The sequence below is a fragment of the Vidua macroura genome, chromosome Z, assembly GCF_024509145.1.
Source record: "Vidua macroura isolate BioBank_ID:100142 chromosome Z, ASM2450914v1, whole genome shotgun sequence".
Taxonomy (NCBI): Eukaryota; Metazoa; Chordata; class Aves; order Passeriformes; family Viduidae; genus Vidua; species Vidua macroura.
Genome location: NC_071611.1, coordinates 72480494 through 72620359, shown reverse-complemented (window position 1 = coordinate 72620359; position 139866 = coordinate 72480494). Strand labels below are relative to the sequence as shown.

General features: G+C 48.7%; 2 protein-coding genes and 2 long non-coding RNA genes across 7 annotated transcripts; all 4 read left to right on the top strand.

Annotated features, from left to right (window-relative positions):
* Positions 1 to 27161: 27161 nt before the first annotated feature.
* On the top strand, positions 27162 to 39199 carry LOC128822334 (maestro heat-like repeat-containing protein family member 7). Its single transcript, XM_054004029.1, has 18 exons — positions 27162 to 27488; positions 27757 to 27815; positions 27918 to 28082; positions 28235 to 28309; positions 28455 to 28609; positions 28962 to 29109; positions 29375 to 29562; positions 29649 to 29786; positions 30277 to 30391; positions 30576 to 30713; positions 30956 to 31132; positions 31267 to 31422; positions 31579 to 31680; positions 32089 to 32191; positions 33798 to 33836; positions 38412 to 38487; positions 38552 to 38856; positions 39153 to 39199. Exons 1-18 carry the CDS (start codon positions 27356 to 27358, stop codon positions 39197 to 39199), a joined length of 2319 nt encoding a protein of 772 aa, XP_053860004.1. The 5' UTR covers positions 27162 to 27355.
* Positions 39200 to 51969: 12770 nt separating this feature from the next.
* LOC128822228 (uncharacterized) lies at positions 51970 to 53741 on the top strand. Of its 2 annotated transcripts, none has more exons than XR_008441405.1 (4): positions 51970 to 52037; positions 53012 to 53179; positions 53354 to 53446; positions 53670 to 53741. It is a non-coding gene; the product is annotated as an uncharacterized LOC128822228 (long non-coding RNA). The 2 variants fall into 2 exon arrangements; XR_008441404.1 differs by having other exon boundaries at positions 51977 to 52037; positions 53015 to 53179.
* A 15003-nt stretch (positions 53742 to 68744) lies between these two features.
* LOC128822611 (serine/threonine-protein kinase PAK 3-like) lies at positions 68745 to 137545 on the top strand. Of its 3 annotated transcripts, none has more exons than XM_054004373.1 (10): positions 68745 to 69075; positions 69458 to 69623; positions 69930 to 69993; positions 70701 to 70749; positions 71500 to 71612; positions 72241 to 72358; positions 73207 to 73306; positions 73754 to 73950; positions 135809 to 135946; positions 137318 to 137545. In XM_054004373.1, exons 1-10 carry the CDS (start codon positions 69016 to 69018, stop codon positions 137408 to 137410), a joined length of 1098 nt encoding a protein of 365 aa, XP_053860348.1. In that variant the 5' UTR covers positions 68745 to 69015; the 3' UTR covers positions 137411 to 137545. The 3 variants fall into 3 exon arrangements, with proteins under 3 accessions (XP_053860348.1, XP_053860349.1, XP_053860351.1); XM_054004374.1 differs by lacking the exons at positions 135809 to 135946; positions 137318 to 137545 and adding exons at positions 77156 to 77293; positions 78656 to 78823; XM_054004376.1 differs by lacking the exons at positions 135809 to 135946; positions 137318 to 137545 and adding an exon at positions 77156 to 77283 and having other exon boundaries at positions 73754 to 73955.
* On the top strand, positions 108870 to 127635 carry LOC128822620 (uncharacterized). The gene is made up of 3 exons (XR_008441519.1): positions 108870 to 108929; positions 127162 to 127293; positions 127572 to 127635. It is a non-coding gene; the product is annotated as an uncharacterized LOC128822620 (long non-coding RNA).
* Positions 137546 to 139866: the final 2321 nt, after the last annotated feature.

The following is a 139866-nucleotide window of genomic DNA, read 5'->3' as shown; positions in this document are numbered from 1 at the left end:
TCCAGTGCAGCAGGGATCATTCTGACTGGCTTTGCAGGGGACAGTCTTGAGCAAGGACTGATGTTTCCCTCTCAAGTGCTAATATGCCTTGCCTTGGGAAAGATCCTGCTCTCCTCCTAGTGTTGCAGCAGCAAGCACTTCCTCTTGCCAGTGCTCACTGCTCCTTTGAGATCTGTGAATCTTCAGGAGCAGTGTCCTTTTGTGTGTGATGAAATCAGATCAGGCTAACTTTTGGCCTCCTGCTTCTTTTTTCTCTCCCAGTGCCTGCAAGGCCTGGCTTTCCTTCATGCCAACCAGGTGATCCACAGAGACATCAAAAGTGACAACATCCTTCTGGGCCGGGATGGCTCCGTCAAGCTGGGTGGGTGTTCTGGGTCAGGCGCAGCGCTCCGGGGAGGCGGTGTGGGGCTGCTTTTGAGCGGCTGCCGGGTGCCCAGCAGTGGCGCTGGTGAGAGGGCAGGCAGCACTCTGCGAGCCCAGGGCGCAGCTGTAAGGGGCTGAGTGGTCTAGAGAGCAAGAAGGTAGCAAGAGTAACTTTGGTTTGTGTGTGTGTTCCTTCCAAAGGGAGAGAGTTACAGTGTAAACGTTCCGGTGCCTGAGGAAAAGCCAGGGTGGGAATCCTGGGGGAGGTTGCTAAGTGGACAATTGCCCATGTCCTTGGCTGCAGCCCTGAGGAATGAGAGCCCAGCTGCTTTTCCAGCTCGATTCAGCACTGCATTCTAAGATGTAGAGTGAGGAAGCCTTTTCCATGGTTCCCTACTTGAAGCAGTGTTTGTTTTTCTCCTCAGCCGATTTTGGCCTCTGTGCTCCGTTCAGCCCTGAGCAGAGTAAACGGAGGTCGATGGTCGGGACCACTTGCTGGATGGCACCCGAGGTGGTGAGAAGAGAGCCATACGGCCCCAAAGTGGACATCTGGTCCCTTGGCATCGTGGGAATAGAAATGGCCAAAGGAGAGGCTCCTTATATTCGGGAAACCAGTGAGAGGGTAAGGTGCAAATACGCTCAGAGAGCGGTGTCCTTCTCCTCTGTGTCCATTAGACAAAATCCCATGCCCACAGCTTAAAGTGCTTCCACCAAGGCCCACTTGTAAAACCGTCCTTGGGGTTCGCATCAGCTGTCAAGGCAAGACCTGTTGCAGCTTGGAAGAGCTGGGGCTGCACTGGAGCCTTTTTTCCTTTGGGAGGGAAGGCTCATCTCTAAGCATCTGCTAGGCAAGTAATTGCCACTGCAGCCTGGAGCTTAAAAGATGGGGTCTAGGTGAGCACTGAAGGATATGGAAGAATCACGTAGAGTCTCATGTTTCCTTTGGCTTCAGGCTAACTACCTGATAGGCAAGCAAGGGGTACCAGACCTGCACAAGCTCAGGCTGCCCTCTGGCTTGTGTGAATTTCTGGGCTGCTGCCTGCAGATGGATGTGGACAGGCGAGGCTCTGCCAAGGAACTTCTGCAGGTACAAGGCAAAGCGGCTGCAGCCCAAAGAGCTGTTCCCTGTCAGGGTTTGTTCCTCGGCCAAACTCCAGGGCTTCCAATGGGCCCCCCCACATAGTACTATCCACTCTGGGTGCTTTTCCAATGAAAACCAAGCAGGATCCAAGACTGGTTGAGATTAGAAGGGACCAGTGAAGGTCATCTAGTCCAAAACCCCAGTCACTGGCAAAGACATCTTCAAGTAGATCAGGTTGCTCAGGGTCCCATCCAAGCTGACCTTGAATGTTGCCGGGCCTGGGGCTCCTCCCAGCTCTCTGGGCAGCCTGTGCCAGTGTTTCAGCACTCTCCTCATAAACGCTTTCTTCCTTAGAGCCAATCGAGTGTCTTGTAGTCTAAAACCATTCACCCTTGTCCCCTTAAAATTTGCCTTACTAAAAGATTTGTCCCCATCTTTCTTAGAAGGCCCTACAAATATTGAAAGGTCTCCTTGGGGCTTGCTCTTCTCCAGGCTAAACAAGCACAACTCTCCCAGCCGTTCCTCAGAGGAGAGCTCCCAGCTTCTGGTCATTTCTGTGACCCTCTTTTGTTCTCAGGTGATGTATTCATGTTTACCTGGTAGCAAAGGAGCTGAAGTATTGCAATGCCAGGGACGGGGGCTTGAAGAACACAACAAAAGCAGTCTAGAACCAAGCGGTTCTAGATTGGTCCGTGGGAAGGCAGGGGCTGTGGGGGAGCTCACTGTGAGCATCCGAGGGCACTCAGCTTGTCCCTCCTGCCCCAGCCTTAGAGGTTTCTGCCAGCCAGACGGGGACAGCTGAGCAGGAGTTGTGCCAGCCCCATGTGCTGCCTGGCCCGCTCAAGTAGATGAGAATTGCTGCGGCTTTGCTGCCAGGTTTTGTGGCAGACAAGGAGCTGGTGACAAGGCCATTTCCTTGGCTGTTCCTGCTGAGAAGGAAGATGCCAGCCAGCACAGGAGCGGGGGGCATGCCAAGGCAGACACTGCTCTTCCTGCAAGCCAGAGCTCAGCCCATCTGTGCCCTGCTGCTTGTGTCCTTGCTCCTGGCTTGCTGCTGAAAACCTGCGTGTCCAGCGCTCCTGAGAACAACACGTGCGGTCAATAATTTCAGAGCCCTTGGGAGTCTCTTGAGGACTGCCCAATGCCCCACATCTCCTTTGGGCACTCAAATAGCCCATGTCTGTAGAAAAGAGGAGCTGGAATAAGTGTGTTGAGTTTCCTGAAAGGAACAAAACCTTTGGACAGCAAGCAGCAATCCCACAGTGCTGTCAGGACAAAAATGCCAGCAAGTGATGACACCTTGAGGAACGGACTAGTGCAGTTCTGGGCCATGTTTGCCTGTGCTAGCAGCATCCTGGACATGAAGGCTCATGTGCTGATGGTGACCTCAGGCCGCCTATGTTTGTGTATTTCTGGGGGCTAGAGGAATCCAGCTTGACCCTGTTAGGAAGTCAGTTTGGAAAAGAATGGTTCCTTTTTCCTTTGTCTCTTTTAATTTGGTTTGTTCCTTTTCCCCTTTGGGCAGCATCCATTTCTCCAGTCAGCGGAGCCTCTCTTAAGCCTCTTCTGACAGCCTGATCGCTGTCATCCCTGCAGCCAAGTCATGCAGGAAGCAAAGGAGATGACAAGGACCACTTCAGCACTTGGAGAACTGAACCTGTGAGAACAGGTAGAAATCCTGAGGGGAGAGGGGCCAGGAAACAGGCAGCCATCAGAGCAGGAAAGGAAGGTGGCATCTCCTTTTCCTCACACCTGCTGATCCTGCTTTTGAATTTCTACTTGGGACAGCATTGCTGGAGGGCACAAAGTCACTACTGACGTGCACTTTTCAGGTGGGGGGTGGTGCGAGGCATGAAGCGTCCACTGATTATTTGGGGAGCTTGGCTGGCACTTCATGTGGAAGTGTCTTCCTCCCCTCACCAGGAGTCGGAAGGGCAGCGTCTGGAGGCACAGCAGCAGCTGGCACAAGGGGAAAATTTCCTGGCAGAGGTACAGAAGGAGCAAGAGAACAGGCTGCTTGAGATGATGCAGTAAATTGCCATCATGCAGCCAGGGTGAGAAAAGATAAGAACCAGAGACAGTCAAGAGGCACAGAGTGTGAAAAGAGAGTTTGTGTGTTGTTTTGGACTCCTCTGGGCTCCTTCTGGGCACTGTTTCTCTGGACACTGTCTGTCTGGGTGGCATTGTCTCTTAGCTGGCCCTTGGTAAACAGTGCTGGAGAGATTTTTGTGTCTTCAGGGAGCGGTCTGGTGAGAGGCTACCAGAGCGCAGGTTTGAGGAAGGCAGGAATGGTGCTGCAGGCCCAAAGAGAAAGGGAAGCCCAGAGCTTCCCCTCAGAAGGAGGGAGGTGCCACGGGAAGCCCCTGCAGAGCCAGGCTGGAGCTGTGGGAGAGGGCTGGCTGTCAGGCTGCTGAGGAGGTGCCTGAAGCTGCTGAGTACGTCCTGTGCATTCCTTGTCCAGTCGAGCAGTGTATTATAGTGTGTGTGCCTCAGCATGGGCTGTAACACACGTTCCTCCTCCTTTGGTGTTGGGAGAGACATTTTGGACTCCCTACAGAAGCCACTGTGGCGCTTGGATGCAGGCAGGGAGCACTTGGGGCATTCCCTTTGCCTTTGAGGGCAGCTGGCAGTGGGTGGGCTTTGCCTGAGCTTCCCTCTACAGTAAAGACAAAAGCAGGGATTGTTTTGGGAGCAGCAGATGGCTGTGACCTAGCCAATGACTCAGAGAAGGTGTGTGTGCTAGTCTGGCCACACTGATCAGAACAGTTGGCTTCCTGGATTCCCTTTAGACTCCAGACTTGTCACCAGTCTTTGGAGACAAAATACTTCAGAGAAATTGATTGGCTGTAGGGCTGGTTTCATACTGCTGTTGTTTCTATGACTGTTTGTACTTCTATTATTCCTTCTACAGATCACATGGGCCCCTGCCATCTGAATCCCAACTCTAAGGGTTTTTCAAATGAAAAGGAAGGAAACTTGCAGCGAAGCAATTGAGGAAGCAGAAGAGATGACCAGGATCACTTCAGGATTACTTCCTCCAAAGGCAGCTCGGAGCTGGGCTCACAATAAAAGTCCTATACACCCTCAGGCCTTATTTTAAATGATGTTAATATCAGCACAGTGATGGCTTGGTTTGCTGTTTGGGGTTTTTTTACTTTAAAAATATACTAACATTCCCAAATGACCTTAAACTGCTAAGGGTGTTAAACTACTGAAAGAATCCATTAAATGGTACAAGAAAAAAAATTAGAAGTTCCCAGCACCATACCTGTGCTCTTGCATGAACTTCTACAAGGATATTTGAGTCCTGCTCTTCAAGATATTGCTTTTCTTTCTGCCTGCAATGTTCCTGTGCTTTTAACTGTTCAGACATTTTCTCAAAAGCCTCCTCCTGCTTCTGCTGAAGGTTGTTCATAGTGTCAGTCTTGTGCTTGCAAATATATTCTAGGTGAAATATCTGTGTGACAAGAATTTAAGAAGAAATTATTATTTACCTTTTCACTTTGAGTCAAGCACAGACTATTCCAGCATAAAATCTAAACTGTAATTTCTTCAAAATTATCATTAAAACTAAGTAAAACCCTTGTTTTGTTTTTTTGTTTTTTTTTTTTTTGTTGAAAACCCAAGACATTCCAGATTAAGTTTTTAAACAATTTCAGGCAATTCTAGAATGTTTTCCTTACAAGTAGCTCCTAAGTTTACGATGTGTTTTTAACAAGCATGAAGGGATTCACTCTTGTGGTTTAACACTGCACCTCCCATGCAAATTAAATGGAGGAATGAACCAAGCCAACAATGATCTCCAAATGCACACACCTGCACTTTGTTACTAGAAAATATCAGCAAGACACTTCCAGATAGATCACGCTGAGCTGTAGGAAAAAAGTTTGGTACAACACAGTCTAAAATCCCAGAAAAGCTGGTAAGTACATGAGAAGATCCCTAGAGACCTCACAATCAGTCTCAGTAACAAGGCTTAATCAAAAAGCAAGAACAGTAAGACACAATCCCCACAAACACTGCCAACAATATCCATCTCCTTCCCTTCCCATGTCTTTCCTTCTCCCTTTCCTCTTTTACTTCAAAAGAGAAATAAACCAGAAAACAAAGTGGAACCCTGAAGAGTGGCTTAGCCACTCTTAGCTTAGTCTCTGGACCCAGCTGATCTATTTAGAAAGGGTTTGTTTTTTTTTTTTCCTAAAAATACAAGGTTTTCTGGGAAGAAAGGCCACGTAAGCTCACTTGCATTAATATCACTCAGAAAAGTTCAGCTCCTCCTTCACACAAATACTGACATGTTTTAGATGTCAGGTATTTCTATTGTGTTTCTGAATAAAAATGCCATAATCCGAAAGTTGCAATTAAACAGAAAACCCCAGACTGGCAATCTTTCAAATAGTGCATCTGAGTCGTAAACACATCATTTAAAGATGGTATTCCTGGAGAAAGTGTATTTTGCCTATGGATTATGGTAAAATAAAGACTTGCTTTATGACTGGAAATGACTACATTCTGTGAGTTTCTTCATCAGTAAGATGAATTTATTATCCTTGAATTAGGTGCCTGTGGCGGGTATCAGACAGTCCTTTCAGAATGTCCTGCACAGAAAGTGGAGCTGAGAGACTTGATGCACACTCCAGTCCCATCTAAATGCTCACAGCAACAGCATCAAACTGAGCAGTGGACCAGCCATAATTACTGGTGTTCATTTGTTAATGTCCAAATCCTCTTGGGGGGATGAATACCACTCCTTCTTCTCCTTTGTAACGAGACTGCAGTGTGCACAAATGTCCCTGAGCTCAGCAGAGGCAGCTGATGCCTGGGGACACTCAGCCTCTCGTTAGCCTTGTGGAAGTTCAAGATCAGGGCTTCAACATTCTCACGCAAGAGTGCACAAAGCCCTGTCCAAGGTAACTCTTCCAGGGCGACGTCTGAATGTTTGGCAGGCACATGGGCGTTTGCCACGCTCTGGTATAAGTTTAGGAGGATGGACAGCTCCCTCTGGAACACAAAGAAAAATTAATTGCTGTAGCTGGGCAATGTTAAAATCAAAAGAGATGCATCATATGTGCAGTAGCGGTGCTGCGTGCAGCGGAAAACAAGCCCTCAAAGTTCATTCTCACAGCTTTACAAAATTCCTCAGTTCATTTCTAATGATTGCAGCCATAATATTGCATAATCTTACAGCAGAGTAAGAAAAGAGATTTCACAAAATTTATCTAATTAGACACAGTATGTCTATAAAGTATGTGGATAAATCCCAGTGCTGTCGGGGCCACAGCCGTGACCTGGCACAGATAAAAATTTCCGTGCTCTTAGTGGATGCAATTCATTCTCCCTTGTTAATACTGTGAGGTGCATTCAAACTGTGCCCCCACACAACTGCACAGCACACAGAAAACGGTCCAGTTGGCTGGGCAGCACAACCCACTGTAAATTCGTTTAAAAATTGGTTTTGCATGGATTATATACGATTAAATAGCTGGCCAAAACAGGCCTACAGCTCCATCAGTCAAACTCCACAAGCCATGCCTCATTGCTTTACAGTGATTTTAATCATTGGCAGAATAAATGGATTCAGGTTATAAATAAATTTCAGCTACAACAGCATGCAGTAGAAATTCAATTCTTCATAATTTTAGAACATACAAGTGACTTAAAAATTTTGATTAAGCTAATAGAAAGCTGTTTCTCAAATGCCATGAGGACAAAATATGTAAACCACCGTATCAGTACAGTCAGAGATCAAGATAAGATTCTCAGACTAGAGTGGAAAGAACATATTCAGGGAGCATAAAAGTGGTATACAAGATGAAAAAATACTGTATAGGTCAGGAAAGCAGGAAGTGAAAATGAAGGGAAGAGAACACACTGACATTTTCACACAATTTTGGCACGGGTATAGCAAAGACCAACAGCAATATATTAAATGTTATCTATACTTAGTTCCTGCTACAGTCATCTGCTTTTTCATTTTGGGAAGCAAAATCAAAGCTGTCTTAATGGAGTAAACAGGATCACATACAGGCACTCCTGCTTCCCAAACAAATACAAACAGCTTTGGGAAAAATACAAACCCATCGAAGGCAATAAATACCTGATTTCATAAGGGAACCACTAAAAATGGGGGAGGTGGATGGTGGGCACTGCTGCCCTTGGAGTCGTGAGGGGAACCCTGCCCACACTCCATCCCCACAGATAAGAAACACTCCCCTGGGGAGCACTCTGGGGTATGGAGAGGACGTAGACAATATGGGACTGGTGTAATTGCACCAGTTGGCCGAATTATGTTCTTTTCAAATTGGTGTCACATCTCTTCTAGGAATTAATTGGGCCTGCGTGGCTTCAGACCATAGCTGATTAGATTGCTTATAGTAAAACTGAACACACAATGTTGCTTTGGAAGACCCCAGTTCTTGGGCTTCTTGTGGTGCATGTGGTAAAATCTTTGTCCACTCATCCCAGGTGCCCACAGGGTTGGGCCTCTTACCTGTATAGGGATAATCTTTGGATGCCAAAGGGATTCCCAGCAGGCATGGGGATAAAGGCTCTTCCACGCTGCCCATGGCCATGCAGAAACTGTCCTGTTGTAAAGACTTCACAAGAGTGACCCTTATATTTTGCTTGGGCTGTTGGATGATCCAGGCAGTGCTGGTGCCGACAATGATCCAGGGCAGCCTCACAACATGCTGGAGAGCATCTTGATGTTTGTCCGGGTACTGGGCTGTAACCTAAAAATTGTTACAATAAATAAGGCACCTTATTTATTGTAACAATTATATTAATCCCTCTCTCTCCCCTTTTCTATGTGCATGCCTCTATTCCACTTTCCCCTGTTTCCCCTTCCTCCACTCCACTTTCCCCATTTTATTAGTTTAACAAAACAAGGAAGGGGTCAGGGGAAAACATATGGAAGGCTAAAACTGAGTGAAACTAGGAGAAAAGGGAAAAGGAGATCAGGCAAAGTAAGGTATTGGTATGAATGTAAGTAAAGAAATTAGTAAAAATATCATCTTTGATATTTTGCAATTAGTAGATGGGCAACAATATATCCAACCCATGAGGGAACAGGGAAAGGAGAAACCAGGGGTCAAAGAGCCAGAAGTCCATGGGGGAATCTGTCTTTTACTCCCAGGAGGACTACTCTATGCTAGCTAGTCACTGCCATGGCCAGGGCAGAAGACTTGGGAATTGACTGAGAGAGGAGAGTTCATGGGATGCTACAGCTTTGTCCCAGACAGATGCCTGAGGCATTTGCAGGCTGCAGCAGTTTCTGGCGGGCCCTTTTTATAATTTTCTGATGTCACTGCTATCCTGCAAACCCCAGAGACACGTCTGTGGAGGCATGGCCAGTCATGACTTCTAGTTGTTACTGAACCTTGACACAAGTGGGACCTCTCTACTTAATCAACTGAAAACCAATGATGTTTAGCTCAAGAGTGTTAACACAAAAAATACATCCATGCCTGAAGAAAGCAGTGAAAAATGTTACTGAAGGCAACAACTTGTCCATTTAGTGCAAGATTGTACAAAATCCCGCCTGCTTTAATAGCTGCACTTTAATTTGCACCCAAAGGTACAGAGCATCCTATGCTTCTTTAGTATTCATGTGGGCACAGCCCCCAGTTCTCTATAACTCTACAGCGTAATAACTAGAAAACAGATGACATTTATCAACTGAAAGAAAAAAGAATGCAACCACCAAAGGATTAATGATCTGGATGACATAATAAGGGGGAAACTTTCTTAAATCTGAGATGACATCAAGCTAGGGAAAATTGGAGGCTTGCTGTGGGATAAGAGTCACAATTGGTGCTGACAGATGAAGCTGTTGCTTGAAAAAAATCAAGTGACATAAAGTAGGGATAAGCAGACATTAGCACATTTGGTGGTAGACATACAGGATGTGAGCTGGATGAAAAACTTTATGAGATTTATCGTGGTTCTCAAGTTAAACTTGAATTAACAGAATTGTGCTGTTGCAGAGCGGGACTTCTGCTTTTGCCTTCCAGTCTCTTTTCAGTGACGCTTTAAGCTGGTGTCTAGTTCTGTGTGCTGTCATCCATTCAGTTGGTGGATCATTTAGAGAAAGACAAGAGCAGCTTATGATGATTGGAGATACAAAACATGGGGTTCTTTACTCAAAAGAAGGTGGAACATCTCATTCTGGGCTTTAAATATGTAAAGACTGTTTTCCTTACCCACTCTAATGGCAGAAATCAGTGTGTTAACTTCCTTTTTGAAGTAGCAATCCAAATTGTATCTGGGAAAATTGAAATTAGGAAACTTGCAGAAGAGAACAGTGAAGTGCTAGGACAGAGCACACGTGGAGGTTGTGGCATTCTTAAAAAGTAGCTTAGACACCTATGCATGAGGGATGACACTTTTTTGAGTCTGGTATGTTTTCTACACTGGTAGGACTTCCTTGCCTGTCTTCCTCTGTTTAAGAGTTTGTCTGCTGAGTTACACAATTTGTCTCTTGTGCTGATAATCAGGCAAACGTGCAAGATCCCATATAGTGCCGTAGAGACTTCCATTATACAGAACTCAGTGCTCACAGAGTAAATATCTGTGAAAAATGCGTATTTTATAATTGGCTCTTGGCAAATATTGAATTGAATGCTATATGTATTATGGAGGGTTATTTTGTAATACTGTATTAATCCTTTCTAAGTAGTGTGTTAAATATAGTCTTAGGTTACAACATAATGGTAAAATAGAAACTCTGCGATGTAAGATATTTTTTACTAGCTCAAGAAAGGGATAAGATAATCAAGAAGCTCTTCGCACAGAGATAACAGCAACAGGACACCTAATGAGTTACTGCCTCCTTATGGGAAAAGACAAACATTCTTCCACCTTCTCTCCATCTTTATGGAGCCACCAGGATTAAGGGAAAGGAGTTGACAAAACCCAGAAAAATTCTTAATTTGCAAGGAATTTCTGCATCATGTATGAGATATATGAATATGCAACAAGCTGTTGCTTTTAAGGGCTATTCCTTTGTTTGCAAGGCATGTTTTTGGCAGTTTAGTGTCCAAAAAGATCCAGACGTCCATAGTTTTCTTTTTATTTTTTATTTTTTATATTTATTTTTATTTTTATTTTTTAATTTTAATTTAATTTAATTTAATTTAATTTAATTTTTAATATTTCATTTCATTTTATTGTCTCGTAGTGTCCTAATCCTCATTGTCCAAATTTTTATTACGCTAATTTTATTACTATTTATTTATAACTATTTTATTACTAATAAACTTTTAAGATTTTAAAAAACAAGTGATTGGTGTTTTTCACAATATCCCCTTGTAGGACTGCAGTCTGGTCTAGAGAATTTTTTTCCCCATTTCTTTCAACGTTTTTGTTATAAATAAAATTGGCTTTCGTAGGTGGGGTTATAAATTGTTAATGATGTCATCTTGTTATGAATTGTTAATGAATGTAATGAATTGTTATGCCTAATTAATGCAGTAAGTTCTGAAGTTAAATGTACTGTAGCATGAGCATGTGCCCGCTAGAGGAGGGTGGTAAGAACTTTCCAGAAGGTTACCTCACGGCCTGATGACAGCAGCCCGGACTGTAATCGGACAACGAGCCAGCCAGTGACATCGAAGCATCCCAGAATGACTGGCCAGGAACGCACCGCAAATTGGACCAACCGGTGACCGGAAAAAGGCCAATCTATGAAAGGATCAAGAGCGCACCAATCCGGCAGCTTTAAGAGACTTTAAAACCCCCGGGTGCTGAGCGCCTGGGTCTTTCTGCGGAGCCAGTGTCCAAGGAAGCACCCTGTGCTGCCTACAGGCTGACACTTGTATCTCTGACTTGCTGCGTAGGCCACAGGCTTACCCTGGGCTCTCGTCTTCAGTTGCTTTGATTTTTAATAAACAGGCCGGAGCTTTTTAAAAGATCCTAGCCTCATTTTGCCTGTTTTTAACATTTATGTTTACGCTTTGGTTTAATCCCTTCATAAATGGGGACAAACATAGAAAAAGTCCCATAAAACAATCCAAAACTGGCCTGGCCAGGGCGGAGCCGATGAGGCGACCGGCGGGTGGCCGGGGAGGGGGAAAGGGGCCTGGCTCACGGCAGGACCGCCCGGCCCGGCCTGGCCGAGACGGGGGCCAGGGCCCTCCACCTCCTCACCCATCGCAAGAGACAGTTCCCGGGTTTTTTTGTCTTTAACATGCGTGTTTCACAGAGCCGTGTCCAGCTTCTCAGTGGTTCAACAGACTGTCACTTACAAAAAAGCTTTGCATCACTTCCCTGAATTTCCTCCCATTCCCAACCAGGACGCCCGTCCAAGTCCACTGCCTTCCCAGTCCCATATTCAGAAAACATTTGTTAACTGATTGTTATGAATAATTGAGAAGAACCAGACTTCTTCCAGACTTCTTGGAGCCAAAACACTGATTTACAAGATGAGGGGGGAAGTTGACAATAACCAGAAAATACCCTTTGTTTGGAAAGAATTTGTGAATCATGTATGAGATAGATGAATATGCAACAGGCATATTGGGTTTGAAGGGTTAATCCTTTGTTAGCGAGGTATGCTTTTGTGGCTTAGTGCCCAAGAGCATACGGATGTCTGTTATTCTTTGCTTTTTATTGTCTTTTGTTGTCCTAACTTTGATTCTCCAAATTCTTATTGTCCTGTTTTTATTACTATTCTTTACTATTAAACTTCTAAAATTTTAACACAAGTGATTGGCGTTTTTCACAGGTGTAATACAGTATGTTGAGTACCGAGTTTCTTATAAATACCCTTTTAACCCCTTTTACCATAACCAAACTAACAGCACCTGCTTAACAATTATCAACTATTTTACAACCCTTTCTAACCTATTGTTAACAATTCCTCCCTCTAACTATTTGATCAGGCTTCTAGCCTGCATCAACCTTTTAAAGTTCCACTTCTACTTTTCTCAGTTGCTTGTGGAAAATGAGATGTTCAAGCATATCTCTGGCATTCTGATCATTCTGTTCTTCAATTACGATTACTTTTTCACCATTTTTCCCTTCCACATTACCTTGCAGCATGATGCTGCTTTGGACAATGCTGGTTACTATCTGGACTAGACATGGAATTACACATGGTAGAAATATTACACTTGCTAGTGCACACACCACAAAGAAGACCAATTTCTTCCACAATTTGCCATTCCAGGTGAACGAGTTGTCCCACTAATCAGATTCTCCAAACAAGTGTTCCAACATAGGTTAGTTTTCTAATATTTTGAGTAACATTTTTAATTACATGACTGTGGTCATCGATCTCTAGGCAGCATTCTGAAGTATTCTGAAGTATTCTGAAGTGGCGCTGGCTGCTGCAGTTCCCTCTCTGCCACACAGCCTGGAAGTAAGCCTGGGCCAGTTCCCCTCTGCCTGAGCATGCCAGGCAGCAGATGGGGCTGGGACAAGTCCCTCTCAGCTGCCCCTGTCTGCGTGCCAGAAACCTCTAAGGGTGGGGTGGGGGGCAGAAACCAGGGCCCCACAGAGGCTCACAGTGAGCCCCCCACAGCCCCTCCTGCCCACAGCCAAATCTCTCCAGACTGCTCTGCCAGGACTGGCTTCCTTGGGTTCCTCCACCACCATTTCATGGCTCTGTACCCTGCATTGCTCTACTTCAGTTCTTTTGCCATTCGATAAAATGGAACACACCACCAAATTACAAAACAGGGTGACAGAAACAGCCAGAAAACAGAGCACCTGTCCTCTCAGGAAATGCAGAGAGAGGTGGAGTTATTCAGCTTTGTGGAGAATAAGGCCCCAGGGAGACTTTATTGCCACTTTCCAAGACTTCAGAGTGGCTTTGAAGAAAATGGGGACATCTTTTTTAACATGGCCAATTACAATAGAATGTTGGCAAATATTTTTAAACAAAATGGGGATCAAGTCAGAGTAAGTCTGAGGAAGAACTTGTTTACTCGGAGCATGGTGCAACACTGGCACAGGTTGTCCCAAGAGTTTGTAGGTGCCCCATTCCTGCAGGTATTCCAGGTCAATTCCGTTCACCCCTGCCGTTCTGGTTGCCGCGGTTCGCCCCCCCCCCCGCTCCAGAGCCATCATGTCGGGCCCCTCCTCTGCTTCCGCCGCAGCGAGCCTGGCCACCAATGTAATCGCAGTAACACCTCCTGCTGCTGGCACTGCGCCGGCCCTGGTCCCCCTTCCCCCGCGACCCCGGCTGTACCCCCCTCCCCCCCGCGAGTTCCGCCGCTCCTCCAGACATGTCTTGCGCGGCTGTGGCCACCGCCATCACCGGCCTCCTGCAAAGTCAGGCGGCCACACTTTTGCAAGAAGCGCGGGTACCCCTCGCTGCCGCGGTGCTGGCGGTGCCTGGCATCTCGTCTGCACCCGCTGCTCCTTCGCCGCCGCTGCCTTTTGCCGATTCCAGATCTCCAGTGCTGACCACGACAGCAGCACCCACTCTCAAGTCATCAGATTTCGCCCCTGCTGACATGCCAGCAGGACGCTGTGATCCTGCCACAGCGTCGTTTGCGCCTCGGGACGGAGCGGTCCAGCCCACCAAGCCGCCCCATGCCTCCCGCGCTGTGGCTTCCCCACCGTTGTCACCACTCCCCTCTGACATCTCCAGTGCAACGGTCCCGTGCCTCTCCGACCGCCCGGCCCCTGCCTCAGCCCAGCTTGCGAGCTTCCAGCGGCTGAGTTCCGCGGCACAGACGCCGGCTGGCCCTCCGCGCCCCGTCCCCGCTCCGCGGTGATCCCTAGCCAGCCCTCCCGTTCCTGCCACCGCTGCGGCTACGCCGGGGGCCACGGCCACCACTGGGCTCGCGACAGCGGCCCAGCCCTCCGTCCCTGCACCTCCCAGTGTACTCCTGTCTGCGGCGCCGCTGCTGTCTCGGAGCACCGCGGCACCGCCACAGCCCGACCTGTCCCCATCGCGCAATGACGCTCCGGGGCTCCACAGCGCAGCACTGCCATCCCCTGCAGCCAACGACGTCGTGGCGTTCCCTTCTATGGCCACAGCCGCGGTCCTGCTGCGGTCCCTGAGGCGGCTGCCATGATGCCTCACCACGTGGATCTCGTGACACGCCCCCCGCATGCTCAGTCCCTGCGACCCTCGGAAGACCTGCCTCACACCGCGACACTGCTGCCACCCCACACTGCCTCCACCACGCCTTTGATCCAGCCTCCCGGTTCCCACACGCTCCATGCTGCAGTCTACCCCCAGCCGACATCACTGTGCCCTCCCACGCCAGCACCACCGTTCCCAATTCCAGCCGCAGGACACCAGCCCACCCCGCCACAACTTCTGGGTTTACCAAATCTACAAGTGTACCCGCCCACACCACCAGCCCAGCTGGATCCTGTTACAGCCTCATCACAATTAGCCCCCACTGCAGCGCGCCTCGCACAGCCTCTGGAAACCCCAGCGCTACAGCCACCAGCAGTTCCTGTGCAACCGCAGCCTCCAGCCGCCCTTCACCTGCCTCCATTGCCACCGGGTTACCGTGCCTCCTCCCCCCGCGTCCCTGCCGCTGCCACCGCATCCTGCACCCGACCCAAGCAGGACTGGACCACAACCAAGCACACAAACCGTGCAACGTGAAGGGGGAGGGTTGAATGTGACAGCCACTTTGACAAATACAGGACAGACAGAGAACTGTTTTGCATTTGCAAATGCCAACCCTCTTAATGCTGAAAAGTCACCACCATCAATCGCAAATTTAGAAAACCCCAGAAAAGTTTTGATAATCTTCAACTGACAGACTGGCATGAAACCACACGTGAAATTTGCAAAGAGGAAAGTCTAAACCCTATAGCAATGCCTGTGATATTCAGCCAGTAAGCTGGTCGTCCCAGAACATGGACAGCTATCCCATCTCATGAGGTGAAAGAATTGCAAAAAGCAATAAAGGACAGTGGTATCTGCTCTCCATATTTTAGACAACTGCTGAAAAGTACCCTGGAAGGACATACACTCACACCAAATGACTGTAAAAATCTTGCTGGTATAATTCTTAGAGATTCACAGTATATGCTATGGGAACTCAAATGGAAGAGACTGCTTACAGGGGTACTAAACACTTACAGACAATGTACAGATGCAGACCTTCGTGCCCTCACCTTGTCTAAGCTAATAGGTGACCCACCTGATGACCAGAATGAAAATCAAGTGAATTTACCCAGAATGGTGTTAGATGACATCAAAAAGATGGCTCGCAAAGCTTTTTTGCAAGTTCAGCCTGCAGGAAGTTTTGAAAAAGCCTACAATCTAATTAGTCAAGAGTCATCTGAACCATTTATCTCATTTGTGGACCGGGTGATCCAAGCAGCAGAAAGACAATGCGGCGATGATATAGCCCGTCTAATAGTGATATGAGACATCATTGAAAGTAATGCAAACGTGGAATGCAAGAGAGCTATCAAAGCCCTGGGAAAAGAAAGACCTACAGTGCCTGAAATGATTGATGCCTGCAACAAAATTGGAAGCCCACAGCACGTAGCAACAATTCGAGTAAATGAACTTGGAGAAACTCTAGGAGAGAAAATTGAAAGGGTTCTTACAGCACAGATAGCGCAAGTAGAAGCACAGGCGGCACAAGCAGAAGCACGAGACCAAAAACTTACTGATAATCCTAACTGCCTTGCATCTAAGTTCCCAGCAAAGAGACAACACTGTGGCTGTCATGCGAGCTGCTGTACCTCCTGGACCTTGCTACTTCTGTAAAAAACCTGGCCACATCATGAGGGATTGCCCAGAGGTCACACGAAGTGCACAAGCCACCGATCGCTGCTCTATCTGCAAGAAGGGAAAGCATCTTGCCTGGCAGTGTCGATCCAGACATGATATAAGTAGGAAATATAATCCAAAAAACTCCAAGGTGAGCACGCAGCGCCATTGCGCGATGAAACAAATAGTGGCACCCCAAGCTCCCAAGGCAAAATTTGTGAATACCCCGACCCAAAAGCTCTTCGCTTCATCACCAGGACAATCCCAAGTTATGACCCAAGCCTATTACCCCCAGGGACCTGGTGCACTCTGGCAACCTCCAAGCCAACAACCTTTTTAAAGGATGATGGCTATGACTATATTTCAACAGGGATTACTGGGCCTTCACAACAAAGACAAGACTTTTTAGTTGTTGGTAAAGAAAGGAATAGCATCTTGGGACTGCTTGTTTTGCCTTGTGTAATGTTTGTTAACTGCAATGAAGAATTACTAGTGCTAGCCAATGCCTGCTACCCCCCATTGCATATTCCACCTAGAACCCCTATAGCTATTGCTATAGCACTGCCTATGGGGACTATGGATCAAATGCCACCACGCGGTTTCCCAATTGCTTCTGAAAATCCTGAAGTTCTATGGGTTCAACACATAAGTCAGCAACGACCAATGCTAACTTGTGAATTGTCAAATGGTGGGGTTCGAGTTTACATCAAGGGGATGATTGACATGGGGGCAGATGTTTCTGTGATCTCTTCTTACTGTTGGCCAAAAGACTGGAAGTTGGTCATTCCCCCAGGTACTCTCACAGGCATTGGAGGTGTCACTCCATGCTTGCAAAGTGAATCTGTAATCAACATTACAGGACCTGACAAGAAGAGAGCATCGATCCGTCCCTATGTAGTGCAGAAACCCATCACAGTGTGGGGAAGGGGCTTACTTTCTGAATGGGGAGCAAAGATTGAACTGGGTTTTTCGTAGGGGCTACTAAAGCACTCAGCACCCTGAAACTGACCTGGAAAACTGACACCCCTGTCTTGGTCGACCAGTGGCCCCTGCCAGACAATAAGCTGAGTGCCCTCAAGAATCTAGTGGCCGAACAACTGCAAAAAGGCCACATTAAGCCCACTAACAGCCCCTGGAATTCACCTGTGTTTGTGATCCATAAGAAAACTTCTGACACCTGGCGATTGTTACATGATCTCAGAAAGATCAACACAGTGATTGAGAATATGGGGCCTCTCCAACCTGGCCTGCCCAATCTTTCTATGATCCTGAGAAACTGGCCACTTGTTATCATTGACCTAAAAGACTGTTTCTTCAACATCCCACTGCATCCAGATGACGCTCCTCATTTTGCCTTTTCCGTTCCAAGCACAAACTTACAAGAACCACTCCAGAGATATCATTGGCTAGTTTTGCCACAAGGAATGAAAAAATCGCCGACTATATGCCAATATTTTGTGGCCTGCGCGCTGTCTCCAGTCCGTGAACAGTTCCCACAGTCAGTTATTCTCCACTACATGGACGATTTGCTCATCACAGACCAACACAAAAACAAGTGGAAGAGACTTGTAATTGTATTGTTGCTGAAATCAAAAAGGCTGGACTGGTGATGTCCGAATCAAAAATACAAGAGACAGCTCCCTGGAAATATTTAGGTTGGAAACTAACAGAAGAGTCTATTACTCCTCAAAGGATACAAATCCGAACTGATGTTTGCACCTTGCAGGACTTACAACAGCTTTTAGGGGAAATTAATTGGGTTAAACCTGTCCTTGGAATCACTGCTGATGAGCTTTCTCCACTTTTTGATTTGTTGAAAGGGGACAAGGACATCAGATCCCCTAGATCTCTCACTCCAGAGGCTTACAAGGCCCTGGAAGACATTACTGATGCTCTGCAGAACAGGCAGGCGCATTGCTGTGCTCCTGATAAACCCTTTTTTCTTGCGATTTTAGGAGAAAGGCTGAGACTGTGCGGTCTCATTTTTCAATGGAATTCTTCTCACAAAGATCCATTGCTAATAATTGAATGGGGTTTTATTTCTTACAGGTCGCCAAAGACAATCCTCACACCTCTAGAAATGATGTCTCAAATCATCATCAAAGGCAGAGCAAGGCTTCTTTCTATAGCAGGTCATGAATTTGCAATTATCTATTTGCCCATGAAGAAAACCTATTTTGACTGGGCAATGCAAAAATCAGAAGATCTGCTGTATGCCTTGCTCGATTTCCCAGGCACTTACTCTATTCATTATCCAGCACACAAAATGATCAAAACTAAATTATGTTACAAAGAAAAACCCCTGATCAGTGAGAGCCTTTAGATGCAATCACTATCTTCATTGATGGGTCAGGGCAAACGCACAATTTGGTTGTTACATGGCAAAACAAAAATACTAAATACTGGGAACAGGATGTTCAAAAGGTTGAAGGTTCCCCTCAGATTGTCGAATTGGCAGCAGTTGTAAGAGCATTTCAGCTCTTTCCAGAACCTTTCAACTTGATCACTGATTCGGCCTATGTTGCTAATATTATTAAGAGAATTGAAGGATCTGTTCTAAAGGATGTGAACAACAACAAGGTGTGTCTTTGGCTCACCTGTCTCTATCAAACTTTATCACACAGAATTAATCCTTATTTTGTTTCTCACATCAGAGCTCATTCTGGTCTTCCAGGATTCATGGTAGAGGGAAATGCACGAGCTGATGCATTGGCATCAGCAATATCTGATGAGGAAGGTGCAGCAAGCATTGAAAATTCCACCTCGGTGCTTGCTGCAACCACCTTACCTAACATTATTGAACAAGCCAAATTGAGTCATGCATCGTTGCACCAAAATGCACAGGCAATCAAACGAAATTTTTGCATTACCCTAGAGCAAGCACAAAATATTGTACGGGCTTGCCCAAACTGTCAGCATGTTCAGCCTCTCCCTTCTTCAGGAGCCACCAACCCACGAGGGTTGGAGAGCTTACAGAAATGGCAAACAGATGTTACTAAGTACCCCTCTTTCGGGAAATTTAAAAATATCCATGTCTCCATTGATACATTTTCAAATGCAGTTTTTGCCTCACAGGAGAAACAGCTAAGCATGTCTGCCAGCATTTTTCACAAGCTTTCTCCTATTTGGGTGTCCCCCAAGAAATTAAAACAGATAATGGTCCTTCATATGCTTCACAAGAATTAGCTGAGTTCCTGAATGACTGGGGTGTTTGCCATACATTTGGCATTCCTTACTCTCCTATGAGTCAAGGTATAATAGAAAGAACACATCAAACCTTGAAACGCATTTTAGATCAACAGAAAGGGGGAGAAGACCAGGCTGCACCTCAAAGGAGGTTGAATAAGGCTCTGTATGTTTACAATTTTCTAAATAGCTCTGCAGAAGAGCCTGACCCCCCCATTTACAGACATTTTTTGAACAACAAAAAAGCAAAACTAAAAGAACACCCCCAGTTTTGATTAAAAATTTAGACTCAGGACAAATAGAAGGACCATACAATCTTATAACATGGGGAAAGGGATTTGCGTGTGTTTCCACAGGTGGAGGACTTAAGTGGGTCCCAGCAAAGAACATGAAGCCCTACCACACATCAAAGCCCGCCAACACCCTCACATCAGCCAGTACTTCCACAAGTACAAGCCAAGAAGCAAGCACCCAGACCTGAGCTGCGCAGAATCATCAGGAGAAAGTGATCTGCCAGGAACAGCTCAAGAAAAGAATGAAGTTTTATCGTTTGCGCGCGTGCATGTTGCTTTTGTTCTTTTGTTTTAGTTCTTGTAGTGAAGCTTTACCTGTAAGTCAATCAAAGACGAATGTCTGGGTTGCTTTAGCCAAGTCCGACACAAGCCCTGACAAACCTTTTTCAACCTGTTTCGTTGGAGTACCTCTTCCAGAAGGTTTTGATAATGTTACTCTTGACAAATACTGGCCATATGTTGATCATCACGTATCTCCAACTCCTAGCCAGAGACACCAAACTTATATTGATAATTCTAAAATTGATAAATCTGACCTTCAAGAGCTAGAAATCCTAGGCTCATTAACTATGGACACCTGCTACTTCTTTCATTTCCTAGGTGAAGGCGGCCCTTATTTAAACGTTACCCCTTATCACCCAGTTTATAGCAATATAACTTCTTGGTGCAATCGAACTAAGCTTCTCATATATGATGAGCCTCACACAGATCGTTTTAACAAACTTCCTGTTCAATTTCCTAAAGCAATTTGGCTCATCTGTGGAGACAGGGCCTGGCAAGGTATACCTTCAAAAATAGATGGCGGCCCTTGTGCCATGGGGCAACTTACAATAATTGCTCCTAGTGTAAAAAGGCTAGTCAAAAAGAAAAGCAGGAGGATTAGATCCTCCTGGGGACATCAATATGAGAGCGACTGTGATAGCGATTTTCATCCTTGGAACTCAGGAAATCAACTCTTATAAGCGTTTTTCTACCTCAGATAAGTTCCTCGATTGCACTGAAACAGTTAAACAAGTTAGAAACAAGTTAGGGTGTTGGCTCAGTAAAGAAGTAAATGCTACCTCTACTATAATCAGTGATTTGCTAACAGATGAAGAAGTAGTGAAACATGCCACTTTACAAAATAGAGCTGCTATTGACTTTCTTTTACTAGCGCATGGACATGGCTGTGAAGATTTTGAAGGATTATGTTGTATGAATCTGTCTGATCATTCTGTTTCCATTCATAAACAGCTACAAAATCTGAGGGATTTAGCTAACCAAATTACCACAGATAACCCATCCTGGCTAGACAATTTGTTGGATGGTTGGAGCTTTGCACCTTGGCTAAAGGAACTCTGTAAAGTAGGTTTGATTATTCTGATAGTGATAATTGTAGTTTTAGTAGCAGTACCCTGTATACTTCAGTGTGTGCAGAAGAAAATGAGTAAGACAGTATCTAATACCTTAGTTGTTCATCAGAACGGGGGAGATGTTGGGGAAGATGAAATAGGAAAGCCCTATAAATATGATGGCCTGGCAAAAGAGTCAGAAAATACAGATATTGAGATGAGAACAAGATTTGAAATAGCAAACCTTAATTACTGAGCAACTCAAAAACAATAATACAGCCAAGTTGAAAGCAATCCCCCCTTCTGATTAAACAATGCCCTTTACCTACAGATAGATCCAAGGGTCAAATGGAATGTTCTGTCTCACACCCCAATGTATGGTTCATCCCACACCTGTAACCCTCCCCTGAAGTATCAGGTATCTGTAACCCCATTGGCCCAAGTCCTGTTCCAGCCCACCTTGAAGCCCCCTGATAAGGTGTGGCCGAGGGACCGGACGCTCTCTCTTGGACCTTCCTCTTGGGATGCTCACCTGGAACCCTCTCTCTCTCTCTCTCCCCCCGCTCTCCCTGGGCCTGCCACGAGTTGTGGCTAGCAACTCCAAGCAGGGCCCTTCACCCTTTATAATAAACCACATGTTCTAAAGACCTGACTTCGGAGATCCTTCATCACCACCCATCCAAACCGTCCTGGAGCCCAGCAGTCCCCGCAGTAACAACTGACTGTACTGAAAACTGAAGTGAGCTTGACTGGGAATGAGTAGCAAAACAACCCCATTTTCACTGGCCCAGAGGCCCTGTGCATTTTTGGCACAGATTAGCTCAGAAGTGGCTATTTTGAAGACCCAAAAGGGCATCATTGGGCTTTTTGGAATGGCTGCTATGGAGACAGAAGAAGTTAAGACAGTTGAATACCTTGCCTAGCCTCTCAGAAGACCCTTCTGCTATGGAACTGCTGAAGGCTGAAGAACAACAGGTACTGATGCTACAACAACAGTGCAGCGTTGGCAACAGCTCATCAACTGAGACTCTGTGATTCTATACCACCTCACATCATTTTCTGGGGATGGGGAAAAGGGATCTTTTCCAAAGAGTAGAGGTTCCTTTCAGACAATTATGCGTGGTGCTTGTTCTAAGCTGAAGAAAGCAGTTGGGGTGGTGTAGCCATGGCTCTGTGATGAGCATTTTGTCTGTGAATCACTCTCTCTAATACACTTTTGTTATTAATATTGTTGCTGTTACCATTTTTTCCTCATCTAATTGCTGTTTCCAGTAAATTGTTCTTATCTCAACATGTGATCTTTACCTCTTGTGCCTTCAATTCTTCTTCCCAGCCACCCACAAAGGGACGGGAAGAGGGACAGGAAGGGAGCAAGTAGCAGTGTCATTTAAGGCCTCTGTATGAGCACTGAATTGGGGAGTACCAGCCCTAAACTATGACTATTGTGTACACTGGACATCATATGGATCTTGATGGAGTTGCTTCTTATTTGAATCATTATCGATTACCTCCAGCTCAGCTAATTCTCTCAGGCATCAGGTACCTTTGTCCATGGCATTCCACCTGCTTGGGTGTAATATTAGATCATCCTTGAGAGAATACCTTTTCCTCATTCTTGGCAGAAGTCACCTCCAGAGGATGAATGTTTCTGTCCTATTCCAAATCCCCTTGTCCCCTGTCCTGGGATGGGTGCTGCGGTGGACGAGTGGTGGTAGGAGTGCTGCAGCTTTCCCAAAGAAGTGTCCTTACGAGGATGTCCAGGGGGTACAGGCACATCCTCACCTTTGCCAGTGATTGTGGCTCTTCATCTTCCGGCTAGCTTCAGGCCATGTGGAAGAAGGAGAGACGAGAGCTTGTATGGCGTTCCACAGAGAACTAGCCTTTATTAAGAGCAGGGCACTTTGCAAAGGAGGCCAGGGACAAGAGCTCTGGGAAGGCAGGGGAGACAGGGGTTTATATGTGGAAAGCAAGGGGCGGGACAGAACTTGGGAACCAGTGGGGAGAGGGCACAGGGGCGGAGAAAAGGGGACGGGCCAATGGGGTACAAGGGATCAACATAACACCCTAAGGGATTCTGGGCTGATCTTTCTACTTGCCACAACCAAAAGGGTGGTGGCTTAGAGGTCGGCTCTCCAGGGGAGTGCAGCAAGCCTTTCCCTGGCTAGTTCTCCGGCCCCCACAACTCCCCCTTCCTTACTTAGTAAAAGGGCTTTCCCCAGAGACTTTACAAGCAAGACCTTAAAACCAAACATGCACCAAAAAAAATTAAAAAATTAAAACAACCAAAAGGATTCAAAGAATATATTTCAGAAGGGAGGCAACCCATCTCTCAAGTCTCCAGTGTCCAAAGAGGTCCTCAAAACATTTCAGGTATTTTTCTTCTTTGAGTTCTTTTACCAAGTCCTGGATCTTCTGGATGCGGGTGTGGATGCTTTCGCGGTGAGAAGTCAGGTTAAAGCAGCACAGCCCATTGAACTCCTCGCATGTCCATGGGCCAGCAGCAGAAAATCAATGGCTGCTCAATTTTGAAGAGTGGCATGCCTGGTAATCTCCTCATCTGACAGGAGATCACTAAGCACCAGAGATGTTAGGTTGGCCTGCTTACCGAGCTAACAGTCTAGGTGAGAAAGCTCACCGAGGGCCTTTGCGGTGGCAACGCATGGTAGAAAAAAGGACATCACTACCCTCTTCTTATGATGTTAATCAAGAATTTTCTTGTTAAAATTTTCATCAAATTGTACAAGTTCTCTTTTTTGGTGGGCCAATTTATTTTTCTTTTGCCAATCGTGAATTTTGGTTGAGTTTGGGGTGAGGATGGTAAGCTGGTCAAGGGTGCAAGGACCTCCCTGTAGATGGGAGGGCATTCCTGCCCACACCCTGTTGCTACAGATCAGGAACACACCCCAGGGAAGAACTCTGGGATGGCGAGAGGACACGGATAGTGGGTTGCTGATGTAATTGCACCAATTAATTGAATTTTAAATTTTGTTGGTAGGTGAGACATCCTTTAGATAGATAGATTTTTTTATATTCTGATGTAGACCACAGTTTACTCAAGGGCCTGTAATAAAACTTAACAAGTGGCCTCAGAGGACCCCAAAAGTTCCAATTCCTGGGGTTCCTTCAGTGCATGGGGCAAGATCCTCGTCCACTCATCCCAAGTGCCTACCAGGCTGGGTTCCTTCCCCGTGAAGGGGTATTCATTGGGTTTTAGGAGAATCTCTACCAGGCACGAGGCCAGCGAATTGCTGGCACTGCCCACAGACAGGCACATGTTGTCTTGGCGTAGAGTCTTGGCGAGGGCGACCCAGATGTTTTCTTTGGGCTGTGCTATTAATCACGCATCCACTGCTGGTGTTCTGACGGACATCCAGAAGACCAGGACTGGTATTTTTATCCTTGAGCCAGGTCTTATGAGCTCTCAGAGAACCTATCACACCCGAGATAGCTCAGCTACCTCGAATGGCATAAAATTAGCAGGATGGCTTCTGAGATAGTGTTGGAAACAGAAAAAGTTTTAATAAAAGGCAAAATAACAAAGCTCTTACAGAGAAAAGCCGAGCCAGGGGCAAGAGGTTCTTGCTCCTGCTAAAACACCCCACAAAAGTGATTATTTCCTTTGTTCTCTTCTTTTTCTAGTGAATTACCTAGGCAGGACCTTTTGGCCTCTGTCCACTTGGGTAGCCCTAGGTTTGAGGTGAAGTCCTAAAGATCCTATGGGGTGTCTTTTTACCAAATTGAGGAGAGAAATTTCTGGGCTTTTTGCCTTTTTAAGGAGACAAAGGATAATTTGGTCACTCCACCAACAGGGGGCACATTCCTAGACAGGACAGTCAGAAGGACCTCACTGGTGTGGGTGTTGCCAGCCATCTTGGTGGTAGGGTGATGTTTGGGGTGATTTTCTTGGGGTTTTTAAATGGGAGGTTGTTAGTTTTAGGGCCCAGCAATGCTCAGACTCAGGATCTGCTGTTCTCATCCTCCAAAGAGGATGGAGGGCACTTAATGATTGTGCGGGCCTTTTTCGGGCAACTGGAATCTGCCCGCTGGTTGGTGGCAGTGGAGGCCAATATTGCCTCCTTCCAGTTGCTGTCATTACATCTTCTGGTCCTGGTGTTGTGGGAACCAGGAGTGGAGGGACCACTGGGGGGGATGTGGTGGTTTGGTGTTTTACAGTTGCTATTTTAATATGAAAGTTAGATTTCTGTTGTTAGTAAGTTCTAGTGGTTTCTCCCATGTACCCCAGTTTGTTCCCCCAGTGGTTCGTTCCTAAGTTGTTTACTACAAAGTTTTCCCACCACTTGTCTGTCCATCCTTATGCCAATCTCCCTGTTCCTCCCCTTATCCCCTTATATGTCCTTGTCTGTCTCAGTTGTACTGCCCCCTACCCTTGCGAGTCAGAGCTGCTACACCCCTTTTGTTCTAGAATGTTCCTTGTCAGTTACCTTTACCTTAAAAGAGAATTGCCTTGTAAGGCTTCTTCCCTCCCCTGTGTGAACCCCATTGGACACATTCAGTGATGTACTCCTCCCCTGGGATTCCCTTACTGATTAAGAGATGTTTCCAGCCCTTCTACCCTCCCCTCTTTAAAAACACTGTTCAGACCTCAGATTCTGGTCAGTTGTTCCTGACCCCTTCCGGGAATAAACCTTTCTTGGAAACTCAGTCAAGTGATCCTTCCATTTTCCTTTGCCTCAGACTCCTCGTGTTGTGCCTCTGCTGTGTCACCCACGCCGCAGTAATCACCACCACCCTAGGTGGTCTTGGCAGAGATCAGGGGGTGGCCACTCTTGTGAGTGCCCTCTGGCCACCGGGAGTGTGCTGGCTGGCGAATCTCCACTCTGTGGCCGCAGCGTGCAACAACAGGGGAGGAGCTCAGGCCGGAAGGGGTAGCCATGGGGACCAATGCTACTGTTAATTGTTCCTATGATGTTGGTTATTACTGCATGCTTATTGTTCTTATTGTCGATCGCCTGTTCATTGCTAATGGTGCTTGAAGAACAGTCGTCTATAGTAGGCATCGCAACTCGGTAACATTGCATCTACTTTGAACTTTGGAGGCGCCACCACTCCAAAGACACCGGTCAGATCATTGCAGTGGCGCGGCAGGAGCTGCTGAAGCCACCGCGTTCCCAAGAGTGTCCCCTAGGAGAAGGGGACAACTCAGCGCGCACCAGATGCTCACACCACACGTTGTTATCTGAGGGTTGATGAAGAAGCACAGGAGGGGCTCTTTGTATGGTATTCCAGTAGCCTTTATTATCAGCACACTGAAAGGGACCAGGGAAAAAGAGCGAAGAACAAAGAAGGGTCCAGGATTCTATATGGGACGAGGAAGGTCTGAGGGCCAATCAGGGCTGAGGGCCAATGAGCAAAGAGAATAGGGGCAGTACAGAGGCAGGGTTATAGGGTAACAACCAACTGGGATTCAGGGGAGGAGCTGTGAGGATGGGGATCAATAGGGAAGGCAGGAGCAGGGAACATTCTAGAACGGAGGAGGAGGAAAGGGATGACAAGGGATTGTGTTATTAACATCTAAGAGCAAGGAACTGTGGGAGAGCAACTCTTTGTGTCACCCTAACTTAAAGGGGTGTTTCTTCCCAAGGTGTCCCTGCCTCAGCATCCTCCTCTGTGTCTTGGAATGCCACAGATCATGACTGTGGTTCTGGGGTAGAGTATGGCAGAGGCACCCACTATCCACACTCTTGGCATTGTCACCAGTGTTGATGCCTTGCTGAGGTAAAAGGTCTTCTGGGTTGTGCTTGTAACTGTCCTTTTATTGTGAACAAACGAGGTGACTTTGATGTGGTGTGTTTTGTTTCCCTCTCTCTTTGGGCTGCAGGATAAAAGCCCTGGAGGTTGAAGTCTGACCCACTGGGACAAACATGAGAACCCTAGAGGATGAAGACATAGGGGCTTGAGAAAGGATCAGACAGAAAATCCAGGTAAAGAGCATTGGTGGAGACATCCTCAAAGCAACACATGCCCATTGTTCTGCTGTATGAACATGATCTCTCCATCAATAAACATATGTTCATGGCAACCACCCACCATTATATGGGCACAGCCAATTGGACAGCACATGCCATGGACCCCTGTGTGACCCACTGTGACGTAGGCACTGCCAATTGGATGTCACGTGTCAGGGGCCCCTTTGTGACCCACCACCATATGGGCACTTTGTGACCCATTTCTGGCATCAAAGCATCCACCCACATAACCCCGGAGTACACAAGAGGACAGGAAGGAACAGAGCGGGGCTGCAAGGAGGCCCTGCATAGCCACCTCATGTCTTGCTGACCCCTGTCGTCTTTTCCAAGGCATCTCCCTTCCCTGTGGCTGAAGCCCTCAAAGCCCAAGCTCCAGCAGGATCAAACAGCAAGAACTCCCAGTGAAGAGAACCCCAAGCATGCCCAGATCGACCTCGATGAAGGGGAGGGAAGAGGAGAAGGGGGAGGAGGACAAGGATGATGATAAAAGCCCTGGGGCTGCTCTAGCACAGCAGTCTGAAGAAGTGGAGGGAGTCCAGCTGCTGCAGGCAGGTAAGTGGCTGAGCTGGGCCATCCCATGCACTGTGGACATCCCCAGGGAAGAAGGGGAGATGGGAATGGGGCTGATTCCCGCAGTAGCCCTGCTCCATCCACCAGGCACCCTCAGCCCCAGGCTGCAGCCAGAGAGATAGGGACTGGTGCCCGCAAGAGCTGTTGTCTGACAGCTGACCCTCGCTGGGGAGTGCAGGGCTTAGCTGTGTTCTCCAGCCTCTCCTGCACTCCCTCAGCTCTGACTGTGCTTGCTTTTTGCCAAATCCAGTTGAGAAACTGCCAGAAAAGAAGAAGCGCACCCATTGCTACTTCCGCAGAAATGCACAGGTACCTGCAGACTTCCCTGCCTGGGCTGGACTTGCCATTGCAGCTCAGCCAAGCACTGCTGCAGAGCACTGGATTTGACATCCGTCTTTTTCCTGCCTTAAGATACTTTTGAACTTCCATAAGCCTACTGATCCTGAAGACAATACCAGCATGGCCCCTGAGGACATGGCAAATGCTGACTTCTGTAAAGCAGAGGACTGTGCCATGCTGGATCATGGAAAGTGCTGTGCTAAGATCATGGAAAGTGGCACTTCCAGACTGAAGAAAGTAAGTTGTCTATGGCAAGGACTTGGCCAACGAGCAAATGTGTACATTCTCAAGCTGAGTCTGCTGGGCATCCAACAGACTTTTAGACCAGCACAGTGTGCTAGAAAAGGAAGCACTACATGGGGGTAAGCTGGGGAAATGGCTCTCTCCAGTGGCACACCAATTCCCTGCAAGAAAGGAAGTGCAAGTATCTGTTGGAAATGAAATGGAGAGGTGAAGAGTGCATGGTAAGGATGGACACAAAGCCCCAGACAGCCTTGTCAATGCTTTTCAAGTCCAGCACGGTGAATTGCAAAGGAAAACATTCTTGAGGCAAGCTAGGGAAATGGCTCTCTCTAGTGGCGCTCCAATTCCCTCACATGTCTCCTCCAGGTGCCGACCATTGTGAGGGACATTTACCAGTGGCTCTCATCCATCACGGATGTGTCTGCTGAGCACAAACTAGATAAGACCCTGCAGGAGATGACCCTTGCACAGCCACATGATGTGGTGGTGACCCTTCTGCGGTGTGCCCCATCGTGTGACAGGTACGAGGCCCATTGGTCTGGAAGGCTCAAGATTCATCATCCTGAGAGCCCATCAACAACATGTAGACACTGCCTCACGTGTGGTGGCAGAAAGAGGAAAATTTTCAGAGGCCCCTCCGATGCCATTGTTTCCCAGTCGTGGCATGTCAGCCCAAGACCCTGCTGCCATGCTCCTTCCCTGTCCTTCAAGGCACCATCACTTGGCTGTCTGCTACTCACAGTAGCAGTGTGGCTGGGTGCTGCTGGAGAGGGGCAGAGGGCAGGGGCAGAGCTGCTGACCAGCTGCAGCTGGCCAGGCCAGGCCACGGTGTTGTGGCCAAAACCCCAGTGACACGGAGTTCTGGGCCTGCAGAGTTGCTGTGACCATGTGGAGGGCAATTGTCTCCTCACATGGAACTGCAGAGAAGGTGCTGCCAGAGCTCCTCTGTGTGCTGGAGGACTGGCCGCTGCACAGCACATCCACCTCCGATAAGGACGACTCAGATGTCTTTCCTCTGGCCGTGAGTTTCTGGACTAGACCCAAGCATATCCTCAAGGGCTGCCTCTCTGGCATCTCTCCATCCTCAGTCCCCCATCCATCATTGCATTCCATGCCTCACGTGGTGTTCTAGAAGCCTGGGTTTGTGGCAGTTGCAGAGGCAGCCAGGGCAGATGCTGCTCCCCCAGGCACAGAGCAAAGCCTGAGCTTCATTCTCCCATGCCTGGGCCCTGCCACAGAGATGTCTTGGTGCTGAGCGTGGTGTCTGGCTGTTTTGGTTTTTGCAGGCAACCAGAGCACTGTGGGAGATCATTCACCTGCCTGAGCGCCCAGAGATGTTGATTCTGTATTTTCCTTGCCTCTTTGTGGCCCTGCTCTTCCAAGTTTTCTCCAGCACAGAGCAGATGCCAGTGAAAGTCAATGCCTTCTGGAGGCAATGTCAGCACAAGCACTTCCTGCCCAAGAACCCCAACAGGTGCTCCACTGGTCCTCCATCTCCACAGTGCCCTTGGAGCTGGGTCCAGGATTCCTGGCATCACCTGGGCTTTGCTCTGCACACAGATTTGCATTGATGACCATGAAAGCACTGCTCTGTGAGCTTGAGTATGAGGATGTAGTGCCTGAAGTTGAACGTGAGTGTGGCTGGGACACACTCCTCAGCACTGACACCCACCACCATACAGTGGGTCTTCTGGCCAGGTGAGAGCCCCATTCTCCCCGCCCCAGCTGTTATTTCTCCACAGTGTCTATAGAATCCCTGTGATCATGGGTGAGAGGGACTTGTCACTGAGGGATGGTGCAGCAGAGTGACAAAGCCTTGAAGGGCTGGGTGCACTGGAGCAGCCAGAACCCAAAGCGCCAGCATCTCTTTTCCGTGAGGAGTGCCAGCGTCTCTGTGCTGATGGCACAGAGAAGGAGCTGTGTCTGCAGGCAGCCTCACTGAGGACAGCCTGCTGGGAACAGGGCGGTTGCATCTTGAGGGCCACTGACAGCCCGGGGCACAGGACTGCCCCGTGGGCGGAAAGGGTGGTTTTCCAGCCTCTTCATTCCTGAAATGAGCCTGCTGGTGTTTGGCTCCGCCTTCCTCCTTGCAAGAGGTAGTGGTGAAAGAAGAGGCTTCTGTGAGTCAGTCCTAGGAGAGGTCTGCCTGCCCTGCTCAGAGTCAACAGTGTCTTTTTTCCCCTGCCAGAGCAATGCTCAGGACCTCACAGCCTTTGTGTTACCGGATTGCACGCTGCCTGTTCAGGCTGCTCCGCAGAGAGGAGGCACGCTGGGAGGTGGCTGCCATGGCCTTCCTTGTTGAGGTGAGCCTGATGGCAAGCACTGCCTTGCCAAGCTGTGTCCCACCACTCTGCCCTCTTGGAGATGCAGCTGCAGGGGAGTCCTGCAGTCAGTGAAGGAGGAGCAGAGGTGGGCTCTGCTCTGTGCCCTTTGTCCCTTGCTGCTGGGGTGACACTTGTGACACTGTCACTGCTGTGTGTGTTTCAGGCCCTGCCTTGCCTTAAGTTAGAGAACTGGGACAAACGCATCCTACAGCTTGTCCAAATCTACCTATTCAAGGAGTGCAGACCAATGCGTCTCCTGGTGCTCAGATGCCTCATGGTACTCTGCAAGAGACCTTCTATGGTGAGAAGCAGGCTGCCCAGCTGAAGCTGTGATTGCAGTGTGGAGCTGAGTAACACAGTAGCTTGCATTTGGATGGACTTCAGAAGATGGGCAGCTTCTTCCAGCTCTCCTAACTCCCCATTTGCCTGGCTAAAGCCTTTGGCATCTGGGCTCTGAGGCAGCAGCATGGGATCGAGCTGCTGGAGTGGTTTTGGCAATGCAACCTTTCATGGCTTCACAAGATTACATTGTGTTCCACACAGGCTGAAAGCATGCAAAACCTGAGTGAAAGCCTCACCGAGGTGCTGAAGGATGAAGACAGGGAGGTGGTGTGGATGACACTCTCTGTGCTAAATGAGATGTTCCTGAACAGACATCTGCCAATTACCAGTTCCCTTGCTCTGCAGCTGGCTGAGGCATTCCGGCCACTCTTTGACAATGTAAAGCTCTGTGCCCACCTCTTTTCCCCCACCCCTTGAGATGCTGCCAGGAAACTGTTCCCTTGTGGATCTTCAGTTCCGTGCCCAGTTAGGCCTGGAGTAGGCCGTGCTGAGGTTCTTGCTCTCTTCACTAGGATGACAGCCATGTGCAGCTGGTCTCCATTCACCTCTTTGAAGCAGTGATGCAGTTAGTAGAGGAAGAAGGAGAATGGCCCCTGCAGGACTGCGTGCACCAGAGCCTGCTCCCGCTGTTCTACCACATGTATGATGAGAACCAGTTTGTGGCAGAGGTGAGGACACTGAGCTGCTAGTGTCCCCTGTGAGCGGGCTCAGCTGCCTTCTGCTCTAATGTCTCAAAGACTGCAGCACTCCGACCTCCTCCTGGCCTTTGGCTGGGCCTGTGCCCTGGGATGCTGTGCCATCTCCCAGTCTCTGCTGCTCTGCAGGCCTCTTGGGAAACCCTGATTCAAGCAACGATATTCCTGAAGAAGTGGAATCTTGTGCAGCTCCTGGAGACAGAAGAGCTGTGGAGGTTTGGCGAGTGCCTGGTAAGGGTGGCCTCAAAGCCCCAGACTGTGTCTGAACAAGCCCTCTGCCCTCAATACCCACTGTGAGGGGCTGGCAGCTGTGGCCCCTGCCTACTGCTGCACTCATCACCAACAGCCTGCTCCCCACACACTACTCCCCTCGGGTGTGTGGCCCAGCAGTCTCTTCTGCAGGCTCCTGTGCTTCCCTGAGCCAGGCTGCCAAGAGAGCCCAAGCCCAGCTGTGCTTTGGCATCAGGACAGCACGGAGGCTCCCTGTGGAGTTACCATCACTATGCTCCCTCCAACCCAGCTGTTGGCCGGCCATCAGCACTGTCCATGCAGGGATGCCAATCCTGGATGCAGGGGCTGCCTGTCCAAGGGGAAGAATCAGTGGCAACCCTTCCCTCAGTCCCCTTGTGCTCTTTTCAGCTGGAAGAGGACAGAGACAGAGCAGATGGGTACCTGCGCCAGTCTGTGATGTACCTGCAGAGCCCACACAAGTCCATGCGAGAGGCAGCCATCAGGCTCACTGGTGAGCCAAAACCCTCAGGGTCCCTCGCTGCCCTACTGTAGCTTGGCCCAAGCCCCAGCAGCAGGACTCAGCCCAGTGGCTGTGGTGCCCTGACTATGCCTTAGGACTCCCTGCCACCCTCTGCCACCCTTGCCCTTGTCATTTATATATGGCTCAGCCCTGCCAAGGGGAGGAGGACATGTGGCCAGGCGGCAGCACTGGTGCTGGGGAGCTGTGCCACTAGGGCGATGACAGGCTTGGTGTCCCTAGTGCTCAGCAGCTGCCACTTGAGCAGGCAGCAGGAATTGCTCCACATCACCTGTGAGGATCAGTGGGAGCAGTGGGATGTCAGAAGGGACAGGTGTGAATGCATAAAAGATCCTGGGCAGGGTTCTGCTCTGTCCACAAGAGGGGTGGTGTGGGCAGAGCAGACAGAAATTTAAGGGACACATGGGATATTCATGGCAAGCACCTTACTTGGGCTTATCCTCTTCCAGTTGCCTTCTGGGCACGGGAAGATGTGGGATTGGGTGGGGTGGGACGGAGTGGGGCTGCCGTCACAAGAGAGATTCCTGGGGTCCCTAAAGGTCTGGGCTCTGACCTTGTGACCTTGGTTGAACAGCGCTGCATCTGGCTGGCGGCCAGTCACCAGTGATGTCCCTCAGGGGTCTGTGCTGGGGCCAGTTCCGTTCAATATCTTTACTGATGACATGGATGAGGGGATTGAGTAAATTTGTGGATGACACTAAGCTGGGATCGTGTGTCGATCTGTTGGCTCTGCAGAGAGACCTGGAATGGTTGGATGGATGGGCAGAGTCCAATAGGATGAAGTTTAATAAGTCCGAGTGCCAAGTCCTGCATTTTGGCCACAATAACCCCCTGCAACATTATAGGCTGGGGACAGTGCAGCTGGACAGTGCCTGGGCGGAAGAGGACCTGGGGGTACTGGCTGACAGCCGGCTGAACATGAGCCAGCAGTGTGCCCTGATGGCCAAGAAGGCCAATGGCATCTGGCCTGTGTCAGGAATAGTGTGGCCAGCAGGAGCAGGGACATCATCCTTCCCTGTACTCAGCACTGGTGAGGCCACACCTCGAGTGCTGTGTCCAGTTCTGGGCCCTCCGTTCGGGAAGGACGTTGAGACGCTTGAGCGCGTCCAGAGGAGGGCAACAAGGCTGGTGAGGGGCTTGGAACACAAGTCCTGTGAGGAATGACTGAAGGAGCTGGGGGTGTTTAGCCTGGAGAAAAGCAGCCTCAGAGGTGACCTTATCACTCTCTACAACTTCTGAAAGGTGGTCGTAGTCAGGTGGGGGTTGGTCTTTTTCTCCAAGCAGCAACTGACAGGACAGGAGGACACAGTCTCAAGCTGCATCAGGGGAAATATAGGTTGGATATTAGGAAAAAGGTTTTCACTTTTGAAAGTGAAGTGAGAGAGTGATAAAGTACTGGAATGGTCTTCCCGGGGAGGTGGTGGAGTCACCATCCCTGGATGTGTTTAAAACAAGACTGGATATGGCACTCAATGCCATAGTTTAGTTGAGGTGTTAGGGCATGGATTGGACTCGAAGATCTTGAAGGTCTCTTCCAACCTAGTCATTCTGTGAATTCTGTGAATTGTCTCTGTTCCAGCCCATCAAGATATGAGAAAGAACTTTCGGTTCTCCATCCGTAACCTTGTAACTCGAACCCGGCACTTTCTAAGACCTGCAGAGAGAAATCTTGACTCCAGATTCAGGCTGCTGCAAAACCAGCGCCATGAGGCATGGAGGAGGCGAGCTTCTCTCTTGAAAAATGGCTGCTCTTCTCTCTGGTACAATGTTGGGTCACAAAGCTGGAGGTCCCCGCACTACTGATCCCAAGAACTCTCAGGGCCATCTGAATGGAAATATTCAGTGGCTTCTGGCCTCCCAGGACAGCCTTCCTCTTAGGTTACTTTTCTCCAACTCACAGGACAGCTTTCCTCTTAGATCACTTTTCTTCACCCCTTTTAAAGAAACTAATAAAATGCAAAATAAAAAGGCACTCGTTCACAATCTCTTTCCTTGGGTTCCTGCCAGTCAGAGCCCAATCTGCAGCTGGCACTGCAGCTGCACACTGAGCTATCTGCATTGACTATATCTCTTAACACTCCCACCCATGTTTTACTTGACCATACCTGCTAATATACTAAGAGGGAAACAAAAACATTTCCATGCATTTAACCACTGCTCTTATATACAGCATTATAACAAGTAACAAACTTAACAGTATGAAGGCTAACAAGAATGTCATAGGACGAAAATATTTATGGATATGAAACCACAAAGGATCCTCAAAAGTCAGTTACTGATCTAGAGACTGATCCTTCTCTACTTGTTAACATACTGAGTCAAGCATTCATCACCATTGAACAGGGCTTAACTGACGTGAGTTCACACAGGGAATATTCTGAATTGGAAGGGACCTACCATGATCATGGTAGGTCTTTAAATAAATGGTTCATATGAGGCTTGAACGTGTACGTGACCTTGGTATTATTAGCAAGCTGATTGATTGTATTTGATTAGGACAGTAGAACAGAACAGCATAGCCTTGGAGAAAGAAAAATAGGATGTAACTTAATCAAACAGAAGTCATGCAAGACACAAGCAGGATGCCAGCTAAGCTCTGCAAGGCTGACAAAGCAGGAGTTATAAACAATATTGCGCTTACTCAAAAGCGGGGGTCGAGGAGCAGCCACCTCAAAAGGACAGCAGATGTTGAAGACCAAGGAAGAAGACGCCCAAAGAACATATAAGGACTTTCGATAAGGGCTGTGACAATGTAAAATAAAGTAAAACATATACATCAAGTACGTGGGGGTAGCTAATGATTATGTAAATCCGTGTGTATGATAACACCCCTCAACCCTCAGGGCAATTAATTGGGGGAAGGGTCCTCCGAGTGACCAGCATGCTTCATAAGGACTGCCTGCTTTCTAATACTCAAAACTTTTGTAGAAAGTTTCTATCTGGAAAATTTTGGTATCATATTTGCTATAAAATGAGCCCTGATTTCTTTAAGAAGGCTTCTATTATTCTTCCCGACTAAGACTTTTTTGTTGGATAAAAAGGCTTCTGCCCAGCCTGACAGCTGGTCTACTACCACCCAGCCAGAGGTGGCATGCCTGCAGGGTCTCTTTGCAGTCCCTGAAAATGGAGATCAGTCCATGGTCACCCTCCTTAACTGTGAGCTCTGTCTGCTACTTGAAAACTCATGTCAAATTGGGCAGCCATTTGTGATTCTCTTTTGTGGTGGCATAAATTCCTAGAGCTGGCCATAATTTTTGTACTTGGATAAATATTGCCTGTGTCCCTCCATAGGATTTATCATGAAACCATCTAGCCAGAGTAACTAAATATTCTTGTCATAATTGGTATTCTGCTTTACCTCGAAATGTGTTTCATTTGCTCACACTGGTGATGTTTTTCTCCATCATCAGGTACTGCTATCAGATTTTTGGATTAAAGGTGTTAAGATGTGATATCTATGTGTTCGTTGTGGCCTTAGAACTTTGGGTTCCTCCTGCTGTTGCCACTGAGTTAAAACAGGCTGGTGCTCCTGCTGCAACTGTATATAGTTGCAATCGATCTCTCATGAGGTCCTAATTTCTGCATTACCTCTCCACTAGCTATTCTCAAAGTTCTCAGTTGTCTCAGTCAAAGACTTAGTCAATTCCCCTAACCCAGGAATCCATGGATGTCAGATGCCACAGCTCTGAGAAAACTTCATGCCTACCTTTTGTGATCAGACATTGGAGCTTAATTATGGCTTCTCTTTGTTATCATTTATTGCCCCTTCCCCAAAATACAGCCTAAATACTTAAATTTCCTTTTGACACAGCTGAAACATGGATGGAGATGCACTCTGTTCCCTTTCTGCTAGAGCAACACAAACTAGTACTGCAACCATTCATTCTCATCACAGTTTTCTTATGACAAGTTATTTTCATGAACTGATTGTATAAGAGCTGAATCCAGTAATTTTGTATCTTAATTGCAGTGCAGTAAGTGACAAAGTCTCTGCAGATTCAAGGGCCCTAACATATCTCCTAAAGCTAAAAATACTTCCTCATTCACAACTTTTTTTTAAACAGCAGCTTTTCCTTTTGTTTTGCACCAAAGGAGCAATACAAAACCCTAGGCAACAGAGACAGTTTCTTGCTCAGGCAGCACTCTTTGCATATTATCCAGGAAGAAAATAACTCTTTGCATATTATCTCCACATTAATAGATATAACATTATTTTGAATACTGAAAAGATTTCCTGCTCCTGTAACCGCACCAGTAAACCAGGCCACTGAGAATGCCCTTTGTTTATGAATAGCAAATCTTACCAGACAACTGCAACAGTTCTCCATATTCTGGAGAAAGTCTTCAAATATTATTTGCATGTTTACCATCCTCATACTTTAAATAAATGTACACGCAGAAAAATGTGCGATTATAACTACTTTTTGGACATATATGCAGAATTACCACCATTACAAGCAAGTACTAGTCATGCACATACAAAAAATAAAGCAGCACTTCAGCATACCTTCTGGTGTTCTTGGCATGGTGTTTCAAATTTACACCACAAAAATCTATTCAAATAGTAACAAACATGGTTTGAAGATGAGTGTACCTCTACATCAGATCTTTGTGAGTCTCCCTCTTTGAAGAGACTGTGTGCACATAGCAGCAATCTAGAGTGAACAACTAACTCCTTCAGTGTGTGTGCTTTCCAGAGATGTGGTCCATCTGTGCACTGGTTGCCTATTTGTTAGTTGCAAAATAAACTCTTGAAATGTGTTCAAGGAATCACCACACACTAAAACACTGTCACTTACACATGATACAGCACAGGTTTTTAATAGTTTCCTACTTAATCTTTTAAAATACTTAAAACAACTCTCCTACCAATCTTTTCTTGCTATACCAAATTTAGTTAATCCCTCAAATCAGCCGGCAATGTTCACAGAGCAATGCTGGGATATGGGCAGTTCACCTTGGAGACCGGCTGTGAATATGGGTACAGTCTGTCATGGACTCTCCCTTCCCCTGGATGGCCACAGGCTGTTGAGAACTCACAGGGCACTGTCAGAACTCTCCCTGGAGCTCCTGATGGCTTCTCTGGGACGGGTTACATCAGCACACTGGGTGCCTTGTGACACTCATTTGTGCCACTCTGGATTTGGGCATCTGAGTTCGTCACCCCACTCCAGCTGGTGAAGAGCAGCAGAGATCACGAATCTGTTCTGAACAGCTTTTGCCTGTTGTTTAGGACTGACTGACCCTTTTCAACAGCTGACCCTAAACCTCAAGCCCCTGCAGGCCTTTCGAGGAACCCCAGCCCCTGTGTGCCTTACTAGGGACTCCAAACCCCCTGCGTGCTTTACAGGGAACTGCAGCCCCCACATGCCTTAGGAGAGACCTCAATCTCCCCTGCACACCTAACAGGTGACCTCAGTCCCCTGTGCAACTTAGGAGAGACCCGAAAAACCCTTTTAAGTGTGCCTTTTGCTGATCAGGCTGTGCACCCATACTCAACGCACTAACCTAATTTCACCAACTATGTACATAACGCTTCAGGAAGGAAAAGTCTGAAATAATTAGAGACATTTATTAAAAACAGTTTGAGACCCTTGTAGCTTACGTTGAATATACTTGGGGAATTTTAGCATTCATCCTTTGTATCCTCCCTGCTTCAAGGATCTCAGGTGAACTCACACAGCTCCCCATGAACTCCACGGCAGTTGGATGTTTGAAGAAGGAAGGCTGTGAAGGTGGTGGCCTAGGGTCCCATTTCAGTTGCCAAACTGTTAAGGAAACTTCCCTGTCTGACCGTATCACGACCCATTTGGTTGGGGATGTGATGTTCGCTGTAAATTCTTTGTTCCCTTGAACAAAGACACCAGTCCACATCCTTTTACTGTACAGTCACCTAAAATCCAGCAACCAGCCCTTCCAGCACTTCTGTATAATTGCAGAAGCGTTGGCTACAAAGCTCTCAACTTTTACAACAACCTGCCAGTCCTCACCACAGACTTTGGTACAGAGCAAGGGGTAGAATATGTTAGCTATACTTTGCCAAGACGTAACAAGAAAGGAGAGAAATAAAGACAGAAAAGAGAGAAGGAAAATCTTGATGACTCCGTAAAACGTTCCAAACAACACGGCTGAGGACTGCGATATTACCACCCACACTGACCGTCATTCAGTGAAATCGCATGTTACCTGGCAGGTATCAGCGCTGCTTCTTCAGTCACGGCCGACTGCGACACCATTGCGCGACACCGATTCCACGACACACTGTGTCTGTAAGGCTCTGCCGGGCATAAACCCACCCCAGGCGCTCCTTCTGTGTGCGATCTCGGCCCGCAGCCGCCCAGCGCTGGGCACGGGTCTCGGCGCCGCGCCCGCCCGGCCCTGCTGCTGCGTCGGGGGCAGCGCCTGTCGTCTCCGCGTGCGGTGGAGCCCCCGCTCCGTGCCGGAGCCGTGTCGTGGCCCAGGAACCAGGAACGTCCCGCCGCGGCAGCGCGGCACAGCGGGCACGGCGGGCTCGGGCGCTCCCGCCGCGCCGGGCGGCGGCCGAGGCGGCAAAGGTCTGAGGGACATCCGCGTGGACGAGGAGGTGGAGACGGCGGCGCCCCTCGCTCTGGAGCGGTTCCGCTATGGCCAGGACACGGGTGCGTGGGGAAGCCGCGCGGAGCGGGGCGGGCGGGCAGCCGGGCCCGCGGGCTCTCCCGGGCAGGAGCATCTCGGGCGGCCGCGCTGCCCCGGGGCGGCCGAGCCCCGCACAGGTGCCAGGGGACAGCGCTGCCACCAGTCCCGCTGTGCACGGGAAGCGTGGTGGGTTTGGGGACTGACGAACTCGTGGCGCCGAGGTCATACGTCAAGGATACTGCCTGTTGAGTTTATGTGCTCGGGGTTTTCTTTTTTAAATTCTCTTTCCAGAAACGGAATCTCCGCCTTCTTTCACTAGGACCGAAAGAGCGTTTGTTCACCGGCTCTGTCATTCTCTTGGAGTGATATCAAAGAATAAAGGGTAAGTTTGTCTCTTCTTTTGATGTATTATTTTCTCTTTTTGGTGCAAATGTATGGGGTTTCGTTATCAGTGTTAAAACTCTCTGTATTTTTAACTTATCCTGCAGTGTTGTGGGGAATGGTACTAGAGAAGAAACTTTAAAAAGTAAATATAAAAATAAGGGTCTCTGTGCTTTGCTTGATGTCTGAGTAAAAAAATGCATGACGTACTAGTTTGTAATGCAGTTTTGAGGACTTTGTGTGCATAAGAAAGACTTCTCGAAAAGATCCTTCCTGTTTTTTTTTTTTTTTTCCTGCACTAATGTGTTTTCAAAGGTTTTGCATAGAATCTCCTGCGCTAACAGCTAAAGTGCAACTTAGAATAGTGTGTTCAAAAGAGTGCTTCTGTTGGGAAGCATAGTAGAGGGTTCAAGTGTTGCTAGCAGGCAGAGGGAGGTCATCATTCACCTCTACTCAACACTGATGAGGCTACACCAAGAATGTTGTGTCTGTCCAGGGCTGGGACCAGCAGGAGGACAGAGACCTAGACTGGTGAGAGTTCAGTGAAGGACCAACAAGCTGGTGAAGGGGGGATGGAGCATCTCCTCTATGCAGAAAGGGCCAGAGTGCTGGGACTTTTCAGCCTCCAGAAGACAAGGCTCGGCGTGGGGGGGTCTCAACAGTATATGTAAGTACTTGAATGAGGGTGTAAAGCGGACAGAGTCGTTCTTGCCAGGGGCTGCTGGAGGTGGCTGTGCCTCTCCTCACAGAGACTACCCATGCCAGCACCTGCATACCTGCACCAGTCTTCCACCCTTGCCAGGGACAGGTCACTGGGCTCATAGTGAGACCTTCTGTTCTTAACCCTGAGAAGTTGTTTTGTGTCAGTTGTAGCCCAGGCACACCTTAGTTCAGTTTCAAGTACATTTACAACAATTTTTTGCATTTTGGGGTCAAGAGTTTAGTCTGAGTAGTAGGTCAGTGTTATGACTATTGTGAACGTTGCATTATGCTAGTTAGGACATTTTTTGGAGGATTCTCATTATGACATTATATTTGAAAATAAGCTGAAAGTCACCTTGAAAGAATTATTGTCAAAGATCATTGCATGGAGGTAAGTAGTTTGTTTATTCCTGAAATGCCTTTTTTCCTTTCTCCCAGAAAAGGAGCAAATCGATATCTAACTGTAAGAAAAAAGGAGGATCAGAACTAAAACGTGAAGTAATGACTTGTGCTTTAACTCCTGGTACAAAACATGCTGTTTGTACTTTAATTCTGAATTTCCCTGTCACGGATAAAGAACAAACAGAACTTCTGCCAAAAACAGAACAAGGAAATGCATATGCTGTTGAATCTAGTATGTTCAATGTGTCTTGTAATATGGACTGGTCAATCAACACTACTTGAGAAAACAACCCAAACCCAAACCAAACCCCTCTATTTTCTGTCTCTTCTTTTGTCCTAACTGACATTCTTCTTTCTAAACAAACGTAATCATTTTCTTGACTTGTAATTGTTAATATAGGGTCTTTTAAAACTCGTGTCATAAGATGCTCAGGCAGTCATGTCATACACGTTGCAATATGCTCCCCTATATCAAGTTAATTTTGATTCTTTGAGACAATTTCAGCCAGATTTCTTTTAAATACAGTTGTGATTAATCAAGTCCGTTGTGATACAGACTTGATTCCTGCAAGTTCCATGGGGTAAGATTAAAGAGACAAGTGTTACCATCACTCTGTGTAAGAATACCCTTAAGAGATAATGAGACTTGTCTGTTGTGCCTGTAGGAATTAATGTCCTTGATAAAATAAGGAATTCATGTTTTGTTTTGTCATCTAAAATAGATTCTGTAAGAGCTATTAAGTAAACTCGTGCTATTATGTAAACTCCTTGATTTCTAGAGTATATAAAAGTCCTCTGGAAGAAAAACTTCTGATACAAGATGGGCTTTTAAAATCATGCTTTTAACATGGTTCTTGCCTTAAAGTTATGTTTGTAAAAGTTATGTTGTGTTTCTGTGTACAAAGCTGAGTGTAGTGAACAGAGAACCTAGCAGTATGCCTTGTTTAAATGGATATTTCTGATTCATTGTGTTTATTCTTTAAGTGCTTCCTTTGCTAGTTTTCTTTCTCAGTTCTTTCATTTGTTTAATAAGATTGTTTAGTGAACAGAGGGAAACTATAATAAAAGTACCAAAAAGCAATTTCTTAGGGACGTAGGGTATAAATTAATGAACAGTGTAAAATTTAACTTTCTTTACGTCTCCAGAATGGTCTTTGGCTCTTTTAATCTGTGTTTGTCTGTGTCTGTCTTGGTAAAACAGTGTTTGGAATTTAATACATGAATCTGTTAATTGCATTAAATAATTACATTATACCTATATAATTGCATTAAAATTGCGTTGACAGTGAGCTTCTCATTCTTCTGGGAAATAATCATTAAGGTATGATAGAGCAGCATTTAACATACTGACGTTGAAGTAGCCTCCTCAGAAGACTGCAGGTTTTCTAGCTACTTATGCATTGCTTTCTGATAGATCATGCTGCTGTGTGGCTCTAGGGCTCTCAGTAGATCATGTTTCAATTAGTACCTGCTAAGACAAATCTTATGGACTAGGCTTTTAGGTTATGTAAGACTGACTGAAAGGAGATCTTACAAGGCAAGTAAGGATGTGAAAGAAGGCATGTGAATCACAGTAAAGTTGTCTTTTTGTTGGAAAACACACTTGTCAGTTTGGAATAACTTAAACGTTTAACTCTGTGGCAAACTTTTTTTGTAGGCAGACTCTTGAGGTGGGAATATATAAACAGATACAAAGGCCAAGGCTTTTTTTTCCTCTGATTTAGTTTCTATTTCTCTTTAAGCTTTTCATGCCTTTTTTAAACTTGAGCAATGTACTGTGATAATTCAGTTGTGTTTAAAATTTCTATGAAAGTAAAAAATCCTTTGAACTATATTTATTTCAAGCACCATAACAGGAAATAGGTAATGGGTTTCTCACTTTATCAACAGGGATGCTAATAAAACCAGAAGTGTTCATTTTTAAGTACAATTTTAACCAGTGTTTTAGTGACCTTCCTTTATAATTTATTGACTTCACAGAAAACAAAGAAGTGAAGACAAGTGGACAACTTAGTGACGGTATCCCCCAGGTTCCTGTGAAAAGAGGGGAATCAGAGTTTGATTTCTTCAGGCAATCACTACCAGTTCTTGAAAAACAGGAAGAAATTGTTAAAATAATAAAGGACCATAAAGTTGTTTTGATTGTTGGAGAGCCTGGATCAGAAAGAACTACTCAAGTACATTTTAGTGAAATAAAAAACATAACAGCATTTATACCAAACTGATGCCAAATCTGTAATATTTCTATAATAAGGGATTTTTAAATTCTAGTTTTAAGGCTTTTGTTTTCCCATGTGGTTCAGGGTCTAGTGTTCCAGTTAACTTTTTTGCTTTTACAATACTAAGCCAACAGATACATATTTAAAGCATAAATTATTTTGCACAATTATCTGATGGACATCAGTTTGTCTTTAAAATCATCATAGAATATTGAAGGGAAAGTAGCTACAGTTTCACATACCTTTTTCCTTCTAAAGCTAGTTCCTAGTATCTGGAGTACTGTTGTGTTACAATGCAAGATTGTCTACAGGGTTTTTTACATAGATTTCCCTGAAGCCCGAGCGAGAAGCTTCAACTTTGAGTTGGTTGTTTGGGTGGGATTTTTGTTGGTTTTGTGTTGAGGTTTTTTTGGTTTGGTTTTCTTGTTTTGTTTTGTTTTGTTATTTTGGGGTTTTTTTTGGTTGTTGTTGTTGTTGTGTTTTGTTTGAAAGAGATGAAACTTAATAGACAAAATTGATTTTTGTGGCCTTTTTTGCCACTTCAGGTACATTTGCAATGGTAATCCTACTGTGAGTAATTTTGCAAGGTGTGCAATACTGAGGTATAGTTAAATTGTTTCATTGTAATAAAAAAGTTACGAGTCTATCAAACTAAAAAGTAAATTTAAACCACTTTTTTACAGATTGCTCCAGTTTATTCTTGAAAAGTGTCACAAAAATGGAACTCCCTGCCATATGTTTTGCAGTCAGCCAAGATGTTTGGCAGCAGTTGCTGTGGCTGAAAGAGTGGCAGCAGAAAGAAGAGAAAAGATTGGCCAGACAGCTGGTTATCAGATCCGATTAGAAAGCAGGTAGGGATGACATTTCTTAAAGTCAGTTGATCTGGTATTGGTGTTTTGTCTTTGTTATTTAAACTTGAGTGTATTTGGGATGCAGCCCAGTAAAATATCAGTGTGTAAAGTATAAGTCAGATGTGTTATTTTGGGTAATGAATGTTTAAGAGTTGAAAAGGATGGTTTTTCTCCTGTATTATGCAGTTTCCTGCAGTGAGATGTTCTATAGAACTGAACTGCAAGAGTTTTTTCGTGATTTCTTCTAGGAAGTATGTGTGTGGATATCCTTGTCTTCTCTATTTTTAACATTGATAAATCCAAAAGTTCTGCAAGATTTGAAAATAGCTGGGAAGACCAGCATGCTGTGACAGAAGTTATGTGGAGAGAGTTTATAGGGCACAGAAAAGGGAAAACAACAAAATTGGAAAGTGAACAATGATGTTGAGCATTAACAATCTACTTCGGGTTAAATTTACTCTGTTTCTTCTTTTATGTTTAAAGCAAAAGCAGAAATTCTAGACAACCTGAGGAATTTGCTCCTAAAACAGAGCAGGGATGGATGAAAGTCTGTAGATTGTGTGTGGATTCTAAAATCTTTGAATTGTGTAAGTAGTGGGATTTTCAGGAATGGGGAGCAGCGAGAGAAAGATGGCAAAATGTATGGCTGGTTATGTTGCTTATATGGATGAAGATAACATTTCTAATGAAAATGAATGCACTTGAACAGCAAAGCCAAGTTAAAGAGTTTTGTTATGCACACCGAAGGTCACAAGGCTAGAAGAAGAGCATCAGAAGATTAGAAGAACAAGTAAAGATGAATTGCAAGTAAGGTGGATGACTCTTGTGTGGAAGAATGATGCTGAATGAAGAAAAACAAAGTCTAGCTCAGATGGAAGAACTACTGGATGCAGTGCAGAAGAGCCAGAGTGTTCACTTGAGAAAGAGCAGAAGGGAGAGATGGCACTGTTTCCGTCTTAGCAAAAATGTTGGATGGAAGCGTTTGCAGAAACACAGAAATCTATTTTTTTAAGATTTAGTGTCTATTAGACAGTAGAGTGTCTATTAGACACTAGAAGGCTGATGAAAAAGAGAGAAGAGATTAAAAAAGTAAAGCACTTCTATCTGGTATGTGTTCCATGAATTCAACATGTAAGAGTATTTTTGAAGTGCAAAAAGAATTCCAAACTTGAAATAGAGACGTATGTGTGTGTGTTCCTTGGTTTAGTACTGGACAGCTTTTTGTGGAAGTTTTCAGTACTTAAAGTGTCAGTGTTGGAGGAAGTAATTGCTGTTTTTACTTGCACAACTAGCACTGCCACAGGTTGTAGGTACTTTTAAAGAATTTTAGATTCTTGAAAAATCAAAGCATTTGAAAAGGCTCAGCTTATTTCTCTGGGATTCAGTCAAGTATAGTGGATTGGGTTTGTATGGCAAAGCTTTGGTAGTGAGGGGGGTGTTTTTTGTGAGAAGGAAGCTTCCCGCATGTCTGATAAAGCCTCTGGCAGTCGGCTGTAAGAGAGACCTGCCTCTGGCCGAGCCATCGGCAACAGTGAGCGTGACTCTGGAGCAGCATATTTGAGAAGAAAATGTGTGCAGCAGTACAAAGAGAGGATTGCGAGTATTTGAGAGGAATAGTTCTCCAGACAGCAAGGTCAGTGCCAAAGGAGTGGCAGAAGGTGCTCCAGGTGCCAGAGCAGAGATCGCCCTGCAGCCTGTGGTGAAGACTGTGGTGAGGGAGGATGTTCCCCTGCAGCCCATGGAAGTCCACAGTGGAGCAGTCCACCTGCAGCCTGTGGAGGACCCCAGTACCAGAGCATGTGGCTGCCCAAAGGAGGTTGTGACCCTGTGGGAAGCCTGTGCTGGAGTAGGCTCCTGACAGGACCTGTGGCCCCACGGAGAGTGGAGTTTTCACTGGAGCAGTTTTGCTGGTGGAAATTGTGAGCCCATGGGGGTCCCATGCTGGAGCAGTCTGTTCCTGAAGGACTGCACCACATGGGAGGGACCTACACTGGAGCAATTTGTGTGAAGAGTGGGAGAAATCCCCGCCGTGAGGAGGAAGGAGCAGCAGAGACAGGATGTGGTGAATTGACCACAGCCTCCATTCCATGTCCCCCTGTGCACTGAGGGGTAGGAATTGGAGAAAAATGGAAGTTAAACCTGGGAAGAAGGGCAGGGTGGGGGAAGGTGTTTCAACATTTGATTCTATTTCTCATTATCCTACTTGGATTGAATTGGTAATACGCTAAACCGAGTTGCGCAGGTCAGGTCTGTTTTGCCCATGATGGTAACTGGTGAGTGATCTTTCCCTGTCCTTACCTTGACCCTTGGGCCTTTTGTTGAATTCCTTCTCCCCTGTCCAGCTGAGGAGGAGAGGGATAGAGCAGCCTGGGTGGGTGCCTGGCATTCGGCCAAGATCAACCTACCACACGTAGACAAAGACTATATCTGAGGGTATTTGGAAGAATTGCAACCTGTTTTTTCAAGGCAGTCCACACTGAATTTTCCGGTAGATTAATACAACATGGCGAGGTTCTTAAGATTCTGTTTCACTTGGTTATTAATTTAGGAAGAAAAATGAATCTTTCCTTGTTAATCAGTCGCTTGTCTGAAGTTTTTGAGCATTAGCGCTAAGAATCCTTAGGAACTCTTAGGAAACAGGCATAGTTTATAAACAAGTAGCATGTGTGAGCTCTTTGGTGACAGAACTGCCATTCCACTTCTGGTGAGGAGCTGTTCAGTCTTTAATTTTCAGTAAATAGTGGGAAGCTAGCAGCATTTAGGTGGTGAAAAAAGCTGAAGCATCTTTGTTCACTGTTGACGAGGGTTTCTCCAAAGACCCTGGTAACCTTTTGCACTAATGGCATACTGCTTCACATGCTGATGGCAGGAGACAGCACCCTCTCCACCGTGACCCATGTTACTGTGGGAAGGATCTTGTATTTTGTGTGAGATGGAGCATATGTATTGTTTCTTAAGTGGAAGATGAGACCCTCGTTTTCTGTATTAATTAGATGGACACTTAAGGTGTTTTTGTTGAGTTAGAATCTGAATTAACGTTAAAGAGTTACTGATTTCTTTATTGTGATATGCATATTTTTCTGGGGTTTGTTGTTTTATTTTTTTCTTGTAAAAGCATCTTATATTCGTTTTTTGTCAACAGTTAATTTTGGGACTGTGATGTGATTGTGGAGGGCAGGGATCAAAATGTTCTGAATTTCCTCTGTCAGCAGAAAAGCCTTAGGAAGGCTTAGGTACATATGGTTCGATGCACGTGTGTCAGAATTTCTGTTATCATGTACTTGATTTTGCAGTACCAAGTTTGCCCAATGTTTTCAACATAAAATCTAGTCTAATTTCTAGCAAATTGTTTGTGTTCATGTATGATTATGGGAACTTCCTATTGTGGAATTTGGTAAGTCAGTGGAATCAGAATGTTTACTGCAAGTTCTCCACTGCTGGAAAAGAAAAAAACATGGTAATTTTAGCTGCCTGTCTGTTTTCCGAGGAGCGAAAGAGCAGAAGAATGGCTTGTGCATTCTTGACTTCAGCCTGCAAATCTTGTTCTTGATTCATACATTCAGAATATAAAACTAAACAGAAGATAGGCAAAGATGATTAATCAGACATGTGCCTTAACGTTAAGCTTTGCTCGTGATTTAATGGATCTAAGAAATATATGGGGTTTTTTCTCATTATGTGGTATCATACAGTTTTTTTAATTCTTATCAGTTGTGAAAGGTAATTTTATTGAAATAAAATTTGTCGGATTTGCAGTTTGTGGCTTTATCTTGAAAATGAGGTTCAAGTGCAAGAATTAGAGAAGTTTCAGATGCACACTTGGGTCTCTGCAATTAAGGTCTGTGGTGGGTTGCGCATTACAGTGCAGTCTACTCTGATACCATTATAAAACTTTTTGAAGTATTTTTTTTTACTTTTGGATAGTTTTTAAAAAAATCCTTCTTAAGCTAAACTTAAACATTTTAATACCTTTGCAATGCACCACCAAATTACATGTTTTAGTTTTAAAAAAAAATCATATTTGTGAAAAGTTGTGATCTTGGATCTGTGATGATAACATGTTCTTTTTTGTTGCTGTTTTTCTTTCCATTCCTACAGGATGAAGCACATGAGAGGGATAGGTTCAGTGACTTGCTAATAAAACTGAGAGGTGTGTTGCATAGCCAAGCTGAAGTAAAACTAATTATTTCTAGTGCTGCTCTAGATGCAGATCTCTTTATTAGGTAGTTTAGATGTTGCCCAGTAATACACTGGAAGTACTTAAGTAAACTCTTAAATCTCAGTATACCTGCCCTGAGACTCATAGATCTTAACTGAACTGTACCAAACCATTCTGAATAGAGGCACGTGATAAATACACTTACAGTTACCAGCAGTAGTTGTTCCTTGTTTAGTTCTGCTTGATATTTCTTAACTATTTGCATCTACCTCAGAGGGAATTGTTGTTATCAATGGATATTCTGTAAATGCAGGGATGTCCTGGCCCCCTCCATGTTCAATTCAAGGAGGAAAAGGTTCTTAAAATGCTGGTCTGCATAGCGATAGAGACCCTAGGATTTACAAGAGCGTGATATCTATTAATATATTCTGGTAGATTCTAGTGCTGGCGTCAGAGATTGCTACAAGTTAGAGGATAAAACTCAGATAACTCTGTCTGTTCGTTTCAGAAATGCAGTCCTAGGCAAATTGGCAAGTTTTATGTTTTAATCATATTCTTCAGTTCGTTTAGAGTTTTCTACACAAGTCATTGGTTAATTTTAGGGGATGTTAATGAGAAAGTTATTTTTTCTTATTTACACATAAAAGTGTTCATTTCTGGTTTTCAATTTTAAATTGTTGCCTAGGAAAATAAGGCTTGCGGCTTGTTTAATATTTGGCAATGCTTTTTTGGAGGAGGAAAACCTCGTTGTAATTTTTGTGTGGCTTTCCAGTTTACTTTTTTTGCAGCTTCTCATCCTTTTAGATCAATAGATTTATTTTGGAAATTCTGGCTATTGTCTCTTTCTTCAGTTTGCCGCAGGGGTTATACTGTTATCGCGTACTGGACTTAACAAGTGAAAAGATGCTTTTTCCAATTTTGCTAATTTAAGAATTAAATAAGGAGGTTTAACATATTTTGTCTGTTAATACAATGAAAAATATTTGATTCTTCAGCAGTATAGCCGATGGAATCCTGACTGCAGAAACCAACATTTTTTAGTTGTGGGTTTCTGTTGAGCACAGAGTTTGTCATTAGTGTTAGAAGCTTCTAAAAATATGTGAACTGTAGCTTGTTCTTTCTGAAGGAAAGGTAAGTCCTAGGTGACCTGAACTTAGTTGTGGTAAGTGCTAAGTTGTGCTAAGGAACCAAAAATAGATACGAATTCTTCCTCTGTAGAAACATAATTTAATATCAATAAATAAGGTCTAGAAAACAGTGATGTTAAAAGAGAAATCAGTGTAAGTTCTTAGGAGACAAAGACCATGGGAAGTAGTCAGTAAAGAAAGCCAAAGTTGGCTGCAGTAGTTGAGGACATGGAGAGAAGTCCATCTCCACATACACTTCTCATGGAAGGAGGTAGTTGAATACAGACATGGTAGTCTGTTCATGGGATCTTACGCTAGAACTGTGTTAATTGCTCTTGTATTGACTAACTCAGGTGGCTTACACAGTGAATTCTTTTTTGTGCACCTAAACAAAAGTGACTATTTTCTTCTTCTCATTTGATAAAATTGCAGTAAATAAATGTCAATCTTACATCTCTTGCTATTAACACTTAATAGCATTGAAGACGTTAATGAAAAACAAGGTACGCACCTGGCTTTTCTTTTTTTTTTTTTTTTTTTGTTTTTGTGGCCCGGTCGCTTAAAGAAGATAAACTCAAGTGAAGATGCTCTTACAAGACTTTCCAAAGAATATAGTCTTTCATTAAATCAGGTCCTAATCATATTTAATTCACTTTCCTGTCCAGAAAAACTGTTTTTAAGAACTGATGTTCTTAAAGCAAAGCTTGGGAATATCTAATCTTTCATTAATTATTTCTGCTTTTAGTCCAAGGAAGACCTTTTAAAGTTAAAGAGATGTTTTTGGAGGACATTTTATGAAGCACTGGGTATACAAACAGAGATGGAGAAGCAGCAAGGTTGGTGGACTTGTTAATTGTTCTGGCTTGACAATGGGTCTCATTGATTGATTGACTGAACAACAAGTAAAATGATTCTCTGTTAAAATTCTAAGGTCAGATTGTTAAATGAGGCATGATTAGCACGTATCTTTAAAACTCTGTGTTTACATTGCTGATGTAAATTGTGATTGAAAAAAGTATTTTTACTTTCAGTAGTTATAGTCTTACTTCTTTCAGTTGATAAATGTTTTATTTTTCCTAATTATTATGAAGTAGAATTACATACATGCGTGGGCTTTGCCCACATGAACACTATAGAAACATAAGATACAATATGCATACAATATGCTATGAACATTTTTAAGTGCATTCTTCAGACATGGATGCATTTAACATATTTAGGTCAAGGAGTAGTAGCACACTTGAACCAAATATAGGAGGTTCTTTTCTATTGATTAAATATTTGGGTATATTGATCACAATATTTGAGAAGTTTTCCTGACAGCTGAAAGGAATTATTCTCATGAGTATTAAAAATAATTTTTGAAAGGCCAACCCCAGAGCTGTAACATACAGTCCTAACTACACATTTATCATGGTGCTCAGCTCTGATCCCCATGGCTAGAAAAGCTCCACTGGGGCACTGATGGCTTCTACTGTTTCTTTCACTGGTGCACAAAAATCAGTTGGTATGTGCAAGAGTTACATCACTGCTCTTTGGCATTTCACTTCTGGAGAAAGATCTGGATTGAGAATTGTGTAGAAGTTACTTATTAATCTCATTTGAATGCAGCAAGTTGCAGGCTTCATGGGGTTAAGCAACCTTCTGACCTTGTTCTTATAGCAGATTTTTGCAGTGGTGCACTTTGGGTGTCCTTAATCATGGACTTTGTATTGGACTGGTAACAGTGTTCTACATTAAATAAGAGGTCAAATAGTTTTAACTTTGTGATTAGATATCGCTATTTTTTTTAAAACTGAAATTAGTGGATAATTAAGATGACTGCAAAACTTTTCATGGAAATCCTTTTTGTATTGTAGAAGAAAAGCAGCAAAGCACTCTTACTGAGTGGTGTTCTGCTCGAGAAAGTTATAGTAAGCTGGAACCTGAGAGACCAAGATTTGTCCCAAGGACAACTGAAGAGTGTAATCTGTTGGGTGATGATGGTGCCACAGTATTTAATCAACTGGTAAGTTTTTCCTTTTGTTGGGAGATGGGTGTAAATCTGCTTTAAAAACTGTTTTCTGAAGATACTACTCCTGTAGAATTTCTTGAAGAATATTAACATACTTTATAGATGATTTTTTTTTTAATTATCAAAAACTTCTCTAACTAAAGTCTGCTTTTCACTTACAATGGTTTGTACACAACTTTTCTTCAGCGTAAATGACCAAACTACCATTGATTAAAGTACTTGCATGATGCAATAAATGCATTAACTGGTGCCTGAATGCTGGATTTCTGATTGTTACTTGGAAAAGCAACTGTTCCATTTTTTCATGTGTAATATATGAGAATAAAGGTAAATCTTGGAAGACATCTATCTTTCAGCACTGTTTTTTCTCTTCAGACTGAAAAAGATGCGAATTGCCTTGAACTATGGTCAATAAAAGAAATGGATTCTTGTCTGTCTGACATCTGGTTGCATAAAGATATTGATGCCTTTGCTCAGGTGTTCCATATCAATTTAGCTGAAAATGTCAGTGGTAAGTCTATCATCTTATTACATAAGAAAAAAAAACCAGTAACAAAATGACTTTAACTTCTGTGGCTGCTTTGTCTCCAGGTTCAAACGTTGTTAGGTTTGAATTCTGATGCCTATTGGAAAAGTGAATAGCATTAGCAGAATTAATGCATTGTTTAGTTATTTTTTGGTTTGTGCTTGTTTTGAAATATTAGCAAATGCTGTGGTGTGTCTAAAGTAGTGTTAAATTCATATGAACTGAGTGGTGGGATGAAGTCAGAAAACAAATTCTGTCTGGCCTGGATTTTAAAAATCATGTAAGCCACATTCACAGCACCTTTAGGTGAAAAAGAAAGAATGTTTTTCTTTGGTTTGCTGGTTTATTTGTTCATTTATTTATTCATTTGTAATTCTCAGCTGATAATAGGCACAGTGAAACCAGTGCAACTGCACGAATGATTGCTTCAGGGAGAGGCTTTTTGAGTCAAGTAGAGCAGCTGATCAGTATGGGAGCAAGTATCCACTGCAAATCCTCTAATGGCTGGTAAAAAACAAACAGGCAAACCAAAGCATAGATTTGTCAGTATACAAATGAGAAAGAATTTTCTTTAACATTTAAACTAATTGCTAACTTAACAGGCTACTGTAAGCAATAGTAAATTTTGACATTCGAAACATATTTGAACTTCTGTTTATCACATTGTATTCCTGAAATTATAAATTGAATTCAGAGTCTTAGGCTGTGTGTCTTTTGAAGCAAGAAGTTTAAAAAAGATTTCTGTGTACTCTTTCAGGATGGCTGTGGACTGGGCTAAGCACTTGGGAGAGACAGAGGTGGTTGACTTGTTGGAATCCTACAGGTAAGCTACAACGACTTTGTAGAAACAGTTGAAGGGAAATGTTGAAGAGAAATTTGCATTTTGGCTTCTAATCAGAACAATTTTTAGCTTTTTGTGCCTTTAAGTCTGACCTAAATAGCAGGATTTATTTGAGACCAGGAATGTTTCAAAACCATGCTTTTTAAAAAATGGTGTTTGTAGTCAGTGTATTTCTTTGATTATGTTTGATTATTGATTTGCACTTGATTATATGCAAATCCTAGGATAAGTATAGTTAGAGTGGTAGAGACTTCTTTCATATTTTTTTTTTATCATTTTGATGAGGGCATTGCTATCATGATTATATGTCTAGGCAGGAAATGAGTCTAGTGACTTAGATAAATAGAGATAATGATTCTACTATGTACCATTTTAATTTCAGATGCTTATTTAGGAAACAAACCTGTTGTGGTTTTGTCTATACATTGTTGTCCATACATAGTAGCCATATGAAAGAAATTCAGTAGAAGTGACATTTATACTAGGTCATTCAAGAATTGGTTTCTGATTAACGTACAGTTACAGTTCAGTTTGCAGTCATTTTGCAGAGACTAGTATTTTTAGAACACTTTTTAGTGTAGTTTCCACTTGCATAGTACCTACTTATGGGAGGAAAACATTTGGGAAAACATTGCTTTGAAATACTTTTTATTTAACAGGTAAACAAGTAGTGTCTTTATACTTTGAGTTCTGACACTTTGCTTATGGCTGTGTTTCAATAAAGAGTAAGAACTGAAAGTTATGCTAAAAATTGAAGTTTCATGCTTTGTTGGATTGCACTTAAACCAGTGAACAGAAAGAGTATTTTGGAGGTGCTGTTCTGCTACACTTGAAAATTAAAATTGGAAAGGAGTAGTCTTGTTGGTGTTGATCTAAGCTTAGTTGGTGGCTGAATGCAAACCTGAAACAAACAGCCTTGATTCTGGTCTGGTCTGGCATTTTTCTATTTGCTTCAGCAGGTTTTGGAAATCTGGATGAAAGCTCCCTGGTCTGAGCAAGTGCTAGTGAGCTTAGCGCAGAGGACAGAGAACTACTGACAGCTTATCATCACAGTTTTGATGAAAAGGTGGATCTGGACCTCATTATGCACTCACTTCATAACATCTGTCATAGTTGTGAGACCGGTAAGTATAAACACACACTCCCAGCCAATGATTGTACTTTGAGCCTTTGATGAATCCTGCCCCTCTTTTGGAAACACTACATAGGTAAAACCTTCCAAATACTACTCTGCACAGTACTGATGGATATTTTAAGCGAATTTGCTGCTTAACTCTGCAAACCTGCTTCTCTTTCAGGAGCGATTTTAATATTTCTTCCTGGATATGATGAGATAGCTTGAGGGACCGCATTCTTTTTGATGACAGGAGATTTGCTGACCATGCGCACAGGTAAAGCCTCTATGGTTGAGGTTTTCACTGTGTCTTCCAAAAACACTTAAATGTGCATTAGATATCAGGTTTTCATGCTTCATTCAAATACTCTGACTTTGGATCAGAAGAAAGTCACCTCCTGCTGTGCGCAAGATAGTACGTTTTAGAGGACTTTGTCAGATATTGTATTAATCTCTTTTGTCTTTGCTTTTAACTATAGTTCTGGTTGTTTTAATTGCAGATTCTTTCTACAAATACAGCAGAAACCAGCATAACAGTCAATGATGTGGTATTTGTTATTGGCTCAGGCAAGGTGAAAGAGGTATGAGTGGTTAAAACCTTCTGTGACAAGTAAACTTCCTAGTGTTATTCTAACATATGTAATAGGTAAATTTTAGAGTACTATTTTCTTATAGTAGGCTGACAGCTAGTGCATGTCAAGTAACAAAGATCACAGAAGTTTTGACATTCTTTTCATGACAAATACTGTAAATAATTAGCTGTTAATAAACCTTGTAAAAACTATTGTAGATTGAAATGTTGATGCATTTTACAGTTTCTGTTAGGTGTTTTAAAATGAGTCCATCTGTTTAGACTGCCATATTCCTGAGACTTAAGAGAGCACTGGGAATTCCCTTTGTCCTACTGTTGTGTCAAGTCGAAATCAAATCCATTAAGTTTTTAAGTATTGCTTATGTTGTGTTGAATGCCCATTCCCAAATGACGTGTGAAGGAAAGGAGAGATAGTATGATGAGGCAGTTTTAGACCTATGTCTTTGAAAATGAAGTTGGATTTCATAGGGCAGATACATGCCAAATTTCTAAAGTTCCTGTCTTTTTCTGTGACTTTGCATCAAATGTAAGAAAATAAGGATGTGCTTTCCAAGTGAGACAAAGAAGAAGACATTAATCAATACAAGAACATATTTTTTCCTGGTTTGTGATAATTCAAAATACAGTCCATCTATTTTATTGACTCAAAATTACCTACTGAGACTACAAAGAAAACTTCAAGTTAGGAAACCATAGCACAAAGATAATGCAAAACGTGTATTATAAATTCAATCGAAAGGAGGTAGTTCAGAGCATACCTCTGTGCCAGAAGCTGCTGGTGTTTGTTAAAATTATTTTTTCTATTTTTTAAAGAATTTCTCTTAAAAGCTTATTAATAACTTCTTTATTTCATGTATCATGGTTAATCATGGTTTTATGTTCCTTGCTCTGCTTTTATAGAAGTCTTTTGATGCACTGAGTTGTGTTATAATGCTGAAAATGGTGTGGATTTCAAAAGCCAGTGCTATCCAGAGAAAAGGCAGGTAATAAATGCTTGAGATTTGTTTTTATTTTGCAGATTTCAGCCGTCCTGTATGTTAAGAGTGAAGTGCAAACCTATAGCAGCCAACTATTCCCCAGCCAAAACAACTGGGTAATATTTCTAGGCTAGTCCAGTATCATGTCGAACAATGGCTAATACTTCTTCTCTGCAGTAAATAAAGAGTCAGCATGTATTTTCTTGGAGTAATTTCCCAAGATACAGAAAAGCAGCCCTCAAGAATGTCCCAGAACTTACATTAGGTCCAGGTTGTTGTTCCCCCATGAACTGAATTGCTCTTTCTGCCACGTAGCACCAGCATGCAAAGTTGTTTGTCCGTGGGTAAAGGACTGCCTGCTGCTAGTTTTTAATTGATACCCTGGCGTCCCTTCTTTAGAAGTGACACTGAGCAGTGATTCCTTATTGACCATCTCCAAAGTACTCATAGATATTCAGACTTTGCATATTCATCAGGATGCTCAGGATCATACTCCTGTCAGCACCGTGAGGGCTGAGAAGTTACGTGTGTAGATAGCAACAACTGCCTGTAATGTTGTCATTATCCTCCAGGTTTCTGAGCATGAACTGTGAGCATTTGCTGTCTCTGTTCCTTCGTTCACACGTTAGGGTCTTCATTCTACCATTTACATCTAGACTTCCATTTACCCTTTTCACTTTACCCGAGCTTTGTGGATGCCAGGGAGTATGATATTGCCGCTTTGTTCCTACTTCTTTAATTATTTTGGAGGCAAAGTGTGGGCCTCTGTCTGAGTCTATTACTTCTGCTAGTCCGTAGCGGGGGATTATCTCTTCTAATAGTATTTTTACTACTGTTTGTGTAGTTGGCCTGGAGGTAGGGAATGCCTCTACAAAGTGAGTCAAGTGATCTATTATCACCAATAAGTGTTTATACCTTCCTACTTTAGGCAAATCAGTAAAATCAATTTGAATGTGGGAAAACGCTCTATGTGCCAATTCCCGTCCCCCCATTTCCCTTTGTCTCCATTGCCTCTTGTTGACCCCTTGACAGGTTAGGCATTGTTGTGTTATTTGTTTAGCTAAGGTGTGCATCCCCATACAAGTGCATTTAATTGCAAATTGGTCTATTAATGCCTGGGTACCCCAATGTGTTTTTGTGTGAATTGCTTCCAGGATTTTTCAAGCCACTGACTTTGGGAGTACCTCACGGCCATCTGGTAATTCTTTTCTATTTCCCTTCTCTATGATCCCCATTTCTCTTAGTTTTTCCTGCTCCTTTTCGGTGAACACCAATATCTGGATTGGTCCGTGTAGTATACAATACTTCTTGTTGGGATTCTCGCAAGTGCAATTTATTCCACACATCCCAAAATCTTTCCAACAGTCGTGACAACGTTTGCCCTCTAAATCAGCTGCACAATCGGGGCAGTCTTCCCTAACCCTTTTGGTAATTACAGTTTCTTTTAACACTCTAAGAGCCGCATTTTTGGCCTCTTGATCAGCGACATTGTTTCCCCTTATTTGGTTACATATCCCCCTCGGGTGGCCTTTTACATGAACTACAGCGATTCCTTCAGGCAACCTTAAAGCTCTCAGTACTCTCCTAATTAAAGCCTCACGAATTAATCCCTTTCCCTGTGAATTAATCAAGCCCCTTTCTTCCCGTATCTTTCCAAATGTATGTATTACCCTTTCCAAATGTCTGTATTATAAGCATATTTTGAGTCTGTATAAATGGTTCCAACCTTTCCTTTTAACAGCTCTAAGGCCCGTAATACTGCATATAACTCACAAGCCTGTGCCGACCACCCTGAGCTTAATGGCCCTGATTCTATTATCTTCAAAGTTTTTCCGTCAATTACAGCATAACCTGATTTTCTTTTTCCATCTATTACTCGAGACGATCCATCCACAAATAATTTCTCACCATCTTCTAGTTCTTCTTCCTCCAAATCAGGCCTTATCTTTGTCTGTTCTTCAAGAACTTTTAGGCAATCGTGTGTCAAGTTTTTGCTAGGTTCTCCATACAGAAACTGAGTAGGGTTTGGGAGGGAAGTGGTTTCTAAGCTTAATTTTGGTGAAGAAATCAGGATTCCCTCATATTTTAGGAGCCTAGCATCTGTGATCCATTTCTCTGCTTTTTGCTGTAACACTCCTCGAATGTTGTGGGGAGATAGTACATGTAATTCCCCTCCAAAGGTCATTTTTACTGTTTCCTCTACTAACAGTGCTGCTGCAACTGTTGTTTGTAAACAAGTGGGCCAACCCCTAGATACTGGGTCTAGCAGTTTTGATAAAGAAGCCACTGGTTTTTTCCTCCCTGCCCAATCTTGAGCTAATAGTCCGTATGCTGTACCATCCTTAATGTTTACAGAAAGATAAAAGGGCCTTTTTAAATCTGGAAGACTGAGAACCGGTGCATTTACTAATTCTGCCTTAAGGTCCTGTAGTTTTTCCTCATCTTCCTGAGTCCACCTAAGCAAGCCTTCTTTTGTTAGTTTCTCATATAGGAATTTTACTTTCCCGCTAAATCCCTCTATCCATTGTCTACAATACCCAGATGATCCTAGCAGCTGTCTAACCTCCCGCTTCGTCCTTGGCCTTGGCATAGCCAAGATTCCCTTAACCCTTTCCCGGTCTAATTTCTTCATTCCTTGACTCAGTCTATGTCCGAGATACTTCACCTCTTTTTCCACAAATTGTAGTTTGGATTTTGACACTTTGAGTCCTTTCAGGCTTAGAAAATTGAGTAATCTCATACTCTCTTCCCTGACAACTTCCTCTTCTTTTCCAGCTATTAACAAGTCATCTACATTCTGAATCAGGACAGCCCCTTCTCTCAACTGAAAACTGTAAGTAACTGCTCCAGTGCCTGGCCAAATAAATTAGGGGACTCTGTAAACCCTTGTGGGAGTACCCTGTGGGTGTCTGGGTCTTCCCATTCAAAGGCAAAATAGTCCCTACAACTCTCTTTGAGGGGACATGCCCAAAATGCATCCTTTAAATCTATAACACTATACCACTGATATTCGGGGCCTAACTGACTTAATGAAGTATAAGGGTTAGCTACTACCGGGAATCTTTCTACAGTCCTTTTGTTCATTTCTCGTAAATCATGTACCAAACGGTATTTCCCATGGGGTTTTTTAACAGGAAGGATAGGAGTATTAAAATGGGACATGCAGGGTTCTAATAACCCTTGTGCTTTTAATCTTTCGATTTCAGGTTTGACCCCTTTCCTTCCTTCATTTGAAATTGGGTATTGCTTAACTCAAACTGGGACTTCAGGATTCCTTAACATTACTTCAAAGGGCTTTATGTCCAGTCGGCCCGCCGTTTCTGGGGTATACCATACTTCAGGGTTAATTTTCTATTCGTCCTCTACCCAAAGAGAACATAATTTAATAGTAGCTTTTTGTCATTTATGTCAATTTCAATTCCTAATTCAATCATCAAATCTCGTCCCAGTAAGTTATAGTCAGCTTCTGGAACGAATAGCAGTGACCCTATACCTATTTTGGAGCTGGTTTCAAAAATCACGTCTTTAATTACAGGCACTTTTGCCCCAACTACCTGTATTGTTTCTCTTGGTAATTTACACCCTGAGGGAAGGGTTTGAACCGTTGATCTCTCGGCTCCTGAGTCCACAAGGAACTCCTATTCTTGCTGCTGGGGACCAAGTCTCAGTTTTACCAGGGGCTCTGTTCTTTCCTGGGTCCCCAGCAAATAGAGCCCCTGACTTCCTCAATCTTCCTTGAATTGCTTTTCATCTGCCAACCTTTTTCTGCATTCCCGCCGAAAATGCCCTCTCTTACCACAATAAAAGCAGCTTCCCTGTCCACCCTCCTTTTCTCTTCTCCCTCCTTCCACCCTCTGGCCGCTCAGCTTACTTCCCTGGAACCGATGAGGCGTTCCCTTCTGGCCTTCACGTACCACAGCCATCGTTACTCTCGCTCCTTTCCTCTGTCCTTCTTCCTCTCTCCGGACATACACTTTCTGACCTTCCTGCAACAACTCTTCCAGGCCTCTACCGTGCCAATCCTCAATCTTTTCCAACTTTCTCCTAATGTCAGGCCAGGACCTGGCCACGAATTGGGCCTTTAACAACATCTGTCCTTCCGGAGTGTCAGGGTTTACTCCGGAGTACAGCTGAAAAGATCTCCGGAGCCGTCCTAACCATTCCATGGGATCCTCATCTTTCTTTTGACTCTCACAAAAAGCTTTATTCACGTTCTGCCCCTTAGGAACTGTCATGGTTGGACACTGGCGCAATGCCAGCGCCCCCATGAAAATACACCTTCCCAAATAAATGCTGTGAGATGTTATCAGGAACAGAGCAGAGCAGGCCCAAGCTTAGTAACAAAGGGAAAAAAAAACTTTATTAAACTACTACTACACAAGACACACAGACTAAATCCAGGATGAAGACCTTTTAAAACACACACCCCTCCTCCTCACAATTTCCAAAACACCCCCTATGAAACATCACCCGGGATTCCTGATCAAATTACCACCCTTCAGATAATTAATACTCAAACTATCAAGGGAGAGAGAAGTCTCTCTTGTGCCACAGACCCCCGAGGAAACACAGTTACCACCTCCTGTGTTTCCATGTCACACATGGCAACTGCCCGGAGAAAATCTGCCAGTGTGACACTGTCCTTTCCGTGTCACAGTGCTCTCACCACCGTGCATGGACAGACTGCTCATAGGGCTCCTTTAAGGATGCTTTGCCACGGACCCAAAGACAAAACAGTTCAGCTTCTCATCCTGGGACTACAGTCCCCCCCCATTTTCCCCTGGGGCCAAGGGTCCAAGAACTGAGATCATCTTCCTGAAGACAGAGGGCATCACCATTCCCTCCTCAGCTTTCTTCTGTTCTTGCCATTCCTGTGCTGGTGGTTGCTGAAGCAGGTTTCCTTGGGTCACCACTGCATCCCCCTAAAATGCAGTCTCTGTTGCAGGAGATTTTGGTTCAGTCCATGGCTAACAAGAAAAGTCCAGCCAAAAGCTACTTCATCATCTCCTCCCACCTAAATATTTCTTCTTCTAACATCTCAGGTCCCGGACTATCTCTCTTCCACTACAAATCAAGGAGGAGTAATATTTTACAAAGCCCTCATTTCCTGGAAAGGGTTAAAAGTTCAGACTCTCTGGACGGCTGATATCTCGGTCCAGCGTTCCGTCTCCCACGCTGGGCATCATCCCCCCCCTTTCTCCTTCTCCTCTGCCGGCAAATTTCCAGGTGCCGCCAGGCTCTCTGTCACTTTCCCTCTGTGGGGGAGGGGGGGGGGAACAAAGGCATCTCCACTTCTCTGCACCCTTCCGTCCACAGGAGCTGGCTGGGTTCCAGACCCTCAGCCCCTCGGCCTACCTGGACGAGGCCGCGTGGCTTCCCCTCCCCCACCCAGCCCATGGCTGGGCGGGGGAGAGCCTGCACTCTCTGACGACCGGAACCAAAAGAGACAGTTCCCCTGGGAGTTCTTGCTTTTAACCCCCTGTGTTCTCAGAGGCGTGTCCATGCTTTCAGTGGTCACTCCAGGTGCCAATATCCAAACCTGACCACTGATTGGTTTGACCCAACTTCCTGGAAAAAAAAATTCACTTCCATGTCAAACCACGACAGGGACTGAGTCTCTGATGCCTTGGATAAGAATTGTTCTTCAGTCTGCCGTATGTGTCCTATGCAGGGGATCCTGTTTATCCCAATTAGGACGCTGTAAAGGCCACTTAGCATCTGCTTGGGGTCCTGCCTGATGGTCTCTCTCCCAAATCCTCATACCGGCCATCCTGATCATCCCTCGCTTCTCAGATGTGAATAGAATCCCCAGTATTGACTGCATTTTGTCCCACGTACACACGTTGGGCCCCAGAAACTGATCAACCCACTCTGCAACTCCGAGGGGGTCTTCCAATAGGTGTCCCATTTCTTTCTTGAACTCCCTCCCGTCTCCTGAGTTGAGAGGTACCTCCACATAACCTATTCCTGGAATTTGGGCTGGTTGTCCCTGCTGACCAGCATTGGGGTTAGGGATCATTCCCAAAGCTACTTCCCTTAGTGGATATAGAGTTTGCCCGTCCCTTTCTCTTTCCCCCCGTGTTAGGCTACGAGTAATGCGGCGATTTTCCTCAGAGACCGGCTCCGGGATTTCTACCTCTTGGTTATCAAAATCTCCCCCTTGATCCAAATCGGGGTAGACTACGGGTGGTACTGGTGGGGGTGGAGGAGGGGGAGGTATGTATGGTAGAGGGGGTGCAGTTGGAACTTCCTCAGGCTTTTTATTTTTCTTTTTCCCTCCCTGGGTGCTTAAGGCAAAAAGTTTTGCTCTTGTTTCCCCCACTATCCAGAGAGCAGCATACTTGCTCTCTTCCATATCAAAAGGTTCTTTAGAGTTTCCATAAATGTTTAATGTCTGGCAAATCCAGTCCTCAAAGCTTCCAGACACTGGCCAAAATGAATTATCACCACAGATCTGTTTCCCTCCCCATACTTCCATACAATACTGTACCATTTCTGCCCTATCCTTCCCTTTTCTTGAAGGATATTCATCCCAAGATTTTATCATTAGACCTAACGGACTGTCAGGTGGTATCTGGGGAAGCTTTACCGGGGTCCCCATCCCCATGGAATCAGAGGGCTTGCTTTTCCTCTGTCCCATCTTCCAGGACACCTTCACACACACCTCTCGGAAGTAGATTTCCTCTCTGGAAACCGCACTACTTAGAGGTCCACACTTGCCTCGTCCTAAAATGACGTCTCATAGGTTATGTCCTGGGATCCCAACCCCAACCAAGAGGATTCCCACTTTTATACTCACGCTGTTCTGCGTCTTCACCTGGGCTTTGTGCACAAAGATTATGGGGTTACCGGTATCCCTTTTGCTTAATACCAAATTTAGGTTCATTGGTAAGGGTCCAGGAAGGCAAAGCCTGCACCAGGCCCGCTGCAGAGGCAGCGGGGCGCCTCCCTGATGAGGAATTCCCACCCGGTCGCCCTCATCTGAGTCACGGCACCAAATTTGTTATGGACAAATTCAATTGGGGAGCCCAATTATAGATAAATCGATTAACAAGAATTTATTAAGGAAGTGGTAATGAGCAAAAGACAGCGCAGGGCGTCCGGAGAGTCTCTGTTCTACCACGGCACGCCCTCTCCCTTTGCCCTTTTTGTTTTTATAATCTTTTTTTTTTTTTTTTTTTTTTCCGGTTGATGTATTTTCTCTCAATGCACTCTGCACCTCTGGAATTGGTTGCTAGGGGGTCTTTTTTTTTCTGCCCTTGGTGGTCGTAGGGATGAAGGCTCCTCATCTTCCTTGCAGATTGTCCTTGGCCTAAAAGTTAACTTGTATATAATTAGTTACACAGTCTTCTATGCTACTTGCATCTGCACAATTCTTAAGCAGGATACTTGCTGTTCCCTCGGGCCCCCCCCTCCTTCTCCTCCCACATCTTGAAATTCCCTACTCAGTTCAAATTCTTATCTCCTTCAATGCTCGTTTTGATGAAGACCTTTTTATTTATTACAGGTGGGAACATGATCCTTGAAGGAGAAGCAATGTATTGGTCAATGGGTGGGCAGTTAAGGTTTGAAAGGGGAACAATGCATAAGGGAGCTGTTGTTGGCATGGGGTCGGTATCGTGAGCCACCGCGGCTTCATCTCACGCGCCGGCCATGTGTGAGCTGATGCTGTAACTGGGAAAATTCCGCTCCTGCGCAGGAGATATAAGGCCTGGTTCTGGGCTGGAGGGGTGAGAAGGACGAGATGCACGCCCTTTTGATCCAGGGGAGGTCCTGGAAGTGCACTGCCTACCTGCCCCCCCCACACCAAGCACCACGCTCCATCTCCCTCTCCTGCTCAGCGGATTTTTGGGAATCCAGGGGTTGGTATGTATTATTTGACACTGGAACTAATGGAATAAATTTGCTTTGCAAGCCCAGTTGTGTCTTAGATTATTTTGTGCATGAGTCTCCTCCTGAACCGGTGGCAATGACCACCAGGGACCTACAGGATACTCCTACTCTGCTGTCAATCAATTCTGAGAAATGATTTAAATACGTCAAAGAATTTGGAGTAATGTTTAGCCTGTGAGTTTCAGCAAAGTATTGACTCTGTCTTAGTTCCATGGATACAAACTAGTAAGTGAGATTGCTGGGTGTGCAGGTGCTAGGGAAGTGATTCCCTATGTACCGAGTACTGAAATAAACAAATGCCTCCTTTCTAAGCCTGAGCTGGCAGCAGGGATCAGGCCCTGCTTGGTAACTTTCATTTTGGCAACTTCTGTGAGCAGGTAAGAAAGGTCAAAATGAAACCTTTTCCAGCTATTCCCCTCTGCTTCATCTTTTTAGGCGCCAGAACTCTGTGCCACAGGTGGCCTGGCTGTGTGCAGAGCAATGCAGCCCCCACAAACCCCTTGATTTCCCCACAAGCTGCCATGCCTTGTTCCCAGGTGTGCCCAGCTCTGCCAGCAGAAAGAGCCCGCAGCGCAGTGGGCACCGTGCCCTGCCCAGCCAGGGCTCTCTGGCACAGAGCAGCAGCAGCAGCTCCAGCGCCTTTCAACCCACTCCTGCCTTGGCTTCTCCTGGGACACAGAAGCCTCTGGAAATCAGCATCGCCAGTCGCATTCCAGCTTGGAGCAGCTCCTGCGGGCAGGCAGATGCTGCCAGTTTGACTGCTTCCAAAGGGGAATAAAGGCAGCGATGTACATGCTCAGGAGCCCTGGGCATATCCAGGAAACGTGTAAATATGTGGGAGATTTGTGAGGAATTATTTCAGCTGTTATGCCAACAGTGCCTTCTCTCCTGGTTCTGTGTGTTCTAGATGAGTAATGTAACAGTTGGCTCTCCCAATTAAGAGGTAGATAGTATGTGGATGTTACAATGTATAGTGATGTTATTGTAATATATCCTCCCATAGCCTTATTTGCCCTCCCCCTTGTAACAGCCTTGGTAGTCAGGGCTTTTGGGGAGGGCCGGCTTGTGACCAGGAGGCGCGGTGTAACAACACCTGACCTCCAATCAAGATGTAAGAAAGTAATCTCCACCAGTGGACAGCAGAGAAAGAGCTGACTGATAAAACTTTGGAGGGGCTAAGGGTATAAAAGGCAGAGCATCCGTTTTGTAGATGAGCTGCTCGTAATGGTCATAGAGACTCCCAGTGCTGCAATTTTTCCTTATTCAGTCCTTTGTTAAGGTTTATTAAACCTTTAACATTTTAAAAGTGAGGGTCATTTCTCAGATGTGCAGTGCTTTGGGCTATTCTCCTGGTCAGGTTTCCTTTGCTTGGGTCCCATCTCGGTGCTTTGTTGGGGTACAGGCTGTAGGTGCTTGGTGCGTTCTTGGAGATACTCTTGGATCCCTTGAACAGCAGGGTTTGGCCCACAAAGGGAATTTGTGCTACTTTATGACAGAGGAGAACTTCCCAGGCTATTTAGCGTTTGCTGTACAGATGGTTGATTATTGCTTTGCATCAATTCACAGGCCAATATAGAGGGTTTGCATTGTGATGTCAGGGCATGGTTGCCATGCGGTCATGGTGACATCAGAAGGTTGCTGTGGTGCACAAAAGGCCTCAGCGTCAGAGCAGCCCTAGGCCTTGCTCAGTGCAGGATGCTCAGTGCATCCTCCTGGTTGAGGCACATGTCAGTGGGCAGCTGCACACTGACAAGAGCCTTGTTTTTTCTCGTGTTGGAGTGAATCTGCGCAGCAGTGCTACAATGATTGAGCAATTTGCTGCTGCATTTGTCACTGTTTACGGCGTTTCTTATTCCGCCTATTACCTGACTAACCTGGCACGTAAGTAGAGGTTTTCCCTGGGTGTAACCGAACCTGGCTTTTGTATGTCTTCCTGCTCTTAGTGACTGCGTTATTTTGAAACAGAAGGAGCATTAGGGTGCCACTGGTTTGGGAAAGCTCCTGTCAAGAGGTTCAGCTAAAAAGGGGGTGTCTGTAGGCACAGGGGCAGCATTTGCAAGGGAACCTGCAGGGGTTCTGGTCCCTCCACGGGAGAATCTGAGGCAGCAGAGTCTGTCATTTCCTCAGATTGCTGGGACAAGCAAGACAGCTTTGAAAATGTAAACTTTGAAAATGTAAATGAGAACTTCTTGGAAGGCCTTCTAAAAACTCTGCAGTTGTTCCCAGAATTCAGGGAAAGCTTCTTTCTTTCTACATTTGTCATGAAAGGATTTGACTGCCTAACTTGACCATTGTCTGAGTGCTAAAATAGTGATTCCCTTTGCAATGAAATGCTAACTCCAAAGCAGTGATTATCTGCTCCTGAACCCTGGAGCTGCTGCTGTGCTGCGTCACAATAGAGCTGCCACAGCTCAGTGGAATTTTGGGGATGCTTTTCTGGGCAACTGTTTCCAGCAAGTTAATGAGAATTAGTGCATACACTGATTAAAAAAAAAAAAAAAAAAAAGGGTACTGGAAGGAGAGAATTTTTAAAGATGTGTTATGTGTTTGGTAGAACAGGAGCATTGAGTGTGAAAGAACAATTTGCATTTTCTTGATCATGTTTATATTAATTTACTGGCTAAACAGGCCAAAGTGTAGGCACGACCAAGAATATGGTCCTGATCTCTGGTTGTGTGAATGAATTGTGTCTCCTGGAGGGATGTTGTGAAACGGAAAATACTCTCTGTTTGCAATTCTTGTTCTGTTGGATTCACCAGCCCAGGCAGTTTTGTGACAGCATCTGCTTCATTTTCCCTTGCCCACTACAGGTCACGTGAAGCATGTATTCAGCGGTGCTGATGCTAAGGTGAGTGAGCAAGGAACATTTCATCTTGGTGGTGTTTAGGTATTGTAGAGTACGCTGTGAGCTTAGCCAGAACAAGTAGACTGTACAGGGCCAGCCATGCAGGCCAAAAGAAAAACCACTTTCATTCCTTCAACAACAAACACCAAGGCAAATCTGGATATTTCCTAATTTCCATCTCAGAGCCTTGAAGTCCTACAAACTAAGATTTGCAGAGAGAATATTGCTTGCTAACACCAAACAAAGATGAATACTTAATAAACAGCAATTTCTATAGAGTTCAATTAGTCCATTTTAATAAAGTCACAGTGAATTAGATTTTATTCCTATCAAACATCAGGGCACTTCCTAAGATAACGTGGTTGTACAACAAGAAGGACAATTTAAAATTATGGATACGGTATTTGAAGTCAAAGGGGCAAGTTTGTGGTGGGGGAGCTGCGTGGGCCCAAAGGACCCAGGGGTGCCGGTCAAGAGCAGCTGAAGGTGGGCCAGCGCGTGGCCAGGGAGCCAAGAAGGCCAAGGGTGTCCTGGCCTGTGTCAGCAAGAGTGGGGCAGCAGGAGCAGGGCAGTGAGCGTCCCCCTGGGCTGGGCAGCGCTGCGGCCACAGCTGGGAGTGCTGTGCCCAGTTGTGGGCCCCTGTGAAGCAGAAAGTCCTTGAGGGGCTGGAGCGTGTGCAGAGGAGGACACGGGAGCTGGGGAAGGCTGTGGAGCGCAAGGCCAAGGAGGAGGTGCTGAGGGAGCTTTAGCCTGGACAATGGGAGGCTCGTCAGGGACCTTCAGGCATAATTCCATAGATCCCTGCAAGATAGTGATCTCTACAAATGCTATTTTTTCTGCAAATATCCTCTCACAGCATCCAAGTGCTTTTGACCTTGATTTGGTGACTCTTTCATCTTTTGCTTTCTTCGTTTGTTAGGAGGAGAAGTCCAGTTTCTCATTTCTCAGCAAGGCAAGGCTATTTTCCTCAAACTTTTCTGCCTTTGTCCAGCACTTGTTGAGATTCTTCTAGCTTTTTCTTTTGTAAGGTGACATTTCTGAAGGATGCAGTATTTTTGCATGAGAACACATTGTTTGGGAGAGCGAGATTGGTGCAGAAGGAGCTGTTCTGCTGCCAGGCCAGTCAACAGGGCCTTGCACTTCGCATTCATATTGACAGTACCTCTGCCTTTTTGCAGCCCAGGGAATCAGTATATGTGGTGTTTGGGAATTGAGCAGGAAATCAATGCTCTTGCATTCCAGCTGGTCCTCAGAGATCAGAGGAGGTGGAAGGGGCTGGGCTTTATTTCTGATTACAGCCCCTTTAGCACTCTCAGTGTTGTCAAGTCCAAGAGAAGCACTTGGCCGAGCAGAGATGCTGCAAGAGTGCCATTCCCAGTGCAATGCTCTGGATCTGATTGCATTCCATAAGGACCTAAATGCTCCAGATTCCCCGGGAGTGTGGTTTATTTAAGCAATAGGAGAACAATCACAGGAGTGCTGCTGATCAGGGCAATGGCTACCAAGTGTGTGTAGCAACAGAAATGATAGGAAAGAGAGATTATAAGAGTGAGTACTATATTTCTATCTATCTATCTATTTATCTATTTATCTATCTATCTATCTATCTATCTATTATCTATCTATCTATCTATCTATCTATCTATCTATCTATCTGTCATTTGCATAGCTGAATCTTCTTGGCTCTGGTCCAAAGCAGTTGGAGGTGCAAACTTCACCTAAAGCATCCCTTTCAGGAGAGGATTAGAGACACGTTCTGTTGACCAATTCTGAGCAGGCAGAGCTGTTTCCCCCTCCAGATATGGTGTTTTTTTTCCCCTCAGAGCTGTTTTCCTCCTCCAGCCTCTTCGTCCTGAGGCCCCCAGTTAATTCTTTAATTTTCTGCCTGTCCCAGAGAGGTGGAAGAATTCCATGTTTTAGGTGGTGAAGAGAACATGAACTCCAGAAGTGTCTCTCATAAAGGGAGAGCTCACCCAGGAAGCCACCTGCAGAGGCAGGATGGAGCTGTGGGACTGGGCTGGGTGTCAGTCACTACTGAAAGACAAACAGGACATGGCAGGAGCAGAGGGAGGCCCTCACCAGACCCCTGAGAAATGCCACACCTTCCCTGTCAGCTGCCTGAGAGGCTGTTGGAGCTTCAGCCCCAGATGGCCCCTGATTGTAGTGCCAGGGTCACTTTGGAATCTGTGCCTCCCCACAGGCAGAGAATGACCCAGGAGAGCAGCAGCACAGTGCTCTGGGAACGTGTGAGCCCATCAGTCCTTGAGTCTTGGAACACAAATGTCCTATGGAAAGTTGAAACCCATCTTCTCTTGCTTTCTGTGCAGATCCTTCCAGAGAAAGAGCAGGAGCAGATTGCCTTATCAGAGATGCCATGCCAGACTCAGGGAGAGCTGAGAGCCCGAGAGCAGGAAGAGCAGCTCAGGCAGCAGGTGGAAGAGCCACAGGAGAATGGCCAGGTAAGCCTGACTCGCCAGGTGTCAGAGGGAAAGGGCAGGAAGAGGTGCATAAAACAGAGCTCTTGGGAGTGAGGAGGCCAGGAGTCCCAGAGGCACTGAAAGCACAGAGCCTTGGAATCTGCAGAGATCAGCACTGGGACAAGAGGGTTCCATTGGAAGCAGGTGTGGGTAGGGAAGCAGAAAGAAGTGGCTGAATAAATGTGATTTTGAGGCTGCAAGAGGAAAAAGCTGAGCCTTATGGCAGCTCCCAGTCACTTGCTCTGCATTTGTGTGTATAGAGCATCAAGGCAGAGCCACAAGCAGAGCAGCCCGAAGCTCAGAGTGCCATCATGGAAGTGAAGAAGAGGAACCAGGAAGACACGAGAAGAATTCAAGAGGAGATGAATCTCCATCAGCAGAGGGGCGATCAACAAAACCAGGTGAGTGAAAGAGTGGCAGCCACTCCACTCGTGGAAGATCCTCTCTCTTGTATTTTACAGAACTTGAAGGAACAGCTGGACACAGACTTTCAGAAAGCTCACGCTAAGATCAAGGCAAGGGAGAAGAGGCAGGAGGAAGAAATTAAAATCATCAGAGAAAAACTTAATCCCCTCCCTCAGGCTCTACAAAAGCAAGTGAGTGAAAGAGGGATAGCCACGGCAGTCACCAAACTGGTGGTTTCTGCCCTTCTGGCCTTCCCAGTGCAGAGCAGCAGGGAGCGGGGTGATGCCTCTGAGTGCCATCCTGCTCTAGTGTGTATCACAGTCACTCAGAAGGACATTTCCTGGTGTGCTGAATCTCAGCTGCTGCCCTGGACAGTGGGACTTGTCCTTTGGCCTTTTGGCCAGCAGTCATCCAAATTGATTCCTGCTGGCCTGTTCCTGCTCTCCTTGTTTCTTGAGGTGTTTTTACAGGGGAATATGGTGACCCAGATGGAGGATTGAAACAAGCTGTCTGTATCCCTTGTAAATCTGTTCTTTCCTCACAGTCAGTGACTCTTGACTGACAGGGACAAGCTGTAGTCTCTGACTGCTTTGTTCTGTTTGACTCGAGGTGCAAGTGTTGACATCTCACCGGGCAGCCGGCAAAGACTTCCGGCAAATGAGTGGCACTGAAGAGCCCCGAGGCTGGCGTGAGGCACAGGAAGTGTCCCCACCAAAGGTGCTACAGGTTGGGCATGACCTGAAGATGGTGCAGGAAAAGAGGACACATTGGGGGGAGGTAGAACATTTGAATAGGGAGCTGCACGTGCGTCTGAAGCCCTTGGAGGGGGAAAGGCATCCTTGAGTGGAAGTGGAATGGTCATTGTGGCAGTGATCCTTCAGAAAATCCATGAAAATGGACCATGAATCTGGCCATCCACTGGAGTAGAATTAGCCTTTGGTTTTGACCCATCCAGTTTGAGAAGTGGACATCAGAAAAAACCCACTTAAGAGCCCTGCATGTTGCTGACAGCACCTTCCTAAGGGCTTGCATTTGAAATGGAATCTCAGGCTAATCTCTGCCAGCCACCTTTCTGACATAAACTCATTTCTGGTCCCAGATCTACAAGGGCTTTGTCACCAAACCTGCTGCAGCAACAGCATGGTCTAAAGGAGCCTTTGCTCTCCAACCTGAGAAGTGGAGCCGGGGCGGTTTGTTCATCTCCAGTGCTGACCCAGCTGCTGCTCAGCAACAGGAGATCAAGGATGACTCCCTGGAGCTACTGAGTACGTCTGCTGTATTTCTTGTCTGAGGGACAGTCTATTGTGTGCAGGTGTCAGCATAGCTGTACCAAATGTTTTTCCTGAGTTTGGTGTCCCAGGGACATTTAGAGACATTTCTCCACAGGAACTGCTGTAGAAAAGCAGTCTCTGTGCTGGCCACCTGTGCTGCAGAGCTGTCTGCCTGGTTGTTGTTGTTACCCAGCCGAACACAAAGGGTTCAAAGCTTCAGGCTCTGGGTCTGTCTTTTGAATCTCCTGGAAGCTGGGATATCTGCTTTAAAGTGAGCATTTTGCATTTTGTTTCCCTCAGGGAAAATAGTGAACATGGAAAATCCCATGATGAAATACACTGAACTGGAATATATTGGCAGAGGGTGAGTCCAACCACAGTTACTTCTACATAACCATGGGCCAGGTGTTTTTCTGGTGGAATATCTATGCAGTGTGAAGTCAGAGCAGCTGCAAACAGACATCTCTCCCCATGTTCAGACACTGGGGATAGATTGTCCCATCTCTCAGTGCTGCTCCGAATTCGTGAGTGTGCCCAGAAGGCATTGGCAGAGACACCTCCATGCTGCCAAGTTCTTGCCTGCAGCAAGGAACAGGACCTGGAAGATCTCCTTGTCTCTCAAGTGTGGGACAGTTCTGTGTTAATTTCCTGAGCATTTTTGTATATCTCCAAATCATACAGCCACACTAATAAAAGGGGAAGAAACGTGCTTGCCTGAAAGAGCAACCTACTCCCTGATAGCTGTCAGATAACAGTTCTCAGGAACATTTCTTTCCAAAAGATTGCTGAAGGAAATACCCCATGGTCAGGATAAAAACTGCACAGTTTAGAACCTGAAACCCAAAATGAAAGAAGGAGCTCTCCTTAGGAGCTGAGGCAGTAAACAGCAACGCTTCAGGGACAGGCCCAGTGCCCATGCACTTGAGAGGAAAATGCATCATCTGCCTTCGGGCAGAGCCCGCCTGCATCCGGCAGGTTTTAGGCATTTGCAGCAGAGATCTCCTCTGTGGACTGGCTTTCACTGCAAGATCTAAATGTCTTCTTCTTTCTTTGCTGCTTTTTTGTTTCTAGGACTTTTGGAGATGTTTGCAGAGCACTTGACAATGCCACAGGAGAACAGGTAATTGTCAACATCTCCTGCAGAGCCTCTGGTGTGAGCAGCTGTGGCTGGAGCTTTGAGTAGAGCTGTGCTGAAAAGGCACAAGAAGCACAGACTGCTACCAGCCTGCAAAATACATTTGGGACAGTCTTTGTCCTTCTCAGCTGCCAGAAGGAAGGCAAGGAGGGCAGCAGTTCCTTTCAGAGAAGGATGTGCTCATTCGCTCTCTATTGCTAAAACAAAGGTGGTGCCTTTGAGCATCTCACTGCTCTTTGGGGCTACGGCTTCAGAGTCCTGAATTGTCATTTCTGCTTGCCAGCAAATGCATCTGAAAGTTACTGGTAGTTCCTTAGCCACCTGCAGTGCTGCACTGGAGAACTGCACGTAGGGAGAGATCTGCACGGCGTCCCTAAAAGCCCTAAGTCCTGCCCATAGCCCGAGATGTATCCACAGAGTATTAAGGCATGGATAACTTCTTCTGAATCCCAGACAAAGCAGCAGGGAGTGTGCTCAGAGCTTTGTGGGTGATAGTTGAGACACCACAGTTACCAAGTGGACAAGGCAAAACCTCAGTGGCCACGTGTCCTGTAAGTGGCCTCCAAGGGAGCAGAGAAATGGGCTGTTGCAATGTCAGTTCCTAATTACTGCAATGCCCAATCACAAGGCAGTTTGGCACAGCTCGGCTGTGGCATTGCAAAATCACTCGCTCCATGTGCCTTGTGGTCTTGTGCCGCCAACTTCTCAAGTTACTCATTTTCAATGTCATTTTAGGTGGCCATAAAGAAAATAAATCTCCAAGAACTGAGGAAGAAGGAACTAAAAGTCAATGAACTCATGCTCATGAAGACAAATAAGAATCCCAACCTGGTCAACTGTTTAGACAGGTGAGTTGTTGTGAATGTTTGTTTACATATTGCAAACATGCATGGTAAAATTCCACTTTGTTCACTGGCAGAAAATAGAGCTGTAATTATTGGTTAATTATTATTGCTCTGCTCATCTCCAGTGGATGGGAAGAGAGTGCATCTTGTCTGCATGAGTCTTCCGTGGTACACAGAGTTTGAAAATGATTCAAAAACCTGCATCTGTCATATCTTACTAAATCAATAGCCTGTAAGTTCACAGCCACCACATTGTTTTGGGGCTTGATTTTTTTCAAGAGTCCTCTTACATCCAGATAAACTAACATGGATTTCCCTTGGATTGTGTCCCCTCTTTTCCATTGCTTTGCATGCCAGGAAGACTAGGTGCTTATTTCCAGAAACACACAGTTTGACAGGCTTTTGATCTGTTCCTAACCTGCAGTTTTTACTTGCTGGCTATTGAAGACATCTCCTTTTTTCACAGCTGTGCCTTTCTTCTTGAGACAGATTGCAAACAACGCACAGCCTAGAGGGAATGTCTACTCCTTTCATTCTGTCCTTGTCACAAAGGGACTTGGAAACAATAGTCAATCAAGAAAACAACCTAGCCATGCATGTTTATCTCCATGCTCTTGTTTCCTTCTTTCAGCTACCTTGTGGATGGGCAGCTCTGGCTGGTCATGGAGTACATGGACGGAGGCACTCTGAGCGATGTCATCAGCAAGACCTACCTGTCTGAAGACGAGATGGCAGCCATCAGTAGGGAGGTCAGCAATCCCACCTGTGCTGCCCAGGGCTTGGGCAGGATTGTCTGGGAAACAGGGCTCCGACCTGGAGTGATTTCATGTGCCAAGCTTTGTTTCTGTGTTGCTGGTATGCTATGGGCAAGTAAAAGCCTCTCAAGTGAAATGCCTGCCAGTGCCCCTGCACTCACAGCAGTTAGTTCTTGTACTCATATCTCCTACTGTTGTATTCTCACTGTCCCTTGTATCTGTATTTGCTGTTCTCCACCTTGCCTCCCTAAACTTTCATCCCCAGCCTGTCTGCACTGCATTCCTTGCCTGTAAAAGCAATGGTGCTGGTGGCAGCATTTGAAATGATCAGCAAAGAAAAAAGAGAGACTCATTTCTCACAGTCATCAACTGAAAAGGACAGTAGTGCAGCCAAAATGCTCTTTGCTTCAGGAAGGTGACTGTTGTGATACTTCCAAGCCTGTGCTGAGGCCAGCAACAAAACCTGTGTCATGCAGCCTCCCACCCAAAGTGATCCACTTCACACCAAAGGGAGGGACTTTTTCTTCCTTGGCAAAACCCCTCACTTGTCCTCTGCATGGAGAAAGCACATCCACAGCAGCAGCAGCCATGCTGGCTGGTTTGCAGGGGACAGTCTACAACAACAGCAGGTGCTGTTGCTCTTTCAAAAGCTGACATGCCTTTTCCTTAGAAAGGTCCTGCTCTGCAAGTGGTGGAGCAGCAAGCTCTTCCTCGCAATGGCACTGTGTTCTGCCATTACTCGCCATTCCCCTGCAGAGGGAATCTTTTAGAGCTCTTTCCTTTCTTGTGTAATGAAATCACATCACTAATTTTTGCCCTCCTGTTTCTGTTTTCTCTCTCAGTGCCTGCAAGGCCTGGATTTTCTTCACTCGAACCACGTGATCCACCGAGATGTGAAGAGCAGCAACATCCTTCTTAGAACCGACGGCTCTGTCAAGCTGGGTCAGTGTATTCTTGGTCAGGTGCAGCATTCCAGGGATGTGGGCTGTGGGGCTGCTTTGAGTGACTGCCAGCTCCCCAGCAATGGTGCTGGTGGCAGTGCAGGGCCCCTCACTGTGAGCTGATGACACAGTTGCAACGTGCACAGAGGTATAAGGAACCACGAGAAGTCAAGAGTGGCATTGCTCTGTGTGTGTCCCTTCCAGAGGGAGGGAGCTACAATGTAAAGCTTCAGGGGAATGAAGGCCACTGCTATGAGCAGCCTTAAAATAACCTGGGATACTTTGGAAGTAGCCAATTCCATTCTTCCTTGGCTAAAGCCCCAAGGAAACCAAGCGTGGACAGTTCTCCAGGAGACTCATCAGCACATTCTTAGACTGAGAGTGGGGAATTCTTTTGCTTGATTTCCTAACTTGAGCTGGCTTTCATGGTTTGTTTTTTTCTCCACAGCTGACTCTGGCCTCTTTGCTCAGCTCACCCCTGAGCAGAGTCGACGGAGCTCAGTGGCCGGCATTTCTGGGTGGATGGCGCCTGAAGTGGTGACAGGTCAACCATGTGGCCCCAAAGTGGACATATGGTCTCTTGGAATCGTGGGCATCGAAATGGTGGAACGAGAAGTTCCTTACTGGAATGAAACTCCTGTTTCGGTAAGGTGCAAATACTCACTGATCCTGCTTGTCTTTCTCACCTGTCCCATGGTCAGTGTGCCATTGGACTAAATCCCATTGCCATCTGCTGGCACCACTTCCACCAAGGTCCCCTTCTAAAAATGTCCCTGCAGCACATCAGCATCTGCTGTCGATTTGGTTGCATCAGAAGGGAAGAGGAAGGTAACCAGTTCAGAAACCTAACCAGTTCAGAAACCTGCCATTTTGGCCTCCAGCCATGCCTGACATGTCTGATTTGCTTTTTGAACCCAGCTTCAGTTGCTGAAGGACAAGAATTTTTCAGTGGAGAGGTTAGACATGTGATAAATAGCCTGAGAAATGGAGGTTAGACCTTCCCAGTTTCAATTTTATAGAAAAATAAAAAGAAAAAAAGAAACAGAAAAAGAAAAAGAAGAAGAAAAAGAAAAAGAAAAAGAAAAAGAAAAAGAAAAAGAAAAAGAAAAAGAAAAAGAAAAAGAAAAAGAAAAAGAAAAAGAAAAAGAAAAAGAAAAAGAAAAAGAAAAAGAAAAAGAAAAAGAAAAAGAAAAAGAAAAAGAAAAAGAGAAAAAACCACCAAAGCTATGCCCAAGTAGTTTTGTGTAGGAGCGATGGTGGGTAGGACAGTCAGGGTGGACAGAAACGAGAGATCTTTGAAGCCAGGTCTTGGAACTTTTGGTTTATTGCAAAGGGCGTGGCTGCAGGGGCCCTGTTTGGAGCTGCCAGCCACAGCTCGGAGCAGGCCCAAAAGAGGAGCCCAAAAGAGAGACCTGAAAGAGCGACGAAGTTCTGGTTACAGCCCACTAAATCTTCTTCTGTGCTGAATATTCTAATTGTCACTAACCAATCTAGTACAAGATACAGATCCTATAGCATTTACCTACAGCCTATAGGAATAATTACATTACCATACTGTGTTACATTTTAAACCTTAAAAACTACTCTTTGCACCCTGAAGGGGATTGCCTTCAGCCAGCCATACCATTGTTTTCCAGTTGCTCAGTAACTAAGGCTAGTAACTATCTCAAAGCTTACTTTCATTTCAATCTCGCTTATAGTTTCCATATTCTAAAAATCTTTTGCCAGGCAATCATATTTAGAAGGTTTTCCTGTTTCATCTTCCCCAACACTTTTGCTTTCTTGTTCTTTTTTTAACCACAGCACATCAATTTTCCTCCAAACTGTAGCATCTTTTCCCAATCCTGTGGGTCTTCAAAACTTTCAGGCTTTCAAATCATCTGTACATTGTTCAGTCATGTGTGTGGGTGGCCTGGATAAGTTTAGGATGTGTTTTTCTCCGACTGCAGTTAGAATTGTACACTAAACTCTTGGCTGTTTCTGGGTACTTTAACAAGTTGATGAACTTGCAGCCAGGTGCCCGGGGCTGGGATCCAACGTGGGCGGTTGATGCCGGTGCTGTGTTCCTTTACCACAGGAGCAGGGCCATCCCTGGCTTGTACAGTTCTAAGGACAGTGAGGACTCCAGCTCCCTACCATGTCCAGTGGCTGAGCTCAGGTGCAGAGAGACAGGATAAAACCCTCTTTGTGACCTCTGGGGGTGTGGGAAAAGGAAAGAAAACTGCCATAGTAATTTATACTCAAGGGGAGTGTGTTTGCTGTTTTAGGCTTGGAAATTTTCCTCTGGCTTGAAGAGGATAATAACAAAGTCTTTTTGGTCACCATCTATTTCAGTGCCACCAGCACAGAGCTGTTAGTATTGTGATAGGCATTTTTATGGAGACCAGGCCACAGCCTGGTGCCATGGAGAGCCAGCCAAAACCTCCCATTTCTTACCCAACACTTTCTGCGATGGGACACCATTAATGCATTGCTTGAGTATCCAAATGAGCAGAGGGTGACCATAGGGATGGCACTTCTTCTGATTTGACCTTGAAAAGGTTTCCTTTTGCCACTTAAAGAAACTGAAACTTGCAGCTCAGAGACAGAGCTGCAGGTGGTTCCTGTGTGCCCAGACAGGCATTTTCATTCTGTTGCATCCTGGAATTGGGTTTTAGGGGTTCTTATTTGTGTTAGCTAGCCCAGTCCTGTGTACCCCTGTGCTTTCTCCATGTCATTCCCCCCCCTGCAGTTTCTGGCCCCATGCTGCCTGCCTTTGGGCATTCCCTCTGCTGCTCCTGTAGCCACTGGCCCCGGGAAACCCCATGCCTGCCGCCCCATCGCCACGATCCCACTCAGCCCGAGGCTCGGTGCCCACCCCTGCGGGGTTCTCTGGTTGGTCGCTGTCCTCCGTCATCACTGGGGGGCGGCGTCTGCCCTCCCTATCACATCCCCTGCATCATCCCGCTCCCGGGTCCCGCCGCCATTTTCCCCACGTGGAGTGGGAAGCGCGGGTCGCTCCCCCCCCACTGCAGCTCTCAGCGACAATAAAGCCTTCCTGCTCTCCTCGTGGGTGATCTGGACATTCCTTCCCTCTTTATCTCGGATCCCGTAGCGCGGGCGACAGAACCCGGCAGACCCCGACCCGCGTGCCGGTGACAGCAGGCACAGTCTAGGATTCTTCACTGTTTTCATTTCTCCATTTCTCCACTGTTTCATCTCTCCTGCGGCATGTGGGAGAGAAGCGGCGAACCCAGAAGTCCGGGGGGAGGCGGCGTCGGAGGCCCGACCGGGGAGAAAGAGAGAATGCCGCATCATCCCAATACATTTGTGCAGGCATCTTAAACTGTCTGTGTTGAATATGAGATTCCAAATGTTTGCTTCCTTACCTGAGGAATACCTGGCAGATTTCCTTTCTTGCCTTCCACGTACCGCTGTTTTCTAGAAGAGGACAAGAAGCTCGATGAGTTTTGGTTTATGACCACTGTGCTTAAGGGACCAACAAGCACTGCAGAGATGCCTTTCATGTACTAATCCTTGGAAATAGTAGAGTTAGTTAGTGTAGCAGAGTCCTTCTTCTCAAAAGCCTGTCAAGCTGGTGTGAATCCTCTGAGAAGGAAACATTTTTCCTTTGCTGATGTAGTTCCCACTAACTAGGTCAGTCAATGAAATCAGCTGCCAAGGCAAGATCTGCTGAATGCTGGAAAAGCTGTGGCTGCATCAGGGTTTGGGTTTTTGGTTGATAAAGGAAAGTCATCTCTGGGTCTCTCCAGGGCAGTTTCTGCAGAGTGGAGCTTAAACAATGGGATCTGAGAGAGCAGTTACAGATGGGAAAGAAGCAGCTGGAGCCTGGTGTTTCCTTTTCCTGCAGGCTCAACTCCTGATAGCCACAGGAGGGAGACCAAAGCTGCGGCAGCCCAACCTATTTTCACCTTGCCTGCGTGACTTCCTGAGCTGCTGCCTGCAGACAGACGAGGCACGGCGCTGGTCTGCCAAGGATCTCCTGCAGGTAAAATGCAAAGGGGCTGCAGGTGAAAGAGTGTCTGAGGGATGGGCTCCTCCTCCACTGAGGTCCAAGGCATCAGATGAGCCCCCGTTCCTCCTCACCTCCACTCTTGGTGCTGTTCAAATGAAAACAGTGAAGAATCCTAGACTGGGCTGGGCTGGCAGGGCCCTGTGAAGGTCATCTGGTCCAAGTGTCCTGCAATGAGCAGGGACATCTTCAAAGAGATCAGATTGCTCAGAGCCCTTTCCCACCTGACCTGGAATACCTGCAGGAATGGGGCACCTACAAGCTCTTGGGACAACCTGTGCCAGTGTTGCACCATGCTCCGAGTAAACAAGTTCTTCCTCAGACTTACTCTGACTTGATCCCCATTTTGTTTAAAAATATTTGCCCACATTCTATTGTTAACTGGCCCTGATAAAAAAGATGTCCCCCATTTTCTTCAAAGCCACTCTGAAGTCTTGGAAAGTGGCAATAAAGTCTCCCTGGGGCCTGTTCTTCACAAAGCTGAATAACTCCACCTCTCTCTGCATTTCCTGAGAGGACAGGTGCTCTGTTTTCTGGCTGTTTCTGTCACCCTGTTTTGTAATTTGGTGGGGTGTTCAGTTTTATCTAATGGCAAAAGAACTGAAGTAGAGCAATGCAGGGTACAGAGCCATGAAATGGTGGTGGAGGAACCCAAGGAAGCCAGTCCTGGCAGAGCAGTCTGGAGAGATTTGGCTGTGGGCAGGAGGGGCTGTGGGGGGCTCACTGTGAGCCTCTGAGGGGCCCTGGTTTGTGCCCCCCACCCCACCCTTAGAGGTTTCTGGCATGCAAACAGGGGCAGCTGAGAGGGACTTGTCCCAGCCCCATCTGCTGCCTGGCACGCTCAGGCAGAGGGGAACTGGCCCAGGCTTACTGCCAGGCTGTGTGGCAGAGAGGGAACTGCAGCAGCCAGCGCCACTTGGCTGGCCCTGCTGGGAAGGAAGGTGCCATCCAGCACAGGAGGGGCAGGGCATGGAAAGGTAGACACTGCTCTGTCTCCCTGTGGAAATTAGCACGGTGCCTGTCTCTCAAAGACAGGGACCTATGTGGGTCATTGGAGTTTCCTGAAAGGAAGAAACCCCAGGGACAGAAAGCACCATTTCTAGAGCACTGGCAGGGCAAAAATCCCAGCTAGATGAAGACAACACAATACAGAGATGAATGGGATTCTGGGCCAGGTTTGCCTGTGATGGCAAGGTCCTGCACATAAAAGATGGAGGTGCAGATGGTCCCATTGGTCCTCTTTCTGCATCTTTCTAGGAGCCAGAGGAATCCTCTGAAATACTGAGCTTGGAAAGTCATGATTCAGTATTCTTTGTTGTTTTTTTTTTCTTTGGGCAGCATCCGTTTGTAACACTTGCTGAGCCTGCGTCCAGCCTGGTGCCACTGATTGTTTCAGTGAAGAAGAGGAAGGAGACAAGAATGTGATAATCACATCAGGACCATTACCATTGACTTAGAGTAGGATTGTAGGTTAGAGTTAGGGTTAGGGTTAGGGTTAGGGTTAGGGTTAGGGTTAGGGTTAGAGTTAGGGCTAGGGTTAGGGTTAAGGTTAGGGTTAGGGTTAGGGTTAGTGTTAGAGTTAGGGTTAGGGTTAGGGTTAGGGTTTGGGTTAGGGTTAAGGTTAGGGTTAAGGTTAGGGTTAGGGTTAGGGTTAGGGTTAGGGTTAGGGTTAGGGTTAGGGTTAGGTTTAGGGTTGGATTGTCTAATCGGACTTGGAACAGTAGGATTGGAAATGAATAACGTTTCTGAAATCACAACTCACCTTGAAGATTCCCTTCTTCCTCACTCTCCAAATAACCTCGAGATTTCCTTCTGAATTGTCAATTGTTTCCAGAAGCTTAGGTTTAGGGTTAGGGTTAGGGTTCGGGTTAGGGTTAGGTTTAGGGTTTGGGTTAGGGTTAGGGTAGGATTGTCTAATCGGACTTGGAACAGTAGGATTGGAAATGAATAAAGTTTCTGAACCCACAACTCACCTTGAAGATTTCCTTCTTTCTCACTCTGTGAATAACCTCGAGATTTCCTTATGAATTTTCAGTTGTTTCCAAAAGGTTGAAAGTGACACTTACGGAGTCTTTGGCACAGTGTGAAAGTGGGGAAGGCTCTTCTTCATTCATCTTCTCCAGACCATACTGCCTTTGGAATACGGCCCACTGGTCTGTTTTTGCCCAGCTGTGGTACTTCTATCTGAGGCAGAAAGGGCAATGACATTTGCAGCAAAAACCAAAGGGGGATTGGGGAAGCCAAACCATCCTGTGCAGATGCAGGCCTTCAGCTGTGACTCCAGAGCACTTGGGCGCTTGCCACTTGGATTTGTATCCCTAAGTGCAATGTCTTTGGCTGGAGGAGAGCCTTGCTCAGCTGAGAAAGCAGCAAGATCAGAGGGGGTGCTCTGAAAGGTCTCCAGCGGTGCAGAGCTGTCAGCGACTGTGAGGTGAGAGCGGGCCCGGCCTTGCCCGGGCTGGAGCCGCAGCAGAGCCCCGGCAGAGCCCGGAGCAGCCTGAGCCTCGGCAGAGGCAGGCTGCCAGGAGGCCCTTGTAGCTGCAGGAGGCAGCAGCCCGGCCCTGCGTGCCTCTTCCTGGCCCCGGGTGCATCCTCCGCTCTCAGAGGCCAAGCGGCAGCTGGCTGCTGCCGAGGGGAAGCGGAGCCCTGCTGGGCACAGCCCAGCCCGGAGGCATTGGCCGTCTGGAGTCTGCCCCGGGCGAGAGAAAGGGGAAGGGCAGCCGAGGGCCGGTGGCCTGGCTGAGCATTCCTACTCTTCTGCCGGCTGCCCTGTGACTCCTGGGAAAGGTTAGCAATATGTGCAGCACTCTGGGCACCGGGGGAGGGAGCCGGGCTGCTGGGCAGGCTGGAGCCCAGGGCAGCGTCCTTCAGGCACGGCACTTCTGCCAGGGGAGCCGAGGCCAGCGGGAGGCAGTGACAGCTTGTCAGCTCCCGTCTGCAGGAGCCGGTGCCTCACACAGCTCTGGGAGGAAGCGCCTGCAGTCCTGCAGTTCTGCACTGAGCCAGAGCAAAGGTGGGAAATGCAGAGTGTTTTGCAGAAATACTCAGGGCCAGCAGGCCAGCCTGCTTTGTGCTGTCTGGCGCACAGCAAGCGCTGTGCAGCGCAGCTCTGAGCTGCTGGGAGAGAGGGAATTGGGGACATGCCTGAGGGTTTTGCTTGAGTAGTCAACTGATTGGGAAGAGAGCAGAATAATTGCAGTTGGCAATCTGTGTTTTCTTCATTAATTTCTGAAAGAAAGTCACAATGTGTTGTGGGTATTGTCAAAGAAAAGCCTTATAAAAAAATCAGGCTTTGCTCTGCTAAAAATGACCAGCTGGCCTGTTATGTCTTCTACATACAGCTAGCTAACTTCCCATGTGAAAAATCATAAAAATGACTGCAGTTATTACAGTTTGCATCTGGAATAAACAAGAAATCTGTCCCATGAGAGTCCACAAAGGAAAAATGTAAACACCTGAGTAAAAGAGAGAGTCTTAGCACTTCCACACAAAAACACCTTCTCAGCAATGAATTGTGTGGCAAGAAAACAAGCAGGCAATTGGAGTTGAACATGAGGTCTGTGAAAATGGTATAAAAATGAGTTATGTGAATAAAGAGTTGGCTTTCCCTGCACGAAGAAACTGAGTCCCGTCTACTTTATTGACACAGCAATGTGGCTTCACTCAGCAAGAGCAATCGCAGGGTGTATTGATGAAAGGCTTGTGTTTGATTCCCAGAATGGGAAGAAGAGGCGCTAAGTGTAACAAATAGGGCTTAGTCTTGTGAATTCCTTTAGCTTTAACAGGCAGCACTGAACCCTGTATTGCCCCATTGCCGTGCTTAATGTGTGCAAGTGGCTGTTTTAGCCTTGAGAATAAAGAGAGCGGTCCTGCTAAGAAGGTAGCTGGAATGCATTCAAAGGGAAGGAAGTGTTTTTAGGAGGCTCTTGACCAGCAATGGAGAATTTGAGGAATGGAATATTTCCCAAACGCCTGAGTCAGGAACTGGAGTCGTGTCCAAGGCCCTGCCATATTTGATCCATCTTTGAGCAGGTTGACAAGACAATGAAGAAAAGTGTATTGTTTAATGGATGGTGTTATGGACAAATTCAACTGGGGAGGCCAGTTATAGATAAATCAATTAAGAAGATGTCATGGTTGGACACTGGCGCAATGCCAGCGTCCCCATGAAAATGCACTTTCCTTAAATAAATGCTGTGAGATGTTATCAGGAACAGAGCAGGCCCAAGCTTAATAACAAAGAAAAAAACTTTTTTAAACTACTACTAATACAGAAAACACATAAACTAAATCCAGGATGAAGACCTTTTAAAACACCCCTCCTCCTCCCAATTCCAAAAACACCCAGCCATGAAACATCACCCGGGATTCTTGATCAAATTACCACCCTTCAGGTAATCTATACTTAAACTATCAAGGGAGAGAGAAGTCTCTCTTGCACCACAGACCCCCGAGGAAACACAGCTGCCCCCCTGTGTTTCCCTGTCACACATGGCAACCGCCCGGAAAAAAAAAATCTGCCAGTGTGACACTCTCCATTCCATGTCACAGTGCTCTCACCACCGTGCATGGACAGACTGCTCATAGGGCTCCTTTAAGGATGCTTTGCCACGGACCCAAAAATAAAACAGTTCAGTTTCTCATCCTGGGACTACAGTCCCCCCCATTTTCCCCTGGGGCCGAGGGGTCCAAAAACAGGACTCATCTTCTCCCCGAAGACAGAGGGCATCACCATTCCCTCTTCAGCTTTCTTCGTTTCTCGCCATTCTTGTGCTGTTCGAAGCTGAAACAGGTCTCCCTGGGTCACCACTGCATCCCCCTAAAATGCAGTCTCTATTGCAGGAGATTTTGGTTCAGTCTATGGCTAACAAGAAAAGTCCAGCCAAAAGCTACTTCATCATCTCCTCCCACTTAAATATTTCTTCTTCTAACATCTCAAGTCCCGGACTATCTCTCTTCCACTACAAATCAAGGAGGAGTAATACTTTTAAAAAGCCCTCATTTCCTGGAAAGGGTTAAACGTTCAGACTCCCTGGACGGCTGATATCTCGGTCCAGCGTTCCGTCTCCCACGCTGGGCATCATCCCCCCCCTTTCTCCTTCTCCTCTGCCGGCAAATTTCCAGGTGCCGCCAGGCTCTCTGTCACTTTCCCTCTTGGGGGGGGGGGCAAAGGCATCTCCACTTCTCTGCACCCTTCCGTCCACAGGAGCTGGCTCGGTTCCAGACCCTCAGCCCCTCGGCCTACCTGGACGAGGCCGCGTGGCTTCCCCTCCCCCACCCAGCCCATGGCTAGGCAGGGGAGAGCCTGCACTCTCTGACGACCGGAACCAAAAGAGACAGTTCCCCTGGGAGTTCTTGCTTTTAACTCCCTGTGTTCTCAGAGGCGTGTCCATGCTTTCAGTGGTCACTCCAGGTGCCAATATCCAAACCTGACCACTGATTGGTTTGACCCAACTTCCTGGAAAAAATTCACTTCCATGTCAAACCACGACAGAAGAATTTATTAAGCAAGTGGTAATGAGCAAAAGACAGCGCTGGGTGGACGGAGAGTCTCTGCTCTACCACGGTGTGCCCTCCCCCCTTGCCCTTTTTGTTTTTATAGTCCATTTTTTTTTTCTTCTTTCCAGTTGATGTATTTTCTCTCAATGCACTCTGCGCCTGTGCAATTGGTTGCTAGGGGGTCTTTTTTTTCTGCCCTTGGTGGTCGTAGGGATGAAGGCTCCTCATCTTCCTTGCAGATTGTCCTTGGCCTAAAAGTTAACTTGTATATAATTAGTTACACAGTCTTCTATGCTACTTGCATCTGCACAATTCTTAAGCAGGATACTTGCTGTTCCCTCGGGCCCCCCCCTCCTTCTCCTCCCACATCTTGAAATTCCCTACTCAGTTCAAATTCTTATCTCCTTCAATGTTTTGATGAAGACCTTTTTATTTATTACAGGTGGGAACATGATCCTTGAAGGAGAAGCAATGTATTGGTCAATGGGTGGGCAGTTAAGGTTTGAAAGGGGAACAATGCATAAGGGAGCTGTTGTTGGCATGGGGTCGGTATCGTGAGCCACCGCGGCTTCATCTCACGCGCCGGCCATGTGTGAGCTGATGCTGTAACTGGGAAAATTCCGCTCCTGCGCTGGAGATATAAGGCCTGGTTCTGGGCTGGAGGGGTGAGAAGGACGAGATGCACACCCTTTTGATCCAGGGGAGATCCTGGAAGTGCACTGCCTACCTGCCCCCCCCACACCAAGCACCACGCTCCATCTCCCTCTCCTGCTCAGCGGATTTTTGGGAATCCAGGGGTTGGTATGTATTATTTGACACTGGAACTAATGGAATAAATTTGCTTTGCAAGCCCAGTTGTGTCTTAGATTATTTTGTGCATGAGTCTCCTCCTGAACCGGTGGCAATGACCACCAGGGACCTACAGGATACTCCTACTCTGCTGTCAATCAATTCTGAGAAATGATTTAAATACGTCAAAGAATTTGGAGTAATGTTTAGCCTGTGAGTTTCAGCAAAGTATTGACTCTGTCTTAGTTGCATGCATACAAACTAGTAAGTGAGATTGCTGGGTGTGCAGGTGTTAGGGAAGTGATTCTCTATGCACCGAGTACTGAAATAAACAAATGCCTCCTTTCTAAGCCTGAGCTGGCAGCAGGGATCAGGCCCTGCTTGGTAACTTTCATTTTGGCAACTTCTGTGAGCAGGTAAGAAAGGTCAAAATGAAACCTTTTCCAGCTATTCCCCTCTGCTTCATCTTTTTAGGCGCCAGAACTCTGTGCCACAGGTGGCCTGGCTGTGTGCAGAGCAATGCAGCCCCCACAAACCCCTTGATTTCCCCACAAGCTGCCATGCCTTGTTCCCAGGTGTGCCCAGCTCTGCCAGCAGAAAGAGCCCGCAGCGCAGTGGGCACCGTGCCCTGCCCAGCCAGGGCTCTCTGGCACAGAGCAGCAGCAGCAGCTCCAGCGCCTTTCAACCCACTCCTGCCTTGGCTTCTCCTGGGACACAGAAGCCTCTGGAAATCAGCATCGCCAGTCGCATTCCAGCTTGGAGCAGCTCCTGCGGGCAGGCAGATGCTGCCAGTTTGACTGCTTCCAAAGGGGAATAAAGGCAGCGATGTACATGCTCAGGAGCCCTGGGCATATCCAGGAAACGTGTAAATATGTGGGAGATTTGTGAGGAATTATTTCAGCTGTTATGCCAACAGTGCCTTCTCTCCTGGTTCTGTGTGTTCTAGATGAGTAATGTAACAGTTGGCTCTCCCAATTAAGAGGTAGATAGTATGTGGATGTTACAATGTATAGTGATGTTATTGTAATATATCCTCCCATAGCCTTATTTGCCCTCCCCCTTGTAACAGCCTTGGTAGTCAGGGCTTTTGGGGAGGGCCGGCTTGTGACCAGGAGGCGCGGTGTAACAACACCTGACCTCCAATCAAGATGTAAGAAAGTAATCTCCACCAGTGGACAGCAGAGAAAGAGTTGACTGATAAAACTTTGGAGGGGCTAAGGGTATAAAAGGCAGAGCATCTGTTTTGTAGATGAGCTGCTCGTAATGGTCATAGAGACTCCCAGTGCTGCAATTTTTCCTTATTCAGTCCTTTGTTAAGGTTTATTAAACCTTTAACATTTTAAAAGTGAGGGTCATTTCTCAAATGTGCAGTGCTTTGGGCTATTCTCTTGGTCAGCTTTCCTTTGCTTGGGTCCCATCTCGGTGCTTCGTTGGGGTACAGGCTGTAGGTACTTGGTGCGCTCTTGGAGTTACTCTTGGATCCCTTGAACAGCAGGGTTTGGCCCACAAAGGGAATTTGTGCTACTTTGTGACAGAGGAGAACTTCCCAGGCTATTTAGCGTTTGCTGTACAGATGGTTGGTTATTGCTTTGCATCAATTCACAGGCCAATATAGAGGGTTTGCATTGTGATGTCAGGGCATGGTTGCCATGCGGTCATGGTGACATCAGAAGGTTGCTGTGGTGCAGAAAAGGCCTCAGCGTCAGAGCAGCCCTAGGCCTTGCTCAGTGCAGGATGCTCAGTGCATCCTCCTGGTTGAGGCACATGTCAGTGGGCAGCTGCACACTGACAAGAGCCTTGTTTTTTCTCGTGTTGGAGCAAATCTGCGCAGCAGTGCTACAATGATTGAGCAATTTGCTGCTGCATTTGTCACTGTTTACGGCGTTTCTTATTCCGCCTATTACCTGACTAACCTGGCACGTAAGTAGAGGTTTTCCCTGGGTGTAACCAAACCTGGCTTTTGTATGTCTTCCTGCTCTTAGTGACTGAGTTATTTTGAAACAGAAGGAGCATTAGGGTGCCACTGGTTTGGGAAAGCTCCTGTCAAGAGGTTCAGCTAAAAAGGGGGTGTCTGTAGGCACAGGGGCAGCATTTGCAAGGGAACCTACAGGGGTTCTGGTCCCTCCACAGGAGAATCTGAGGCAGCAGAGTCTGTCATTTCCTCAGATTGCTGGGACAAGCAAGACAGCTTTGAAAATATAAACTGGAGAACTCCTTGGAAGGCCTTCTAAAAACTCTGCAGTTGTTCCCAGAATTCAGGGAAAGCTTCTTTCTTTCTACATTTTGTCATGAAAGGATTTGACTGCCTAACTTGACCCTTGACTGAGTGCTAAAATAGTGATTCCCTTTGCAATGAAATGCTAACTCCAAAGCAGTGACTATCTGCTCCTGAATCCTAGAGCTGCTGCTGTGCTGCGTCACAATAGAGCTGCCACAGCTCAGTGGAATTTTGGGGAAGCTTTTCTGGGCAACTGTTTCCAGCAAGTTAATGAGAATTAGTGCATACAACTGATTAATAAAAAAAAAAAAAGGGTACTGGAAGGAGAGAATTTTTAAAGATGTGTTATCTGTTTGGTAGAACAGGAGCATTGAGTGTGAAAGAACAATTTGCATTTTCTTGATCATGTTTATATTAATTTACCAGCTAAACAGGCCAAAGTGTAGGCACGACCAAGAATATGGTCCTGATCTCTTGCTGGTTGTGTGAATGAACTGTGTCTCCTGGAGGGATGTTGTGAAGCGGAAAATACTCTCTGTTTGCAATTCTTGTTCTGTTGGATTCACCAGCCCAGGCAGTTTTGTGACAGCATCTGCTTCATTTTCCCTTGCCCACTACAGGTCACCTGAAGCATGTATTCAGCGGTGCTGATGCTAAGGTGAGTGAGCAAGGAACATTTCATCTTGGTGGTGTTTAGGTATTGTAGAGTACGCTGTGAGCTTAGCCAGAACAAGTAGACTGTTCAGTGCCAGCCATGCAGGCCAAAAGAAAAACCATTTTCATTCCTTCAACAACAAACACCAAGGCAAATCTGGATATTTCCTAATTTCCATCTCAGAGTCTTGAAGTCTTACAAACTAAGATTTGCAGAGAGAATATTATTTGCTAAAACCAAACACGGATGAATACTTAATAAACAGCAATTTCCTATAGAGTTCAATTAGCCCATTTTCATAAAGCCACAGTGACTTAGACTTTTATTCCTATCAAACATCAGGAAACTTCCTAAAAAGATGTGGTTGTACAACAAGAAGGACAATTTAAAATTGTGGATACTGTATTTGACGTCAAAGGGGCAAGTTTGTGGTGGGGGAGCTGCGTGGGCCCAAAGGACCCAGGGGTGCCGGTCAAGAGCAGCTGAAGGTGGGCCAGCGCGTGGCCAGGGAGCCAGGAAGGCCAAGGGCGTCCTGGCCTGTGTCAGCAAGAGTGGGGCAGCAGGAGCAGGGCAGGGAGCGTCCCCCTGGGCTGGGCAGCGCTGCGGCCACAGCTGGGAGTGCTGTGCCCAGTTGTGGGCCCCTGTGAAGCAGAAAGTCCTTGAGGGGCTGGAGCGTGTGCAGAGGAGGACACGGGAGCTGGGGAAGGCTGTGGAGCGCAAGGCCAAGGAGGAGGTGTTGAGGGAGCTTTAGCCTGGGCAACGGGAGGCTCGTCAGGGCCCTTCAGGCACACTTCCATAGATCCATAGAGGACAGCGCTCACCCCAAGGCCTGCTTCCCTGCCAAACCTCCCCGCTCTGCATCCATGGGCTTTAGCCACCTGAGGAGGTGACACTTCCAATTTGTGGTTTCTTGGCTTGCTAGGAGGAGAAGCCCTGCTGATTTTCTCTCTTCCCGGCAAGCAAAGATGCTTCTGCACAAGCTTTCCTGCCCTTTTCCTGCACCAAATGGGATTCTGATCCACTTTTAGTTTTCCATGTCTGCCGCAGCAATAGCAAAGGCCTTGTTGGCTATTTCCTACTTTTCCATTTCACAGCTTTCAAGAGCTAAAAGCTCCCTTGTGCAGAGGCACTGTGCCTTGCAGATAGCAGCCAGGGAGGACTATCAAATTCCTAGGCAAACAGAGTTCTCTTGAATTAGCCCATTTCAATCTGGCCGGAGTGACTTAGAATGCCATTACTAAGAAAGCTGATGATTCTCCTTCAAAGAGGTGGTTGTAGATGCGAGGAGAAAGGAGGTTCTAAACGATAGGTAACGGCCTGTCCCTCATGTTTCTCTCTTGTCACAGATAACAGAAGCAGCAGCAGTCTCTGCCCTGGCTCCCTCTGCTCCTGAGGAAGAAGCCAAAGAAGAGCAAAATGCGCAAGATGACCACAAGCCTGCAGCTGTGGTCACAGCAGAGCCTGATGCTTCCAAGAGAGTAAGTGCCAGTTGTGGGTGGTGCTGTCTTTAGTGCAAGGCAGAGCTGCAAGTTTCTGAGCAGCCAGCACTTGCTGTTGCTGGCTGAGGATGCTGAGTGCTAGAATCCCAGAGGACACGGCCATTTCCTGCAGGCAGGGACAGCTAGAAATTGGCCTTTGGCCTGTCACCTTGAGGCACCCAAGAGCTGGGGGCTGCGGCTCAGCTTCTGCCTGCTTGGCTCAGTGAAGCTCTGTCTCTGGGCTTCTGCAGGGCCGTGGCCAAGGGCACAGGTGCTCGTGCTGGAGGTCACAGGGCTTTCTTTAGTTGTTTTCCCTTTGTGCAAAGGTGTGTTTGGCTTGTGGAAGTGTTCTGCAGTTTTCTGCAGCAGTTCTTCACTTGTACACTCTCTTTTGGGATTTGATAAGCTGCAAGGAGATGATTGTGTTGTCCATGAAGCTGGGGTAGGCCATTCTTGTGGGGTGAGGCCAAAGGAAGCAAGTGCCTTGTAGGGAAGGCTTCTTGCCTGACAAAAAGCAGAAGGGGCGAGTTTCTGTGGTTGCGTTTTGGGATGAAGCCTGCAGCTTTGGAAATGGCATTAGTGCCTCGGGTGGGGGTGAAGCTGCAAGTCCTTGACTGCTGTCTTGTGTTGCTGAGAAGAGGAAGGACATCTTGGAATTGTGGGTGCTGTATTTGACGTCAAAGGGGCAAGTTTGTGGTGGGGGAGCTGCGTGGGCCCAAAGGACCCAGGGGTGCCGGTCAAGAGCAGCTGAAGGTGGGCCAGCACGTGGCCAGGGAGCCAAGAAGGCCAAGGGCGTCCTGGCCTGTGTCAGCAAGAGTGGGGCAGCAGGAGCAGGGCAGTGAGCGTCCCCCTGGGCTGGGCCACGCTGCGGCCACAGCTGGGAGTGCTGTGCCCAGTTGTGGGCCCCTGTGAAGCAGAAAGTCCTTGAGGGGCTGGAGCGTGTGCAGAGGAGGACACGGGAGCTGGGGAAGGCTGTGGAGCGCAAGGCCAAGGAGGAGGTGCTGAGGGAGCTTTAGCCTGGACAACGGGAGGCTCGTCAGGGCCCTTCAGGCACACTTCCATAGATCCATAGAGGACAGCGCTCACCCCAAGGCCTGCTTCCCTGCCAAACATCCCCGCTCTGCATGCAAGGGCTTTAGCCACCTGAGGAGGTGACACTTCCAATTTGTGGTTTCTTGGCTTGCTAGGAGGAGAAGCCCTGCTGATTTTCTCTCTTCCCAGCAAGCAAAGATGCTTCTGCACAAGCTTTCCTGCCCTTTTCCTGCACCGAATGGGATTCTGATCCACTTTTAGTTTTCCATGTCTGCCGCAGCAATAGCAAAGGCCTTGCTGGCTATTTCCTACTTTTCCATTTCACAGCTTTCAAGAGCTAAAAGCTCCCTTGTGCAGAGGCACTGTGCCTTGCAGATAGCAGCCATGGAGGACTATCAAATTCCTAGGCAAACAGAGTTCTCTTGAATTAGCCCATTTTAATCTGGCCGGAGTGACTTAGAATGCCATTGCTAAGAATGCTGATGATTTCTCCTTTGAAGAGGTGGTTGTAGATGCGAGGAGAAAGGAGGTTCCAAACGATAGGTAACGGCCTGTCCCTCATGTTTCTCTCTTGCCACAGATGACAGAAGTAGCAGCAGTCTCTGCCCCGGCTCCCTCTGCTCCTGGAGAAGAAGCCAAAGAGGAGCAAAAGGAGCAAGACGACCACGAGCCTGCAGCTGTGGTCACAGCAGAGCCTGATGCTTCCAAGAGAGTAAGTGCCAGTTGTGGGTGGTGCTGTCTTTAGTGCAAGGCAGAGCTGCAAGTTTCTGAGCAGCCAGCACTTGCTGTTGCTGGCTGAGGATGCTGAGTGCTGGACTCCTGCAGGACGCGGCCATTTCCTGCAGGCAGGGACAGCTAGAAATTGGCCTTTGGCCTGTCACCTTGAGGCACCCAAGAGCTGGGGGCTGCGGCTCAGCTTCTGCCTGCTTGGCTCAGTGAAGCTCTATCTCTGGGCTTCTGCAGGGCCGTGGCCAAGGGCACAGGTGCTCGTGCTGGAGGTCACAGGGCTTTCTTTAGTTGTTTTCCCTTTGTGCAAAGGTGTGTTTGGCTTGTGGAAGTGTTCTGCAGTTTTCTGCAGCAGTTCTTCACTTGTACAGTCTATTATGACCCAGCGGACTTTTGTCTTTTGATAAGCTGCAAGGAGGTGATTGCATTGTCCATGAAGCTGGGGTAGGCCATTCTTGTGGGGTGAGGCCAAAGGAAGCAAGTGCCTTGTAGGGAAGGCTTCTTGCCAGGCAAAAAGCAGAAGGGGCGAGTTTCTGTGGTTGCGTTTTGGGATGAAGCCTGCAGCTTTGGAAATGGCATTAGTGGCTCGAGTGGGGGTGAAGCTGCAAGTCCTTGACTGCTGTCTTGTGTTGCTGAGAAGAGGAAGGACATCTTGGAATTGTGGGTGCTGTATTTGACGTCAAAGGGGCAAGTTTGTGGTGGGGGAGCTGCGTGGGCCCAAAGGACCCAGGGGTGCCGGTCAAGAGCAGCTGAAGGTGGGCCAGCGCGTGGCCAGGGAGCCAAGAAGGCCAAGGGCGTCCTGGCCTGTGTCAGCAAGAGTGGGGCAGCAGGAGCAGGGCAGTGAGCGTCCCCCTGGGCTGGGCAGCGCTGCGGCCACAGCTGGGAGTGCTGTGCCCAGTTGTGGGCCCCTGTGAAGCAGAAAGTCCTTGAGGGGCTGGAGCGTGTGCAGAGGAGGACACGGGAGCTGGGGAAGGCTGTGGAGCGCAAGGCCAAGGAGGAGGTGTTGAGGGAGCTTTAGCCTGGGCAACGGGAGGCTCGTCAGGGCCCTTCAGGCACACTTCCATAGATCCATAGAGGACGGCGCTCACCCCAAGGCCTGCTTCCCTGCCAAACCTCCCCGCTCTGCATCCATGGGCTTTAGCCACCTGAGGAGGTGACACTTCCAATTTGTGGTTTCTTGGCTTGCTAGGAGGAGAAGCCCTGCTGATTTTCTCTCTTCCCGGCAAGCAAAGATGCTTCTGCACAAGCTTTCCTGCCCTTTTCCTGCACCAAATGGGATTCTGATCCACTTTTAGTTTTCCATGTCTGCCGCAGCAATAGCAAAGGCCTTGTTGGCTATTTCCTACTTTTCCATTTCACAGCTTTCAAGAGCTAAAAGCTCCCTTGTGCAGAGGCACTGTGCCTTGCAGATAGCAGCCAGGGAGGACTATCAAATTCCTAGGCAAACAGAGTTCTCTTGAATTAGCCCATTTCAATCTGGCCGGAGTGACTTAGAATGCCATTACTAAGAAAGCTGATGATTTCTCCTTCAAAGAGGTGGTTGTAGATGCCAGGAGAAAGGAGGTTCTAAACGATAGGTAACGGCCTGTCCCTCATGTTTCTCTCTTGTCACAGATAAGAGAAGCAGCAGCAGTCTCTGCCCTGGCTCCCTCTGCTCCTGAGGAAGAAGCCAAAGAAGAGCAAAATGCGCAAGATGACCACAAGCCTGCAGCTGTGGTCACAGCAGAGCCTGATGCTTCCAAGGGAGTAAGTGCCAGTTGTGGGTGGTGCTGTCTTTAGTGCAAGGCAGAGCTGCAAGTTTCTGAGCAGCCAGCACTTGCTGTTGCTGGCTGAGGATGCTGAGTGCTAGAATCCCAGAGGACACGGCCATTTCCTACAGGCAGGGAGAGCTAGAAATTGGCCTTTGGCCTGTCACCTTGAGGCACCCAAGAGCTGGGGCCTGCGGCTCAGCTTCTGCCTGCTTGGCTCAGTGAAGCTCTGTCTCTGGGCTTCTGCAGGGCCGTGGCCAAGGGCACAGGTGCTCGTGCTGGAGGTCACAGGGCTTTCTTTAGTTGTTTTCCCTTTGTGCAAAGGTGTGTTTGGCTTGTGGAAGTGTTCTGCAGTTTTCTGCAGCAGTTCTTCACTTGTACACTCTCTTTTGGGTTTTGATAAGCTGCAAGGAGATGATTGTGTTGTCCATGAAGCTGGGGTAGGCCATTCTTGTGGGGTGAGGCCAAAGGAAGCAAGTGCCTTGTAGGGAAGGCTTCTTGCCTGACAAAAAGCAGAAGGGGCGAGTTTCTGTGGTTGCGTTTTGGGATGAAGCCTGCAGCTTTGGAAATGGCATTAGTGCCTCGGGTGGGGGTGAAGCTGCAAGTCCTTGACTGCTGTCTTGTGTTGCTGAGAAGAGGAAGGACATCTTGGAATTGTGGGTGCTGTATTTGACGTCAAAGGGGCAAGTTTGTGGTGGGGGAGCTGCGTGGGCCCAAAGGACCCAGGGGTGCCGGTCAAGAGCAGCTGAAGGTGGGCCAGCGCGTGGCCAGGGAGCCAAGAAGGCCAAGGGCGTCCTGGCCTGTGTCAGCAAGAGTGGGGCAGCAGGAGCAGGGCAGTGAGCGTCCCCCTGGGCTGGGCCACGCTGCGGCCACAGCTGGGAGTGCTGTGCCCAGTTGTGGGCCCCTGTGAAGCAGAAAGTCCTTGAGGGGCTGGAGCGTGTGCAGAGGAGGACACGGGAGCTGGGGAAGGCTGTGGAGCGCAAGGCCAAGGAGGAGGTGCTGAGGGAGCTTTAGCCTGGACAACGGGAGGCTCGTCAGGGCCCTTCAGGCACACTTCCATAGATCCATAGAGGACAGCGCTCACCCCAAGGCCTGCTTCCCTGCCAAACATCCCCGCTCTGCATGCAAGGGCTTTAGCCACCTGAGGAGGTGACACTTCCAATTTGTGGTTTCTTGGCTTGCTAGGAGGAGAAGCCCTGCTGATTTTCTCTCTTCCCAGCAAGCAAAGATGCTTCTGCACAAGCTTTCCTGCCCTTTTCCTGCACCGAATGGGATTCTGATCCACTTTTAGTTTTCCATGTCTGCCGCAGCAATAGCAAAGGCCTTGCTGGCTATTTCCTACTTTTCCATTTCACAGCTTTCAAGAGCTAAAAGCTCCCTTGTGCAGAGGCACTGTGCCTTGCAGATAGCAGCCATGGAGGACTATCAAATTCCTAGGCAAACAGAGTTCTCTTGAATTAGCCCATTTTAATCTGGCCGGAGTGACTTAGAATGCCATTGCTAAGAATGCTGATGATTTCTCCTTTGAAGAGGTGGTTGTAGATGCGAGGAGAAAGGAGGTTCCAAACGATAGGTAACGGCCTGTCCCTCATGTTTCTCTCTTGCCACAGATGACAGAAGTAGCAGCAGTCTCTGCCCCGGCTCCCTCTGCTCCTGGAGAAGAAGCCAAAGAGGAGCAAAAGGAGCAAGACGACCACGAGCCTGCAGCTGTGGTCACAGCAGAGCCTGATGCTTCCAAGAGAGTAAGTGCCAGTTGTGGGTGGTGCTGTCTTTAGTGCAAGGCAGAGCTGCAAGTTTCTGAGCAGCCAGCACTTGCTGTTGCTGGCTGAGGATGCTGAGTGCTGGACTCCTGCAGGACGCGGCCATTTCCTGCAGGCAGGGACAGCTAGAAATTGGCCTTTGGCCTGTCACCTTGAGGCACCCAAGAGCTGGGGGCTGCGGCTCAGCTTCTGCCTGCTTGGCTCAGTGAAGCTCTATCTCTGGGCTTCTGCAGGGCCGTGGCCAAGGGCACAGGTGCTCGTGCTGGAGGTCACAGGGCTTTCTTTAGTTGTTTTCCCTTTGTGCAAAGGTGTGTTTGGCTTGTGGAAGTGTTCTGCAGTTTTCTGCAGCAGTTCTTCACTTGTACAGTCTATTATGACCCAGCGGACTTTTGTCTTTTGATAAGCTGCAAGGAGGTGATTGCATTGTCCATGAAGCTGGGGTAGGCCATTCTTGTGGGGTGAGGCCAAAGGAAGCAAGTGCCTTGTAGGGAAGGCTTCTTGCCAGGCAAAAAGCAGAAGGGGCGAGTTTCTGTGGTTGCGTTTTGGGATGAAGCCTGCAGCTTTGGAAATGGCATTAGTGGCTCGAGTGGGGGTGAAGCTGCAAGTCCTTGACTGCTGTCTTGTGTTGCTGAGAAGAGGAAGGACATCTTGGAATTGTGGGTGCTGTATTTGACGTCAAAGGGGCAAGTTTGTGGTGGGGGAGCTGCGTGGGCCCAAAGGACCCAGGGGTGCCGGTCAAGAGCAGCTGAAGGTGGGCCAGCGCGTGGCCAGGGAGCCAAGAAGGCCAAGGGCGTCCTGGCCTGTGTCAGCAAGAGTGGGGCAGCAGGAGCAGGGCAGTGAGCGTCCCCCTGGGCTGGGCAGCGCTGCGGCCACAGCTGGGAGTGCTGTGCCCAGTTGTGGGCCCCTGTGAAGCAGAAAGTCCTTGAGGGGCTGGAGCGTGTGCAGAGGAGGACACGGGAGCTGGGGAAGGCTGTGGAGCGCAAGGCCAAGGAGGAGGTGTTGAGGGAGCTTTAGCCTGGACAACGGGAGGCTCGTCAGGGCCCTTCAGGCACACTTCCATAGATCCATAGAGGACGGCGCTCACCCCAAGGCCTGCTTCCCTGCCAAACCTCCCCGCTCTGCATCCATGGGCTTTAGCCACCTGAGGAGGTGACACTTCCAATTTGTGGTTTCTTGGCTTGCTAGGAGGAGAAGCCCTGCTGATTTTCTCTCTTCCCGGCAAGCAAAGATGCTTCTGCACAAGCTTTCCTGCCCTTTTCCTGCACCAAATGGGATTCTGATCCACTTTTAGTTTTCCATGTCTGCCGCAGCAATAGCAAAGGCCTTGTTGGCTATTTCCTACTTTTCCATTTCACAGCTTTCAAGAGCTAAAAGCTCCCTTGTGCAGAGGCACTGTGCCTTGCAGATAGCAGCCAGGGAGGACTATCAAATTCCTAGGCAAACAGAGTTCTCTTGAATTAGCCCATTTCAATCTGGCCGGAGTGACTTAGAATGCCATTACTAAGAAAGCTGATGATTCTCCTTCAAAGAGGTGGTTGTAGATGCGAGGAGAAAGGAGGTTCTAAACGATAGGTAACGGCCTGTCCCTCATGTTTCTCTCTTGTCACAGATAAGAGAAGCAGCAGCAGTCTCTGCCCTGGCTCCCTCTGCTCCTGAGGAAGAAGCCAAAGAAGAGCAAAATGCGCAAGATGACCACAAGCCTGCAGCTGTGGTCACAGCAGAGCCTGATGCTTCCAAGGGAGTAAGTGCCAGTTGTGGGTGGTGCTGTCTTTAGTGCAAGGCAGAGCTGCAAGTTTCTGAGCAGCCAGCACTTGCTGTTGCTGGCTGAGGATGCTGAGTGCTAGAATCCCAGAGGACACGGCCATTTCCTACAGGCAGGGAGAGCTAGAAATTGGCCTTTGGCCTGTCACCTTGAGGCACCCAAGAGCTGGGGGCTGCGGCTCAGCTTCTGCCTGCTTGGCTCAGTGAAGCTCTGTCTCTGGGCTTCTGCAGGGCCGTGGCCAAGGGCACAGGTGCTCGTGCTGGAGGTCACAGGGCTTTCTTTAGTTGTTTTCCCTTTGTGCAAAGGTGTGTTTGGCTTGTGGAAGTGTTCTGCAGTTTTCTGCAGCAGTTCTTCACTTGTACACTCTCTTTTGGCTTTTGATAAGCTGCAAGGAGATGATTGTGTTGTCCATGAAGCTGGGGTAGGCCATTCTTGTGGGGTGAGGCCAAAGGAAGCAAGTGCCTTGTAGGGAAGGCTTCTTGCCTGACAAAAAGCAGAAGGGGCGAGTTTCTGTGGTTGCGTTTTGGGATGAAGCCTGCAGCTTTGGAAATGGCATTAGTGCCTCGGGTGGGGGTGAAGCTGCAAGTCCTTGACTGCTGTCTTGTGTTGCTGAGAAGAGGAAGGACATCTTGGAATTGTGGGTGCTGTATTTGACGTCAAAGGGGCAAGTTTGTGGTGGGGGAGCTGCGTGGGCCCAAAGGACCCAGGGGTGCCAGTCAAGAGCAGCTGAAGGTGGGCCAGCGCGTGGCCAGGGAGCCAAGAAGGCCAAGGGCGTCCTGGCCTGTGTCAGCAAGAGTGGGGCAGCAGGAGCAGGGCAGTGAGCGTCCCCCTGGGCTGGGCCACGCTGCGGCCACAGCTGGGAGTGCTGTGCCCAGTTGTGGGCCCCTGTGAAGCAGAAAGTCCTTGAGGGGCTGGAGCGTGTGCAGAGGAGGACACGGGAGCTGGGGAAGGCTGTGGAGCGCAAGGCCAAGGAGGAGGTGCTGAGGGAGCTTTAGCCTGGACAACGGGAGGCTCGTCAGGGCCCTTCAGGCACACTTCCATAGATCCATAGAGGACAGCGCTCACCCCAAGGCCTGCTTCCCTGCCAAACATCCCCGCTCTGCATGCAAGGGCTTTAGCCACCTGAGGAGGTGACACTTCCAATTTGTGGTTTCTTGGCTTGCTAGGAGGAGAAGCCCTGCTGATTTTCTCTCTTCCCAGCAAGCAAAGATGCTTCTGCACAAGCTTTCCTGCCCTTTTCCTGCACCGAATGGGATTCTGATCCACTTTTAGTTTTCCATGTCTGCCGCAGCAATAGCAAAGGCCTTGCTGGCTATTTCCTACTTTTCCATTTCACAGCTTTCAAGAGCTAAAAGCTCCCTTGTGCAGAGGCACTGTGCCTTGCAGATAGCAGCCAGGGAGGACTATCAAATTCCTAGGCAAACAGAGTTCTCTTGAATTAGCCCATTTTAATCTGTCCGGAGTGACTTAGAATGCCATTGCTAAGAATGCTGATGATTTCTCCTTCCAAGAGGTGGTTGTAAATGCGAGGAGAAAGGAGGTTCTAAACGATAGGTAACGGCCTGTCCCTCATGTTTCTCTCTTGCCACAGATGACAGAAGCAGCAGCAGTCTCTGCCCCGGCTCCCTCTGCTCCTGGAGAAGAAGCCAAAGAGGAGCAAAAGGAGCAAGACGACCACGAGCCTGCAGCTGTGGTCACAGCAGAGCCTGATGCTTCCAAGGGAGTAAGTGCCAGTTGTGGGTGGTGCTGTCTTTAGTGCAAGGCAGAGCTGCAAGTTTCTGAGCAGCCAGCACTTGCTGTTGCTGGCTGAGGATGCTGAGTGCTGGAATCCCGCAGGACGCGGCCATTTCCTGCAGGCAGGGAGAGCTAGAAATTGGCCTTTGGCCTGTCACCATGAGGCACCCAAGAGCTGGGGGCTGCGGCTCAGCTTCTGCCTGCTTGGCTCAGTGAAGCTCTGTCTCTGGGCTTCTGCAGGGCCGTGGCCAAGGGCACAGGTGCTCGTGCTGGAGGTCACAGGGCTTTCTTTAGTTGTTTTCCCTTTGTGCAAAGGTGTGTTTGGCTTGTGGAAGTGTTCTGCAGTTTTCTGCAGCAGTTCTTCGCTTGTACAGTCTCTTTTGGCTTTTGATAAGCTGCAAGGAGATGATTGCGTTGTCCATGAAGCTGGGGTAGGCCGTTCTTGTGGGGTGAGGCCAAAGGAAGAAAGTGCCTTGTAGGGAAGGCTTCTTGCCAGGCAAAAAGCAGAAGGGGCGAGTTTCTGTGGTTGCGTTTTGGGATGAAGCCTGCAGCTTTGGAAATGGCATTAGTGCCTCGGGTGGGGGTGAAGCTGCAAGTCCTTGACTGCTGTCTTGTGTTGCTGAGAAGAGGAAGGACATCTTGGAATTGTGGGTGCTGTATTTGACGTCAAAGGGGCAAGTTTGTGGTGGGGGAGCTGCGTGGGCCCAAAGGACCCAGGGGTGCCGGTCAAGAGCAGCTGAAGGTGGGCCAGCGCGTGGCCAGGGAGCCAGGAAGGCCAAGGGCGTCCTGGCCTGTGTCAGCAAGAGTGGGGCAGCAGGAGCAGGGCAGGGAGCGTCCCCCTGGGCTGGGCAGCGCTGCGGCCACAGCTGGGAGTGCTGTGCCCAGTTGTGGGCCCCTGTGAAGCAGAAAGTCCTTGAGGGGCTGGAGCGTGTGCAGAGGAGGACACGGGAGCTGGGGAAGGCTGTGGAGCGCAAGGCCAAGGAGGAGGTGCTGAGGGAGCTTTAGCCTGGACAACGGGAGGCTCGTCAGGGCCCTTCAGGCACACTTCCATAGATCCATAGAGGACAGCGCTCACCCCAAGGCCTGCTTCCCTGCCAAACATCCCCGCTCTGCATGCAAGGGCTTTAGCCACCTGAGGAGGTGACACTTCCAATTTGTGGTTTCTTGGCTTGCTAGGAGGAGAAGCCCTGCTGATTTTCTCTCTTCCCAGCAAGCAAAGATGCTTCTGCACAAGCTTTCCTGCCCTTTTCCTGCACCAAATGGGATTCTGATCCACTTTTAGTTTTCCATGTCTGCCGCAGCAATAGCAAAGGCCTTGCTGGCTATTTCCTACTTTTCCATTTCACAGCTTTCAAGAGCTAAAAGCTCCCTTGTGCAGAGGCACTGTGCCTTGCAGATAGCAGCCATGGAGGACTATCAAATTCCTAGGCAAACAGAGTTCTCTTGAATTAGCCCATTTTAATCTGGCCGGAGTGACTTAGAATGCCATTGCTAAGAATGCTGATGATTTCTCCTTCGAAGAGGTGGTTGTAGATGCGAGGAGAAAGGAGGTTCCAAACGATAGGTAACGGCCTGTCCCTCATGTTTCTCTCTTGCCACAGATGACAGAAGCAGCAGCAGTCTCTGCCCCGGTTCCCTCTGCTCCTGGAGAAGAAGCCAAAGAGGAGCAAAAGGAGCAAGACGACCACGAGCCTGCAGCTGTGGTCACAGCAGAGCCTGATGCTTCCAAGGGAGTAAGTGCCAGTTGTGGGTGGTGCTGTCTTTAGTGCAAGGCAGAGCTGCAAGTTTCTGAGCAGCCAGCACTTGCTGTTGCTGGCTGAGGATGCTGAGTGCTGGAATCCCGCAGGATGCGGCCATTTCCTACAGGCAGGGACAGCTAGAAATTGGCCTTTGGCCTGTCACCTTGAGGCACCCAAGAGCTGGGGGCTGCGGCTCAGCTTCTGCCTGCTTGGCTCAGTGAAGCTCTATCTCTGGGCTTCTGCAGGGCCGTGGCCAAGGGCACAGGTGCTCGTGCTGGAGGTCACAGGGCTTTCTTTAGTTGTTTTCCCTTTGTGCAAAGGTGTGTTTGGCTTGTGGAAGTGTTCTGCAGTTTTCTGCAGCAGTTCTTCGCTTGTACAGTCTCTTTTGGCTTTTGATAAGCTGCAAGGAGATGATTGCGTTGTCCATGAAGCTGGGGTAGGCCATTCTTGTGGGGTGAGGCCAAAGAAAGCAAGTGCCTTGTAGGGAAGGCTTCTTGCCAGGCAAAAAGCAGAAGGGGCGAGTTTCTGTGGTTGCGTTTTGGGATGAAGCCTGCAGCTTTGGAAATGGCATTAGTGCCTCGGGTGGGGGTGAAGCTGCAAGTCCTTGACTGCTGTCTTGTGTTGCTGAGAAGAGGAAGGACATCTTGGAATTGTGGGTGCTGTATTTGACGTCAAAGGGGCAAGTTTGTGGTGGGGGAGCTGCGTGGGCCCAAAGGACCCAGGGGTGCCGGTCAAGAGCAGCTGAAGGTGGGCCAGCGCGTGGCCAGGGAGCCAGGAAGGCCAAGGGCGTCCTGGCCTGTGTCAGCAAGAGTGGGGCAGCAGGAGCAGGGCAGGGAGCGTCCCCCTGGGCTGGGCAGCGCTGCGGCCACAGCTGGGAGTGCTGTGCCCAGTTGTGGGCCCCTGTGAAGCAGAAAGTCCTTGAGGGGCTGGAGCGTGTGCAGAGGAGGACACGGGAGCTGGGGAAGGCTGTGGAGCGCAAGGCCAAGGAGGAGGTGCTGAGGGAGCTTTAGCCTGGACAACGGGAGGCTCGTCAGGGCCCTTCAGGCACACTTCCATAGATCCATAGAGGACAGCGCTCACCCCAAGGCCTGCTTCCCTGCCAAACATCCCCGCTCTGCATGCAAGGGCTTTAGCCACCTGAGGAGGTGACACTTCCAATTTGTGGTTTCTTGGCTTGCTAGGAGGAGAAGCCCTGCTGATTTTCTCTCTTCCCGGCAAGCAAAGATGCTTCTGCACAAGCTTTCCTGCCCTTTTCCTGCACCAAATGGGATTCTGATCCACTTTTAGTTTTCCATGTCTGCCGCAGCAATAGCAAAGGCCTTGTTGGCTATTTCCTACTTTTCCATTTCACAGCTTTCAAGAGCTAAAAGCTCCCTTGTGCAGAGGCACTGTGCCTTGCAGATAGCAGCCAGGGAGGACTATCAAATTCCTAGGCAAACAGAGTTCTCTTGAATTAGCCCATTTTAATCTGGCCGGAGTGACTTAGAATGCCATTACTAAGAAAGCTGATGATTCTCCTTCAAAGAGGTGGTTGTAGATGCGAGGAGAAAGGAGGTTCTAAACGATAGGTAACGGCCTGTCCCTCATGTTTCTCTCTTGTCACAGATAAGAGAAGCAGCAGCAGTCTCTGCCCTGGCTCCCTCTGCTCCTGAGGAAGATGCCAAAGAAGAGCAAAATGCGCAAGATGACCACAAGCCTGCAGCTGTGGTCACAGCAGAGCCTGATGCTTCCAAGGGAGTAAGTGCCAGTTGTGGGTGGTGCTGTCTTTAGTGCAAGGCAGAGCTGCAAGTTTCTGAGCAGCCAGCACTTGCTGTTGCTGGCTGAGGATGCTGAGTGCTAGAATCCCAGAGGACACGGCCATTTCCTACAGGCAGGGAGAGCTAGAAATTGGCCTTTGGCCTGTCACCTTGAGGCACCCAAGAGCTGGGGCCTGCGGCTCAGCTTCTGCCTGCTTGGCTCAGTGAAGCTCTGTCTCTGGGCTTCTGCAGGGCCGTGGCCAAGGGCACAGGTGCTCGTGCTGGAGGTCACAGGGCTTTCTTTAGTTGTTTTCCCTTTGTGCAAAGGTGTGTTTGGCTTGTGGAAGTGTTCTGCAGTTTTCTGCAGCAGTTCTTCACTTGTACACTCTCTTTTGGCTTTTGATAAGCTGCAAGGAGATGATTGTGTTGTCCATGAAGCTGGGGTAGGCCATTCTTGTGGGGTGAGGCCAAAGGAAGCAAGTGCCTTGTAGGGAAGGCTTCTTGCCTGACAAAAAGCAGAAGGGGCGAGTTTCTGTGGTTGCGTTTTGGGATGAAGCCTGCAGCTTTGGAAATGGCATTAGTGCCTCGGGTGGGGGTGAAGCTGCAAGTCCTTGACTGCTGTCTTGTGTTGCTGAGAAGAGGAAGGACATCTTGGAATTGTGGGTGCTGTATTTGACGTCAAAGGGGCAAGTTTGTGGTGGGGGAGCTGCGTGGGCCCAAAGGACCCAGGGGTGCCGGTCAAGAGCAGCTGAAGGTGGGCCAGCGCGTGGCCAGGGAGCCAAGAAGGCCAAGGGCGTCCTGGCCTGTGTCAGCAAGAGTGGGGCAGCAGGAGCAGGGCAGTGAGCGTCCCCCTGGGCTGGGCCACGCTGCGGCCACAGCTGGGAGTGCTGTGCCCAGTTGTGGGCCCCTGTGAAGCAGAAAGTCCTTGAGGGGCTGGAGCGTGTGCAGAGGAGGACACGGGAGCTGGGGAAGGCTGTGGAGCGCAAGGCCAAGGAGGAGGTGCTGAGGGAGCTTTAGCCTGGACAACGGGAGGCTCGTCAGGGCCCTTCAGGCACACTTCCATAGATCCATAGAGGACAGCGCTCACCCCAAGGCCTGCTTCCCTGCCAAACATCCCCGCTCTGCATGCAAGGGCTTTAGCCACCTGAGGAGGTGACACTTCCAATTTGTGGTTTCTTGGCTTGCTAGGAGGAGAAGCCCTGCTGATTTTCTCTCTTCCCAGCAAGCAAAGATGCTTCTGCACAAGCTTTCCTGCCCTTTTCCTGCACCGAATGGGATTCTGATCCACTTTTAGTTTTCCATGTCTGCCGCAGCAATAGCAAAGGCCTTGCTGGCTATTTCCTACTTTTCCATTTCACAGCTTTCAAGAGCTAAAAGCTCCCTTGTGCAGAGGCACTGTGCCTTGCAGATAGCAGCCATGGAGGACTATCAAATTCCTAGGCAAACAGAGTTCTCTTGAATTAGCCCATTTTAATCTGGCCGGAGTGACTTAGAATGCCATTGCTAAGAATGCTGATGATTTCTCCTTTGAAGAGGTGGTTGTAGATGCGAGGAGAAAGGAGGTTCCAAACGATAGGTAACGGCCTGTCCCTCATGTTTCTCTCTTGCCACAGATGACAGAAGTAGCAGCAGTCTCTGCCCCGGCTCCCTCTGCTCCTGGAGAAGAAGCCAAAGAGGAGCAAAAGGAGCAAGACGACCACGAGCCTGCAGCTGTGGTCACAGCAGAGCCTGATGCTTCCAAGAGAGTAAGTGCCAGTTGTGGGTGGTGCTGTCTTTAGTGCAAGGCAGAGCTGCAAGTTTCTGAGCAGCCAGCACTTGCTGTTGCTGGCTGAGGATGCTGAGTGCTGGACTCCTGCAGGACGCGGCCATTTCCTGCAGGCAGGGACAGCTAGAAATTGGCCTTTGGCCTGTCACCTTGAGGCACCCAAGAGCTGGGGGCTGCGGCTCAGCTTCTGCCTGCTTGGCTCAGTGAAGCTCTATCTCTGGGCTTCTGCAGGGCCGTGGCCAAGGGCACAGGTGCTCGTGCTGGAGGTCACAGGGCTTTCTTTAGTTGTTTTCCCTTTGTGCAAAGGTGTGTTTGGCTTGTGGAAGTGTTCTGCAGTTTTCTGCAGCAGTTCTTCACTTGTACAGTCTATTATGACCCAGCGGACTTTTGTCTTTTGATAAGCTGCAAGGAGGTGATTGCATTGTCCATGAAGCTGGGGTAGGCCATTCTTGTGGGGTGAGGCCAAAGGAAGCAAGTGCCTTGTAGGGAAGGCTTCTTGCCAGGCAAAAAGCAGAAGGGGCGAGTTTCTGTGGTTGCGTTTTGGGATGAAGCCTGCAGCTTTGGAAATGGCATTAGTGGCTCGAGTGGGGGTGAAGCTGCAAGTCCTTGACTGCTGTCTTGTGTTGCTGAGAAGAGGAAGGACATCTTGGAATTGTGGGTGCTGTATTTGACGTCAAAGGGGCAAGTTTGTGGTGGGGGAGCTGCGTGGGCCCAAAGGACCCAGGGGTGCCGGTCAAGAGCAGCTGAAGGTGGGCCAGCGCGTGGCCAGGGAGCCAAGAAGGCCAAGGGCGTCCTGGCCTGTGTCAGCAAGAGTGGGGCAGCAGGAGCAGGGCAGGGAGCGTCCCCCTGGGCTGGGCAGCGCTGCGGCCACAGCTGGGAGTGCTGTGCCCAGTTGTGGGCCCCTGTGAAGCAGAAAGTCCTTGAGGGGCTGGAGCGTGTGCAGAGGAGGACACGGGAGCTGGGGAAGGCTGTGGAGCGCAAGGCCAAGGAGGAGGTGTTGAGGGAGCTTTAGCCTGGGCAACGGGAGGCTCGTCAGGGCCCTTCAGGCACACTTCCATAGATCCATAGAGGACGGCGCTCACCCCAAGGCCTGCTTCCCTGCCAAACCTCCCCGCTCTGCATCCATGGGCTTTAGCCACCTGAGGAGGTGACACTTCCAATTTGTGGTTTCTTGGCTTGCTAGGAGGAGAAGCCCTGCTGATTTTCTCTCTTCCCGGCAAGCAAAGATGCTTCTGCACAAGCTTTCCTGCCCTTTTCCTGCACCAAATGGGATTCTGATCCACTTTTAGTTTTCCATGTCTGCCGCAGCAATAGCAAAGGCCTTGTTGGCTATTTCCTACTTTTCCATTTCACAGCTTTCAAGAGCTAAAAGCTCCCTTGTGCAGAGGCACTGTGCCTTGCAGATAGCAGCCAGGGAGGACTATCAAATTCCTAGGCAAACAGAGTTCTCTTGAATTAGCCCATTTCAATCTGGCCGGAGTGACTTAGAATGCCATTACTAAGAAAGCTGATGATTCTCCTTCAAAGAGGTGGTTGTAGATGCGAGGAGAAAGGAGGTTCTAAACGATAGGTAACGGCCTGTCCCTCATGTTTCTCTCTTGTCACAGATAAGAGAAGCAGCAGCAGTCTCTGCCCTGGCTCCCTCTGCTCCTGAGGAAGAAGCCAAAGAAGAGCAAAATGCGCAAGATGACCACAAGCCTGCAGCTGTGGTCACAGCAGAGCCTGATGCTTCCAAGGGAGTAAGTGCCAGTTGTGGGTTATGCTGTCTTTAGTGCAAGGCAGAGCTGCAAGTTTCTGAGCAGCCAGCACTTGCTGTTGCTGGCTGAGGATGCTGAGTGCTAGAATCCCAGAGGACACGGCCATTTCCTACAGGCAGGGAGAGCTAGAAATTGGCCTTTGGCCTGTCACCTTGAGGCACCCAAGAGCTGGGGGCTGCGGCTCAGCTTCTGCCTGCTTGGCTCAGTGAAGCTCTGTCTCTGGGCTTCTGCAGGGCCGTGGCCAAGGGCACAGGTGCTCGTGCTGGAGGTCACAGGGCTTTCTTTAGTTGTTTTCCCTTTGTGCAAAGGTGTGTTTGGCTTGTGGAAGTGTTCTGCAGTTTTCTGCAGCAGTTCTTCACTTGTACACTCTCTTTTGGCTTTTGATAAGCTGCAAGGAGATGATTGTGTTGTCCATGAAGCTGGGGTAGGCCATTCTTGTGGGGTGAGGCCAAAGGAAGCAAGTGCCTTGTAGGGAAGGCTTCTTGCCTGACAAAAAGCAGAAGGGGCGAGTTTCTGTGGTTGCGTTTTGGGATGAAGCCTGCAGCTTTGGAAATGGCATTTGTGGCTCGGGTGGGGGTGAAGCTGCAAGTCCTTGACTGCTGTCTTGTGTTGCTGAGAAGAGGAAGGACATCTTGGAATTGTGGGTGCTGTATTTGACGTCAAAGGGGCAAGTTTGTGGTGGGGGAGCTGCGTGGGCCCAAAGGACCCAGGGGTGCCGGTCAAGAGCAGCTGAAGGTGGGCCAGCGCGTGGCCAGGGAGCCAAGAAGGCCAAGGGCGTCCTGGCCTGTGTCAGCAAGAGTGGGGCAGCAGGAGCAGGGCAGTGAGCGTCCCCCTGGGCTGGGCAGCGCTGCGGCCACAGCTGGGAGTGCTGTGCCCAGTTGTGGGCCCCTGTGAAGCAGAAAGTCCTTGAGGGGCTGGAGCGTGTGCAGAGGAGGACACGGGAGCTGGGGAAGGCTGTGGAGCGCAAGGCCAAGGAGGAGGTGCTGAGGGAGCTTTAGCCTGGACAACGGGAGGCTCGTCAGGGCCCTTCAGGCACACTTCCATAGATCCATAGAGGACAGCGCTCACCCCAAGGCCTGCTTCCCTGCCAAACATCCCCGCTCTGCATGCAAGGGCTTTAGCCACCTGAGGAGGTGACACTTCCAATTTGTGGTTTCTTGGCTTGCTAGGAGGAGAAGCCCTGCTGATTTTCTCTCTTCCCAGCAAGCAAAGATGCTTCTGCACAAGCTTTCCTGCCCTTTTCCTGCACCAAATGGGATTCTGATCCACTTTTAGTTTTCCATGTCTGCCGCAGCAATAGCAAAGGCCTTGCTGGCTATTTCCTACTTTTCCATTTCACAGCTTTCAAGAGCTAAAAGCTCCCTTGTGCAGAGGCACTGTGCCTTGCAGATAGCAGCCATGGAGGACTATCAAATTCCTAGGCAAACAGAGTTCTCTTGAATTAGCCCATTTTAATCTGGCCGGAGTGACTTAGAATGCCATTGCTAAGAATGCTGATGATTTCTCCTTTGAAGAGGTGGTTGTAGATGCGAGGAGAAAGGAGGTTCCAAACGATAGGTAACGGCCTGTCCCTCATGTTTCTCTCTTGCCACAGATGACAGAAGCAGCAGCAGTCTCTGCCCCGGCTCCCTCTGCTCCTGGAGAAGAAGCCAAAGAGGAGCAAAAGGAGCAAGACGACCACGAGCCTGCAGCTGTGGTCACAGCAGAGCCTGATGCTTCCAAGGGAGTAAGTGCCAGTTGTGGGTGGTGCTGTCTTTAGTGCAAGGCAGAGCTGCAAGTTTCTGAGCAGCCAGCACTTGCTGTTGCTGGCTGAGGATGCTGAGTGCTGGAATCCCGCAGGACGCGGCCATTTCCTGCAGGCAGGGACAGCTAGAAATTGGCCTTTGGCCTGTCACCTTGAGGCACCCAAGAGCTGGGGGCTGCGGCTCAGCTTCTGCCTGCTTGGCTCAGTGAAGCTCTATCTCTGGGCTTCTGCAGGGCCGTGGCCAAGGGCACAGGTGCTCGTGCTGGAGGTCACAGGGCTTTCTTTAGTTGTTTTCCCTTTGTGCAAAGGTGTGTTTGGCTTGTGGAAGTGTTCTGCAGTTTTCTGCAGCAGTTCTTCGCTTGTACAGTCTCTTTTGGCTTTTGATAAGCTGCAAGGAGATGATTGCGTTGTCCATGAAGCTGGGGTAGGCCATTCTTGTGGGGTGAGGCCAAAGAAAGCAAGTGCCTTGTAGGGAAGGCTTCTTGCCAGGCAAAAAGCAGAAGGGGCGAGTTTCTGTGGTTGCGTTTTGGGATGAAGCCTGCAGCTTTGGAAATGGCATTAGTGCCTCGGGTGGGGGTGAAGCTGCAAGTCCTTGACTGCTGTCTTGTGTTGCTGAGAAGAGGAAGGACATCTTGGAATTGTGGGTGCTGTATTTGACGTCAAAGGGGCAAGTTTGTGGTGGGGGAGCTGCGTGGGCCCAAAGGACCCAGGGGTGCCGGTCAAGAGCAGCTGAAGGTGGGCCAGCGCGTGGCCAGGGAGCCAGGAAGGCCAAGGGCGTCCTGGCCTGTGTCAGCAAGAGTGGGGCAGCAGGAGCAGGGCAGGGAGCGTCCCCCTGGGCTGGGCAGCGCTGCGGCCACAGCTGGGAGTGCTGTGCCCAGTTGTGGGCCCCTGTGAAGCAGAAAGTCCTTGAGGGGCTGGAGCGTGTGCAGAGGAGGACACGGGAGCTGGGGAAGGCTGTGGAGCGCAAGGCCAAGGAGGAGGTGCTGAGGGAGCTTTAGCCTGGACAACGGGAGGCTCGTCAGGGCCCTTCAGGCACACTTCCATAGATCCATAGAGGACAGCGCTCACCCCAAGGCCTGCTTCCCTGCCAAACATCCCCGCTCTGCATGCAAGGGCTTTAGCCACCTGAGGAGGTGACACTTCCAATTTGTGGTTTCTTGGCTTGCTAGGAGGAGAAGCCCTGCTGATTTTCTCTCTTCCCAGCAAGCAAAGATGCTTCTGCACAAGCTTTCCTGCCCTTTTCCTGCACCAAATGGGATTCTGATCCACTTTTAGTTTTCCATGTCTGCCGCAGCAATAGCAAAGGCCTTGCTGGCTATTTCCTACTTTTCCATTTCACAGCTTTCAAGAGCTAAAAGCTCCCTTGTGCAGAGGCACTGTGCCTTGCAGATAGCAGCCATGGAGGACTATCAAATTCCTAGGCAAACAGAGTTCTCTTGAATTAGCCCATTTTAATCTGGCCGGAGTGACTTAGAATGCCATTGCTAAGAATGCTGATGATTTCTCCTTCGAAGAGGTGGTTGTAGATGCGAGGAGAAAGGAGGTTCCAAACGATAGGTAACGGCCTGTCCCTCATGTTTCTCTCTTGCCACAGATGACAGAAGCAGCAGCAGTCTCTGCCCCGGTTCCCTCTGCTCCTGGAGAAGAAGCCAAAGAGGAGCAAAAGGAGCAAGACGACCACGAGCCTGCAGCTGTGGTCACAGCAGAGCCTGATGCTTCCAAGGGAGTAAGTGCCAGTTGTGGGTGGTGCTGTCTTTAGTGCAAGGCAGAGCTGCAAGTTTCTGAGCAGCCAGCACTTGCTGTTGCTGGCTGAGGATGCTGAGTGCTGGAATCCCGCAGGATGCGGCCATTTCCTACAGGCAGGGACAGCTAGAAATTGGCCTTTGGCCTGTCACCTTGAGGCACCCAAGAGCTGGGGGCTGCGGCTCAGCTTCTGCCTGCTTGGCTCAGTGAAGCTCTATCTCTGGGCTTCTGCAGGGCCGTGGCCAAGGGCACAGGTGCTCGTGCTGGAGGTCACAGGGCTTTCTTTAGTTGTTTTCCCTTTGTGCAAAGGTGTGTTTGGCTTGTGGAAGTGTTCTGCAGTTTTCTGCAGCAGTTCTTCGCTTGTACAGTCTCTTTTGGCTTTTGATAAGCTGCAAGGAGATGATTGCGTTGTCCATGAAGCTGGGGTAGGCCATTCTTGTGGGGTGAGGCCAAAGAAAGCAAGTGCCTTGTAGGGAAGGCTTCTTGCCAGGCAAAAAGCAGAAGGGGCGAGTTTCTGTGGTTGCGTTTTGGGATGAAGCCTGCAGCTTTGGAAATGGCATTAGTGCCTCGGGTGGGGGTGAAGCTGCAAGTCCTTGACTGCTGTCTTGTGTTGCTGAGAAGAGGAAGGACATCTTGGAATTGTGGGTGCTGTATTTGACGTCAAAGGGGCAAGTTTGTGGTGGGGGAGCTGCGTGGGCCCAAAGGACCCAGGGGTGCCGGTCAAGAGCAGCTGAAGGTGGGCCAGCGCGTGGCCAGGGAGCCAGGAAGGCCAAGGGCGTCCTGGCCTGTGTCAGCAAGAGTGGGGCAGCAGGAGCAGGGCAGGGAGCGTCCCCCTGGGCTGGGCAGCGCTGCGGCCACAGCTGGGAGTGCTGTGCCCAGTTGTGGGCCCCTGTGAAGCAGAAAGTCCTTGAGGGGCTGGAGCGTGTGCAGAGGAGGACACGGGAGCTGGGGAAGGCTGTGGAGCGCAAGGCCAAGGAGGAGGTGCTGAGGGAGCTTTAGCCTGGACAACGGGAGGCTCGTCAGGGCCCTTCAGGCACACTTCCATAGATCCATAGAGGACAGCGCTCACCCCAAGGCCTGCTTCCCTGCCAAACATCCCCGCTCTGCATGCAAGGGCTTTAGCCACCTGAGGAGGTGACACTTCCAATTTGTGGTTTCTTGGCTTGCTAGGAGGAGAAGCCCTGCTGATTTTCTCTCTTCCCAGCAAGCAAAGATGCTTCTGCACAAGCTTTCCTGCCCTTTTCCTGCACCAAATGGGATTCTGATCCACTTTTAGTTTTCCATGTCTGCCGCAGCAATAGCAAAGGCCTTGCTGGCTATTTCCTACTTTTCCATTTCACAGCTTTCAAGAGCTAAAAGCTCCCTTGTGCAGAGGCACTGTGCCTTGCAGATAGCAGCCATGGAGGACTATCAAATTCCTAGGCAAACAGAGTTCTCTTGAATTAGCCCATTTTAATCTGTCCGGAGTGACTTAGAATGCCATTGCTAAGAATGCTGATGATTTCTCCTTCCAAGAGGTGGTTGTAAATGCGAGGAGAAAGGAGGTTCTAAACGATAGGTAACGGCCTGTCCCTCATGTTTCTCTCTTGCCACAGATGACAGAAGCAGCAGCAGTCTCTGCCCCGGCTCCCTCTGCTCCTGGAGAAGAAGCCAAAGAGGAGCAAAAGGAGCAAGACGACCACGAGCCTGCAGCTGTGGTCACAGCAGAGCCTGATGGTTCCAAGGGAGTAAGTGCCAGTTGTGGGTGGTGCTGTCTTTAGTGCAAGGCAGAGCTGCAAGTTTCTGAGCAGCCAGCACTTGCTGTTGCTGGCTGAGGATGCTGAGTGCTGGAATCCCGCAGGATGCGGCCATTTCCTACAGGCAGGGACAGCTAGAAATTGGCCTTTGGCCTGTCACCTTGAGGCACCCAAGAGCTGGGGGCTGCGGCTCAGCTTCTGCCTGCTTGGCTCAGTGAAGCTCTGTCTCTGGGCTTCTGCAGGGCCGTGGCCAAGGGCACAGGTGCTCGTGCTGGAGGTCACGGGGCTTTCTTTAGTTGTTTTCCCTTTGTGCAAAGGTGTGTTTGGCTTGTGGAAGTGTTCTGCAGTTTTCTGCAGCAGTTCTTCGCTTGTACAGTCTCTTTTGGCTTTTGATAAGCTGCAAGGAGATGATTGCGTTGTCCATGAAGCTGGGGCAGGCCATTCTTGTGGGGTGAGGCCAAAGAAAGCAAGTGCCTTGTAGGGAAGGCTTCTTGCCAGGCAAAAAGCAGAAGGGGCGAGTTTCTGTGGTTGCGTTTTGGGATGAAGCCTGCAGCTTTGGAAATGGCATTTGTGGCTCGGGTGGGGGTGAAGCTGCAAGTCCTTGACTGCTGTCTTGTGTTGCTGAGAAGAGGAAGGACATCTTGGAATTGTGGGTGCTGTATTTGACGTCAAAGGGGCAAGTTTGTGGTGGGGGAGCTGCGTGGGCCCAAAGGACCCAGGGGTGCCGGTCAAGAGCAGCTGAAGGTGGGCCAGCGCGTGGCCAGGGAGCCAGGAAGGCCAAGGGCGTCCTGGCCTGTGTCAGCAAGAGTGGGGCAGCAGGAGCAGGGCAGGGAGCGTCCCCCTGGGCTGGGCAGCGCTGCGGCCACAGCTGGGAGTGCTGTGCCCAGTTGTGGGCCCCTGTGAAGCAGAAAGTCCTTGAGGGGCTGGAGCGTGTGCAGAGGAGGACACGGGAGCTGGGGAAGGCTGTGGAGCGCAAGGCCAAGGAGGAGGTGCTGAGGGAGCTTTAGCCTGGACAACGGGAGGCTCGTCAGGGCCCTTCAGGCACACTTCCATAGATCCATAGAGGACAGCGCTCACCCCAAGGCCTGCTTCCCTGCCAAACATCCCCGCTCTGCATGCAAGGGCTTTAGCCACCTGAGGAGGTGACACTTCCAATTTGTGGTTTCTTGGCTTGCTAGGAGGAGAAGCCCTGCTGATTTTCTCTCTTCCCAGCAAGCAAAGATGCTTCTGCACAAGCTTTCCTGCCCTTTTCCTGCACCAAATGGGATTCTGATCCACTTTTAGTTTTCCATGTCTGCCGCAGCAATAGCAAAGGCCTTGCTGGCTATTTCCTACTTTTCCATTTCACAGCTTTCAAGAGCTAAAAGCTCCCTTGTGCAGAGGCACTGTGCCTTGCAGATAGCAGCCAGGGAGGACTATCAAATTCCTAGGCAAACAGAGTTCTCTTGAATTAGCCCATTTTAATCTGGCCGGAGTGACTTAGAATGCCATTGCTAAGAATGCTGATGATTTCTCCTTCGAAGAGGTGGTTGTAGATGCGAGGAGAAAGGAGGTTCCAAACGATAGGTAACGGCCTGTCCCTCATGTTTCTCTCTTGCCACAGATGACAGAAGCAGCAGCAGTCTCTGCCCCGGTTCCCTCTGCTCCTGGAGAAGAAGCCAAAGAGGAGCAAAAGGAGCAAGACGACCACGAGCCTGCAGCTGTGGTCACAGCAGAGCCTGATGCTTCCAAGGGAGTAAGTGCCAGTTGTGGGTGGTGCTGTCTTTAGTGCAAGGCAGAGCTGCAAGTTTCTGAGCAGCCAGCACTTGCTGTTGCTGGCTGAGGATGCTGAGTGCTGGAATCCCGCAGGATGCGGCCATTTCCTACAGGCAGGGACAGCTAGAAATTGGCCTTTGGCCTGTCACCTTGAGGCACCCAAGAGCTGGGGGCTGCGGCTCAGCTTCTGCCTGCTTGGCTCAGTGAAGCTCTGTCTCTGGGCTTCTGCAGGGCCGTGGCCAAGGGCACAGGTGCTCGTGCTGGAGGTCACGGGGCTTTCTTTAGTTGTTTTCCCTTTGTGCAAAGGTGTGTTTGGCTTGTGGAAGTGTTCTGCAGTTTTCTGCAGCAGTTCTTCACTTGTACACTCTCTTTTGGCTTTTGATAAGCTGCAAGGAGATGATTGTGTTGTCCATGAAGCTGGGGCAGGCCATTCTTGTGGGGTGAGGCCAAAGGAAGCAAGTGCCTTGTAGGGAAGGCTTCTTGCCAGGCAAAAAGCAGAAGGGGCGAGTTTCTGTGGTTGCGTTTTGGGATGAAGCCTGCAGCTTTGGAAATGGCATTAGTGCCTCGGGTGGGGGTGAAGCTGCAAGTCCTTGACTGCTGTCTTGTGTTGCTGAGAAGAGGAAGGACATCTTGGAATTGTGGGTGCTGTATTTGACGTCAAAGGGGCAAGTTTGTGGTGGGGGAGCTGCGTGGGCCCAAAGGACGCAGGGGTGCCGGTCAAGAGCAGCTGAAGGTGGGCCAGCGCGTGGCCAGGGAGCCAAGGAGGCCAACGGCGTCCTGGCCTGTGTCAGCAAGAGTGGGGCAGCAGGAGCAGGGCAGGGAGCGTCCCCCTGGGCTGGGCAGCGCTGCGGCCACAGCTGGGAGTGCTGTGCCCAGTTGTGGGCCCCTGTGAAGCAGAAAGTCCTTGAGGGGCTGGAGCGTGTGCAGAGGAGGACACGGGAGCTGGGGAAGGCTGTGGAGCGCAAGGCCAAGGAGGAGGTGCTGAGGGAGCTTTAGCCTGGACAACGGGAGGCTCGTCAGGGCCCTTCAGGCACACTTCCATAGATCCATAGAGGACAGCGCTCACCCCAAGGCCTGCTTCCCTGCCAAACATCCCCGCTCTGCATGCAAGGGCTTTAGCCACCTGAGGAGGTGACACTTCCAATTTGTGGTTTCTTGGCTTGCTAGGAGGAGAAGCCCTGCTGATTTTCTCTCTTCCCAGCAAGCAAAGATGCTTCTGCACAAGCTTTCCTGCCCTTTTCCTGCACCAAATGGGATTCTGATCCACTTTTAGTTTTCCATGTCTGCCGCAGCAATAGCAAAGGCCTTGCTGGCTATTTCCTACTTTTCCATTTCACAGCTTTCAAGAGCTAAAAGCTCCCTTGTGCAGAGGCACTGTGCCTTGCAGATAGCAGCCATGGAGGACTATCAAATTCCTAGGCAAACAGAGTTCTCTTGAATTAGCCCATTTTAATCTGGCCGGAGTGACTTAGAATGCCATTGCTAAGAATGCTGATGATTTCTCCTTTGAAGAGGTGGTTGTAGATGCGAGGAGAAAGGAGGTTCCAAACGATAGGTAATGGCCTGTCCCTCATGTTTCTCTCTTGCCACAGATGACAGAAGCAGCAGCAGTCTCTGCCCCGGTTCCCTCTGCTCCTGGAGAAGAAGCCAAAGAGGAGCAAAAGGAGCAAGACGACCACGAGCCTGCAGCTGTGGTCACAGCAGAGCCTGATGCTTCCAAGGGAGTAAGTGCCAGTTGTGGGTGGTGCTGTCTTTAGTGCAAGGCAGAGCTGCAAGTTTCTGAGCAGCCAGCACTTGCTGTTGCTGGCTGAGGATGCTGAGTGCTGGAATCCCGCAGGACGCGGCCATTTCCTGCAGGCAGGGAGAGCTAGAAATTGGCCTTTGGCCTGTCACCATGAGGCACCCAAGAGCTGGGGGCTGCGGCTCAGCTTCTGCCTGCTTGGCTCAGTGAAGCTCTGTCTCTGGGCTTCTGCAGGGCCGTGGCCAAGGGCACAGGTGCTCGTGCTGGAGGTCACAGGGCTTTCTTTAGTTGTTTTCCCTTTGTGCAAAGGTGTGTTTGGCTTGTGGAAGTGTTCTGCAGTTTTCTGCAGCAGTTCTTCGCTTGTACAGTCTCTTTTGGCTTTTGATAAGCTGCAAGGAGATGATTGCGTTGTCCATGAAGCTGGGGTAGGCCGTTCTTGTGGGGTGAGGCCAAAGAAAGCAAGTGCCTTGTAGGGAAGGCTTCTTGCCAGGCAAAAAGCAGAAGGGGCGAGTTTCTGTGGTTGCGTTTTGGGATGAAGCCTGCAGCTTTGGAAATGGCATTAGTGCCTCGGGTGGGGGTGAAGCTGCAAGTCCTTGACTGCTGTCTTGTGTTGCTGAGAAGAGGAAGGACATCTTGGAATTGTGGGTGCTGTATTTGACGTCAAAGGGGCAAGTTTGTGGTGGGGGAGCTGCGTGGGCCCAAAGGACCCAGGGGTGCCGGTCAAGAGCAGCTGAAGGTGGGCCAGCGCGTGGCCAGGGAGCCAGGAAGGCCAAGGGCGTCCTGGCCTGTGTCAGCAAGAGTGGGGCAGCAGGAGCAGGGCAGGGAGCGTCCCCCTGGGCTGGGCAGCGCTGCGGCCACAGCTGGGAGTGCTGTGCCCAGTTGTGGGCCCCTGTGAAGCAGAAAGTCCTTGAGGGGCTGGAGCGTGTGCAGAGGAGGACACGGGAGCTGGGGAAGGCTGTGGAGCGCAAGGCCAAGGAGGAGGTGCTGAGGGAGCTTTAGCCTGGACAACGGGAGGCTCGTCAGGGCCCTTCAGGCACACTTCCATAGATCCATAGAGGACAGCGCTCACCCCAAGGCCTGCTTCCCTGCCAAACATCCCCGCTCTGCATGCAAGGGCTTTAGCCACCTGAGGAGGTGACACTTCCAATTTGTGGTTTCTTGGCTTGCTAGGAGGAGAAGCCCTGCTGATTTTCTCTCTTCCCAGCAAGCAAAGATGCTTCTGCACAAGCTTTCCTGCCCTTTTCCTGCACCAAATGGGATTCTGATCCACTTTTAGTTTTCCATGTCTGCCGCAGCAATAGCAAAGGCCTTGCTGGCTATTTCCTACTTTTCCATTTCACAGCTTTCAAGAGCTAAAAGCTCCCTTGTGCAGAGGCACTGTGCCTTGCAGATAGCAGCCAGGGAGGACTATCAAATTCCTAGGCAAACAGAGTTCTCTTGAATTAGCCCATTTTAATCTGGCCGGAGTGACTTAGAATGCCATTGCTAAGAATGCTGATGATTTCTCCTTCGAAGAGGTGGTTGTAGATGCGAGGAGAAAGGAGGTTCCAAACGATAGGTAACGGCCTGTCCCTCATGTTTCTCTCTTGCCACAGATGACAGAAGCAGCAGCAGTCTCTGCCCCGGTTCCCTCTGCTCCTGGAGAAGAAGCCAAAGAGGAGCAAAAGGAGCAAGACGACCACGAGCCTGCAGCTGTGGTCACAGCAGAGCCTGATGCTTCCAAGGGAGTAAGTGCCAGTTGTGGGTGGTGCTGTCTTTAGTGCAAGGCAGAGCTGCAAGTTTCTGAGCAGCCAGCACTTGCTGTTGCTGGCTGAGGATGCTGAGTGCTGGAATCCCGCAGGACGCGGCCATTTCCTACAGGCAGGGACAGCTAGAAATTGGCCTTTGGCCTGTCACCTTGAGGCACCCAAGAGCTGGGGGCTGCGGCTCAGCTTCTGCCTGCTTGGCTCAGTGAAGCTCTATCTCTGGGCTTCTGCAGGGCCGTGGCCAAGGGCACAGGTGCTCGTGCTGGAGGTCACAGGGCTTTCTTTAGTTGTTTTCCCTTTGTGCAAAGGTGTGTTTGGCTTGTGGAAGTGTTCTGCAGTTTTCTGCAGCAGTTCTTCGCTTGTACAGTCTCTTTTGGCTTTTGATAAGCTGCAAGGAGATGATTGCGTTGTCCATGAAGCTGGGGTAGGCCATTCTTGTGGGGTGAGGCCAAAGAAAGCAAGTGCCTTGTAGGGAAGGCTTCTTGCCAGGCAAAAAGCAGAAGGGGCGAGTTTCTGTGGTTGCGTTTTGGGATGAAGCCTGCAGCTTTGGAAATGGCATTAGTGCCTCGGGTGGGGGTGAAGCTGCAAGTCCTTGACTGCTGTCTTGTGTTGCTGAGAAGAGGAAGGACATCTTGGAATTGTGGGTGCTGTATTTGACGTCAAAGGGGCAAGTTTGTGGTGGGGGAGCTGCGTGGGCCCAAAGGACCCAGGGGTGCCGGTCAAGAGCAGCTGAAGGTGGGCCAGCGCGTGGCCAGGGAGCCAGGAAGGCCAAGGGCGTCCTGGCCTGTGTCAGCAAGAGTGGGGCAGCAGGAGCAGGGCAGGGAGCGTCCCCCTGGGCTGGGCAGCGCTGCGGCCACAGCTGGGAGTGCTGTGCCCAGTTGTGGGCCCCTGTGAAGCAGAAAGTCCTTGAGGGGCTGGAGCGTGTGCAGAGGAGGACACGGGAGCTGGGGAAGGCTGTGGAGCGCAAGGCCAAGGAGGAGGTGCTGAGGGAGCTTTAGCCTGGACAACGGGAGGCTCGTCAGGGCCCTTCAGGCACACTTCCATAGATCCATAGAGGACAGCGCTCACCCCAAGGCCTGCTTCCCTGCCAAACATCCCCGCTCTGCATGCAAGGGCTTTAGCCACCTGAGGAGGTGACACTTCCAATTTGTGGTTTCTTGGCTTGCTAGGAGGAGAAGCCCTGCTGATTTTCTCTCTTCCCAGCAAGCAAAGATGCTTCTGCACAAGCTTTCCTGCCCTTTTCCTGCACCAAATGGGATTCTGATCCACTTTTAGTTTTCCATGTCTGCCGCAGCAATAGCAAAGGCCTTGCTGGCTATTTCCTACTTTTCCATTTCACAGCTTTCAAGAGCTAAAAGCTCCCTTGTGCAGAGGCACTGTGCCTTGCAGATAGCAGCCATGGAGGACTATCAAATTCCTAGGCAAACAGAGTTCTCTTGAATTAGCCCATTTTAATCTGTCCGGAGTGACTTAGAATGCCATTGCTAAGAATGCTGATGATTTCTCCTTCCAAGAGGTGGTTGTAAATGCGAGGAGAAAGGAGGTTCTAAACGATAGGTAACGGCCTGTCCCTCATGTTTCTCTCTTGCCACAGATGACAGAAGCAGCAGCAGTCTCTGCCCCGGCTCCCTCTGCTCCTGGAGAAGAAGCCAAAGAGGAGCAAAAGGAGCAAGACGACCACGAGCCTGCAGCTGTGGTCACAGCAGACCCTGATGCTTCCAAGGGAGTAAGTGCCAGTTGTGGGTGGTGCTGTCTTTAGTGCAAGGCAGAGCTGCAAGTTTCTGAGCAGCCAGCACTTGCTGTTGCTGGCTGAGGATGCTGAGTGCTGGAATCCCGCAGGATGCGGCCATTTCCTACAGGCAGGGACAGCTAGAAATTGGCCTTTGGCCTGTCACCTTGAGGCACCCAAGAGCTGGGGGCTGCGGCTCAGCTTCTGCCTGCTTGGCTCAGTGAAGCTCTGTCTCTGGGCTTCTGCAGGGCCGTGGCCAAGGGCACAGGTGCTCGTGCTGGAGGTCACGGGGCTTTCTTTAGTTGTTTTCCCTTTGTGCAAAGGTGTGTTTGGCTTGTGGAAGTGTTCTGCAGTTTTCTGCAGCAGTTCTTCGCTTGTACAGTCTCTTTTGGCTTTTGATAAGCTGCAAGGAGATGATTGCGTTGTCCATGAAGCTGGGGCAGGCCATTCTTGTGGGGTGAGGCCAAAGAAAGCAAGTGCCTTGTAGGGAAGGCTTCTTGCCAGGCAAAAAGCAGAAGGGGCGAGTTTCTGTGGTTGCGTTTTGGGATGAAGCCTGCAGCTTTGGAAATGGCATTTGTGGCTCGGGTGGGGGTGAAGCTGCAAGTCCTTGACTGCTGTCTTGTGTTGCTGAGAAGAGGAAGGACATCTTGGAATTGTGGGTGCTGTATTTGACGTCAAAGGGGCAAGTTTGTGGTGGGGGAGCTGCGTGGGCCCAAAGGACCCAGGGGTGCCGGTCAAGAGCAGCTGAAGGTGGGCCAGCGCGTGGCCAGGGAGCCAGGAAGGCCAAGGGCGTCCTGGCCTGTGTCAGCAAGAGTGGGGCAGCAGGAGCAGGGCAGGGAGCGTCCCCCTGGGCTGGGCAGCGCTGCGGCCACAGCTGGGAGTGCTGTGCCCAGTTGTGGGCCCCTGTGAAGCAGAAAGTCCTTGAGGGGCTGGAGCGTGTGCAGAGGAGGACACGGGAGCTGGGGAAGGCTGTGGAGCGCAAGGCCAAGGAGGAGGTGCTGAGGGAGCTTTAGCCTGGACAACGGGAGGCTCGTCAGGGCCCTTCAGGCACACTTCCATAGATCCATAGAGGACAGCGCTCACCCCAAGGCCTGCTTCCCTGCCAAACATCCCCGCTCTGCATGCAAGGGCTTTAGCCACCTGAGGAGGTGACACTTCCAATTTGTGGTTTCTTGGCTTGCTAGGAGGAGAAGCCCTGCTGATTTTCTCTCTTCCCAGCAAGCAAAGATGCTTCTGCACAAGCTTTCCTGCCCTTTTCCTGCACCAAATGGGATTCTGATCCACTTTTAGTTTTCCATGTCTGCCGCAGCAATAGCAAAGGCCTTGCTGGCTATTTCCTACTTTTCCATTTCACAGCTTTCAAGAGCTAAAAGCTCCCTTGTGCAGAGGCACTGTGCCTTGCAGATAGCAGCCAGGGAGGACTATCAAATTCCTAGGCAAACAGAGTTCTCTTGAATTAGCCCATTTTAATCTGGCCGGAGTGACTTAGAATGCCATTGCTAAGAATGCTGATGATTTCTCCTTCGAAGAGGTGGTTGTAGATGCGAGGAGAAAGGAGGTTCCAAACGATAGGTAACGGCCTGTCCCTCATGTTTCTCTCTTGCCACAGATGACAGAAGCAGCAGCAGTCTCTGCCCCGGTTCCCTCTGCTCCTGGAGAAGAAGCCAAAGAGGAGCAAAAGGAGCAAGACGACCACGAGCCTGCAGCTGTGGTCACAGCAGAGCCTGATGCTTCCAAGGGAGTAAGTGCCAGTTGTGGGTGGTGCTGTCTTTAGTGCAAGGCAGAGCTGCAAGTTTCTGAGCAGCCAGCACTTGCTGTTGCTGGCTGAGGATGCTGAGTGCTGGAATCCCGCAGGATGCGGCCATTTCCTACAGGCAGGGACAGCTAGAAATTGGCCTTTGGCCTGTCACCTTGAGGCACCCAAGAGCTGGGGGCTGCGGCTCAGCTTCTGCCTGCTTGGCTCAGTGAAGCTCTGTCTCTGGGCTTCTGCAGGGCCGTGGCCAAGGGCACAGGTGCTCGTGCTGGAGGTCACGGGGCTTTCTTTAGTTGTTTTCCCTTTGTGCAAAGGTGTGTTTGGCTTGTGGAAGTGTTCTGCAGTTTTCTGCAGCAGTTCTTCACTTGTACACTCTCTTTTGGCTTTTGATAAGCTGCAAGGAGATGATTGTGTTGTCCATGAAGCTGGGGCAGGCCATTCTTGTGGGGTGAGGCCAAAGGAAGCAAGTGCCTTGTAGGGAAGGCTTCTTGCCAGGCAAAAAGCAGAAGGGGCGAGTTTCTGTGGTTGCGTTTTGGGATGAAGCCTGCAGCTTTGGAAATGGCATTAGTGCCTCGGGTGGGGGTGAAGCTGCAAGTCCTTGACTGCTGTCTTGTGTTGCTGAGAAGAGGAAGGACATCTTGGAATTGTGGGTGCTGTATTTGACGTCAAAGGGGCAAGTTTGTGGTGGGGGAGCTGCGTGGGCCCAAAGGACGCAGGGGTGCCGGTCAAGAGCAGCTGAAGGTGGGCCAGCGCGTGGCCAGGGAGCCAAGGAGGCCAACGGCGTCCTGGCCTGTGTCAGCAAGAGTGGGGCAGCAGGAGCAGGGCAGGGAGCGTCCCCCTGGGCTGGGCAGCGCTGCGGCCACAGCTGGGAGTGCTGTGCCCAGTTGTGGGCCCCTGTGAAGCAGAAAGTCCTTGAGGGGCTGGAGCGTGTGCAGAGGAGGACACGGGAGCTGGGGAAGGCTGTGGAGCGCAAGGCCAAGGAGGAGGTGCTGAGGGAGCTTTAGCCTGGACAACGGGAGGCTCGTCAGGGCCCTTCAGGCACACTTCCATAGATCCATAGAGGACAGCGCTCACCCCAAGGCCTGCTTCCCTGCCAAACATCCCCGCTCTGCATGCAAGGGCTTTAGCCACCTGAGGAGGTGACACTTCCAATTTGTGGTTTCTTGGCTTGCTAGGAGGAGAAGCCCTGCTGATTTTCTCTCTTCCCAGCAAGCAAAGATGCTTCTGCACAAGCTTTCCTGCCCTTTTCCTGCACCAAATGGGATTCTGATCCACTTTTAGTTTTCCATGTCTGCCGCAGCAATAGCAAAGGCCTTGCTGGCTATTTCCTACTTTTCCATTTCACAGCTTTCAAGAGCTAAAAGCTCCCTTGTGCAGAGGCACTGTGCCTTGCAGATAGCAGCCATGGAGGACTATCAAATTCCTAGGCAAACAGAGTTCTCTTGAATTAGCCCATTTTAATCTGGCTGGAGTGACTTAGAATGCCATTGCTAAGAATGCTGATGATTTCTCCTTTGAAGAGGTGGTTGTAGATGCGAGGAGAAAGGAGGTTCCAAACGATAGGTAATGGCCTGTCCCTCATGTTTCTCTCTTGCCACAGATGACAGAAGCAGCAGCAGTCTCTGCCCCGGTTCCCTCTGCTCCTGGAGAAGAAGCCAAAGAGGAGCAAAAGGAGCAAGACGACCACGAGCCTGCAGCTGTGGTCACAGCAGAGCCTGATGCTTCCAAGGGAGTAAGTGCCAGTTGTGGGTGGTGCTGTCTTTAGTGCAAGGCAGAGCTGCAAGTTTCTGAGCAGCCAGCACTTGCTGTTGCTGGCTGAGGATGCTGAGTGCTGGAATCCCGCAGGACGCGGCCATTTCCTGCAGGCAGGGAGAGCTAGAAATTGGCCTTTGGCCTGTCACCATGAGGCACCCAAGAGCTGGGGGCTGCGGCTCAGCTTCTGCCTGCTTGGCTCAGTGAAGCTCTGTCTCTGGGCTTCTGCAGGGCCGTGGCCAAGGGCACAGGTGCTCGTGCTGGAGGTCACAGGGCTTTCTTTAGTTGTTTTCCCTTTGTGCAAAGGTGTGTTTGGCTTGTGGAAGTGTTCTGCAGTTTTCTGCAGCAGTTCTTCGCTTGTACAGTCTCTTTTGGCTTTTGATAAGCTGCAAGGAGATGATTGCGTTGTCCATGAAGCTGGGGTAGGCCGTTCTTGTGGGGTGAGGCCAAAGAAAGCAAGTGCCTTGTAGGGAAGGCTTCTTGCCAGGCAAAAAGCAGAAGGGGCGAGTTTCTGTGGTTGCGTTTTGGGATGAAGCCTGCAGCTTTGGAAATGGCATTAGTGCCTCGGGTGGGGGTGAAGCTGCAAGTCCTTGACTGCTGTCTTGTGTTGCTGAGAAGAGGAAGGACATCTTGGAATTGTGGGTGCTGTATTTGACGTCAAAGGGGCAAGTTTGTGGTGGGGGAGCTGCGTGGGCCCAAAGGACCCAGGGGTGCCGGTCAAGAGCAGCTGAAGGTGGGCCAGCGCGTGGCCAGGGAGCCAGGAAGGCCAAGGGCGTCCTGGCCTGTGTCAGCAAGAGTGGGGCAGCAGGAGCAGGGCAGGGAGCGTCCCCCTGGGCTGGGCAGCGCTGCGGCCACAGCTGGGAGTGCTGTGCCCAGTTGTGGGCCCCTGTGAAGCAGAAAGTCCTTGAGGGGCTGGAGCGTGTGCAGAGGAGGACACGGGAGCTGGGGAAGGCTGTGGAGCGCAAGGCCAAGGAGGAGGTGCTGAGGGAGCTTTAGCCTGGACAACGGGAGGCTCGTCAGGGCCCTTCAGGCACACTTCCATAGATCCATAGAGGACAGCGCTCACCCCAAGGCCTGCTTCCCTGCCAAACATCCCCGCTCTGCATGCAAGGGCTTTAGCCACCTGAGGAGGTGACACTTCCAATTTGTGGTTTCTTGGCTTGCTAGGAGGAGAAGCCCTGCTGATTTTCTCTCTTCCCAGCAAGCAAAGATGCTTCTGCACAAGCTTTCCTGCCCTTTTCCTGCACCAAATGGGATTCTGATCCACTTTTAGTTTTCCATGTCTGCCGCAGCAATAGCAAAGGCCTTGCTGGCTATTTCCTACTTTTCCATTTCACAGCTTTCAAGAGCTAAAAGCTCCCTTGTGCAGAGGCACTGTGCCTTGCAGATAGCAGCCAGGGAGGACTATCAAATTCCTAGGCAAACAGAGTTCTGTTGAATTAGCCCATTTTAATCTGTCCGGAGTGACTTAGAATGCCATTGCTAAGAATGCTGATGATTTCTCCTTCGAAGAGGTGGTTGTAGATGCGAGGAGAAAGGAGGTTCCAAACGATAGGTAACGGCCTGTCCCTCATGTTTCTCTCTTGCCACAGATGACAGAAGCAGCAGCAGTCTCTGCCCCGGTTCCCTCTGCTCCTGGAGAAGAAGCCAAAGAGGAGCAAAAGGAGCAAGACGACCACGAGCCTGCAGCTGTGGTCACAGCAGAGCCTGATGCTTCCAAGGGAGTAAGTGCCAGTTGTGGGTGGTGCTGTCTTTAGTGCAAGGCAGAGCTGCAAGTTTCTGAGCAGCCAGCACTTGCTGTTGCTGGCTGAGGATGCTGAGTGCTGGAATCCCGCAGGACGCGGCCATTTCCTACAGGCAGGGACAGCTAGAAATTGGCCTTTGGCCTGTCACCTTGAGGCACCCAAGAGCTGGGGGCTGCGGCTCAGCTTCTGCCTGCTTGGCTCAGTGAAGCTCTATCTCTGGGCTTCTGCAGGGCCGTGGCCAAGGGCACAGGTGCTCGTGCTGGAGGTCACAGGGCTTTCTTTAGTTGTTTTCCCTTTGTGCAAAGGTGTGTTTGGCTTGTGGAAGTGTTCTGCAGTTTTCTGCAGCAGTTCTTCGCTTGTACAGTCTCTTTTGGCTTTTGATAAGCTGCAAGGAGATGATTGCGTTGTCCATGAAGCTGGGGTAGGCCATTCTTGTGGGGTGAGGCCAAAGAAAGCAAGTGCCTTGTAGGGAAGGCTTCTTGCCAGGCAAAAAGCAGAAGGGGCGAGTTTCTGTGGTTGCGTTTTGGGATGAAGCCTGCAGCTTTGGAAATGGCATTAGTGCCTCGGGTGGGGGTGAAGCTGCAAGTCCTTGACTGCTGTCTTGTGTTGCTGAGAAGAGGAAGGACATCTTGGAATTGTGGGTGCTGTATTTGACGTCAAAGGGGCAAGTTTGTGGTGGGGGAGCTGCGTGGGCCCAAAGGACCCAGGGGTGCCGGTCAAGAGCAGCTGAAGGTGGGCCAGCGCGTGGCCAGGGAGCCAGGAAGGCCAAGGGCGTCCTGGCCTGTGTCAGCAAGAGTGGGGCAGCAGGAGCAGGGCAGGGAGCGTCCCCCTGGGCTGGGCAGCGCTGCGGCCACAGCTGGGAGTGCTGTGCCCAGTTGTGGGCCCCTGTGAAGCAGAAAGTCCTTGAGGGGCTGGAGCGTGTGCAGAGGAGGACACGGGAGCTGGGGAAGGCTGTGGAGCGCAAGGCCAAGGAGGAGGTGCTGAGGGAGCTTTAGCCTGGACAACGGGAGGCTCGTCAGGGCCCTTCAGGCACACTTCCATAGATCCATAGAGGACAGCGCTCACCCCAAGGCCTGCTTCCCTGCCAAACATCCCCGCTCTGCATGCAAGGGCTTTAGCCACCTGAGGAGGTGACACTTCCAATTTGTGGTTTCTTGGCTTGCTAGGAGGAGAAGCCCTGCTGATTTTCTCTCTTCCCAGCAAGCAAAGATGCTTCTGCACAAGCTTTCCTGCCCTTTTCCTGCACCAAATGGGATTCTGATCCACTTTTAGTTTTCCATGTCTGCCGCAGCAATAGCAAAGGCCTTGCTGGCTATTTCCTACTTTTCCATTTCACAGCTTTCAAGAGCTAAAAGCTCCCTTGTGCAGAGGCACTGTGCCTTGCAGATAGCAGCCATGGAGGACTATCAAATTCCTAGGCAAACAGAGTTCTCTTGAATTAGCCCATTTTAATCTGGCCGGACTGACTTAGAATGCCATTGCTAAGAATGCTGATGATTTCTCCTTCCAAGAGGTGGTTGTAGATGCGAGGAGAAAGGAGGTTCCAAACGATAGGTAACGGCCTGTCCCTCATGTTTCTCTCTTGCCACAGATGACAGAAGCAGCAGCAGTCTCTGCCCCGGCTCCCTCTGCTCCTGGAGAAGAAGCCAAAGAGGAGCAAAAGGAGCAAGACGACCACGAGCCTGCAGCTGTGGTCACAGCAGACCCTGATGCTTCCAAGGGAGTAAGTGCCAGTTGTGGGTGGTGCTGTCTTTAGTGCAAGGCAGAGCTGCAAGTTTCTGAGCAGCCAGCACTTGCTGTTGCTGGCTGAGGATGCTGAGTGCTGGAATCCCGCAGGATGCGGCCATTTCCTGCAGGCAGGGACAGCTAGAAATTGGCCTTTGGCCTGTCACCTTGAGGCACCCAAGAGCTGGGGGCTGCGGCTCAGCTTCTGCCTGCTTGGCTCAGTGAAGCTCTGTCTCTGGGCTTCTGCAGGGCCGTGGCCAAGGGCACAGGTGCTCGTGCTGGAGGTCACGGGGCTTTCTTTAGTTGTTTTCCCTTTGTGCAAAGGTGTGTTTGGCTTGTGGAAGTGTTCTGCAGTTTTCTGCAGCAGTTCTTCGCTTGTACAGTCTCTTTTGGCTTTTGATAAGCTGCAAGGAGATGATTGCGTTGTCCATGAAGCTGGGGCAGGCCATTCTTGTGGGGTGAGGCCAAAGGAAGCAAGTGCCTTGTAGGGAAGGCTTCTTGCCAGGCAAAAAGCAGAAGGGGCGAGTTTCTGTGGTTGCGTTTTGGGATGAAGCCTGCAGCTTTGGAAATGGCATTAGTGCCTCGGGTGGGGGTGAAGCTGCAAGTCCTTGACTGCTGTCTTGTGTTGCTGAGAAGAGGAAGGACATCTTGGAATTGTGGGTGCTGTATTTGACGTCAAAGGGGCAAGTTTGTGGTGGGGGAGCTGCGTGGGCCCAAAGGACCCAGGGGTGCCGGTCAAGAGCAGCTGAAGGTGGGCCAGCGCGTGGCCAGGGAGCCAAGGAGGCCAACGGCGTCCTGGCCTGTGTCAGCAAGAGTGGGGCAGCAGGAGCAGGGCAGGGAGCGTCCCCCTGGGCTGGGCAGCGCTGCGGCCACAGCTGGGAGTGCTGTGCCCAGTTGTGGGCCCCTGTGAAGCAGAAAGTCCTTGAGGGGCTGGAGCGTGTGCAGAGGAGGACACGGGAGCTGGGGAAGGCTGTGGAGCGCAAGGCCAAGGAGGAGGTGCTGAGGGAGCTTTAGCCTGGACAACGGGAGGCTCGTCAGGGCCCTTCAGGCACACTTCCATAGATCCATAGAGGACAGCGCTCACCCCAAGGCCTGCTTCCCTGCCAAACATCCCCGCTCTGCATGCAAGGGCTTTAGCCACCTGAGGAGGTGACACTTCCAATTTGTGGTTTCTTGGCTTGCTAGGAGGAGAAGCCCTGCTGATTTTCTCTCTTCCCAGCAAGCAAAGATGCTTCTGCACAAGCTTTCCTGCCCTTTTCCTGCACCAAATGGGATTCTGATCCACTTTTAGTTTTCCATGTCTGCCGCAGCAATAGCAAAGGCCTTGCTGGCTATTTCCTACTTTTCCATTTCACAGCTTTCAAGAGCTAAAAGCTCCCTTGTGCAGAGGCACTGTGCCTTGCAGATAGCAGCCATGGAGGACTATCAAATTCCTAGGCAAACAGAGTTCTCTTGAATTAGCCCATTTTAATCTGGCTGGAGTGACTTAGAATGCCATTGCTAAGAATGCTGATGATTTCTCCTTTGAAGAGGTGGTTGTAGATGCGAGGAGAAAGGAGGTTCCAAACGATAGGTAATGGCCTGTCCCTCATGTTTCTCTCTTGCCACAGATGACAGAAGCAGCAGCAGTCTCTGCCCCGGTTCCCTCTGCTCCTGGAGAAGAAGCCAAAGAGGAGCAAAAGGAGCAAGACGACCACGAGCCTGCAGCTGTGGTCACAGCAGAGCCTGATGCTTCCAAGGGAGTAAGTGCCAGTTGTGGGTGGTGCTGTCTTTAGTGCAAGGCAGAGCTGCAAGTTTCTGAGCAGCCAGCACTTGCTGTTGCTGGCTGAGGATGCTGAGTGCTGGAATCCCGCAGGACGCGGCCATTTCCTGCAGGCAGGGACAGCTAGAAATTGGCCTTTGGCCTGTCACCTTGAGGCACCCAAGAGCTGGGGGCTGCGGCTCAGCTTCTGCCTGCTTGGCTCAGTGAAGCTCTATCTCTGGGCTTCTGCAGGGCCGTGGCCAAGGGCACAGGTGCTCGTGTTGGAGGTCACAGGGCTTTCTTTGGTTGTTTTCCCTTTGTGCAAAGGTGTGTTTGGCTTGTGGAAGTGTTCTGCAGTTTTCTGCAGCAGTTCTTCGCTTGTACAGTCTCTTTTGGCTTTTGATAAGCTGCAAGGAGATGATTGCGTTGTCCATGAAGCTGGGGTAGGCCATTCTTGTGGGGTGAGGCCAAAGGAAGCAAGTGCCTTGTAGGGAAGGCTTCTTGCCAGGCAAAAAGCAGAAGGGGCGAGTTTCTGTGGTTGCGTTTTGGGATGAAGCCTGCAGCTTTGGAAATGGCATTTGTGGCTCGAGTGGGGGTGAAGCTGCAAGTCCTTGACTGCTGTCTTGTGTTGCTGAGAAGAGGAAGGACATCTTGGAATTGTGGGTGCTGTATTTGACGTCAAAGGGGCAAGTTTGTGGTGGGGGAGCTGCGTGGGCCCAAAGGACCCAGGGGTGCCGGTCAAGAGCAGCTGAAGGTGGGCCAGTGCGTGGCCAGGGAGCCAAGAAGGCCAAGGGCGTCCTGGCCTGTGTCAGCAAGAGTGGGGCAGCAGGAGCAGGGCAGTGAGCGTCCCCCTGGGCTGGGCAGCGCTGCGGCCACAGCTGGGAGTGCTGTGCCCAGTTGTGGGCCCCTGTGAAGCAGAAAGTCCTTGAGGGGCTGGAGCGTGTGCAGAGGAGGACACGGGAGCTGGGGAAGGCTGTGGAGTGCAAGGCCAAGGAGGAGGTGCTGAGGGAGCTTTAGCCTGGACAACGGGAGGCTCGTCAGTGACCTCCAGGCAGAGTTCCATAAATCCCTGCAAGATAGTGCTCACTACAAATGCTATTTCTTCTACAAATATCATCTCACTGCATCCAAGTGTTTTTGACACTTCATTTGGTGACTCTTTCATGTTGTGGTTTCTTCCTTTGTTGGGAGGAGAAGTCCTGTTCAGTTTCTCATTTCTCAGCAAGGCAAGGCTATTTTCCTCAAACTTTTCTGCCTTTGTCCAGCACTTGTTGAGATTCTGCTTGCATTTTCTTTTGTAAGGTGACATTTTTGGAGGATGCAGTATTTTTGCATGAGATCACATTGTTTGGGGCAGGGAGCTTGGTGCAGAAGGAGCTGTTCTGGTGCCAGGCCAGTCAACAGGGCCTTGCACTTCGCATCCATATTGACAGTACCTCTGCCTTTTTGCAGCCCAGGGAATCAGTAAACGTGGTGTTTGGGAATTGAGCAGGAAATCAATGCTCTTGCATTCCAGATTGTCCTCAGAGATCAGAGGAGGTGGAAGGGGCTGGGCTTTATTTCTGATTACAGCCCCTTTAGCACTCTCAGTGTCATCAAGTCCAAGAGAAGCACTTGGCCAAGCACAGATGCTGCAAGAGTGCCATTCCCAGTGCAATGCTCTGGATCTGATTGCATTCCATAAGGACCTAAGTGCTCCAGATTCCCTGGGAGTGTGGTTTATTGAAGCAATAGGAGAGCAATCTCAGGATTGCTGCTGATCAGGGCAATGGCTACCAAGTGTGTGTAGCAACAGAAACTATAGGAAAGAGAGATTATAAGAGTGAGTTCTATCTTTCTCTCTCTCTCTCTCTCTCTCTATCTATTTGTCATTTGCATAATTGAATCTTCTTGGCTCTGGTCCAAAGCAGTTGGAGGTGCAAAGTTCACTTAAAGCATCCCTTTCAGGAGAGGATTAGAGACACGTTCTGTTGACCGATTCTGAGCAGGCAGAGCTGTTTCCCCCTCCAGATATGGTGGTTTTTTTCCCCTCAGAGCTGTTTTCCTCCTCCAGCCTCTTCGACCTGAGGCCCCCAGTTAATTCTTTAATTTCTGCCTGTCCTAGAGAGGTGGAAGAATTCCATGTTTTAGGTGGTGAAGAGAACATGAACTCCAGAAGTGTCTCTCATAAAGGGTGAGCTCACCCAGGAAGCCACCTGCAGAGGCAGGATGGAGCTGTGGGACTGGGCTGGGTGTCAGTCACTACTGAAAGACAAACAGGACATGGCAGGAGCAGAGGGAGGCCCTCACCAGACCCCTGAGAAATGCCACACCTTCCCTGTCAGCTGCCTGAGAGGCTGTTGGAGCTTCAGCCCCCGATGGCCCCTGATTGTAGTGCCAGGGTCACTTTGGAATCTGTGCCTCCCCACAGGCAGAGAATGACCCAGGAGAGCAGCAGCACAGTGCTCTGGGAACGTGTGAGCCCATCAGTCCTTGAGTCTTGGAACACAAATGTCCTATGGAAAGTTGAAACCCATCTTCTCTTGCTTTCTGTGCAGATTCTTCCAGAGAAAGAGCAGGAGCAGATTGCATTATCAGAGATGCCATGCCAGACTCAGGGAGAGCTGAGAGCCCGAGAGCAGGAAGAGCAGCTCAGGCAGCAGGTGGAAGAGCCACAGGAGAATGGCCAGGTAAGCCTGACTTGCCAGGTGTCAGAGGGAAAGGGCAGGAAGAGGTGCATAAAACAGAGCTCTTGGGAGTGAGGAGGCCAGGAGTCCCAGAGGCACTGAAAGCACAGAGGCTTGGAATCTGCAGAGATCAGCACTGGGACAAGAGGGTTCCATTGGAAGCAGGTGTGGGTAGGGAAGCAGAAAGAAGTGGCTGAATAAATGTGATTTTGAGGCTGCAAGAGGAAAAAGCTGAGCCTTATGGCAGCTCCCAGTCACTTGCTCTGCATTTGTGTGTACAGAGCATCAAGGCAGAGCCACAAGCAGAGCAGCCCGAAGCTCAGAGTGCCATCATGGAAGTAAAGAAGAACCAGGAAGAGACGAGAAGAATTCAAGAGGAGATGAATCTCCATCAGCAGAGGGGCGATCAACAAAACCAGGTGAGTGAAAGAGTGGCAGCCACTCCATTCATGAAAGATCCTCTCTCTCGTATTTTACAGAACTTGAAGGAACAGCTGGACACAGACTTTCAGAAAGCTCACGCTAAGATCATGGCAAGGGAGAAGAGGCAGGAGGAAGAAATTAAAATCATCAGAGAAAAACTTAATCCCCTCCCTCAGGCTCTACAAAAGCAAGTGAGTGAAAGAGGGATAGCCACTGCAGTCACCAAACTGGTGGTTTCTGCCCTTCTGGCCTTCCCAGTGCAGAGCAGCAGGGAGCGGGGTGATGCCTCTGAGTGCCATCCTGCTCTAGTGTGTATCACAGTCACTCAGAAGGACATTTCCTGGTGTGCTGAATCTCAGCTGCTGCCCTGGACAGTGGGACTTGTCCTTTGGCCTTTTGGCCAGCAGTCATCCAAATTGATTCCTGCTGGCCTGTTCCTGCTCTCCTTGTTTCTTGAGGTGTTTTTACAGGGGAATATGGTGACCCAGATGGAGGATTGAAACAAGCTGTCTGTATCCCTTGTAAATCTGTTCTTTCCTCACAGTCAGTGACTCTTGACTGACAGGGACAAGCTGTAGTCTCTGACTGCTTTGTTCTGTTTGACTCGAGGTGCAAGTGTTGACATCTCACCGGGCAGCCGGCAAAGACTTCCGGCAAATGAGTGGCAATGAAGAGCCCCGAGGCTGGCGTGAGGCACAGGAAGTGTCCCCACCAAAGGTGCTACAGGTTGAGCATGACCTGAAGATGGTGCAGGAAAAGAGGACACATTGGGGGGAGGATGAGCACTTGAACAAGGAGCTGCAAGTGTGTCTGAAGCCCTTGGAGGGGGAAAGGAATCCTTGAGAGGAAGTAGAATGGTCATTGTGGCAGTGATCCTTCAGAAAATCCATGAAAATGGACCATGAATCTGGCTATCCACTCGAGTAGAACTAGGCTTGGTTTTGACCCATCCAGTCTGAGAAGTGGACATCAGAAAAAACCCACTTAAGAGCCCTGCATGTTGCTGACAGCACCTTCCTAAGGGCTTGCATTTGAAATGGAATCTCAGGCCAATCTCTGCCAGGCACCTTTCTGACATAAACTCATTTCTTGTCCCAGATCTACAAGGGCTTTGTCACCAAACCTGCTGCAGCAACAGCATGGTCTAAAGGAGCTTTTGCTCCCCAACCTGAGAAGCGGAGCCGGGGCGGTTTGTTCATCTCCAGTGCTGACTCAGCTGCTGCTCAGCAACAGGAGATCAAGGATGACTCCCTGGAGCTACTGAGTACGTCTGCTGTATTTCTTGTCTGAGGGACAGTCTATTGTGTGCAGGTGTCAGCATAGCTGTACCAAATGTTTTTCCTGAGTTTGGTGTCCCAGGGACATTTAGAGACATTTCCCCACAGGAACTGCTGTAGAAAAGCAGTCTCTGTGCTGGCCACCTGTGCTGCAGAGCTGTCTGCCTGGTTGTTGTTGTTACCCAGCCGAACACAAAGGGTTCAAAGCTCCAGGCTCTGGGTCTGCCTTTTGAATCTCCTGGAAGCTGAGATATCTGCTTTAAAGTGAGCATCTTGCATTTTGTTTCCCTCAGGGAAAATAGTGAACATGGAAAATCCCATGATGAAATACACGGAACTGGAATATATTGGCAGAGGGTGAGTCCAACCACAGTTACTTCTACATAACCATGGGCCAGGCGTTTTTCTGGTGGAATATCGATCCAGTGTGAAGTCAGGCCAGCTGCAAACAGACATCTCTCCCCATGTTCAGACACTGGGGATAGATTGTCCCATCTCTCAGTGCTGCTCTGAATTCGTGAGTGTGCCCAGAAGGCATTGGCAGAGACACCTCCATGCTGCCAAGTTCTTGCCGGCAGCAAGGAACAGGACCTGGAAAATCTCCTTGTCTCTCAAGTGTGGGACAGTTCTGTGTTAATTTCCTGAGCATTTTTGTATATCTCCAAATCATACAGCCACACTAATAAAAGGGGAAGAAACGTGCTTGCCTGAAAGAGCAAGATACTCCCTGATAGCTGTCAGATAACAGTTCTCAGGAACATTTCTTTCCAAAAGATTGCTGAAGGAAATACCCCATGGTCAGGATAAAAACTGCACAGTTTAGAACCTGAAACCCAAGGTGAAAGAAGGAGCTCTCCTTAGGAGCTGAGGCAGTAAACAGCAACGCTTCAGGGACAGGCCCAGTGCCCATGCACTTGAGAGGAAAATGCATCATCTGCCTTCGGGCAGAGCCCGCCTGCATCCGGCAGGTTTTAGGCATTTGCAGCAGAGATCTCCTCTGTGGGCTGGCTTTCACTGCAAGATCTGAATGTCTTCTCCTTTCTTTGCTGCTTTTTTGTTTCTAGGACTTTTGGAGATGTTTGCAGAGCACTTGACAATGCCACAGGAGGACAGGTAAATGTCAACATCTCCCGCAGGTCCTCTGGTGTGAGCAGCTGTGGCTGGAGCTTTGAGTAGAGCTGTGCTGAAAAGGCACAAGAAGCACAGACTGCTACCAGCCTGCAAAATACATTTGGGAAAGTCTTTGTCCTTCTCAGCTGCCAGAAGGAAGGCAAGGAGGGCAACAGTTCCTTTCAGGGAAGGATGTGCTCATTCGCTCTCCATTGCTAAAACAAAGGTGGTGCCTTTGAGCATCTCACTGCTCTTTGGGGCTACGGCTTCAGAGTCCTGAATTCTCACTTCTGTTTGCCAGCAAATGCATCTGAAAGTTACTGGTAGTTCCTTAGCCACCTGCAGTGCTGCACTGGAGAACTGCACGTAGGGAGAGATCTGCACAGCATCCCTAAAAGCCCTAAGCCCTGCCCATAGCCCGAGATGTATCCAAAGAGTATTAAGGCATGGATTACTTCTTCTGAATCCCAGACAAAGCAGCAGGGAGTGTGCTCAGAGCTTTGTGGGTGATAGTTGAGACACCACAGTTACCAAGTGGACAAGGCAAAACCTCAGTGGCCACGTGTCCTGTAAGTGGCCTCCAAGGGAGCAGAGAAATGGGCTGTTGCAATGTCAGTTCCTAATTACTGCAATGCCCAATCACAAGGCAGTTTGGCACAGCTCGGCTGTGGCATTGCAAAAGCACTCGCTCCATGTGCCTTGTGGTCTTGTGCCGCCAACTTCTCAAGTTACTCATTTTCAATGTCATTTTAGGTGGCCATAAAGAAAATAAATCTCCAAGGACCGAGGAAGAAGGAACTAAAAGTCAATGAACTTATGCTCATGAAGACAAATAAGAATCCCAACCTGGTCAACTATTTAGACAGGTGAGTTGTTGTGAATGTTTGTTTACATATTGCAAACATGCATGGTAAAATTCCACTTTGTTCACTGGCAGAAAATAGAGCTGTAATTATTGGTTAATTATTATTGCTCTGCTCATCTCCAGTGGATGGGAAGAGAGTGCATCTTGTCTGCATGAGTCTTCCCCGGTACACAGAGTTCTAAAATTATTCAAAAACCTGCATCTGTCATATCTTACTAAATCAATAGCCTGTAAGTTCACAGCCACCACATTGTTTTGGGGCTTGATTTTTTTCAAGAGTCCTCTTACATCCAGATAAACTAACATGGATTTCCCTTGGATTGTGTCCCCTCTTTTCCATTGCTTTGCATGCCAGGAAGACTAGGTGCTTATTTCCAGAAACACACAGTTTGACAGGCTTTTGATCTGTTCCTAACCTGCAGTTTTTACTTGCTGGCTATTGAAGACATCTCCTTTTTTCACAGCTGTGCCTTTCTTCTTGAGACAGATTGCAAACAACGCACAGCCTAGAGGGAATGTCTATTCCTTTCATTCTGTCCTTGTCACAAAGGGACTTGGAAACAATAGTCAATCAAGAAAACAACCTAGCCATGCATGTTTATCTCCATGCTCTTGTTTCCTTCTTTCAGCTACCTTGTGGATGGGCAGCTCTGGCTGGTCATGGAGTACATGGACGGAGGCACTCTGAGCGATGTCATCAGCGAGACCTACCTGTCTGAAGATGAGATGGCAGCCATCAGTAGGGAGGTCAGCAATCCCACCTGTGCTGCCCAGGGCTTGGGCAGGATTGTCTGGGAAACAGGGCTCCGACCTGGAGTGATTTCATGTGCCAAGCTTTGTTTCTGTGTTGCTGGTATGCTATGGGCAAGTAAAAGCCTCTCAAGTGAAATGCCTGCCAGTGCCCCTGCACTCACAGCAGTTAGTTCTTGTACTCATATCTCCTACTGTTGTATTCTCACTCTGTCTCTTGGATTTGTATTTGCTGTTCTCCATCTTGCTTCCCTAAACTTTCATCTCCAGCCTGTCTGCACTGCATTCCTTGCCTGTAAAAGCAAAGGTGCTGGTGGCAGCATTTGAAATGATCAGCAAAATAGAAAGAGAGACTCATTTCTCATAGTCCTCAACTGGAAAAGGACAGTAGTGCAGCCAAAATGCTCTTTGCTTCAGGAAGGTGACTGTTGTGATACTTCCAAGTCTGTGCTGAGGCCAGCAACAAAACCTTTGTCATGCAGCCTCCCACCCCAAAGTGATCCACTTCACACCAAAGGGAGGGACTTTTTCTTTCTTGGCAAAACCCCTCACTTGTCCTCTGCATGGAGAAAGCACATCCACAGCAGCAGCAGTCATCCTGGCTGGTTTGCAGGGGACAGTCTACAACAACAGCAGCTGCTGTTGCTTTTTCAAAAGCTGACATGCCTTTTCCTTAGAAAGGTCCTGCTCTGCAAGTGGTGGAGCAGCAAGCTCTTCCTCGCAATGGCACTGTGTTCTGCCATTACTCGCCATTCCCCTGCAGAGGGAATCTTTTAGAGCTGTTTCCTTTCTTGTGTAATGAAATGACATCACTAATTTTTGCCCTCCTGTTTCTGTTTTCTCTCTCAGTGCCTGCAAGGCCTGGATTTTCTTCACTCGAACCACGTGATCCATCGAGATGTGAAGAGCAGCAACATCCTTCTTAGAACCGACGGCTCTGTCAAGCTGGGTCAGTGTATTCTTGGTCAGGTGCAGCATTCCAGGGATGTGGGCTGTGGGGCTGCTTTGAGTGACTGCCAGCTCCCCAGCAATGGTGCTGGTGGCAGTGCAGGGCCCCCCAGTGTGAGCTGATGACACAGTTGCAACGTGCACAGAGGTATAAGGAACCACGAGAAGTCAAGAGTGGCATTGCTCTGTGTGTGTCTCTTCCAGAGGGAGGGAGCTACAATGTAAAGCTTCAGGGGAATGAAGGCCACTGCTGTGAGCAGCTTAAAACACCTGGGTTTTTTTGGAAGTGGTCAATTCCATACTTCCTTGTCTAAAGCCGTGAGGAAACAGAGCGTGGACAGTTCTCCAGGAGACTCAACAGCACATTCTTAGACTGAGAGTGGGGAATTCTTTTGCTTGATTTCCTAACTTGAGCTGGCTTTCATGGTATGTTTTTTTCTCCACAGTTGACTCTGGCCCCTTTGTTCAGCTCACCCCTGAGCAGAGTCGACGGAGCTCAGTGGCCGGCACTTCTGGGTGGATGGCACCTGAAGTGGTGACAGGTCAACCATATGGCCCCAAAGTGGACATATGGTTTTTTGGAATCGTGGGCATCGAAATGGTGGAACGAGAAGTCCCTTACCGGAACAAAACTGTTTCGGTAAGGTGCAAATACTCACTGATCCTGCTTGTCTTTCTCACCTGTCCCATGGTCAGTGTGCCATTGGACAAAATCCCATTGCCATCTGCTGGCACCACTTCCACCAAGGTCCCCTTCTAAAAATGTCCCTGCAGCACATCAGCATCTGCTGTCGATTTGGTTGCATCAGAAGGGAAGAGGAAGGTAACCAGTTCAGAAACCTAACCAGTTCAGAAACCTGCCATTTTGGCCTCCAGCCATGCCTGACATGTCTGATTTGCTTTTTGAACCCAGCTTCAGTTGCTGAAGGACAAGAATTTTTCAGTGGAGAGGTTAGACATGTGATAAATAGCCTGAGAAATGGAGGTTAGACCTTCCCAGTTTCAATTTTATAGAAAAATAAAAAGAAAAAAAGAAACAGAAAAAGAAGAAGAAAAAGAAAAAGAAAAAGAAAAAGAAAAAGAAAAAGAAAAAGAAAAAGAAAAAGAAAAAGAAAAAGAAAAAGAAAAAGAAAAAGAAAAAGAAAAAGAAAAAGAAAAAGAAAAAGAAAAAGAAAAAGAAAAAGAGAAAAAACCACCAAAGCTATGCCCAAGTAGTTTTGTGTAGGAGCGATGGTGGGTAGGACAGTCAGGGTGGACAGAAACGAGAGATCTTTGAAGCCAGGTCTTGGAACTTTTGGTTTATTGCAAAGGGCGTGGCTGCAGGGGCCCTGTTTGGAGCTGCCAGCCACAGCTCGGAGCAGGCCCAAAAGAGGAGCCCAAAAGAGAGACCTGAAAGAGCGACGAAGTTCTGGTTACAGCCCACTAAATCTTCTTCTGTGCTGAATATTCTAATTGTCACTAACCAATCTAGTACAAGATACAGATCCTATAGCATTTACCTACAGCCTATAGGAATAATTACATTACCATACTGTGTTACATTTTAAACCTTAAAAACTACTCTTTGCACCCTGAAGGGGATTGCCTTCAGCCAGCCATACCATTGTTTTCCAGTTGCTCAGTAACTAAGGCTAGTAACTATCTCAAAGCTTACTTTCATTTCAATCTCGCTTATAGTTTCCATATTCTAAAAATCTTTTGCCAGATTAGAAGGTTTTCCTGTTTCATCTTCCCCAACACTTTTGCTTTCTTGTTCTTTTTTTAACCACAGCACATCAATTTTCCTCCAAACTGTAGCATCTTTTCCCAATCCTGTGGGTCTTCAAAACTTTCAGGCTTTCAAATCATCTGTACATTGTTCAGTCATGCGTGTGGGTGGCCTGGATAAGTTTAGGATGTGTTTTTCTCCGACTGCAGTTAGAATTGTACACTAAACTCTTGGCTGTTCCTGGGTACTTTAACAAGTTGATGAGCTTGCAGCCAGGTGCCCGGGGCTGGGATCCAACGTGGGCGGTTGATGCCGGTGCTGTGTTCCTTTACCACAGGAGCAGGGCCACCCCTGGCTTGCACAGTTCTAAGGACAGTGAGGACTCCAGCTCCCCACCATGTCCAGTGGCTGAGCACAGCTGCAGAGAGACAGGATAAAACCCTCTTTGTGACCTCTGGGGGTGTGGGAAAAGGAAAGAAAGCTGCCATATTTATACTCAGGGGGAGTGTGTTTGCTGTTTTAGGCTTGGAAATTTTCCTCTGGCTTGAAGAGGATAATAACAAAGTCTTTTTGGTCACCATCTATTTCAGGGCCACCAGCACAGAGCTGTTAGTATTGTGATAGGCATTTTTATGGAGACCAGGCCACAGCCTGGTGCCATGGAGAGCCAGCCAAAACCTCCCATTTCTTACCCAACACTTTCTGCGATGGGGACACCATTAATGCATTGACCTGAGTATCCAAATGAGCAGAGGGGGACCATAGGGATGGCACTTCTTCTGATTTGACCTTGAAAAGTTTTCCTTTTGCCACATAAAGAAGCTGAAACTTGCAGCTGAGAGACAGAGCTGCAGGTGGCTCCTGTGTGCCCAAGCAGGCATTTTCATCCCAATACATTTGTGCAGGCATCTTAAACTGTCTGTGTTGAATATGAGATTCCAAATGTTTGTTTCCTTACCCGAGGAATACCTGGCAGGTTTCCTTTCTTGCCTTCCACGTACCGCTGTTTTCTAGAAGAGGACAAGAAGCTCGATGAGTTTTGGTTTATGACCACTGTGCTTAAGGGACCAACAAGCACTGCAGAGATGCCTTTCATGTACTAATCCTTGGAAATAGTAGAGTTAGTTAGTGTAGCAGAGTCCGTCTTCTCAAAAGCCTGTCAAGCTGGTGCAAATCCTCTGAAAAGGAAACATTTTTCCTTTGCTGATGTAGTTCCCACTAACTAGGTCAGTCAATGAAATCAGCTGCCAAGGCAAGATCTGCTGAATGCTTGAAAAGCTGTGGCTGCACTGGGGTTTGGGTTTTTGGTTGGTAAAGGAAAGTCATCTCTGGGTCTCTCCAGGGCAGTTTCTGCAGAGTGGAGCTTAAACAATGGGATCTGAGAGAGCAGTTACAGATGGGAAAGAAGCTGGAGCCTGGTGTTTCCTTTTCCTGCAGGCTCAACTCCTGATAGCCAGAGGAGGGAGACCAAAGCTGCGGCAGCCCAACCGATGCTCGTCTTGCCTGCGTGACTTCCTGAGCTGCTGCCTGCAGACAGACGAGGCACGGCGCTGGTCTGCCAAGGAGCTCCTGCAGGTAAAATGCAAAGGGGCTGCAGGTGAAAGAGTGTCTGAGGGATGGGCTCCTCCTCCACTGAGGTCCAAGGCATCAGATGAGCCCCCGTTCCTCCTCACCTCCACTCTTGGTGCTGTTCAAATGAAAACAGTGAAGAATCCTAGACTGGGCTGGGCTGGCAGGGCCCTGTGAAAGTCATCTGGTCCAAGTGTCCTGCAATGAGCAGGGACATCTTCAAAGAGATCAGGCTGCTCAGAGCCCTTTCCCCCCTGACCTGGAATACCTGCAGGAATGGGGCACCTACAAGCTCTTGGGACAACCTGTGCCGGTGTTGCACCATGCTCCGAGTAAACAAGTTCTTCCTCAGACTTACTCTGACTTGATTCCCATTTTGTTATTAAAAATATTTGCCTGCATTCTATTGTTAACTGGCCCTGATAAAAAAGATGTCCTCCACTTTCTTCAAAGCCACTCTGAAGTCTTGGAAAGTGGCAATAAAGTCTCCCTGGGGCCTGTTCTTCACAAAGCTGAATAACTCCACCTCTCTCTGCATTTCCTGAGAGGACAGGTGCTCTGTTTTCTGGCTGTTTCTGTCACCCTGTTTTGTAATTTGGTGGTGTGTTCCGTTTTATCGAATGGCAAAAGACTGAAGTAGAGCAATGCAGGGTACAGAGCCATGAAATGGTGGTGGAGGAACCCAAGGAAGCCAGTCCTGGCAGAGCAGTCTGGAGAGATTTGGCTGTGGGCAGGAGGGCTGTGGGGGGCTCACTGTGAGCCTCTGAGGGGCCCTGGTTTCTGCCCCCCACCCCACCCTTAGAGGTTTCTGGCACGCAGACAGGGGCAGCTGAGAGGGACTTGTCCCAGCCCCATCTGCTGCCTGGCACGCTCAGGCAGAGGGGAACTGGCCCAGGCTTACTGCCAGGCTGTGTGGCAGAGAGGGAACTGCAGCAGCCAGCGCCACTCGGCTGGCCCTGCTGGGAAGGAAGGTGCCATCCAGCACAGGAGGGGCAGGGCATGGAAAGGTAGACACTGCTCTGTCTCCCTGTGGAAATTAGCACGGTGCCTGTCTCTCAAAGACAGGGACCTATGTGGGTCATTGGAGTTTCCTGAAAGGAAGAAACCCCAGGGACAGAAAGCACCATTTCTAGAGCACTGGCAGGGCAAAAATCCCAGCTAGATGGAGAAACCAGAATAAAGGGATAAGTGGGATTCTGGGCCAGGTTTGCCTGTGATGGCAAGGTCCTGCACAGGATGACAGGGGAGCAGATGTCCCCGTCACTCCTCTTTCTGGGTCTTTCTAAGTACCAGAGGAATCCTGATTGAGTCTGTGAAGCACTGAGCTTGGAAAGTCATGGTTCACTGTTCTTTTTTTTTTTTTCTCCCTGTGGACAGCATCCATTTGTAACATCAGCCAAGCCCGCGTCCACCCTGGTACCACTCATCAACGCAGTGAAGAAGGAGAAGAAGAAGAAGACAAGAATCTAACAGTCAAGATATTTTTGCCATAACCAAGTTAGAGTAGGATTGTAGAGTAGGACTCTAAAGTAGGATTATTGAGTTGTTTTGTAGTATGGGTTTATAGAGTAGGATTGGAATTAAATAAAGTTTCTGAAGCATCAACTCATTTGGCAGATTCCCCTCCTTCTGACCCCTTCAGAAAACTCAACATTTCCTTCTGAATTGCCAGGTGTTTTTTCTTGGTGCTAAGACACGCTTATGGCTTCTTTGGTATGGTTTGTAAGTGGAGAAGGCTCTTCTTCATTCATCCTCTCCAGACCACACTGCCTTTGGAATACAGCCCACTGGTCCCTTTTGGCACATCTGGGGCACTTCTAGTTGAGGCAGAAATGGCAATGGCATCTGCAGGAAAAACCAAAGGGGGAGAGGGGAAGCCAAACCATCCTGTGCTGATGCAGGCCTTCAGCTGTGACTCCAGAGCACTTGGGCGCTTGCCACTTGGATTTGTATCCCTAAGTGCAATGTTTCTGGCTGGAGGAGAGCCTTGCTCAGCTGAGAAAGCAGCAAGATCAGAGAGGGTGCTCTGAAAGGTCTCCTGTGGTGCAGAGCTGTCAGCGACTGTGAGGTGAGAGCGGGCCCGGCCTTGCCCGGGCTGGAACCGCAGCAGAGCCCCGGCAGAGCCCGGAGCAGCCTGAGCCTCGGCAGAGGCAGGCTGCCAGGAGGCCCTTGTAGCTGCAGGAGGCAGCAGCCCGGCCCTGCGTGCCTCTTCCTGGTGTCATGAATGAGGTGCCATATGTCAAGTTCAATAAACTGCAAGATTTAAACTTTAGCAGCAATTTTAATGGAGGTATAAAAACATATAAAATAATAATAAAATCAAATATAATGAAGTAGTTACAAAGAGAAATTTGGCAGTGGTTCTGATAAAGCATAAGCAAAACCAAGCGGGGTACGGGGAGGACCTCTCACCCTGCCGCACGTACAAAAGGCAAAAGAATCCAAGCACAACTTTTACACTGTATGCTAATACATATTCATCAATAGTTCCTGTAAATCTCCTCCCAGTTTTGATTCTTGAAGTCTACGTCACCATATTATACAGCACATGTTCCTGTTGTTGCTGGGGGTCTTCTGGACTCTTCAGGGGTCTTCTTGGATGAAGGCCGATGGTCTTCCTGGCTGTCCTCTGAATAACCTGGCAGGTTGCGCATGCACAGGGAGCTTGGTGTTATATAAGTAACCATTATGTTCCTGTTTTGGGTTTTCTATCTGGAATTATATCAACTTACTTGTCTTCAAGGCTGTTCTTGCCTCAGAAGAAGTTGCCTGGACTTTTATTTGTCTCAATGTCGATTCCACTCTTGGGAGGTTTTCCCAACTTTGTCCTTCCCAAGGCTGTTTGTGCTAAAATATCTCAATACTCCATCCTGGATCTTATGAACATCTGCGAACATCTGTTTTGTGATGCTAATTACATATTGCTTTCCTTTATTACTTTTTAACAAATATTTTCCAAAATATCAATATAGTTACAATTATTAGCACAAATCATCTTCATTTATCACATCTCCATCTGGCTGTGTTTGAAGGTAGAGGGTCAAAGCAAACTCCCTTGGTTCCTCCCTGAGCCCTGCCCAAGAGGAGGATGAAACCAGATGTGCCCGCACTAGAAGTTAGGGTAGCTTGTTTATTCAACAGTATAAAATCTGGGCCCTCTCACAGCAAAGTTGGCAGCCTGGCCTGAGGGTGGGCGAACCACATAGGAATTCCCCGTTACTGGGAGTGCTTCTCCAATCCTTTGGTGTGACAGGGCATCCCCAGCTGACGTGTGTGTCAGGACAATGGTCAAGTATTAGGGTAACTGGTGATGTGTCTTTCTTCATCCCTACAGGCAATCTTTTGTAGCAATAATCGGGTGCATTGCTTAGCTTATCCTTCTGTACTTCTTTGCTGCTTTGCCCTACAGGAAATGACACTTCTTCCTTAAGTTGGTGTGGGTGTCTTTGGTGCTGACCCTGCCAGCAAGCCATTCCCTTCAGAACTGGACTCGGTGGATCCCTTCCAACACAGAACACTCTGTGATTCTGTGATCACTTCTACAAAGTTTGCTCAGAATGACTTTCAGCTAAAACACTTGAAATTATTTGCTGAAATTAGAGTTGGTAGATAGTTCTTGTTGGTAAACAATGGAGGGAGAGAACAGCTTCATGTGGTTTTTTGGGGCATTGCTCCAGTTTTGTGGGTTCCTCCCTCCATTTTGGGATATCGCACCTCCGTTTTGGGGGTCTCCACCCAGCGATTTTGGCTTCCACTCCTTCCACTTTGAGGCCCCCTCTTGAATTTTGTGCACCCCATCCCCATGTTCCACCCATGCCCAGCGTCCCCAGTGTGCACTGAATGGCCAGCAAGGGACTGGGGAATGCTGGGACCCACAGTGATGTCAGTCATCCCTCCTGGTTACACACAGGACTCCTCGGCCCTTT

Coding starts and splice junctions, on each gene's coding strand:
- LOC128822611 (XM_054004373.1), top strand. CDS start 69,016: ATGAGTGGCACTGAAGAGCCCCGAGGCTGGCGTGAGGCACAGGAAGTG. Junction 69,076..69,457: donor AGGAAGTGTCCCCACCAAAG/GTGCTACAGGTT, acceptor TTCTGGTCCCAG/ATCTACAAGGGCTTTGTCAC. Junction 135,947..137,317: donor CTGCCAAGGAGCTCCTGCAG/GTAAAATGCAAA, acceptor CCCTGTGGACAG/CATCCATTTGTAACATCAGC.
- LOC128822334 (XM_054004029.1), top strand. CDS start 27,356: ATGCCCAGATCGACCTCGATGAAGGGGAGGGAAGAGGAGAAGGGGGAG. Junction 28,083..28,234: donor GCACTTCCAGACTGAAGAAA/GTAAGTTGTCTA, acceptor GGCTCTCTCCAG/TGGCACACCAATTCCCTGCA. Junction 32,192..33,797: donor GGCAGCCATCAGGCTCACTG/GTGAGCCAAAAC, acceptor TCTCTGTTCCAG/CCCATCAAGATATGAGAAAG.